The following is a 110,718-nucleotide window of genomic DNA, read 5'->3' as shown; positions in this document are numbered from 1 at the left end:
TTATCCCTAGTTCCTATATCTAGTTCTAACTTAGTGTTCGGAAAAATATATTACATTCTGAAAATATAGATCAGACAGACATATAAAGCAGTTTGACAAAGAGCAGCCCAAGTTCATGTGACCTTTTTATGTAAGTAAATAAGATGAAGTCCCATAGTCAAACCTAGAAGCATAAGACTGGGTGTAAAATAGTAATTGGTAAAAAGTGAAATTGCTTTCATTGTGCAATTTCCCGAGCATAAACAATACATACATCTAATGAAAACAAATGCCTCTATACTTAATAAGCACTATTTGCAATGAAAATTAATAAATAAGTAGCAATAATGGTAAATAGTTCTCACCATATGAATCCTGCCTTTTCTCTTTTGACTTGAGAGTGACATGAACAATAATAAAAATGTTTTTTTTTTTAGATTTCAGATTGAATTGAGCTTTGCCTTGTTGTAAGCATGTATTGTTATTTTAAGCTGCCAATTCTTCAATTATAACAAGACAATAGAGTTTCCATGTAGTGATGATTTGTTTATCTGACCTTTTGATCTTCATTTTTTACTTTTGAAAATGTTGTTGCCAATGGTTAAAACTTTGGATTGGTTCTGTATACTTCACATTAGAGATATCGATTGGCTAAAATATTGGGCCGATATTTGCACTCTTTTTGCATATCGGCGATTGGCATTAAATCTCGTTGAGTGCAAAGAGATACGACAAAACTTGACTACACAGCTCTTTTAAAGATTTACAGATTTAAATAATAGAACTTGGAGAAAATAATCAAAATTGGCCATACTTAAAGCTTATCGCCTTTTGTTTCTCTAATTTCTACACAATCGGAATCATCATTGCCCATGAAAAAGGTCATATTGCTTAATCTCTACTTCACATCATGTCAAACCATTTGTATTGTTTTCGATATTCCGTCTTTGGTTTTGCAATTCACTTCACATGGATGCATTCTTCTCTCACATTATTATCATTTATGGCAGGCTATTTGCTTGTTTTGGCTCATTATACTGTACATTCCCATTCCTCCCAAAACGGTAACGAAACACATCCAAGTGATTTCAAAATTACCTACAAATGTTTGGAATATTTTCTCCAGGGCGGTGAGCACTTGAGACCCAGCGTTTTCTCAGGTCCTCTCTCAGCTGTTGCCTAATGATAGAGAAGTCACGGAGATGTTGTAAATGTCTGTTCTTTATCTACGTGTCCTGTGGATGTCATTAGTCGTAATAGCCACCTGCCTTTGCCCTATCAGCTCGCGCAGCTCTCCTCCCACGCTTTTAACCCCGTCACCCCGCCACTACCCCGCTGTGGAGTATGCAAATGGGCCTGCTTCCTGCCCCCCTCATCTCTGAGCAGGGGTGGGATTTCCTCATTCCTCCTTTGGCTCCAAGGCCCTTTAAATGTAGTCTACCATCTGGAGTTATAGTGCTTATCTCGGGCCAGCCTCTGCGCCCTTTTATTGAACGGGCCGGGTGGGGGATGCATAGAGGTCTTTTTGAGTGAAAATCAAAACACGCATTCAGACGCATCAATGGTAACAGGTGTGATCGACAAAAACAGGGGGATAAAAGAGGAGAAGGCGTGAGGAGGAAAACAAATAGACAAAAGATGTGTTGTGATCAAGGGGCGTCTTGTGTTGGGACTTTGTCAACAAGAGGAGATAGCTCCTTCATTCGTTCATTCATAGGCTTTTTGTTTTTCCTGCTATACAGAGAGCATGTTCTAACAGTTTGGGGCCTGTTTTTTTTTGTTTTTTTTTCCATTCTGTTTTATATCTAGTTAGCAGTGATGACACAGAGCCAGCTACATTCTGATAATATACTACAATCCTTGTTTCTTTTATCTTTTAAGTTAGAAAACTATTGTGCTGTGATTGACTTGGATGCCTGTTTATTGATATTTTACAACTTTAAACTTTAAAGGGATAGTTTGGGTTTTTTGACATGAATCTGTATGGCATCCCGATCAATGGTTTTGTGCATCCACACTGACTTACCCCTGACAGCGTCCGGTGAGCCGAGATCCTGGCCAGTTTTGGTGCTGATGGAAGTAATATGGCAAGTTGGCCATAGTGAAAATAAAGTGTTTTTCTTCTCAAAACAATATGTGTTCAAAAAAGTGATACATTTGCGCCACAAAACCTTTGTCAATGAAAAAGTCAAACCTCATAATCGTTTGGCACTATTTTCTCTCTGTTCGTATCACTGCGCGTGGCCGCCGGGTGACAGACGCAACAAAAAACCTGAACTATCCCTTTAACTTTTAGATGTAGATTTACATGGTCACCTTTTTTATTGATTTAAAACTTGAATATACATAACCAGTGGTGGACTGTAACAAAGTACTGTACTTAAGTATACATTTTAGGTATCTGTACTTTACTTAATTAGATTTTAGAGTGGATACTTTTTACTTTTACTTCACTACATTTGAGAGAAGGTGTCTGTACTTTCTACTCCATTTTAGAACTGGACTGAAAAGTATTTTTGTTATAGTTTGAGAAATGCTGAAAAGTATGTTTTTACACATTTGTAGTTACACATTTATTTTGATGGGCGGCAGTAGCTCAGTTGGTAGAGCATTCGCCCACTGATCTGAAGGTTGGCAGTTCAAATCCAGCTCTCGACATAAACATCACAGTTGAGTGGTCATACTGAACAGGTTGGCTGGTGTGATTCCACTACAATGATGCTGCCGTTGTGTCCTTGGCAACTAAATTGCAGGACAAATCTTTAAAGTGCTTTGAGTGCTACCTATAGAAAAATGTGACCATTTACCATTTTGTTGTAGTTTGAGCTACAAACTACAAATATGTTGAACTACTGAACTAAATTCAGGACAAATCTTTACTCTACCTTACATTACAATTTTAAACAAGTACTTTAATAGTTTTATTTAAGTTGAGTCTTTTGTGTGATTCTTGATTTTTGCGTATTGAGTATTGTTTTGCCCTAGTATCTGTACTTTAACTTAGTAACAAAATTGAGTACATTTTCCACCATTGTACATAACTAAAATGACATCAAATAAAATATGGCATAAAAACAGTCAGTATTAAAAGCAAAAACTGAAACTGTTGTAAAAACATACAATGAAACCCCACCTGCAGCATGTACCCTAATCTTCTATCATGTAACAGGATTAGAAAGTTCTATTTTCCATCTTATTGTTTTGTGTAAGGTAGTGCACTGTTTAACATTGGTTGTAGACAAACCAAGCTATGGTCCAATCCCAACCCTGACCAGTGCCACCTGTTACAGTGATTAGGTTTTGGGTTTGATTTCTGGACTAAGCCCCTTGTCTGTGTGGGGTGCTTGTTCTCCCTGTGTCTGGGTAGTTTCCTCTGTGTGCTCCAATTTCCTAAAATCAGCATATAGGTCACATGGTACTTGACATGTATCTCAATATGTTTACTTCTCATAAGACTGACTGACATTTCTTCTTTTTTGCAGCATGGTGAGATGGCACGTGAGCAGTATTTGTATTCAAAATATTATTGTCACTGATGCTTCACCTGCCACAATACGTTTGCGCATTTCCCTCTTGTGTGGGACATGAACCCTGTTTGATGTTTGGACATAAATAATCTACGCAGGCGTCGTCTGGGCCTCTCTGCTGCAGGTCCAACTTCCTGTCTGTACGGAAGCACTTTCTCTCCCCCCACATTAGAGTAAGAGACACGTATCAGCCTCTAAAATCCTAAGGGACATCAGTCATTTTTCAGTGTGTGGATTGTAATCAAATGTCTATTGTCCAGATGGTGTTAGGGCTCAAATAAGATGGTTTAGATTTCAAACCCTAACCAAGGCCAACAGGAAACAGCCATAGAAAATATTGCCTGCGCTCTGTTTAAAAGTACTTCACAACTGAATCCCGGTAGAGGATAAAGTAGTTTTTTTTCTCATTAGATCCCTCAGAATTCACTCACTGAGTTGCACTAGCACTGATTAACGTTTGGCTGCAGGTTGTGTGGTTTAAATATGTCCAGTGTTTTTATAATTAAGAATAAATCTGCATTAGGGGTGACAGTAGTTCAGTTTGTAGAGTGATCTGAAGGTTGGCGGTTCAAATCCCTACATAATCTCTACATAAACATTGATTGAGCGGTCAGATCCACTGGCTCTCAGATTGGCGGTGATTCCAGCTCCCACAGATGAATGCTGTCAATGTGTCCTTGGGCAGGACATTTAACCTAACTTGCCCCCAGTGTCATTGTACACTGGTGTATGAATGTGTGTGTGAATACTGGTCCCTTGATATAAAGTGTTTGGAGTGCCTTGAAAGTAGAAACCACAATATAAATGTGTGTCGATTTATCATTAGAACTGGTGTGAATTTAATTAGAATCAGTAAAAATTATATTGGATTTAAACACGTTCATATCTGGGGAAACAGACATGATCATACAAATCCAATATAGTTTTTGACCATTCTGTCAAGTTATGAAATTTAAAATAAAATACATTTCCTAAGAATCACTTTTTAAAACTGAGGGTTTAGAAATGTTTTATAGAGTAGGGATGTAACAATAACCGAAATATCGTGATATCTTATCGTCAATTTTCTCACAATAATATCATGGACCATCACAATATATCGAATTACAAGTCTCTTTGCTTAAATTAAGACTTAATAGCAATAGCTAAAAAAACAAAAAACAGAGGGAACTACATAGACCATGATCCTTTGCTCCATTTCAGTGCAGACTACGTAAAGAAATAACAGTTAATCACTTTTAAGTCTTAGTTCTTTAGATTAAGTCTAGTCAAGGACAGTTTTGTTATCCTCCACAAAATATCACAAGAAATGGATAAAGTTACATCCCTAATCATGAGCCTCCCCATCATATCGTGAGCTTTCCCACGACATTTCAATAAATATCGTACCTTGAGGTTCATACCATGACGATATCGTATCATGAGACTTCGATTGTTACACAGTAAATAACAATATTACATTTAAATGTCTCCATCTTTCTGCTTCACGTCTACCTTCCGGTGTGCATGGAACCACTTTGTCCCCTGCACATGAGAGAGAGAGGGGCATAAATGGGCCTGTGAAATCCAAGGGGACATGGTGGGTAATTTGGGGAAAGGGCCGGACACATTCCTTTGCAGCTGAGTGAGTCCAGCCTGAGTCCAGAGGAAGTCCGGGACAATGGGAGCAAATGTCCAGAAACATGCAGTCAGACGATTGGGGCGCGAGAGGCAGACATGCAGAGGAAACTGTGTCAGAGCCGCCCAGAACCACAACCTGGCAGAGAACTAAGCTGGAGATGGATTTATATGAAGCCATGAAGCTAATGGACAAGTGTTGAACTGTGAATTTGAACTGCAGTTTAAAGGTTATCACCAGATGAAAATACTCAAAATATGTGCAGAGTCATAATTGCTCTTCCAGACTGAATGTGAATGCTGTAGAACTGCCATATTTGGCATATATTCATTTATTTACAGAAATTACAAGGAGGCTCAGACTTTCACAGGACATAAGTTTCAAAGAAGAAGAGAAAATACAGAACAAAAATAGACTAAAAAAGAATACAAATTTTGAAAAATGTATGAAAATACTGTATTTCTTCTGGTAGGCCTACTTCTATTACTAATACTTCTGACAAGTCCAGGCAAATTTATTGGAAGAGCACAATTTGTACACAAAGTAATTCAAAGAGTTTTACAAAACAGGAGTAGCAATACTGGTTTTTGTATGATCCACATTTTCCAATAGTAGCAACCATCATATTTCTTTCACAAAATGATTAAAATGTCATATGTAGCATTAGTTGTTCTTAGTGAAAACTGGTGCTGTGCGGCAGGACTGTTTCCTGTGCATTATCTGTGTGTTCTGGGTGGGATTTCCTCATTCCTCACATTCAGTCCCAGAACTGGGTTAGGACTCCACTGAGCACAATCAAATCACACAGTAAATCCTGATTCAGGAAATTTTGCACATTGTTCCTCCTAAATGTTCTTAATCAGTCAGTAGGTGCCACAGATGTAGGTATAGTTACAATAAAGAACATTCAGTAATTTCAAAAGGACCCACGCTGTTACATAAGGCCAGTAGAGCACTGAGTTCAACAACTTGATGTTATGGTGAAAATATGCACTACAAAACAGTATAAATGTGAACGTGCTTGCTTTCCATCTTAACTTTGACAATGCACAGAAAAAATATTGAATTTCATAACCCAAAAAAAAAAAGCTTAATTATGTTTTGTTTTTCTTTTAAGCAGCCTTGAGAGTACGTACAAATATAACAGATCTGCAACCAACAACAAAACGTGTGTGGATAGAGAGCATTACGGACCCACTGATGAAGGGCTGGTGGTTCAGTTCCAGTTCCCATTTTCAGCAAGACACTTTACAAAGACACCCACTTGATAAATGCAGATAATAATTACAAAATAGTTAAGTTAAGTTAAAGGTACACTATGCAACCTTTCTAGTGGAGGGACTTGCTTGGCTTCGTGCATTGTTATTATTTTGCCTGGAATATTCCAAAGTATAGTAAACTGTCTGCCATGTATCTAATTACAGCTGTTTTTAGATGCAGTACCATGAAAAATATGCATTCTCTCTCTTACTGTGAGCATATAGTCGCCTTTTCACAGATCCACCCTGTAACCCAGCTAATGTGCCTTCATGGAAAGGAATAAGTTCTCCACATCTCAACCAGAAACGTTACAGTGTTCCTCTAAAGATCCTCCAGAAAATTAGACTCTTATGAGCTTTTAGCCATGTTAGAAGGTTGTTACCTCCTCAAAAACATACCTGGAGTTGTGTTTCATTCACCAATGTTTGAGTAATTGTGCATTATTAGTCTGTCTGTATCTCTAAAGCTCAAACTGCTCTGCTCCACCTTATGATGTATGTGACAGTTTTGAAGTTAACAACATCTTACTTACTCTTACTTTTAACAGAGATGAGCAAATGATTCTAGTGAAAGTGTATGGAGTTTAAAAACACAGTGGAGCACTTCTTGTATTACCACATAACATCACAAGGTGGAACGTTTTCTGTTTGAGAGAAGAACGCATCTTAAACTTGTTTGAATGAAACTAAACAAAACTCTGGGTGTGTGCTATGACAGAGATCAGTAAAAGGCATAATATTGACTCTTTAACTAAAAAATTCTCATCAATGTTTTCTGCTTCAGTGCCTTTGTTACCACTTTCACACCGCTTTACCCTTGGTGTAACCCCTGCTCCTCTGTGGACAGTCTCAGCGGTCCACACCTGCTCTCTGGCCCACATAAGTGCAGTCCTCCCATCAAATCATCCTTATCTGTCCCTTACTCCGCCAACCATCTGCTCCCTCTGCTGCACCAGGAATGCGAGCACACAGAGGTTCCCGTTTGGACACGTTGGGACGGATTTGGCACAATGCAATAATCAGGAGGTTAAATATATTTGGTGGAACCGTCTGGGCATCTACAGCTGTGGTGGATGCGGTGGAGACTGGGCCTACACCTGCTCCCAGTATAATAGGAGTATACAGTGATGCCAGTGAAGGATGCATACATTTGTACAAGCAGAAAAACAGGTGGTACATAGACTTTGGCACTGGGATAATGGTAATATTTGTTTAAGTCTTAAGTTTAAGGTCATACTGGCGCTGAAAATTAACCAAATTTTTCAATCACCTGTCAAGTCTTTCATGTGAATTCACTCTCTCTCTTCCTCTGAGTTCACTGCAGTGGAGTTATGGGCCCCCTCAGCCTCTCCTTGTCATCCTCATATTGCTTCTGTCAGCAGATTGCAACTTTTAAGAGGCAAAAAAACGATTCTTCCTAAAATGCTGATGTCTTAAAAGAGACACAATCCATAAAAAACATGGGAGGAGTAAGAGCTTCAGGGGATTTTTTTTTTTCTTAGTTAAAAGTCCAGATCAGGTCCTTAAAGGGACAGTCTGAAATTTTGGACATAGGGCCTCATTTCCTAGTGAGCCAGAGTGTTGGAGATGTGTGGAGACACTTTTTAAAATATTCCATCCAGTCCATGTACTTGCAGAGGTCGCTAGACTAGCGCATGTCAATGGCCATAGTTAGCCTGCTGCTAAAAACAGTCTTACCCACTCCACAAAGCACCCAAAGCAAATCTATTATTACGCCAGACTGTCGATGTGAATGTCTGTGTTGATAGAATAATGTTTGAACTAAAACTAACCTTGCATCGCATGAATTGTTGCATGTTGAGGGACTATTTTCTCATATATCAGTCCGCGACTGCCAAGCTTTCTATCAGGAAGTACAGCTCACTGCTGCTACTCATAAATCCTTCAAATTCAAGGTTGGTTTTACATCTAAAATTATTCTATCGACACAGACATTCATATCGACAGTCTGGCGTTATAATTGTTTTGTCTCGGGTGCTTGTGGAGTGGGTAAGAGTATTTTTAGTGGCAGGCTAACTATGGCCATTGACATGCACTAGCCTACCACCAGCGACCTCTGCAAATACAAGGACTGGATGGAATATTTTTTAAAATGTCTCCACACGTCTCCAACACTCTGGCTCACTAGGAAATGAGGCCCTATGTCCAAAATTCTGGGCTGTCCCTTTAAGGACAAGGCTCAAAAGCTAACAAACAGTGAAGCTGACCGTGCTTGTAGTATAAAATTCACTGAGAAAGAGTAAAAAAATGGCCACACAATCCGAATCACTGTTGGAATTATATTAAGTCCTGTAATGGTTACATGTCACCAGTCACAATCCATATTTATTTGATTTTAATTGTTTACAGTGAATGTGAAGACTAAACCAGGGCTAATCCAGGACTCAACCAGGATTTACACTGGAACTTAACCAGCATTATTTGGTTTAGATCACAACAAAAGCCTGTCTAAACCAGCACCAGAACATGACTTCCTGCCATGCCCATTCAGATTTAATATTTAAAATCTACTACACGCTTTATGTTACTGCTTTGCCTGGGATGATCTTAAAGTCATATTATGTTAAATTGACTTTTTTAGGATTTTTTCGAGTTTTTGGCTATGTTAGAATGTTGTTACTTCATCAAAAACATACTCAGAGGTTGTGTTTTGTTTCATTCATACATATTAGAGTAACCTTTGTGAAGAACTCAGTCTAAATATGTAGGATTTGTGTGTTAAACATGTGTAAATGAGGAATAACATCAGAAAATAGCCTAATATGGGCCATTTAAACATATCTCTTGCATTTTTATTGCTCACATATATTTTCATTTACTCTTACTGTGAGTGGACATGCCTCTCCACAGATTTGACCTGTAATTAGGAAGGTCACCTACTTGTCTCCATGTGTAGTTCTCACAATATTTCACTAAGATTTGTTTGCGTTTCCATGGCGCATACAACATATTCAAACTATAACATATTCAGGTCCACTTTAGTTGCCGTATCTATGTCCATTGTTCATTTGCGTGCTGCTGGAGTCCCTGTGCATTCCTGGTGGGTGTAGTGTGTCCATCTGGCGAGCTGACAGGTGCCTCTGCCCTTGTGCTTCGGGGCAAGACAGAGGAGGCCGTCTCTGCTTCTTTGTTTCGTTTGAACATCTGCCTCCACAGCCTGCAGCCCAACCCCACACACAATAGCAACATCATTAGTGCAGATTTGATCCAATATCACATCCTTAAACACGCTCAGCTATTTATTTTAATGGTTGCAACATGGACTTGAATAAACAGGCCTGCATTGTTTGTCACATTCTTCATACGTTACAACATGAGGCTTGTGGGGTTACTTGGATGGTTTGAAATGCACGGGATTAACTCCTCCCTACACTTCAAAGTATGTATAGAAGAAAAAATAAATATCTCATTCAAATGCACACTGCCACTGAGCAAGATACTTCACTCACACAGCTGTTCATTGCTGTAACCAAAAGCAAGAAAGGCAGGGAGTACCAGTTCATCTTTGCGAGAGGTTTATTTTACACTTATACTATTGATACTTTACAGTGGTCCTCTGCCTTTTCTGCGCTACAGGCCGGTTTTATGTTTACGTGGTCCTGGGGGATGGGTGGGGCATACAGAAGAAGCAATGTGCACGGCATGGTTTAGTCCTGGTTTTTGTCCTGTTTTAGTCCTGGTTTAGACCTGGTTTAGTCCTGGTTTTAGTTCGGGTTTAGTTCTTGTAGTCCTGGTTTTAGACCTGGTTTAAACCTGGTTTTTGTTTAGTTCTGGTAGTCCTGGTTTTAGACTTGGTTTAAACCTGGTTTTAGACCTGGTTTAGACATGGTTTAGTCCTGGATTTAGTCCTGGTTTAGTCCTGGTTTTAGACCTGGTTTAGACCTGGTTTAGACCTGGTTTAGACCTGGTTTAGTCCTGGTTTTAGTTTTGGTTTAGTCCTGGTTTAGAGATTTGGCCTACGCGGTGCAGGGGACGAGGTGCAGTCTATGTGGCGTATGGACATATGGAAGGATGAGTTTTTGCGGCCTGGTACCAAACGACCCACACAGCCTGGTACCGGTCCCTTGCTTTACACCATGGTGGCACAATACATACAAAAGCACAGATAAAAAGTTAAGTCTGACAACTCAAAATGGATTTTAACACCACATTTTCAGGAACCTGTGATCCATATAAGCATTCCTGGTCCTGCTTAGGTATTTGACGGTAATTTTATGCATGAGAGACTTGTTTAAGAGCACAAATTAACTGGTTGTAGTTTTAACTATATCAGCATTTTCTGTTCAGATTGTGTTAAAACAAAGCTGACATTAAAGTTTCATTTGAGTAACAGAGCTTCTAACTAAGAATGTAACAATAACCAAAATATTGTGATATTGTATCGTAAAAAGTCTCACAATAATATTGTGGGCTGTCACAATATATCAAATTACAAGTTCCTTTCCTTAAATGTATTGTTTTATAGTAACAAAAGCTGAACATAGAGAACTACATATCCCATGATTCATTTCAGTGCAGGCAACATGAAGAGATATGTTTTTTACTTGAATACTTGGGATTATAACAGTAATGATTTGCAAATAAAAAAACAAGTCTTGCCAAGGTATTTTAAAAGCAAAGAATGTCCTATCTACAATTATATCAGCCTCTCCAAAACATCACATTAAATACCTATTGGAGTTAATGGTAGCAGTGGTAGTAAAGGTTTACTCTCTACACAAACTAACCTAGTCCAAACAGTTAAATGAAGTTCAGTTTACGCAGTGATAGTAATTGTATTTGCAGTTGTAGTAAAAGTGCACAGTACAGGGAAGTGATAATTAGCAGTAAGACAGTATGTTTTTGGTTGCAGTAATAATAATGAGCACTGAAGAATGAGTTGCACTAGTTGACAGTATTAGTAGTTGTTTTGTTGTACAAGTTTGATTGATATAAGCACATTGTTCCATAATCTTATCTAAATATTTATCTGAAGTTACACTCAATCACTTGAGTTGGAACTTCATTCTTCTAGATTTTTTTCCCAGATAAGATATTTTCAATAAACACAAGACCTGCATTCAAACTATGAACTCATCCATTTAAAAGAAAGCCAGTGTTTTGTGTTGACACAGATCCTTGTTGTGAGCCAAACACAGCTCGATTGTTTTTCTTAAACAGAAAATTTTCACTTAATGCTCCCAAACATTTCTCAACAATAGACATCAGTGATCACATAACACGACTTTATTTCTTATAATGAAGAATAATAAACAAAGCCAGTTCTATTTTGAGACCTTAATCTGAAGCTGCTTTTGTGTATGGGAAAAGGCAGAGCAGTGAAGTGAAAACAGCCCCAGTCCATTTGCATTGGTAATAATAGAATTTAATGTGATTTACACTTTTAAACACTGTTTCGACTGTATGGACCAAAGATTCATTGACTGCTTGGCTTAAGGCAGTAGTTGGAAGAGATGAACTGAGTTTAAAGTATTTATTTATAGAAACCATTCATTGTATGAAGATTTTAAATTTAATCTGGATGATAAAATTAAGACTAGAACTAAATATGTTATCTGATCATGTAGTTTGGAATTGAATGATTACAGAAACTCAAAGCTACTTCAACAACAATGTATTTTTAAAAATATCAACAATGCCGACTTTGTATTTATGAACTCTGCTGAAAAACAGAGCTCTAGTCCATTTTAAGTGGTCCAAAGTTATTCCCTACTTACCACAGGTGGGACCAAGTCATCATTTTGCAAGTCTCAAATAAGTCTCAAGTCAAGTACAGTTTTGATTTTTGCAATTTATATGAATTTTAAACAAAATTGTAGTTAAAAAGTCATGGTTTAAATATTAGTATTTATATAAAAGTTGTATAAATGCTCATTTTTCCTTTTTAAATGTCTTGACAAAATCTTAGTGTGAATCATTACGGTCAGAATAGAAAGAATTAAGATTTAAAAGTGCTAAATAGCTGTTATTTTGTCATGTAGTTCTCTGTAGTGCCCTCTGTTTTACTGTATTGTACTGTATATTACTGTAGTACATTTGAGGATACTACATCACAGTACTTCAGTTACATCCAAAATAACAAACAGAGAAGTGGGAGGGACATGTTCCTGTTTGTTCCTGTAAAATTCAGTACTGTATTTATCAACTGTAAAGAGAAAAGTATTTTCTAAAAACATATATTTTAAGGAGAAGCATCAAGTCTTCTCAAGTCACAGACCTCAAGTCCGAGTCAAGTCCCAAGTCATTGACCTTCAAGTCCACGTCAAGTCTCAAGTCTTTGTCTATTTTATCAAGTCTCAAGTCCTAAAATAGTGACTCAAGTCTGACTCGAGTCCAAGACACGACTTGCAAGTCCCCAACTCTGCTACTTACCTTATGCATTCTGAGCATCTTAATTATTCACTGTGATGAGTTTATAAGGGTTTTTCACACATTTCAGAGGCCAGAGCCGAGATTTGCTGTCGCGTTAAAGCTAACAAATTCAACAACTATGATGCTAATGGGTATTTCCTGTTTTTCAGACAATAAAACACTTTATAATGAGATGCAGGCAGTACACAGCTAATTTAGTTTTGCCCCAAGAGTTGCTTATATATCTGCACTAGGCAAGACAAATTTTGCTCTGATTCAGGGGAAACACATACAATGCCTTCAATTTTGCTTATAAATGTACCAATACCTGTGTATACATTGCAGTATTTAACATTTTAACAGAACAGACCCCTCTTTGTAGTGCATGTGTCCTTTTTCAGCAGATTTGAGCAGATCAATATAAATCAATACAGATAATATCATCCTCCAACAGTCTCAGCCCGAGGAAGTCAATACTACCTCTCCACTAAAAGCATCTTATTGAGTGAAGGAGCCAGTGCTAATTTGTTTAAACAAATTTAGGGAGAGAGAGAGTGGAGATAGCTATCAGAGCAGATGTCCACAACCTTCTGACTAAACTAATAAGGTCTAGGTTTTAACACATTTACAGGCTATTCTTCATTGGGTTTCTCTTAAAGTTTCTATGAAAAGTGAGTCAGTGAGAGTGTGTAACTTTTCTGATGGAGGGTCCGTCAAATGCTTTTTTCCATGAAGATGTAATTGCTTCGGCTGGAATGTTTCACAGTATGGCATTAATAAACCTTTCTATCTTCATGGAGATCAAACCAGACCAAGTTACAGGTCAAATCTGTGGAGAGGCGACCCTGCCCACAGTCAGAATCTCTGTTTTTCTGGGTATTTTTAAGATTTGAAACCAATTGTAATTTAACAAATGTCAAGTAGAGCTGTTTAAAGTCATACTGTGGAACATTCGAGGCAGAGCAATTACATATCCATAGAAACAAGCAGGTGACAGACCACTCAAAAGGTTACGTAGTGCAACTTTACTCTTTACCGCTTCGCACAAATGTTTCCTATAAATGACAGAAAGCACTGTTTTATTCTAAGTATTGCTCAGTTGGCTCAGAAAAGAGTTTATATTTCACATTTCCAAAAATCAACTGGATTAAACTTTTATGATTGACAGTTCCCTAAAAATCTTCAAACAGCGTATCTAATTCACCAATTCGTTTTTTGACTTCGATAGCATCACTAGATCCAAGTTTGTGACCACAATGTTATTTTCAGAGAATGTTCCTTGAAAGTGTAGGCGACTATTGGCAGTTCAGCCTTTTAGGAATCATTTCTGAGAATGTCACACTCTACAACATTTTTCCGATATTTTTTTCCAAACCTCAAAAGTAATTTAGATAACATTTGTGACCAGTAATGGGTGGTAGCACGAATCACAATAGTTATATAAATATACTGTAGTACGTCTTTATATACTAGTAGGTTGATAAGAAATAATCATTACATTTTGCTTAAAGGTGCATTGTGTAACTTTTCTGCGGAGGGCCTGTCAAATACTTTTTTCTATGGAGATGTTATGGCTTTGTCTGAGATGTTTCACTGTATGGCATTAAACCTTTATAGGTCAGATCTGTGGAGAGGCAACCTCACTCACCGTCTTGTTGATTTTCTTTTCCAGTTTTTTTTTTATTTTTTTATTTTTTTTTACTTTTATTGCCACAAATCAATTCATATCAACTGTGTCCTGAGACCGGGCTTCTTCTTCCTCCTCTCCTCTCGAAGAAAATAAATTAAAAAAATATGCAAGTTAGGGCATAAGTGTCTTATTTGAAAAAGTCAATAATTCGACCCCACCTCTTTTCAAAAGTTGTAGATGTAGTTGAGCTGTTAACAGTTTCATTGTATAAACTTGTCTGATTTTTGATATCCGTTGGTCAATAGTTGGTGTCTCAGGTTTCAGCCAGTAGGTCCTGATCATTTTTCTTGCGGTCATCAGAAGAAGATGCAACAGAAAGCACTGATCATGAAAGAGACCATCAGGAAATGTATCACGCAAAAAGATCTTTGGATCCAACAAGAGCTCAACAGCCAACATATTTTGTAAAAGATCTTTATCATCAATCCAGAAATGTTATAAATATGTGAGTTTGGTCACCCACAAGTCCACAATTCCTCCAACATTTGTCACTAAGACTACATTTTTCTAGGTATTTTTAACCTATAAAACCACCTGTAATTGAACATATAAGGTAGACCTGATTAATGTCATACTGTGGAACATTCCAGCCAGAGCAATAACATTTTCATAGAAAGAAGCAGGTCACAGAGCCCCATGCACCTTTAAATAAACGTCCTTACTTTTTTACACAACTCTGACATTTGCTGCTTGTTTGACTTGCATAATCAAATACATTTTTCATTGGTTATAGCTTTTGGTTGCTTCACAGAACTATTTGGAGATTTTTTTTCATCTTGAGTTTGTTTGGTATTTCTTTCTATACACATTTCAAATTTCAAAGTTCCTTCCACTGCAAATCACTTGATATACACGAATAAAAAAAAGTTTTAGAAAGTTGTTTCTCAGAACTAAGTGAGACCTTCTGAAAATGCTCAGACTTGTTTGGTGTCCATCTTGTTTGTATTGACTTTCCTGCTGAAGTGGGGAGTTTCTGAGCTACAGGTGCCGCGACAATTCTCAGTAAAACCGCTCGGAGTTCTGAGTAAAGACGGAGCCTCTTGTTTTTGGACAAACACAAAGTGCCGTCATGTGCCAAACAGGAAATAAATAAAGGTTTAAAGTATTTACACTAGAAAAAATATTTGTGTTGTTATAGGAAAATGTATGAGTAGTTCTAGTAGTTTTAGTATTTCATTAAATTTTTATGTTTAATGAACTGACTTTTTGCATGCACTCTTGAAACTTCCGATTAGTGATTTACTCAACTAGGATCGATCTACCAGGTATTTTTTTGCATAATATGGAGTAAATAACTATGTAGTATGTGGTATGTTGTGTTTTAACATTAAATAATTGGTAAAACAACCCAATATGTAAGCTACTCTTACTTGAATACTTAGTATGGGTTAAAGTAATTTCCCTTGTGGATCAATAAAGTTTGTCTAAGTCTAAATCTATTTTTTTTATAGTTGTTATAGTGTCAAAATGAACAATGTATGTCATTTTTATCGTTCAAATCTAATCATAACATTGCATAAACAATATGACAGACAGACAATACAACTCAGAACAACAATCAGAAAACTTTAGTTGGTTCCAGAGGGGAATTCATTTGCAACATTCTCGGGGCAGTTCTCACACACACCCAAACCTACACAGTTCCATTACAGTTCACAAGTGGAACTCAGTACAACAGTATATATTATTACTAGGGGTGTAACGATATTTCCAAGTCTCATACGATATCGTCACGGTCTGAACCTCACGCAACGATGCTTATTGCTTATTTACCGTGGGAAAGCTCACGAAATGGTCGGGAGGCTCACAATTAGAGATGTAACAATATCCAAATCTCTCGGTACTCTCGGTTATTTTCACGATATACATCTCACAGTTTGATATTTATTGCGACATTTTGTGGAGGCTTACAAAACTCTTAATATTCTAGTTTTTCCTCTTAAAATGCCTTGACAAGACTTAATCCAAAGAAATAAGACTTAAAAGTGCTTAGAACTGTTATTTCTTCATGTAGTCTACCCTGAAACAGAGTAAAGGATCATGGTCTATGTAGTTCCCTCTGTCTTTTTCTTAGCTACCGCTGCACCATAACTCTTAATTTAAGCAAAGAGACTTGTAATTCGATATATTGTGATGGTCCATGATATTAGTGTGAGAACTTTGATGATACAATATCACAATATTTTGGTTATTGTTACATCCCTAATTATTACAATGCAAAAACTTCAAAAAACACTACCATCAGAGCCGAGTAATTTAATATAGATAATCCACACACCAGAACTAAAATCATAACAATCTAAAAGTACAGAGGAATTTAACGGTCCTGTACCTGATTTTTACGGTCATAAAAACATGAAAAACAGAACTAATTCATTTTAAATGGATAGCAGTCATCCAAAGTTATTCCTCACTTACTGTACCTCATGAATTCCAACTTCAAGCCTTCAAATTATTTAAAACAATGAGTTTATTAGCGCTTTTCACAACTTTCAGAGACTAATGCACAGATTTACCGTCACAATGACTTGTATACTAAGCCGCACTTCCTGATTATGTGACAAAAAAACTTTATAATTAGATGAAGAGAGTACACAGTAGACTTATTTGGACCTCAAGAACTGCCTATATTGAGAGTAAACTCATTTTGCTATAATACACAGGCCTTTAAGTGTATTCACGTATTGCTTTCCATTCAGTTTGGTTTTGTGTCACTCCATTTTACTGAGGAATGTATGTGTGAAGAACAGGGACAGCCCCAGATATTCACTTCTCCCCCTCCTCCTATTATTCAACAGGCTTGTGGACGCACCCTTATATCACCCCCAAAACAAAAACAACAGACTGCAGGCCTGCTCCAGCCTATGGTCATGTTAATGTGAGGAATGTGACCATTTCCTCTTCGAAATCTAAACAAAGGGATGAGCAACAGCGCCAGGCCGGTCCCACCTCAAAACCACCTCTCCCGTCTCAATACTAACCCACTCAGACTGGGATGTTAACAGGTTCTGATGGGCTCATGTGACACTGGTTTAAACTGTGGCCCTGGGCATTTCCTGCGTATGGATCTGTGCCTATAGGCTGTTTATAATTGGTGGATATGGCAGAGAAAGGAGAGAGGAGGGATGGGAATGCATTGTGTCTGCAAAATGAGCTGATACCCCTGAGAATACCATAGTTATGGGTGATACTACAAAAAAGTATCGTCTCTGTAGGAGTTAAAATGAAAATATTTAGTGTCTTGTTTTGTTGTAGTGCCACGAGATTTGCATCTAAAATAAATTCATGATAATAACTGAAGATGGACTATACCCAGACTGCAAGCTTTGAACCAAATTGAAACAGATTAAACTAAACTGGTTAATTCTTCATACTAACATAACAACAAAAAAAGCAATGTACCATATCTTTACCATCTCAAAAACAAGAACTACTTCACTTTAAATGGTTTGCTGTGGTCCAAAGTTATGCCTTATTTACCTTATTCACCCTGAGAGTCCTAATTATTCACTGTTATGAGTTTATAAGAGCTTTTCACAACTTTCCGAGACAGACCGGAGTGTTTCCATTGCGGTAAAGATGATTATCAGATTATCAAACAATAAAATGCTTTATAATTTGACGGAGAACGCACGCAGCGAACATTTTGACCTCAAGAACTGCGTATAATATATCTGTCAGGCAAATTTAACTCAAATACATGGGAACAAAAATTGGAGACAGTGCAGGTGTATCCTAAATTGAGAGTAAACCCCTATAGACGTGACCAAGATTAAACCAAGACCCAACCCTTTAAACAGCTTTAGCCCTAAGTAACCCAACACTTTAGAAAGGCCTCTGCTGTTGACATCATGTTTTATAGTTCTGTTTGGCCGTGCGCTGTTACCTCATTAGATTTGAGCAAGTTTATTCAGGCCTCCCCGCTGTTCTTCTGCTACAGGGCACTTAATTAGCTGTGGATTTGCATATATTTGCATTAACCGTGAACATAAACACTGGGTCTGTTTAAAAACAAAATAGCTCATGTCACATACGATGATTTAGGGAAGATGAGATTGAGCTTTCAGGCCAGATAAACAGCAAAAAATGTTTTTAAAGTGGTTTTATGGACGACCAGAATTTAAGTTGGTGACTGTGTTCCGATCTCCTCCGAAAGCCTGTATTACATTATGTGAAACTGCCTTGTACACTATATAACTATTTTATGTTGATTCAGTGTTTTTGAGTTAAACTTCTTAATTGTTTTATGAATCAGCACATTTTTATGACGTATTATCCATGGTCAAATACATTCAAATAAGAAATAAGTACACTAACAATGAACATAAAATACATAAAAGATAGATATAGATAGCATATCTTTTTTTGTCTCCTGGGAGAGCTGAATCGGTGGAATGTGCTGCTTGAGTTGATGTCTGAGTCAGCATGTGTCATGGTTAATGTAACGTTCAACAGTTTTACTGCGTGTTAGCATGGAGGCCATAGGGACGGATAAATAAGAACCTCTATGGAACAAAAATAAGGACGCTTGTGACGACAGCATGACTAAAGATGAGTGGGACTGGAGTTAAGACGAGTCCTGTATGTAAAGATAGAATGCTATAAGATAGATGGCCTTGGATTATGTCAAAGCACATGGAACATTACAGTGAGATTAATTCTGAGTTCTGATGATGGGTCATCAAACTAAGGCCCGCGGGCCAACTCCAGCCCTCCACGACCCTTTGACCGGCCCCTCTGCCCCCCCATCACTTGAACTGGCCTTATGAGGTAATCCTCAAAAGTTGTCATGGCCTATTTTTTGAAATTAATTTTTTGGCAAATAATAACACATCTGCATCTTGTATTTTTTTCAATTAAAAACTGATATTTGAAGTATTTATATTTATAATACAATTATTATTATGTATTTACATTTGCTACCGAATTTTTGTCACCTGAGAAGCACGAGATCAAACAGTGAGAGTTAGCGCACGTGCAGAGTTCTGTAGTGCAGTTAAGGACAGCAAAATGACCAATGTTAAAGCACAAAAAGATGACACAGAGTTTTCAAAGAACAATGGACAACTGATTTTTTTTTTTGTTGAGTTTAAGGACTGTGCAGTTTGTCTGATGTGTAACGAAAGTGTGACAGTTTTCAAAGAATTTAATCTGAGTCGTCAGGGTCATACAATTCTGTTATACTGCCGACCCAACCCCGGCCCCCATTACAGTCAGAAGCGATAATGTGGCCCCCAGAGAAAAACATTTGGTGACCCCTGATTTACTGAATATCGCTCCCTACTCTTCAGGTCATTACTTACTTGTGATGTCATGAGATAATACAGGAAATGCTCCACTGTGTTTTTAAACTCCATACACCTTCTCTAGGATCAACCCTGGAACTGCCAATCTCTACCGAACAAAAGATAAAAGGAGCTGTTAACTTGAAAACTACCGCTTCGTGACATCAAAAGGAACAAAGCATTTTGAGCTTTGGAGATGTAGACAGACTAATAATAAAGAATTGCTCGTGTGAACAAAAGAAAACACTACGCTGGGTATGTTTTTGATGCGGTAACGGCATTCGAACATGACTAGAATCACAAGAGTCAATTTTGCGTAATATAGCACATTTAATACATGTTTTAAGTGGGTTTTCTTACATTTTAACACTATTATCGAGCTAACTTTTAAGCTTAGAAGTCTGACCTGGTTTCAGTAATATTATAAAGATTCAATATTGGTTGTGTTGCTTTGGTTTTTTTTTCATTTGAACTGTTTATTTCTTCAACTTTCATTGGTTAACATTTGTGCATTAATGACTTTATCGACTTTGACCTAGTTTTTACGTAACCTTCTTTTTTGATCTAGATAATAAATACTTTAATTATTTAACAATGACCCACAAGTATTCAGGTGTATTAAATGTGTTGTGACAGTGACCCAGTGGAAATTGTCCAGACCTGTTGAGTGCAGCGTGGGGCGTTTACCGTGCGTAACTGCTGTAACTGAAATGCAAATGAGCAGCTGGACGGTACCTGAGTCTGATCACCTGCCGTTTGTCTTTGGTGGAGCTCTGTTTACTCTCCTCAAACGGATCTGAACAAAACCATTATGATCTCTACAGGGACCATCCCCCACGGCTTATGTGCATGTATAGGCGCAGAGCGGAGCCTTTGTCTGGGGAACTTTTAATGGAAAGACAGCTAATTATGTTTGGCATAGCTCACTTTTTGCTTTCAGTAACATAGCTTCTTTTGTTGTTGTTGTCAAAAATACCTTAATAATATGTGTTCTTATTGAGAGCAGTGTCATTTCTCCACAGATCTTACCTATAACTTGGCTTGGTGGTGTTGGATATTATGTGTCTGAGTATTTAAGGGTGGTTTAGGACGACTGTATGATTGCTTATTGTTTAAGGGTGTTAATCAAATGATATGTGCATGAAGTCAGAAAGCAATAGAAACAGCTTAGAGTAGCAAAACTAGAGTCAGATAAAGGCCAATGTGATGCTACTTCCTCTTTGTGCGACGTGTTTTCTCTAGTGTGTGCAACAGACAGTGTGGACCAGATAAAAGGTGAAAAAGGTGGTGTGAAGAGAAAGCAAGTCTGCGGGTCTTATCTTTAATGAGGAACTGTGTGGACCAATAAGAAAACAACACCTGGATGCAACCAAACCACAATGTTAGACTAGGAAGGAAAAGACTATAAAGGAGTTCAGGGTTCGAAAGGGGAGATGAGAGCGGCGCATCATCTGGATCCCAGGTTTTGTATTAGATCTGGGACAGGTAGTTGAACCCTACTGCTTTGTTATTCAATATTTTAAAGTGTATTCAATAATGAGAAGTGAATTGAGCTATTCTTCTCTGTGAATCCTTCTCTATCAATGAGCACTCGGAGGAAAGAGGTCAAGGTAAGAGAGAACATTTAAAGTACTGCTATTGGGAAAAGTGGAAAGGTATCGTACTGTCTTTAAGTAGAGGTGGAACTTACGTACTGCTCTTAATGAAGGTGGAAAATACTTAGTACTGTCCTAATTAGAGGTGGAAAACAAATGTCAAATTAAAGGAGTCAGATAAGGGAAGAAAAGTTATCTCCTTCAAACAGTGGCATCACTTGCTTATTCCCATCGAGAGAGATAATAACAAAGGATGTGGAACACTCCTGGTAACATACAGAGACAAGCAGGTGGTGGACGCCTAGCCAAAAAAGTAGCATAGTGCTCCTATAATGTGTAAATCAAGAGCTCTTTTGGTCTGGTTTCTCACTGGATTCTTCCAAAACCCTTCCCTGATCTTTAACCCTGAAAAATTAAGAGGAGTGTGGATGTGTTTTCCCCAAAAAAGGATCAAACAAAGTCCTAAAATGTAGTCTATTTCTAGGAACTCATATTAATTCTATTCTAAAGTGTATCCTATAGGAATGATAAAAGGGAATATGAACATTTGATAAAATGTGAAAAGTTATTGAATAACATTTTGATTATTCTTACCATTTTTGCCACACGTCTTGTACACCAAAAGAAGATGCACTTTTTTTCCATATGAAACATTGTCCAATTCACCCAAAACAACCCTTCCAAACATGCCCAAACAGCACTTTATGTTATGACTGCCCCTCCTCCCGGGTCCAGCTGATGTCTCATACACTCATGTTTGTGTCTGAATGGTGCATGTGGAGCTGGAGCAGTGGAGGGGTGCACGGCAGATGGCAGCCCCCTCATGTCTGTCTTTTTGGGGCAGAACAATGCATCTCTCAGTGCTGTGTTTTAGAGGAGGGGAGCAGAGGATTTGAGTGGGACAGCTGGCAGGCAGGACCCCTCCCACCACGTCCACACGCTCAACGACACACACTCCGCAATTATCCGACACGGGCCCTGGCTTACACATTTACCAGAGACCAGCAAACAAAGGGATGCACCAGTAAAATCAATAATCCTATTTGGATTATATGATTATGGTTATCACTGCAATTAGCACAAAGTGGGGCAGCATGTGTCTTGGATTTAAGAGTTTTCTTTAGTTTTTGTTTTGTATTTTATCTATTAAAGTACAACAGGTTTAATAGAGCATTGTTTGTATGGAATTTGGAAATTCAACGCTAGACAGTCTACAGGCTGAACTGATTTTCTGTTTTGAGTATCTGCAGTTAACGAATGAAATAACCAATGCACAGATACAATAAAATACCACGTTTATATTGTCCTATGTCAGCCAACCATTTCTATTGTATTCAACATTGTCTGATTGGTATTTTATTGTTTCATTCCACAGAGTCATACTGAAGCCTTAATTCTCTGCTTCTTTCCTTTCTAGCTTAGTTACCTGAGCAACATCCAATCAAAACACAAAAATGTACAATACCTACTAATTATAACTTACACAGATGGTCCAAGGCAAGCCACTTTAATAACCTTGCCATAGCAACCTATTGCCAGAGTCACTATAATTCAGCCTGGAAGTGACATATATGGACTATGGTTGAAAAAAATCTAATCAAAGTATCAGAAAAAAGATTTATAACGGTAAAAATGCAATGGGCTTTCACAAGAGTATGGTGTGCGACTATAAAATGCAGTTTATCAAGCAGAACCCAGCCTGCCCTTTAACAAAAAATTCTCCCTTATGTAAACAAATCTATTCTGACCAAAAGCAAAGTTCCAGTCCATCTTCATCTGAGTCTGTCCATGACATAAATAATTCAGTTTTCCAGATGCCATGTTGTTTTTGATGATCGATGCTGCTGGAGGAGATAGGAAGTCAAAAAAGAGAGTTATATCTTCTCTTTTTTTTTTCCCAATATTGCCCAAAGCTTAAATCATTGAAAAACTAAAACTTTAATTCACACAAGATGTATCACATCTTAGACAATGAGCATAATTATTAATTTTCTTAAAGGTAGGACCTACTTGTCAGCAATGTTTGAAATAATAATTGTTTCATACATAAGATTAAAAACATGCAAATACAAGTAACCAATTGAATTAACAATGATCTCTAAGCTACAGTTCGATTTTGAGTCTTTAATTTGCATCCTAGGCTATTTACAGTTGTGGATACAATTCTTTTCGCTTTCACACAAACTCTGACTTTGTTGTGATGCTTTAATTCTCTTCCATTGCCTTTCCCCTCACAATAACATTCCTGCGCAACATTTAAAAGTGTATGGCCTTAAATCTCTTTTTACGCACAGTCCGCGTAGACAAAGCGCACCACCAGCGGCTCTTTTACATGACACTAGTTGCCAGCTGAAATACTGCTGCTTCTCTCCATCAATTTTTTTCAGCTTTTTGAGCTGTGCCACCCCCCCGTAGTAGCTCCTCCTCCTCCCCAGCGCGCTCCCTCTCTCTCTCTTTACGCACGCTGCTTTTGATCCCACGGGGACTTGGAGCTCTCACATTCCTCTCATTCCTGCCGCAGCGGAACAATCGCCTCTCAGTTATTTATTAGCGCTGTGAGGCTCAGAGCTGCTCAGTCTGCTCAGGACGCACGGCGCACACACAACGTACATGGAAATACGGAGCAAGAAGCATTAGCAGCGAGCGATCTTTGCCTGGATTTACCTGAACTGAAAAGGAAATTATATACGAGATTATACGGGATTTACAAAACGTTTGCGGGGGATGTTACTATAAGACAATCAGGTACTTATTACATGTATTTTCCACACATTTGTGCTGTGCTTTGGAAGCGTTACGCAGTTTCTTGTAGCGCTCTTACTTGTAACTTGTACTGGAAAATTGTATAGTTACTTGGTTCATTTTTTAGGTTTTATTTGTGTTTTCTTTACTTTTATTTTATTATTTTTTTTCTTGACTTTTAAGTCGATTTAGGTTATGGGCAGTGTGAGGATTAAGTACTAAATAACTGTCTAAGGGATTATTAGTATTTTATTCAGCTGTAATGTGGTGAGACTGATGTTTATAGCCTTTGCATTAGTAGCGTGGGTCTGGATAAAGTTATGCGTCTGTGAGAGCAGCCATAGCCTATAAAACAGGATCTAGGTTGACATCATTGACAGGGGTATTTCCAGAAACAACTCATGTACTTCACCACTCTGCACTGTCCAGCATGCCTTTCATGCCTAAGGTAGCTGCTCTCCACTGTTAGTGCACTTTAGTGCAAAGCTTTGTAAGTAGATTAAATGTGTAACTATCACAATACGGTATAGAATTTTAGCAATGTAAACAAATGGCATTTTTTAGCCCTGTAACATGCTTAGCAGTTTCTGATAATTTTTTTTGCCATTGTTTTAGGTCTAACTATAGTTCCTGTAGAAGCACCTTGCTAACATCACTGACATGAGAACAGCAGAGGACTCCTCTGGCACAGTCCTGCACCGGCTCATCCAGGAGCAGCTGCGATATGCCAACATGAGCGATGCCCGCACTCTGTTGGCCATCCAGCAGCAGGCCCTGCGCGGGGGCAGCAGCAGCAGCGGAGGAGGCACAGGAAGCCCCCGGTCCTCTCTGGAGAGTCTGTCTCAGGACGACAGCCCATACATTTACATGAACACCAGGCAGGAGCCACAGGGAGAGGAATACCAGGGAGAGGGCCTGTCGGAGAGCCCACTGTACCACCTCCACACTGAGGAGCTGCCCACATACGAGGAAGCCCGGCTCCTGATCTCACAGAAAGGCCTGGACCTGGAGGAGCAGTGGGACATGAAGAGGGAGCATGTCCGCTCTCTCAGTGAGCGCCTCATGCAGCTCTCTCTGGAGAGGAATGCTGCCCGACAGCAGCCCATTCCCTCCTCTCACAGCTATCCTCAGCTCTACAGCACTGGCAACCCAGCCCAGTGTATGGAGCAGAGAGCACCCCCTCCAGAGTACCCCTGTCCCACCAAACTGCCCGGATACATGCTTAGCCACTCACAGGAAACACAGGGACAGTACTACAAAGAGCCACCTCCATTCTATTCCCAGCACAGGTACAGCAGAGTCAGGTTTCTCTCATAAGTGTCATGACTTAAGACCGTCTCTAACATCTCCCTGTATTACAGGTATGTGTCAGCCCAGCTCCCCCAGCCCCCCTCCCCCCAGAGTGAGGCACTGCAGCGGGAGAACGAGTGTCTAAGGAAGGAGCTGGAGGTGGCGACAGAGAAGGCATCCCGACTGCAGAAGGTGAGGTCACAGGTGTGGGACTGTGGGGTGCTTCCTGTTCGCACATGTTCAAAATGTCACCCTGGCTGTTTCGAAATGTGCAAATTGAGCAGGTTTGTGTGAGAGGTACAGACACATTTCTGTGACATGGGACCTCTACTGTAGCCTCGGCACATTCTTTGTCTTGTAAAGCGTCTCGGCTGTGTGCCATGACACCTGGGGCTCACAAGTGTTCACTGTGGAATGTAGCATCCCTGTTTAAGTTACGGAGGAAGACATTTGCCTGCGGGCCTTAAAACAAACTGACTTTCATGAGTTTCATAATGTCCATTGATAAAAACAAAAAATCTGTGGGTGTGATGCTAACTCCAGTCTTTTGTGTCTCGTAGTTGGAAGTGGAGATCCAGAGAATATCTGAGGCCTATGACACGCTCATGAAAGGGTCGGCCAAGAGGGAGAGTCTGGAGAAAACAATGAGGAACAAACTGGAGGCAGAAATCAAGAGGCTACATGACTTTAATAGAGATCTGAGAGGTATTCACATACACCTAAACCTTTTAACAATATGTAATAGAATACACGTTTCTCTATGTTAAAATGTGATGGGCCTATTGCAACATTTTATCACAACATTCTATATGAACTTTCCTTTGTAACACTGATACTGGATTCCTGGCTTTTGTCCCCATGTTATCATCCCATTGCAGAACTAACTTGACCATTATCTAATCACATTCACAGAACAACTGGAGTCTGCAACTAAACAGAGAGCGACTAAGGAAGCAGAGAGCTCAGACCACAAGCACCACGTCTTTGTCAAACTCCTAGAGCAAAGTAAGTTCAATCATCATCAATACACTTTCACATCAGCGGCCTATTCAGACAAGTGTAGCTAGTTTCCCACACTATGGATTGCATTGATTGGTTTTCCGGTTTAGGTTTGTTATAAAACTACTAACACAAACATTTCTCTATCTCACTCAACACTTTTCATCTCAAAAACAAATGTGGCCTGAATTCCTGAGATTTTTGCAAGTATTTCAGGCTGTTCCAGCATTAGTGACACCCCCTCTCCTCACCCCTCCTCCCTCTCTCGCTCCCTTCTCAGATTTGCATGATCACTGCTGACTTCTTTCTCGAAGGGGGAACTAATTTGTCTGGGACACCAGCACAGCATGACCCCTAGCCTGGCCTCTGTCCTTGTTTGGGCTGCACTTTGACTAATGGGTTAATCTGTGTGAGTGCTCCAGGGATATTTCCAAGGCTTTAGACCTCTTCACAGTAAAATCAGAAAAATCAAAGCGTGGAGGAATGCTAGCCTGAGGTGTATATGGACTCATTTGGACAATGAGCCAAGTTGTAATGAGTTAATTTGCACTTGTCTAATGTTGGAAACTGGTTTATTGGTTGAGTTAGTACTGTGGGAACTAGCTTTTTAAATTACAATTATACAAAAAGAAGATTATAATTTGAATATCACATTCCTTTTTGACTTCTCAATACTGCTTTGATCACCATAACTACTTCTAATACACTCTATCCCCTCTAGAAAATGTTCAACTAGTATGAAAAAACAGACAGTAGATCAAACATGCTTCTATTCTTACCCTGTTTTGGTCATCTTCCATAGGATCTATATGTTCTATATTTTTGGCAGAGTCCCAGTGTACATTTTGTTTCAATAATAGGATGTGATCTTTATATAATTTCTTAAAGGCAGACTTGAGGTGAATTATATTTTGAGCTGCTTGTTTACTTGGGGCATTCCTGGGCCGCTCGCAGCACAAAGCTATGCCTGTGTGCGTAAGTGGATAAGAGGAAGTCTGCATTCCCCGCACAGGCATGCACTAATGTTGTGTAATCAGCCTCATTTTAAACTGGCACAATCACAGTTCAAATGGGTTTTGTGTCTATTAGTTTAATCAAGGATAAAGCGTTTTTGTTATTGTTGGCATGGCAGGCGTATTTGAGCTTTTGGGTAGACTTGTTTTAAGTTGATGTTAATAACTATGCAGTCATACTTTTTGATAATTATGTGATTTTTTTCTGAATGAGTTTTTAAAAATGTGAGATACTCTTCCTTTCCCTTTCAACAACCAAACATATGCAGTAGTTTGTATTTTGATTATAGTGTTACAGTTATCCCATACACTATACATACAATTTCTATCAAATTTTACAACTTTTAACTAACAATACCTGTTTTTTCCTATGTTTCAGATGAGGAGCAGCAGCGAGAGAGGGAGCGCTTGGAGAAGCAGGTTCTAGCTCTGCGTGTGTCTGCGGAGGAGGCCCAGAGGAGGCGTGATATCCTGGAGCAGGCCCTGTCCTCTGCCCAGACCAGGAGCAGACTTCTGGAGGAGGAGCTGCACCGAAAGAGGGCCTACGTGCAGAAGGTGGAGGGTCTGCAGAGCTCCTTGGCCCAGCTGCAGGCCGCCTGTGAGAAACGAGAGACGCTAGAACTACGACTGCGCACAAGGCTGGAGCAGGAGCTGAAGAGTCTGAGAGCGCAACAGGTAAAAGGACAACCAATGTTATAATACAATTTGTATATTTGTCCAAGATACATATTATAATGCATCATACTGGCCAGGATTGAAAGTAGTTTAGTATTCAAAACTTAAAAGATTATTTCTCAACCAAAGCGTTATGTGAATGGGCCAGTGTGTGTAGCTATAGAGATCATTGGGGCAGAAATTTATAGAAAGATTAGAACTTAGTAGTAACTGTTGTAGTAGCAGTATTTGTAGCAATCGTGTTCGTATTAAAAGTAATTCTTTTTTTTTTTGTAATAAATGACATGATTGTATGTTTTTGGTTTTGTTTTTAGAAGCAGACAAGTAGCACCACATCTTCTGAGGTCAGTGCGTCTACATTGGAGCAGCAGCTGAGGGAGAAAGAGGAGAGGATTCTGGCCCTTGAAGCCGATATCACGAAATGGGAGCAGAAATATCTGGAGGAAAGCACAATGAGGAAGTTTGCCATGGATGCTGCTGCTACAGCTGCTGCACAGAGGTAGGAGACCAACATAATTCCCACAACACAATATATTTCTCTTTTAAATAAAGTGTCACACTAAATCACTTGTTTCTATTTTGTTTTCAGGGATACAACGATCATTAAGCATTCACCTCAGACATCCCCAAACAGCAGTTTCAATGAAGACTTGCCATTGGCCAATCACAGAAACCAAGAGATGGAGAACAGGTATGCAATGTTTCTATTTTCAAGCAATAATATTTAAACCACTGAGAGAGAAGTGGAGTTGGAACTAGTCCTTTCTAAAAAATGATTGAGAAATTGGCAAAGGGCTCTCACATTCACTACACTGCTACTTTTGGATAAACAATTTGAATTACTGGTCAAATCTTAAACCGTTTGTGCTGTGTTTGGTTTAGGATCCGGGCACTCCATGCTCAGCTCTTGGAAAAAGACGCTGTGATCAAAGTCCTGCACCAGAGATCCAAACTGGAGCAGGGGCGACTCGAGAAACAAGGGCTGCGATTGGCCCGCTCCGTCCCATCCATCAACACTGTGTCCACCAGCACAGAGATCAAAGGTCAGTATAGTAGTACAAATAGCGGTGGTAGTAGTAGCTGTGTGGTTACAGTAGTATTATGCAACACAATAAATAATGATAGAATGATGACATAAGAGAGTAGACCACAATATATTTTCACTAGAAGGAAAACGATAGCCACAAAATATTGCTAAGTATGAATAAAGGGTTTGGGTAAATGACAACTAAATAATAATGCCAGAACTTGGTTAGACTCACATTACTGCATCATCAACAACAGCGTAGTTTAATCCCAAATAACTGGGCTTTTGAGTTTATGTGTACTGCCAGACAAGTAGTCTCTGAAGGTGGTCTAAAGGTTGATATTTCATGCACTAGTGGGGAATTTTGGGTATTTTTACTATAACAAATGTATCAAGCGACAACTGGCAGACGGCCTGGAGACGCCAGACTGAAATGTACACATCTAAAAAAAATCAGGAACTAGGAGACAAGCCCCAAGCGTAAATAGACGTTTTAAACTGGAATGCATATCATCTCTCGTTCAAGAATAGCCCCTCCAGAATAACCATGGGAAGAAATCGTGTAGGCAGATGTTGGGAGTAAAAATGGGACGCATAATTGAACTGGCCTTTGTCTTGTTTTGTAGCAAAGAAGAGCCTATCAGATGACCAGACAGGTGCTGCATGCGGGACTCTGCTGATGACACCCAAGACCGCAGTTCTCAGACGGGACAGGGGCACCCAAAGCGAGGCGTCCTACGGGGAGACAGAAGCCGACATGCCGCAGGAATCCGAAGCAGCAGACGCTTTTGGTGGGTGGCATGTTCCGACCTTTGGCACCTCAATACAAGCTACTGACAAGCCGTGTTAATACTGCATCTATAAATCAGCACAGCTCTTTTCTTAAGTCTAACTTTAAATGGGAGGTCAGAATGGTCAACATTAGGGCTATGTGTATAATTCATGGGAGGTATTTGGATAGTTGTTGCAAGTAATAGTGCTTAGTGAGAGAGAGATATTTTATTGATCCAAAGGGAAATTAAAGTAATGGGCGTGGTAATCAAAATATAAAATGCTCTGGACATCTGGATTCTATTAAAAGTCAAAAATTTTATGAATTAGTCATTCATTATTTCAAAACTTGGTATAAAATTCAAATACGCAAATGATTCATTTTGGTAGCCAGACAAGCCCACTATTGCAAAACAATAAGATGATGAGTCTTGTGTTTACCAGACTATAAATATTGTATCTAAGCAACTCAACAGCAATCTCTAATTTTTCCTTTATTATATTTTTACAGAAGAGTCTACTGAAGAGCCGAAAGCCAAGCCTGAAGAATCAGAAGTGGTTGAAATTCTTATTTAAAAGACAGAACTCCTCCCTCCAGTGAAATTTGGACTGATTTGTAAAACATCAGACAATGGCGTTCGAAGATGCCGTTGATAAGCAATGACTGACTTTTGTGTGAGAGGAGAGCTGGACTTTCCTCCACATTATCTGCACATTTTTGTAAAAAACGAGAGTCCTTAAAGGTACCGGGACACTACTCAGCATTCTGACTGCTGATGTACAGTTAACCTATGTTATTTTATACGTGTTTTATTTATATTTGTAAAAGCTGCTCATATGTAATGTGATGTCAAAGTATGTGCATAGAGCTAGGTTTCTATGTTTGGTTTTCTAGTGGCATCCTGTAAATTTAGCATCCCCCTATTTATCTTAAATTAACAGTTGTCCCCTCTATTTAAAATATACTAAGAATGCCCTGCCTAAAGTCTTTGGGACTTTCTCTTCTAAAAAATAGCCCAGCGCAGATTGACAACATTGCACAGGGGTCTAATTTTCCATATCCTAATCTTCTCACATTCCTAAATGAGGGAATGCTCCCGTTAAAGAAAAAGTCTGACCCTTGCTCCCTTGTTAAAATAACCTGCATTCTCTTGACATGGATTCCTGTCTTGGGAAGCCTCACCCACACTGTAAATTGTCAACTAAAACTGGAGTTTATCTCTGTTTAATTTGACTGTTTCCGAGGACGTACCAGGAATTAGTCTGGGCTAAATGTACGAGCCTGTTGATTGTACACGACTCCTGTTCAGCTTTGGGAATTTTAAGACTGGACAATTTCAATGATACATCCGAAACACTTATTACCTAGCTGGTTTTGTCTAGTATTTGCATTGCTGGTCAGTGCTCTGTGAAATGGAATGTGTTTACAATATGAATGGCTATTTGAAGTGATAGAGATGTTAATATATTATTTTCCATCTATTTACTATTATTATTATGTATGTTATGTTATTGTTTGTGTGTTTGTATGGTGCCAAAGATGTACCCTTTTGTGTTTAACTTATACCTTTGGACGATTGTGGTTCGGTTCGGCACTTGCTGGTTGGGCCGCTCTGATGTTGCTGTGAACTTTTGTAAAGGAAACATCTGTATGTACGCCTTAACATTTCACAATAATAGAATAAATTTAATATATATCTCATAAATGGACTGTGTTTTCATGTTTATCATTTGAGCACTTTAAACTATCTTATAAGTAAACTGCACTAGTTAACTTAGGCCTATATGCTAAGGAAAATTGCTTGCTGTTATCACTACACTGAGGCACTACAAGTCACTACAAGTCATCTGCTTTGGGCTTCAAGTCATTTCAATTCTTTAAACAAATATAGCTTTGATTTTTACAATTTATATGAATTTTTTACTAAACTGTACTTAAGAAGTTATAGTATATGACTGTTTATATAAGTTATTATGAGTTGTAGAAATGCAGATTTTTCCGTTTTAAATGTCTTGACAAAAGTGTGAATTATTACAGTCAGAACAGAAAGAGTTAAGATTTAAGTGTGCTTAATAACGGTTAATTTGTCAACTAGCCTAAGCATCAAGTCTTCTCAAGTCACAAGGCTCAAGTCCAAGGCAAGTCCCAAGTCACTGATCTTCAAGTCCAAGTCTAGTCCCAAGTCTTAGACCATTTTATCATGTCAAGTCTCAAGTCCAAAAAACAGTGACTCAAGTCTGACTCGAGTCCAAGTCATGACTTGCAAATCCCCAACACTGGTATATACAGATCCAAATATATAAATAATTTGATCAAAAAATGAAACTAGAAAACGTATAAATGTTCTGATAGACAATAAAAAACAGAGATTTGACTTGAGGTTAGTTAATAGGTCTGACCTACACACTTTTTATTCAGTCTTTATTTACTGATAACTTAAAAACATCAGTTCAAGTGTTGAACACAAACTCAACAAAGCAATAATTAAAAAATACCACATATTAAAGTTTTTAGACCAACCAGTGTTACACAATGCTGTGCTCTTAAAGGAGCTTCCTCTAATCCAAGACATAAGTTCCACAAATCCATTCACACAATTATATTCAATCTATTTTAATTGATTCTTATGTTATAAACACACTGTCTATTCAAAGAGACAGAAGAAGCCTTGTGAACAACCATTAAACCTTATACAAGAATAGGCGACCCTGTGAATTATGAGTACTGAATGCATGACATGTTTATTGTTACTATATTGAAAACATCTATCTTTAAATACAGTGAGTAATGTCAGTCATGTGTGTCTTTTAAAATAGAGATATCCAACCCACTTTCACACAAGAGGAGTCTATACACAGCCTTATGTGCGGTGTCCTATGTGAGCTTGAACTTCAGTAATAGCCCTGTTCCCATCTTTGGTCCTGGTCTGGACTTGTCGTGAAATTACTGGGCTGGTCTGAGTGCATTGTTGTCCTGTGGTTTGGACTATAACAACTTAAGTCATTCAGACCTGATATAGAAGCATTGTGTGTCAGTTCATTTGTATTAAAATTAAGTTATGTAGCTGTAATTAGTGTCTCAATTAAACTTTATAGACCTCCCACTGTGTGAAAATTTTATAGACAAATGAGCTGGGAAAATTGTAGTCGTTGCTATGTTTAAAAGGCTGTATTACGCTATTTTTTTATCTATGTTATAATTTTGTTTCATTATCACAAATATACAGTACCTAAGGTTGCGTTTTGTTTCCTTCACACGTTTAATACGAGTTCGTCTCTCAAACTGAAAACAATCTGTGATGTCGTGTAGTAATACAGGAAGTGCTCCACTGTGTTTTTAAACTCCATATACCTTCACTAGAATAATTTGGATAATTTCAGTCCTGGATTTGCTAGTCTCTACTGAACTAAAGGAAAAAATATCTGTTAACTTGAAAATTACTGCTTTATCACAAGGTGGAATGGACCGTTTTGAGTTGATGCAGGATTGTGAATGAAACAAAACACAACTCCAGGTATGTTTTTGACGAGGTAACAACATTCTCACATGGCTTAAAGCTCACAAGAGTGAATTCTGTTAAAGTTTTAATTATGTTTCTAGTAGTGGTGAAAGTTTACTGCAAATATTAGGGACCAGTTTGACCATTACTACAAAGATTAGTGGTTTTAATGCTGCGTTTTAATCCATACAGTTGTTGTGTCCTTGAGCAATACACTTCACTCGACTCGAAGAGGCCATGTGCACAGAATGACAGTCATGTTTTGTCAGTCTGACCCAGGGCAGCTGTGTGATCTGGCCATATAATGTAGCACTATAGCCAACCTTTTTACAGTATAGTAACAGTATGTCCTAGTATTAGGTTAAAAGGCTCTATTGAAGCTGGGAGTGCCTTGCTTATTGACTGAGGGCATGGATAAATTATAACCACATTTTGCAATATTAGATTAATGTAAGTATTTGAAGCTTGTGAGTTGTTTATTTTCATCCATGGCTTTTAACTGCCTGCCCCTGAGCAAACACTGGCATTGGCTTTTTAATGTAAATATTTTGGGCTTCTTGTTGCCCTGTTAGCGGGACTGGCATTCCCTAAATACCACACATTTTCCTCCTCCGCCCTCTCTGCATCTCGTAGCCCCTCTGCACTTTTCTCAGCTCTGAAGGCGGCCATGATAAATACACATTCCTCTTGTACTTCTTCTGGGAAAAGTGTTGCACAATCATAGCATTATTTCTGTCTCTTGTGTCCTCAGGCTGGACAGATTTTAAACGGTTCTTCCGCAGTATGTTGTGTTATTGGATAAAGGTTTGGATTATGCAAGAGCCCTGGTTTGTTTATTTCAGACTTCATGATTTGAGAGAGCATGCTTTTCACTTAGTTATTAATATTATTTGTAAAATGTTTGGCTACCCTCTCTACATATTAGGTTTGTAATAATCTTTTTTATTGACAAAGTTAGATCAAGTTTGTTGTGCTTTATATTAAAGATGCTCTGTGTAACTTGTTTTAGGGACTGTTCACCACCTCTGTTTCCATGGAGATGATATGGCTTTGCTTTGATTGTTCCACATTATGGCATCAAAACTTTGTAACTCAAGCATTGAAGACAAGCATTGGCACAACCAGGCAAAGTTAAAAGTGATTTCTGTGGACAAAAATACATAAACAAGAAGGCATGTTTTCAAGGTATTTTGAACAATAAGAATATCCTTTTGCTTTGGTGTTGACTTTTTAAATTCGTAACCAAGGTTGAGTGAGGGATTAGGATTTTGCTTTACTGGTGCTCCACATACAAAATGTTCGCTGCAAACTTAGGCAGCCGAAGGTTACCTTTTTATCAATACTGCCCATGTCCTTCGTCTTTCCCTATTTTTCAATTCCGTTGGGAAAGGAAACAATTTGAACAGAGGTCTGATTCCCTTTTGCAGTTATGGAGTTCGCAAACTTCCGAAGTCCATTTCTCGATCCATTTTCCGCTGTTAGGACATCCAACAACCACACAATTATGATGTCCCAATCCCATAACTAAAATATGACAATATGAGAACCAGAAATAAAAGCAATATGGTTCAAAAGACTTGTAAAAACTGGCTTTGACAATAGACGCATCCCACTGGAAAATCAAACATGGTGGCTTGATGCTCAATTTTTAGGAGGATCCTTCCCAGTATGCATTGCAGGAAGACCGTAAGTCCGAAACTTGAGATGTATGTATTTAACTGATGGATGATTTTATACTGAGTAATATTCCAGGCAATGCTGTAATATATCCATGGAAACCCCCATCCCCATCAGAAAAGCTGCATAGTGCACTTTACAATGTTCAGAATTGATAACACACCATGGATGAGAGTTGAAATGTTGTTAACTTAAAATATACTTTATAAACTTTTTGAATCCTTTTGTTAATAATCTTGGGATACTAACCTTTTCAAACTACTTGTGTTTATAATGTAGTTTGGACTAAGTCTTTCTGACATAAACCAGATATTACATCCAGTTACTTAGTTTTCAGTCTTTTTCAGTTTTCTTGCATAATCCTTTACTTTTTACTTTGACTTGAGTAATATCCTTTGAGGTAACAGTACTCTTACTTGTCTTATTCTTGGCTCCTCTCCCCATGCAGCCGAGGATCCCCGTGGGCCCTGAACGCCTCGTGAATGTTGTGCATACCGAACACATCTGGATCAGAGCAGGAGTTACGGCGTTTGTCAGAAAGTTGGGTTTAACACGGCTGTGATTTCACCACTTTGACTCTCACTCCAGCGCAGTGTGAATGAGCAACAGATGGCAAAGTTAAAGGTGCTGAATCAGACCAAATTAGAGCTAATCACACACGATTAAATGTGCACTATGTGAAAGGTAGGGGAAATGATATTACGTTGGTTTAAAGAATGTCTACAATGATGAATAAGTGGTCTACCAGTCACCTATAGGAACCTCTAGTGAAGTACTTGTGCAGAATAAAATGATCGCTATCCCTCACCCACCGCCACATCTTATACATCTTATTGTGTCTCTAAATGAAGGTGACTGAAATGAAAGTGAATCTCAAAAAAGCCGATTGCCATGTTTGGTGTGGTTCCTCTGAATAGCGATGAGTGTTGAATTAATTAACTCCATGAAAAAAATGTTAAAACGTCATAAGCTTCTGATAAACCAAAACAGGATTATGAATAAAGGAAATGTCAAAACAAGCATTTACCAATGAGTAAAGTGTTAAAATGAAAATGTTCAGGACAACAAAACTGAAGTGATAGTTTTGTATATGTGAATAAAATTACCCTAACAATGAAATATTTTATCAGAAGTGCCTTTCGTTTAGACTGTGACATGGGCTTAAAAAAAACGCAAAATTCTGAAACCACGCTCCAGAGTGGAAAAGTTGATTACACTCTGACGTAGCGTTTCCGTCTACACTGCCCAAGATGCAAAACTCTGGTCAGATCTGCTCACGTCATGTACGCATTTACGTCAAATACATCACCACCTAGTGTCACCACTGAGCCACCTGGCATGCATACCCAATCGAATTCCACACACTTTTGCGTCACCGTATGCCCACAGACTTCCTCCCAAAAATGCTTGTCTAAAAGCAGAATAAAAAGTGAAGACATGACGCCACTTTTGTGTCTTCTGTTCAGACCATCATCATTTAAACGTAGCCTTAGATTACACATGTATTGCACTTTAGCAGTCTGCTCAGATGGGGTGGAATGATGGAAAGTTGCCTTGGGGTAGAACAATAATATAACTGTACCCAATGGTCTGAGCAAGATTCAAACCAAACTCACTTTTGTGCTGGTACCACTATCACCCTCACAGCGTTTCGTTTTGATCAAATAAACTCCATCTCATTCCTCTTAGAACATGAGTTTCTTTCTGTCTTTCCTAAGTGACAATGGGCCAGAACCACAGCTGATTTATCTGTGCTATAACTCCACTGGTAAGAGCATTCCTCTACACTCCAGCATTGCTCACAGAAATGATCAAGGTCTTACTAATGTAGACAGAGGACCAAAGCTGAGGGTAAGACTGACTCATGTGCATAGCTCAGTCTGGTGTTGGCCTACAATCCTTAGAGTTTTGCCATGTAAGTGAAAAAAAATTAAAATAGGATCAAATAACACAAGACAATGCAATTTATCTAAAGCTAAAAATATAGCCACAGATTAACAAGAACTGGCGTGCCCAAAAAACAAAATGTGAAATTGATTTGCTCCATGATGTTTAAATTTAAAGTTGTACTGCACACTGAAATAAAGAATATGGAAAGACGCTGCTGGGAAAACCGTGGGCTGAATGATATCTATGCGTCCATCTATATCTCTTCTATACACTATTGTTCTATAAAACCCAGTCTATTCCACATCTGTAGCTCTTTATAACAATGATGGAAACAATATATCAACTCGCATTGGTCTCTGCTTTGGTTGACACAGTGGTTTGTGGGTGTGTTGAGCTTGGCCAATCACAGTTCGACACAGAATACAGTTGATCTCAATGGCACAAGTAAAACGCTTATATAAACAATTCAAAATTCCAGGTTGGGCACAGCTTTCATTACAACATCGGCTTGGTATTTGAATAGTTACACCTTTAATCTTCTCCATAATCCCTACAGTGAAAAATAACAATGACAGAAGAAAACAAATTATCTTACTTTTTTTTTTCTTTAAGGAATTTGAACTCTTTTTGGCTGGGATGGAGCCTGGGAGAAATTCTTGGAAAAATAACAGCGCAGCTCAGTGTTTTGCCTTAATTTCCATGGAGATTCCAAAACTTCCTGCCTACAGCGCTCCTGGAATGTGCCCCCACCTCATTTTTCCTTCTTTCTGTCCTTCTTTTTTCACTCAAATCAGGGCAACGCACTGTCAATTTTACATGATGAAATGAAGCCCCTAGAATTGAAACTCTCTAATTCACGACAGATGGGGTGTGTTACGCAGTGAGTGGTGCAAAGTTGTAATGATAACAACAAACAAAATCAAATCATTATTCACTAATAATGTTGAAACTCTAGCACTCGTCTCTAGCCTCAGAGAAAGAAGGCTGCAAGTTCAACTCCCAGACCGGTTTTCCCCAACCACCAAAAACATGCATAACAGGTAAAATCCCCTAGAAAAGGTATTCCTCACCAAGCTCAAGATCTGGAGATGGGTCCCACTGCTCTTGACAGGTTGATCCAGTGGCATTGAAGGAAGGGTCAAATGCACCTATGGGGACAATAGAGTCTAAATTAGACTCAAGTCACTCCTGGTGGGGGTCAGTAGGGGCACAGATGACAATGTTCAAGGGGCAAATAAACTGGACTATAACTGCAAATATGTGCCAGTGGCCTCTTTGACCAGTCCCAATCACACAATCACATACAAGTGAAATGAACAAAGGGTCTTGTACAAAGGAGTGAACCAACAATTATGAGACAACTTTATGTTAATGGTCAAATGTCTCAACTAAGACTTTGAGAGAATGGTCCATCTTATCACAACATCAAATGAAAACAACAAGAGCAAGGTAAGAATAGGGCTGGGGATCATTAAGAAGTTACCGATACGATACTTATCTCGATACATAGGCCACGATACAATACATATCTCAATACAGTGAGCTTGCGATTCGATATGGTATATTTCAAATCAATTCGATATGGTTCAGTAAAAAATAAAGGCTAAATCATGACTGTGATACTAAAAGTCTTTGTTAAACCACTTCTTGTGCAAAGTTAATATGAAAGCTGCCTATTTTACTCATCAAAACAGTGAAAATGTCAAATGTGTTGCATAAAAGAGTTTCCTTCCTCTAAACAAACAGCAAAACTGTAGCACTGTAACAAAATAATTTAGTAAAATATACCAAAAAATACTCACTATTACAATAGTCCACAATATTGATACTGTATCAGCACATTAAACGATACGATATATCGATATTTTTGCCCCTATGTAAGAATGAAGGCTAGAAAAAAAACTTTGTTGTTGTGTCTCTAGAGTTCACTTGAATCCACCTGGACACTGACTAATGTCCAGGCTGTAGGACATGGAAAAGGGACAGTTTTGTCCTGAGGGCTCTTACTCTTTTTAACCTGCCCTGAGAGAAGATCTGATGACCCCTCTACCCCTGCTGTGGACCTTTTTGAGTTATCATTTATTCTTGTTTTATTGTTTAGTGTTATTTATTCTTGTTCTGTTCTTAAATTTAAGATAATAAAGTATGGATTCATTTATTGATTATTGAGGAATGAGTGACATGCCATCTGCAAATAACAAGCTCCACTCATCCTCCATAAACGGAATTAGCGAAGAAACATGATTGAATATATTTTAACATCTACCAGAGTTATAGTATTGTATAGGCCAATGATTAATGGACTTTCTTCCACCATGCATTTCTGGTAACATTATAAGGCACTGGTATCAGGCCCTGGGGTGTAGTGGCAGCCTCACTCGCAGACCTGCATACCTGTATTTCTCTCTAACTCTTGTTTGTTGTTGCATGCTTTATGTTAATCCCCTGAGATAACATGGGCACTCAAAAAATGTGCCTCAAATACTTGACCTAGTTGGGATCTGACCCTTGAGAAAACCAGTTGCTATACCTGCACCTATAAGCAATAGTGAGGCTGAATACCAGACATCTTACAAATAACTCCATAGTTTCTGTCTGTGGGAAACTTGTAATTTCATAGCAGAGTAAAACGTGTGGCTTTTATAGGATATTTTAGACCTTGTAAACATATAAGCATTTTAGTTGTTAACAAAACTGCAAAATAGTGACAATTTACCCATATGTTGCTTAAATTAAAGGGTTTTGGAAAACTACTTGTGGAATGTACGTAATGCAACATGTTAAACTTTCTGTGCCATGGTAGAAAATATGGAGTATTCAACTATTTTATTGGAACTTGCACTTTATGACAAAAATCAGATATTCAAATTATACAATATACGATACGATACTGATCTGATACTGATTTGATACTGATTTGATACGGTTTTTCTCAGGTTTCTCACGTTTTTCTCAAGTTTTTCTTAAAATGATTATCAGACTTCAATTATCAAATTGAAAAGTACTTCTGCAGAACTTTTATGGCTAGTCAATCAGTAAAACCAGTTCCATCATAACTCATTTTTATTTTCTGTGACAGACCTACTTCTAAGAATTTTTTGGCTTAGTGATTTTGGTTTCAGTTTGCACAATCTGAAAGACTACTGAAATTGCATTTGTTCCACTTATTCAACACTAACCCACCTAAAAAGTGTTGTTTTTATTCTGGGAATCTTGATATATTAAGCTCAAAAATGTGAGTGAAACCAGTTGGCATGGTGGCCAGAGCTGCAGGTAAAGTGAAATGTGACGCCGAACCCAAACTATGGCCCCGTGGCTATATTCTGGTGCACTGATGTGGGAAAAAATCAGAAATTCTGCCAAATGCAAATGATACTGAGAATTTTCCCCTCTGCTGCGGCCAAATAGTGCTCCCAGGGCATTTCCAGCAGTTTCAAAGTAATTTGGAACGGCTAAAAATAAATTGCACTGAAACTTAGCCCTGCTATCACACATTGTAGAGAATAATCACAGAAAAGGAACAAATGGGATCTATGAGGCCTGAAGTCTTTACCTAACATTATGCACTATTAAGATATTACTCAGCATTTGACCAAAATTTTATCTAATTTGATCTGATCTTCTAAAATGCTTTACCTGGAACTGTAGTCTCAGAGACAGCATGTGAATAGACAAGGAAATATTAGGTTAAAAGCAGAGCTGGGAAGCAACTGAATGTATATAACATAAATACATATTAAGAATACAAATTTGAGTAAATGTACAGTTACTTTTTCAGAATTACATTTCTAAAGTCAAAGGAATACATTGCAGTACTTCATCATACAATTTAGGCTCTGAACTGAAGATAATTAGTGAGAAAAACAGAAAAGACTGTTGTGGTCAGTGCACGAGTGATTTGTCCTTATCCAGTTCATAACAGGAAATGCATCACAAATGGTGAAGCAATCATAAAGCTGGTTTAATCCTATGTTGCATATTTATACTTTAATTTAAATGCATCTCATGAAAGTATTCAGAGTATCCAGAATATAGTACACACATTATTTATGCAGATATTCAGTATTCTTCCCATAACTGGCTAAAAATGTTATACACTGTGTTGAGACATAATAGTAAATACCTTTCTTTTTAACCAGATAAAAAATGCATGATGAAATCAACTTGCCTATTTGAGTCAGCAGTTTCCAGTCACTCAACACTTTAAAATCCAGACTTACAGACCTAGCAGTATGGGAAAACATGAATGAATTAGTCAACGAGATAATGAAAACACAGGCTATTGTAGACAGGCTTTACAAAGACATCTACTGTACAGCTGAGTCAGTAAAACCACACAAGCAGCTGTGAACTTACCTATTAAAGTCTAGGCATAAATGTCTATGGTACAGGGTGACTAATTATGAGTTATCAAGAAATAGACTAGGAATGTGGCACCTACCTCCTCTGACCCCTCCTTTAGATTCCTTAGTTTTACGATTCAAAATGCCATTACTTTACCTAGACCACAATAATATCCAAAGAATGATTGCCACAGGCTTTCACTGGTTCCCAAGGACATACTAACCTGTAGATGTGAGTCATTTTAGAGGTAATTTAGGGCTGTGTCAAAGCTTGTATTAGTTTTATATAACAGTTTACAAAGCAGGTGGCAGGTGGGGTTATGAAATATTGCAATTCAGTTACAATAGTGATGAAATATGCAATTCTCACTCAAAGGATATTTGGGGTTTCTCAGGTTAAGACAAGCTATATTGATCCACATGTTACTTTTCTCTCTCTTTCATTCACGTTCATGCTTGTGTTAAATTAACTTAGCAGAATAGGCCACTGTGGTAAAAGTCTACAACTATTTATAGAAGAATGTGGCAGACAGGTTTTGTTACCTATTTAACGTGTCCATGGAAAGTTACAGGTCAGATCTGTGAAGAGGTGCCCTGCTTTCAGATGTTTTTCAAGGTATATTTGCACAATAAAACCACTTATAGGGCCCATATTACACTATTTACTGATCTATGTTATGCTAAGCTGTTTCCTCATCAAAAACATACCTGGACTTTATGTTTTGTTTTGTTTTGTTTTATTCACACAAACATGCGATGTCACAACCTTGTGATGTCTTGTGGTAATACGGGAAGTGCTCTAATGTATTTTTAAACTCCGTACACCTTCAATCATTTGCATGATTAAAGGTAAACAAAAGGTAAAAGGTAGCTGTTACCTTGAAAACTATCACTACATAACATCATAAAGTGGAACAGAGCATTTTGAGCTTTGGTGTAGACAGATTGATAATAAAGGATTACTCAGACCACACTGAATGAAACGAAACACAATTCCAGGTATGATTTTGATAAGGTAATAACATTCTGATGTGGCTAAAAGCTCACAGGAATCAACTTTGTGTAAAAATAATACTTGAGGACTCCCTTGAAAACAAGACGCTCCATCTCAAGGGGTTTATCCTCTAACTAAATCAATGTCACCAGTCAAATTAAGGTAAAGTGATGAAGTTAATGTAAAGTTACAAAGTGTAAACATAGACCTATACATTTTATTTGTGGGTTTGAAGCTATGGCAAACGTCCTCTGTGGTCATAATATTTAAGCAATTCACATAGAAATGTAATATTTTTTGAATGGGGAAAGATTCTTGATGGGTTTTCACAAAGTCCTTCAAATCAGGAAGGAATTGTTTGTCTGAAGCCCATGAATTGTTTGCATGCCATTGTGAGTGGATCACAACAGATAATATCAGTTTTCTAAAAATCCTTATCCTAAAATCAGTTGACAACCACTTCTGCTTTGTCCGTTTCTGAATATTATTATGGAGAAATGCTGCCCTCTAGTGGCGTAAACATTGTATTGCATGCTGATGAAGTCTGTGCTCACATAGACAAGCAACGTGAGCTCGTGTTTGTGTGACCCATGAGCATCGATCGATTTATGTACTATTAATCATTCACAACTTCAATTAAGCTCTGAATTTGAACATGACCGAAAACGTAATGAAATAAAGGCACTATTTTGGGAAAGTAAGACGTACGTAAAAGCAACGTGCCCGTATAGAGAAACCGCGTAATCGACGTCGGGATTAGAATTTTCAGCAAGAATCGGGTATACTTTCAATCATAATTCAGTCATAAAATAAAATGATTATTCTTGCTAACAGATTAATGACCAATTCAACCAATATAGCCTTGTTTACGTCCGATGACTATTTTTGTCAATGGTGAGCGGTGCGGTAGTCGAAGTAGCGCCAGTACCTTACAGTATCACGTGACCACAATGAAAGCCTCTGGTTGGTCGCTTTCCCCTCCCTTTTGTTGGTCCTGAACGGATTGGAGCGCTCCTATTGGCGAAAGACATGGGAAACTCTTCTGTGATTGGACAATTACAAAGAGGGCGGTCCTGGTTTTCCGAAGCGTTCTTCCGGCTTACATGTTGGAAAAAAGAAAAGACGAATGGAAAATCTGTAATCTTCAAAACAAATATTGGTTTCGAACTTCCATTTACGGTAATAACGATGCACGAGTAAAGACGTTTTAAATGCACATGCAAAGTTAGCGGAGATTTGCCAGGTTAAACTGTTAAGTATGAAAACGCTGGCGGCTCTACTGTTAGCAGTTAGCATAATGGTCGCAAAAAAGCTAACTCACAATGTAGCCATTTATTGTAAAGCATTTAAGATTGTGTGTACACCGTTAGATTAATCTGGTTGTAATTTGTGTATTTAACCTTAGCTGACGGAAATCCTCAAATCTGACACGGTTCCAAGGGGGGCTGATAGTTAGCCAACGTCACCGAGCAGTAACTAGTTTTAAAGGGCATAAGTTCATATAAAATCCTCACTTTTATTTTTATTTGTTGTTGTTTATGCCAATGCTTACTGGTGGAGTCAAAGCGGTTCGTTGATTTCTGTGCTTTAATGCAAGATCATTTTATAGCATTCCTTTAGCTTGGTCCGGTCTACTGTTGATACCCCCACGGCTAAGACACTAGACGAGCTTGTTTATGTGCTAAAAACGATCGACTGACGATGCAATATGTTTACAATTTAGATCTGGTTTATTTGAAATGAGCTCCCAACAATTTCCACGTCACGGGTTGCCTGCGTCCACGGGAGGAGCCCCACAGATCTCTCCATCTGGGAACCTGGTATCTGTCACCCAGCCGTCCAATCCCGCAGGTGACACAGCACTGACTCAATAAAGCACAATACAGTTAAGTACAGATTTAAGATTGTGGAATTAAATATTTTTTTATTTATTTTTAGCTGGACCAGATGGAGACAGTACTCGTGATGCAGACCATGGACCTCAGGATCCTCCACCAGCTCCAGGTGGTGGGCCCATCCCCTTTAGAGACGATAAACAGGAAACTATGGTGGTCAGGCCGTACCCTCAGGTTCAGACGCTTGGTCCACCTCAGGCTGTTCCTCAAACAGTTTCCATTCAACCCGGAACTCCCGGTACTGTACCTGCCCCGGCTGTTCATCTGCCACAGGCCCAACCCACAGTGCTCACTGAGGGACAAATGAAGGTAATCACAAGTGTTTAAGATTCCTCTTTAAATATGTAAGTTTAGTGTCACATCTCTGTCAAGTGTCTCATTATTTAAACATTGCCAACAGTGCCATTATTTTATTTAAACAATTTAAACAATTTGTGAAATCTTCTTAAGGCTGTACTGAAGTCTCCAATGCCAAGTCGACTCATTGCTCCAGCTCCAATCCCTAATCAGGCTCACATACCTAAGGTCCCTGGTCACATCACCGTGACTATAGAGAGCAGCATCGCTACAACCCCTTCCATTCCAGTAGCGACCATCAGTGGTCAACAAGTGAGTTCTCACTGTCAAAAATATTTGTATATGGAAAATGTTTCTGTGTTAAATAATCTTAATCTGACATGTATTTCTTTCAGGGTCACTCTAGTAATTTGCATCACTTGATGCCGGCTAATATCCAGATTATTAGAGGCAGTGCTCCTGCTCTGCAGATAGGGACACCTCCAGTGCAACCCCAAACTTTCTCATCACATTTACCTCGAGGTAGGAATATTTTGTAAATGTACTGATTATAAATAATATGTTTATAAATCTACCAGTTTTTATATGTGAGTTTTGACCCATAGGGGCTGCTGCAGCAGCTGTTATGTCTAGCTCCAAAACTGTCCTGCGACCAGCCACTGGGACAAGTGCTGGCCCGGGCCAACCCACTGTGCAGCACATTATTCAGACCATTCAGGTACAACATATTTCATTTATTTACCGATAATTTAAACCATAGAATAACGTAATTTATCCCTCTGTGTGCAGTCTCGTCCTCCAGTGACCACTTCTACACCTGTGCTCCCGACAGTAGTGGCCAGTCGGACTCAGTCTCCCGTTATCAGTTCAGCTGTTACTCACTCCACTGATGTAGCCCATGGGTATGTAGTAGTCTGCAGAGCTATTTCTAGGGAACATTTAACCAAGGTAGAAATAAATACAACAACTCATTCTTTTCAGACGGCCCGGGCTGGCCATTCACCCCCCTCCAGCCACAGTCAGTATTCAGAGACCTCAAACATCCCGAGATACAGCAACGCGGATCACACTGCCCTCTCACCCAGCAATAGGCGCTCAAAAACCTCAGCCTCCCAACACCATGACCCAGGTAACTGCTGCAAAACATCAGAAATGAATTTTACTTACTTAAATACTTATTGCAATGACTTTCTACCCACAGAAATCCATTTTCAGCACCGTGACACCAGTCGCTGCAGCGACGGTGGCTCCAATTGTGGCAACTAACACTGTGCCATCAACTACCGCTATAGGTACTTTATGCATCTGTATGATTACTGTAAATAAGCTTTAGAGTGGGGGGAACATTTGTGGAGTGATATTTCTTGATATGTAGTTTTAGCAATACTACATTAGTTTTAGTATTGATGTATATATGCCGTTTGATCTTACAGTATAATTGTAAGTTTAAATGACATTTGGTTTATACCATCAGGAAATCACTTGTTTATGGTTTTGGTTCAATCTGGATAAATTTGTGAAAGATCTATATTGAATCATAATTTATTTATTATTTCAACACATACTGTTGTAGTATTGTTGTGATCACATAACATTGTAGCACATTTGTTTTATTTTTATTGTATTTTTTAGCTACTTTTATAATTTTGACAACGTGTCTCCCTGTTTATAGGCTCTGTTCCGCATACTCAAATGACTAGTAACACACTAGTGACCATGACAGTTGCTTCTCACTCTTCTCATGCTACAGCAGTGACCACCTCCACTATTCCTGTTGGTATGTGTGTTTATGCCCCTTTACAGTCTCTCCCTCACTAGCCATCATGACTAATGCTCTTTTTGATTTCATTGCAGCTAAAGTAGTTCCTCAGCCTATAGCCCATTCATCGTCCCGTGTGCAGCCAGATTATCCAGGAGAACGAACCAACCTCATTCCCATCTCTGGACACCGGGCATCTCCCAACCCTGTCACCATGGAAGCAAGGAGTGACAGGTTACTGCTTTTTACCTTACTTAGTTTTCAGTATTATTCAACATTGGTTTGCATTGAGTAAGCATTAACACCATTTGAAATAATCATTGTAACATGCACAATTTGGCGTGTGTATTTTTAAAGTAATAATCCCCAATAATAATCATACTTTCAAAGTTTATTACTTATTTGGATTTTTCTGTTTTATATTAAAGACCTTCAGTTCCAGTACAGTTCCAGTATTTCCTTCCCGCCTACTCGTCCTCTTATCCTCTGACACACACCTATACCCCTATAAGCAGCTCTGTGTCTGCGATTCGCCAGTATCCTGGTAAGCACCACAATAAACCAATGTCAGATCATATTAACTAGGCACCAATCAAGCTTAACATTATGTCTTGGTTCCATGAATACAATGACACCAAAATATTAGGATTAAGTCACTAACAGGTACTTTTTCTCAATTAGTTACACCTCAAGCCCCGAGTTCAGCACTACCTACTCAGCCAGGAGTAGGAGTGGCCACTACAGTGCATCTGAACCACATGCAGCTGATGGCAGTGGATCGCATCGGTTTGCCCTCAGCTCAAATCAGCACCCAAGGGATCCAGCCGGCACCAATTACTGCTCAGGGCATTCAGCCTGCACCCATAGGAGTCCAGGGTCTGCACACCTCAGCCCCCATTACTACACAGGGACTGCAGCAGACGCCCAGTGTGACCCAGCAGCCACAGCAGCAACCGCAACAAGCCCAGGCTGAAGCAAAACCAGGTAATCAAATTATGGGTGTTTATTAGCATTATGGGCGATTTCCAAATCTTTTCAACTTCTTACAATAAAGATACAGTTACAATAAGAAGTTTCCTAATAAAATTGATCTAACTAAATGTAATTTATTATTGACACCTCGGGCGATGAAAACCCTGACGTAAATGAACTTTCTTTCCAGGAGTTGTTTTGACAGATGGTTTCGTAGCTAGCCCCATCAACACCACGTTTGGGGCAACCCAGCCTGTAGCCACCATGGTGCAAGCCCACACCCAGGGAGCTGCTGTCGGAGGAGCCCCCACTCTGGTGTCCTCTCCTCGGCCTAGCATCCTCAGAAAGAAGACCACCACTGAAACGTGAGCCACACTAGTGCAACTAGATTAATTGCATTATTATTTGGATATAAGCATGCATTATATCAGTTATTATATTACCTTGTAAATGTAATAGACAAAATGTGATGTTGCTACTTTATATGGATCTAGCACTAAATTCAATGTGCTCTTTTGCTTCAGATGTGCACGAAAAACCCTGATTCCAGCCCAGCCCAGTGAACAGAGTGGGGCAAGGATAGAGACCGCTGTGAGAGGAGCAGGATCACCCCGACCTGCAGGGTAACTTTGCTTTCTGATTACATCACTTCATTATGTTTATAAGATAATTTAACCCTTTATGATGTATTTGTGATTATGCCTTTGCAAACATCTCAAACAGACGGTGACAGATGATATTTCTTTTACAATGAAACACAGTCACTTTATCTGTTGTAACGTTGTACACACTGAGATTTAGTGTTCCATTGTCCTTTTTTCAGTCTGAAGCCCAAAGCCGATGTGCACATGGCAGTTGCCCCTCCTGTCATGGCTGCTGTGGAGGCATTACCCTCTCAGCCTCCAGAGCAGCAGGCTGTTTCTACAGCCCCCCAGCACATGGCGCAGGCCATCCCCACCATGCTTTCTGCCCCAGGACCTGTGCCCCCGTCTCAGCCCTCTGCGGTGCTGCCTGCCCTGCCAGCAGCCATGGCCGTCACTCCCCCAGTACCTGCCTCTATGGCTAACGCTGTGGCCTCTCCAACTCAACCCGCAGCCAGTAGCACTGCTGCCTATGTCGCCAGCTCCACCTGCCCTGACCTGAAGATCAAACAAGAGGTGGAGTCCATGGACACCTCCTCCCAACAACCAGGTAAAGGGGGCATTGCCAATTTTAAAAATTGATAAAAAATAATGTTTTGGATAAACAAGTTGTAATGTTAAGGAGCGTTATTGTATTAGCGTGTTTTTAAGTAAAACCATATATGCTGCTTCTTTGTAGATCCCAATGCCAGTTTGTCCTCTGCTCCAGCACTTACCCCCCAAGTCTCCTCCCTGACCACGTCCACCACAGGGGAGCTCATCCCAGGGGCCTCTCCACGAAAGAAGCCTCGGAAGCAGCAGCATGTGATCTCAACAGAGGAAAGTGAAATGATGGAGACCAACAGCACTGATGAGGAGAAAGCCCCTGGCAGACCCATCACTGGGAGGGCTGAGAGGCGTGAGTCCCCCCCTAGAGAATATGTCGGTATGTCTATGCCTCTGGCTCTGTGTAAATGTAATATTCAGGAAACGATTTACATCAAATCTGGACTGTATTTTTGTTGTTCTCAGATGAGGAAGGAGTACGTTATGTCCCAGTCCGTCCTCGCCCTCCAGTCACCCTCCTGAGGCATTACCGAAACCCCTGGAAGGCCGCCTACCACCACTTCCAAAGGTACAGCGACATCCGTGTCAAAGGTCAGTACTCCAATGGTTTTACTAGTGCTGTCATGCGATTAAAAAAATTGAGAGATTAATTAATTATGATCTGTAATTAATTAATCTAATTAATCTCATTTTAATCTCACCTAAAAATTGCTGAGAAAAGCCTTCAATTTGAGGTATTTTCATTTAAATTCATTATTACATTATTGTGGCAGATCAAAAGACTGATATAGATTTTAAAAAGTGACTTTATAAAGTCATTTATTGTTTAACAAATCTCTCCAAATTGGCTGTTGAGCCTAAGTCTCCATGAATAAGAAACTGTTTGCTGTAAAGTAGCAAAGACGAGGAAATCTGAACATAATAACTTTTGTCTACTTAAAGACAATAAAAAGTCCAGTCTTTCCTTAACCATATTAAAAATATTATTGATAGAGAAATGCTTTATATATGAGATCACTGGTTTTAATCCTTGTTTTAGTCCTGGTTTAGACCTGCTTTAGTCCTACTTTAGTCCTAGTTTAGTCCTGGAATGGATTAATCCTGGTTTTAGTCCTGGTGTTAGTTCTGGTTTAGACCTGGTTTAGACCTGGTTTTAGTTCTGGTTTAGTCCTGGTTTAGACCTGGTTTTAGTTCTGGTTTTAGTCCTGGTTTAGTCCTGGTTTAGTCCTGGTTTAGTCCTGGTTTAGTCCTGGTTTAGTCCTGGTTTAGTCCTGGACTGGATTAGTCCTGGTTTTAGTCTTGGTGTTAGCTCTGGTTTAGAGGCGCACAGGACGAAGCACGGTTTACGCAGCGTATGCGAGAAAACACGATCCACACGCGGCGCACGGGAGCACGTCGGTGTCCGCGCAGTAACTACGGAAGGAAACGTGGTCCGCGCGTTCTCAGGTTAATGACGATGATGAAGGTGTGTGTTTGTTTGTGTGTGTGTCCCCTCATGTGGCAGGTCACTATAGGACAGTAGTGCAGACATCATGAGTCTATGCAGGTTGTTTTCACCAGTGACATTTAAGTTGTAGGCGATATTATATTTGTTATTTTCTTTTATATTTCACGTTGGGAGAATAATTTCCAAGACACGAATGTGTTTTTACCTGTGCACTGCTGCCTGTGTTCTACTGGCTCTTCGACCTCGTCCATTGTGCGACTGACGCCGCCAACGTTAACATGACGTTTACGTCGCTCTTACTGCGCGCGTTTTGTGTGGGTTTCTGGCAATGAGTGGAATTACCGAAATAAAAAAATGTATAAATGTGTTTTTGTGTGTGTGTGTTGTTGTCCCAACAACACATAAAAACAGGTTTTATAATAAAGCAACTCGCATACAGAAACAGTAAAGTTAGAGATTAAAAATTAGATTAACGCGATTAAAAAACATAACGCGCTAAATATGACTGTAATTAATTAATCGCAATTAACGCGATAATTTGACACCACTAGGTTTTACATTATCTCACTTATGTTTGGATAATTGGGAAACATATTGAAACTTATACTAGTAGTAATAAGAAATATCAAAACAATGTATTTTGTTGACATGGTTTATGTTTAAATAATATCTGTTTTATGATTAAAGAGGACAAAAAGGGGAGCCTACAGGAAATGGCCAATCAGAGAGGAGTTGCCTGCAGAGCTCAAGGATGGAAGATCCACTTGTGTGCTGCTCAGCTCAGACAACTGGTAAGAAATATACTTTATAGTTGAACAAAACCCATCAAAATATTAGTCAGTGTTTTCACATATGTGTAATGAATTTTTAGACAAATTTGGAGCATGATGTGTATAGCCGTCTGTCCACTCTCCAAGAAGGACTGATTCCAAAGAAGAGAGCAGGAGGTGACGATGACCTCCACAGAATCAATGAGCTCATACAAGTAAGATTAACTTAATTAAATCCACTGGTTATTTACTTTTGAGTAGTCACAAAATTATAACTGCAATGCTTGATTTACAGTATTTGCCTCTCAGTGAAGGAAAGGCTAAATGTTTCTGTATTTTGAAGAAAATGGCAGCAACTGACACACTTTCTTGCATATGCTCGATACATTAAATATGATCAGTGGGAAAAAAAAATACTTTAAAATTACACACAATTACAATCTGCAGATTTGTTTTCTAACCATGTGTTTCTTAAACTGTGGTACACTGATTGCATCTGGTGGTATGTGGGGCCCACCAGATGTGGGGCAGTTTTAATATATACTTTTTAAATTTTTAGAGAAATCTTGCAATGTCTTGTTCTGCTTTTCTGAGTTTGTTTGAGTATAATCATAAATTACCAGGGTTAGTCTAATTTTAGTCTTTAATTTTAATCTAGTACTGATATGGTCCACTTATTCCTTATTGATCTTGTGGTGCTCAAAGAACAAAAATATAGTTTTTACTTTAATTTACGTAAAGTTTGATATCCACTGCTCTAACCAAAATCATCAAATCTTTTTTTTCAGGGCAACATGCAGCGGTGTAAACTTGTGATGGACCAGGTCACAGAAGCTCGGGACACAATGATGAAAGTCCTGGATCACAAAGACAAAGTGTTAAAGCTGCTCAACAAAAATGGCACGGTGAAGAAATCGTCCAAACTAAAGAGGAAAGAGAGGGCATAGGCTGCAAATACCACTGCTACTGTGCCCTCTAGCTGTGGCATGGAGGAGCTGCTCACTGTCTGGTGCTATGATTTGCTGTATACAATCACACGCACCCTGCCTGAACAGAGAAGCGGACTGGAAAGATAAACTGGAAAGAAACACTGGGAGGAATAGGTTCTCAGTAATACACATGTGAAGTGTGGAGCATTCAATTAATGTCTACTTAGTTATGAACATTTTCGTTTAAATGTTAGAAACGGCCCGATGTTGCATTCAAATTGATCTATTAAAAAAAAAATACAGGCACACGAGTAAATTAGAATATTGTGGAAAAGTGGGATTGAAACCAAAATGTGAGTCAGTACACAAAGGCAAATATTTTAGATATACATTATCTTACCCGTAGTCTGGGAATTTTGTTTATTTAATACCACTGGGGCATCTTGTCTGGAGCAGTGGACCTTTTTTCAGATCTTAGCCAGGATCTTGGTCAAGTGTCCTATTTTTAGCTCAGTTTTACTCCATGTTGCTACATAAATGTGACTGATATAAATTCTCATTATGGCAGACAGTTAATTTTAATGTTAGTAATTACTTGACAGTGACGAAGTGTCTTGCCCAAGGACACAACACCACCAGGGTTTTATGTCCCCCAAAACATAGTACAGTTGTACTCTTGAGTATAACAAAAACTTAATTTCACTTTTCCACAGTATAACTATGAATGTGCCTGTTGTAAATTCAGGCAGCCATTTTGCCCACAGGAATTTTTAGTTGGAATGCGAGATTAAAAGGGACATAATGATTTTGATTAGCCAATTACAAAACTGTCTTCAAATGTGCTCTTCTCATAAACTGTGCCTTCATTTTGTTGATGTACATAAAAATATCACCAAGAAAATACACTTAAAAAGCTTCGCATTTTTATACCACACCTCAAATGTCCAAGTTAAGATGGTAAAACAAAATACCTATTGAAAACAACATCAGTACATCAACAACTGTGTTCAGATTTGAAGGATGTGAAGTCGAGTTTTGAGAAGGTCCAGTATCCAAGTTTGGTCATAATGTATTGAATTGTAAATCACTGTACATGTTTCTTTTTTCATCAGACTTTCTTTTCAAGTTTTGTACTCTGAATATTTGTGTGAATGGCGATGCTTCATTTTTGCAAACTGTAATTTACTGAAATGAAGTGTGCCCGAGAGACATCCAGCTATTGTACATGTTTTTGTCTGTGTAATTATAGTAAAGATACTTAAACAATGCTATGTATTTTTATTTTAACTAAAATCACAGGACAGCACAGTACAGCATGATAAAAATATGGAAATAGGAGGGGTGGGTAATAAGGGGGATAAGGTGGGATAAATACATTTTTAAACCCTATTTTTATACTAACAAGCATAACCAACCATATTTCTGATCATTTGCAGTCTTCATACACGTTTAGGGTCAAATCATATTGCCATTACTTTGAGTCACTGTGTAAGTGGAGTTAATATGATTAACCAAGATTCAGGAGCTGAACCACGCCTCAACTTTCTCTCCAGCCAACCACGCCTTATCTCAACCACGCGTTCAAGAAGCCCTATTTATACAGCCATCCCGACAACACCGCCTGTGTCAGCTCTCTCGACTGCCTCGACCCCTTCCCTCCCACTCCATGTTTCTCGTCCACAGCATCTTTAAGGAGGGGAGGGGGAGTGACTATTTTGGATTGGTGACGGAGCCCCCACCCCGAGTCTCCCCCCAGTCATCACATTTATCCACCACCAATAAATATCTTATCGTATTCCATTGTTGTGGCATGGTCCTTGCTAGTGAATGCATTTTAAAGTACCTTTTAAAATACACAAGTCTTTCTCTTATGCTTCTACTGTGCTGTAAAGTACAGTTCTACCGCAGAAACTGTAAACTTTAATTTCAGCATTTACCTATCAACCAAAATAATATGATCTGTTTATTTATTATAAGGCAAACCAGATGTACTGTTTAAGTCAGATGTAAATACAATACTTGAGAGTTATTTACTATTTTAGTATAGGCAACACAAAAAAATTACCTTTCCTAATCTATAAACCATAGAAAAGGAGAGAGAAATAGCATGTATATACAAACCACAAAGATTTATGATATTTTAACACCCCCTGTGGTCAAATATTATACCAGACGGGCGTATAGTTCATTGTTGGAATGCTGGAATGCACTCTCTTCTATAAAACTCACCCAAGTTGTGCTATGACTGACAAAACTGTGCATTTAAGTTTCCTTTCCTTTTACAGTCAGGGTTTACAACATAATTGCAAGCAGGGTTTGGCAGGATGATCTCTATGACTATGACTATGGCTTTAATAATCAAGGAAGTAATCTACTGGTAGCTTATTTTCTTGGGATAGTTTCCTTATGTCCATCTGATCCAGTGACCGAGGTGGTTTGAAGTTTGACTTTTGTAATCTTCCTATGCCATGGTATAGATGGAAACATTACAGAAAGATCTAAATCAGCACTAAGCCAGGTCTATTGAACAGCTAAAACAAGAATAAACTAAGACTAAACTTGCTAATTAGATCATCTAGGCCTACTTGTATGTTATGATGCTATAATTTTCATATATAATTGGGCACTATACTCACATACATTATATAGTCATATTTATGATAGTATTTTGATCATTATCTCAGGTTAAATCTTGTGTTAAGTCTCTTTGGGTGGCTTCAGTTTTGCAGGATCAAAGTCAAAGTACCATAAAGTGGAGGCGGCTTAATGCTTCCTGCTTCAGTCCTCATTCAGAAGACTCCTCAACAGCACACGCTCACACCACACAAAACCACCACTTTTAGGTAAGTTAAAGTTTTTGGCATTGAGTATTTTCAGTTAAATATTATAGAAAGCTAGTTTTTTAATTAATATCTGAAATGTCTCATCGAAATCAGCTATAATACACGGCAGAAATATGGGGAGCGGTATTCATTCGTTCAATCTTGTTGTTATACGATGTGAACGAGTAAATGCTGAGTAGAACTGGAAATGTTGAAAAATTATCGGTGGTGAGCACTGTTATCCAAATGTGCCACAGCTATCTAAAGTTACTTTGCATATATAATTTTCATATTAATAGGCACCATCATTTGTTCACTCAAGTAAAATAATGGTCATGAGATGATGTAATGTTACTACATACGTATTTTATGTGCTTGTTGCTTTGACTTTCAATCCAGTGATTAATGAATTATGTTTTCCCGCAGGCGTCACCATGCTGCATTTGTCAAAGGTAAGCACATTACAGCTTATTTTAAACATGCACTACTAGTATATACTTTTCTGATGGAAGGTCAGCCTCCTGCTTGTTTCCATGGAGATCGAAATGTTATTGCTTACCCTAAAATGCTCCACAGTATGGCTTTAAACTTATCCATCACCAATGGAAACATGCCGGTTATGCCACCAGGTCAAATTACAGGTCAGATCTGAAGAGAGGCAAGCCTGTAACTGCCACCTGTAACTGAATAATGAAAAAAGTGGTGCTGCCTTCAACAGAAAACTAACATGAGCAAATCTTATTTTGTAGTAACACATTCAAATGATTAAAATGCCATACAATAATAATAATATATTCTTTGTTATTATTAGGGGGACTTTGTGTGGGTGGACACAGGCAGTGAGATCCCCATAGGAGCTGAAGTCAAAGTCACAGACACTGGACAACTTCAACTGATCGACGATGAAGGAAAGGTAAAACTAACACTCCTCTTTGTAGTTTACAGCTTTTGAATGTGGTTAACAAAAATCTGACACGACTACGATTTACAACTGCCTAAACCGTGTACAATAAAGTCTGACATAATCAAGTCCTAATTTGGATAGAATCAAAACAAAACCAGATCCATACAAGGTTAAAACCAGGACTGACCAGTGAAGAACAATTTAAAATGACTAATGAAGAACAATTATCTGTAATCAAAAATATCTATCATATTTAAATACTATTAAATTATACCTACTGTTTTATGGTGTTTTATGGTGTCATGTTGGAGTCATTACCATATCCTGTGGTAATCTAGGAAGCCCACCCCATACAGCCTCTTCACTCATTCTAATAAATTCACCAAACTGCTTTCTCATGGTTAAAGTTAGCAGCAATTGTTTTAACATAAAGGCCAAGGCATTGTGTTGTCTGAAAGAAAATAGGGTTGAATTACTCATAGAAAAAGATCAAAAAGCATGGTCTTATCTGAGTACTTATGGTCTGTACTATGGTTGACGTCTTTCTTGATTGTCTTTTTTTAGGAACATAAGATCAACAAAAAGAAGGAGGGTCTGATTCGGCCCATGCACCCCACCTCCGTCAAGGGTGTGGACGACATGATCAGACTGGGGGATCTGAACGAGGCTGGACTGCTCCGAAACCTGCTCGTGCGCCACAAAGACGGCATCATCTATGTACGTAATCCTGCTCAAGTGTCTGGACTGGGACTGGACCAGGACTGGACCAGGACTGAACAAGGACTGGACTAGGACTGGACTAGAAATGAACCAGGACTGAACCAGGACTGAAACAGGACTAAACCAGGACTAGACTTGGACTGAACCAGGACTAAACCAGGACTAAACCAGGACTGGACTAGAACTGAACCATGACTGAACCAGGATTGAACGAGGACTGAACCAACTCTGAACCAGGACTAAAAGAGAACTGAACCAGGACCAAAGTAAGTCTGAACCAGGACTGGCTTAGTACTGGCCCAGGACTGGACTAGGACTGGCCCAGGACTGGACTAGGACTGAACCAGGACTAGCCTAGGAGTGAACCAGGACTAGACTAGGACTGAACCAGGACTGGACTAGGACCGAACCAGGACTGGACTAGGACCGAACCAGGACTGGACTAGGACTGAACCAGGACTGAAACAGAACTAAACCAACTCTGAACCATGACTGAACCATGACTAGACCAGGACTGGACTCAGACAGAACCAAGACTGAACCAGGACTAAACCAGGATTGAACTAGGACTACACCGAGATTCAACCAGAACTGAACACGCATGCATCTTGGATTTAAGTAGGACTCAACCAGATATTAAATGGGTCAAATTCAGATACTATTTTAATCTGTGATGAGTACTCATCATAGTATAAAACCACTTTACAACCAAATAGATAATAACAGGTTTTAATCCATGTAAATTCCATCTTTAATCTCAGTCTAAAATCTAAACAATGACTAAACCCGGAAACAATCGCATTTTACTAAAGCCTGGATTACAATATTGGACTCTAACTATTACTGTTAAGTCCAAAAATATTGTACACAATCATGACTAAACTAATTCTAAACCAAGTCCAAACAGAATTGAGCCCTGACAAATTATGATCTAACAAGAAAAAGGTCTAACCCAGGACTTAACTACGTAATCCTGGACCTAGTTTTATGATGTCTATTATAAAGCTATGGTAACACTCAGGCTTGTGTGTCCCGGACTCTGGACTCTGGTTTATCACTGGGCTGTTTGTTTCCATAGAGATAAATGTGGTTCTGTTTAAAGAAGCGTTTTATGCCACACGTTAAATCTGTCCACTGTCTCACCAATTATAAATCCTGATTTTTTTGTGGTAAAAATATAGTGATGCTTGAAGTTACATATTCTAGGACAGGCTTTGCTTTGTATGTCAAGATTCCTAGTTTTATAAGCGGGTAATGGCATGTACTTGAAAAAAACAACATGATTTATTACATATTCTCTTTTTATTTTATTTTATTATTTATTTATTGCTTTGTTTTTTTTCTAGATCAGGAATTATCTAGTTTGAATCATGAGTATTGTATAGTGCTGGTGAAAGCATTTTATACACAACTTTTTTTATAGAAGAATCACTACCTTGATGTGTTCCCTCATGATCAGAAACTCAAATTTGCATTTTAAGTATTACTCAAGTAGAAAAATAGTTAAGAATAATTACTCATGTACAAATAAAAAAGTATGTGGTGTAATAATAGCTAAAATCTTAAAATTATTTACTATAGTTAACCATTTGTCACTTCAGCACTTCAACAAATTGGTAAGAGTAACAAAGAGCGTTACTTCATACTATTACTCAATAAAAAATATAACTCTAGTAAAAGTAACCTGACAATGTAAAACTACTACTACAACAATATATGTATAGTAAATGTAAACGTAAATACAACTCGTGACAGCCACCTGTGTACTTGCTTTTGAATGCATCTCTTCTTCGTGTGTACATTTCAGACATACACAGGCTCTATCCTGGTGGCAGTGAACCCGTACCAGCTGCTGCCCATCTACACCACAGACTACGTGCACATGTACACAGACCGGCGCCTCGGAGAACTGCCCCCCCACGTCTTCGCCATCGCGGACAGCTGCTTCTTCAACATGCGCAGGAACAAGAAAAGCCAGTGCTGCGTCATCAGGTGAGTGGCTGGGACAATAATCCTAAGGAGAAAGCTTTACTTATTGGACAATACACAAAATTAATATTCTTTTTGGATTCTCTTGATAACACTAATCAGATAATATTTTTGCAATGAATGAAGGATCAAACAAAAAAGGGAATGAACTTTAAATTAAATATGTACTATTCAACTTTTCCAACTTCCAGCATGTTCCATAGTATGATATTAAACATATCCATCTTGCCTTTATTCAATTAGAGGTGTTTATTGCTTAAAAATACACCTCTCCACAGATCTCACCTGCTTGTTATAAGATAAGTTTAATGCCATGTTGTGGAACATTCAAAGCAATAATAATAATACCTCCAAGTTATATAGTGCACCTTTGAGTTACGGTACTGTTAAAGATGAAAAACTCAAGAGTGTAATTTTGCATGATAATATTTTCTAGGCCTCTATCATGTGCACAATATAAACATATTCAAATAATTCAGCTTTGTCTTAATTTGTCTCGTTTTGTCTTCAGTGGCGAGTCTGGTGCAGGGAAAACTGAGAGCACTAAACTCATGCTGCAGTTCTTAGCAGCTGTCAGCGGTCAGCACTCCTGGATCGAGCAGCAAATACTCGAGGCAAACCCCATATTGGAAGGTAACTCATCGAAATTTATGTTACTGATAGTTACTGATTTGAAATGTTTTAAAGTAACTATCAGTGTATTGTCTGAAAAAGGGAAAAGCGGGCAGACAACACTGACACTGTTAATGTCTTTTTATACTTTATGAATGAAATAAACAAACAAATAAAAACAATAAATTAAAAAATATAGATTTTGTCCACTAACCTTTAGGGATGTAACAGTAACCAAAATATCGAAATATTGTATTGTCAGCATTCTCACAATAAGATCGTGGGCCCTCACAATATATCAAATTACTCTTTGCTTAAATGAATAATTATGGTGCAGCAATAACTAAAAAATACAGATGGAACTACATAGACCATGATCCTTTGCGCAATTTCAGTGTAGACTACATGAAGAAATAACAATTCTAAGAACTTTTGAGTCTTATTTATTTGGATTAAGTCTTGTCAAGGCATTTTAAGAGGAAAAAGTCACATATTCACAGTTTTGCTAGCCTCCACAAAATATTGCAATAAATATTGTACCATGAGATGTATATATCGTGAAAATATCATACCGATTTAGATACTGTTACATCTCTAATCATGAGCCTCCCCAACATATCGAGAGCTTTCCCACGATATCACAATAAATATCGTACTGTGAGGTTCATACGTGACGATATCATATCATGAGACTTGGATATCGTTACACCCCTACTAATCTGTATTGTCTTTCAGCATTCGGAAATGCCAAAACTGTCCGAAATGACAACTCCAGTCGTTTTGGGAAGTATATTGACATTAACTTCACTCAGGGAGGAGCCATCGAAGGAGCTCGCATAGATCAGTATCTCCTCGAGAAGTCCAGAGTCTGTCATCAGGTAAAGAGAACTGTTCCACAAAACATACACAACATTACATAAGTCCCATAAGCAACCAAGAAGTGGGTGTATTGTAGTCCTCAAACCCAAATACATTTAGAGGGATATATATATAACATCACTAATTAACATTGGGTATATTTACATGGCCTATGAAATCAAATAACTAGAACTTGAACTAGATAACTCCAGAAATCAGATGTAAATGTAAATGTATGTTGATAATAATATACTTAATTACCCAGGCACCTGAGGAGAGAAACTACCACATTTTCTACTACATGCTGATGGGGATGTCGGCCGACCAGAAGAAGAGTCTGTCACTAGGGAGCGCCGCTGAGTACAACTACCTCACAATGGTACAGGGACCGGTAGTACTTTTATCTTAAATGACTGATTATGCAACTCTTAACTCTGTGTTGTCATTATTAGGGAAAGTGCACCAGTTGTGAGGGCCGTGACGACATAAAGGAATACGCACACTTCCGCTCCGCTCTCAAAATCCTCATGTTTTCTGAAAATGACTCATGGGAAATCTCCAAATTACTGGCTGCGATCCTTCATCTCGGCAATGTCCGCTTTGAGGGTACAGACTATAAATGGAGTGTTTGGGGCGATTCTTGTAACAATGCAAACATTTGATGCATTGATTTTACCTGTGTACTTTTAGGCACTATTGTGAATAACCTGGAGGGCTGTGACATCAAGAAATCATCACATTTTAACATGGCTGGAAAACTTTTAGAGGTATTTCAAACTCTTCTTTTTAATTTGAAAATGCAGAAATGTTAATAAGGAAAAGCTTTTGACCAACACTCAATGTAGGGGTGAAAGATATATAAAAAAATTGATAATATCGCTATTGTTTTCCTAGAGATATCACAGACCGTAAATATAAATCGACATAGTTTACCCGCTATCCTCCGCGTTACAAATATGAAGTGAACATGGGGATGCTTCCAGCTCCATCAACTGTGGCTCTAATTGACTTTACATTGAAAAATTGTCATCCCTCTCTCCGTATCTGCTGCAGTGAGCGTGATCTTTTTCTTCTTAAAAAGTTCATACTGTATCAACCCACTCTACATAATCCTGACATTTTAATTTTGCCGTTTTATTTGTAAATACATTTCTATCCTAATATGGAAATCCGCTCCAAATTCGCTCCTATAACTGCTAGCCTGGCTTTATACAGTCTGTGGAAGATATGCAGAATTAGAATGTAAAGTACTGAAATAAAATAGCTAAAAGTGACAGTAAAAGGAACTAACTAAAAATAAAATTAGCTGAAAGGTCTAGTGTAATCTGCCAAACATTTCATCACTTTTGTGGTGGCCCATTCGCATCTATTCACGTTATCAAGATAATGCAAAGTATTAGTGCAAGGTATTATTTTCTGCCGATATCGCCCACCCCTATTTCAACATAACTCATATATGGGTTTCTAAGCATAGATTACATGCTTCACATGTTTCTTTTAACAATGTGACATTTGTTTTACTATGACTTCTTTGTTCACAATTAAATGAAATATTAATTAATTCTTGCATTGTTGTTTCAGGTGGAGCCCAAATCTCTGGGGAAAGGCCTGACCGAGCGCTCATTTATGACCAACAGAGAATGTGTGACTAGATCTCTGACATCTGCACAAGCCATGGACGGCAGGGACGCCTTTGTCAAGGTAAAATCTATTCATAATATTTGAAATTATCATCTAATATAAATGTTATTTTCTTTCCATATTTGGATTCAAGGCAGCTTGATATCACAAAAATATGTTACAAAGAATCTGAAATCATTTACTACTTTGATAGATAAAAATCAGCTATAAATAAATTACATCTACAATTAAATCAACTGCTTTTCAAACATTCAGTATCACAACCTTTACAATATTATTACATATCAAGTATTTCTTTATTTTACTAAGTATAAATCAACTCAAATGTGAAAAATATATTCTCAAAGCATTCTAATGTTGTATGTTACATGTATGTTACAGTTGATGACAAATTAGTAACTTTGTAGATTATGTTTCTAAATAAATGTTTTTGCTCATCTTTTCTAGGGTATCTATGGCAGATTGTTCATTTGGATCGTGAATAAAATTAATGAAGTTATTTACAAACCGGAGACTGAAGATTCTGACAGGGCCCCACACTCCATCGGCCTCCTTGACATCTTTGGATTTGAAAACTTTAAGACCAACAGGTGCATACTGTGCCCTCATATAAAGTCATATTAGAAAGATTTATTTCAATATAACACATATATTATTTTTTAAATATATAGTTTTGAGCAGCTCTGCATCAACTACGCCAACGAGCAGTTACAGCAGTTCTTTGTGAGGCATGTTTTCAAACTAGAGCAAGAGGAATATGCCCGAGAAAGCATTGTCTGGGAGCGCATTGACTACAAGGACAACCAACAGACTCTAGATGTACTGGCCACTAAACCAATGAACATGCTGTCTCTGATTGATGAGGAGAGCAGTTTCCCCAAGGTCAGGCTTTTTGTTTAGACTGTAATATACACTGTAATTATGGGTCCAATTATAAAGTACAAGAAGATGGTTTGGACAAGGATTTTCAGGAAAAGGAATCAGTTCAATTGATTATTTTGGAGATGCAGTCAGATGTAGATGATTTGGTGGGACGTATGAGCATTAAAGGGCCTATATTACACTACTTTCTGATCTATGTTATAATGCTGTTTGTTGTTTCATTCACACATGTTCTTCTGTCAAACTGAAAACTCAGCTCCACCTTGTAATGTCATGTGGCAATACAGGAAGAGTTCCACTGTGTTTTTAAACCCATACACTTTCAGTAAAATCATTTGGATGATTTCAGCCCTGGATTTGCCAATCTCTGCTGAAGTAAAGGTAAAAGATAACTGCTAACTTGAAAACTACCACTACATGACATCTCAAGGTGGAACAGTGGAGTATTTTGAGCTTTAGAGAAAATGTGAATGAAACAAAACTCAACTCCAGGTATATTTCTGAGGAGATAGCAGCATTATAACATGTATTTTATACATATTTGCATAATATAAGACCTTTAATGGATGGAAGGCTACTGAACTGGCAGCCTGACACCGAGAGGAAGATATTTATAAATGTAGTGAAAGATGACATGGAATTAGTTGTGTGAGAGACAAGATAATGCTGAGAATAATATAGTGTTAGACTGGGGGCAGATATTTTATAGCATATATTTTAATGTTTCTTTTTTTTTTTTTTTTTTTTTTTTTTTCAGGGCACAGATACGACCATGCTCCAAAAGATGAATCAAGTCCATGGAAAAGGAGGGGTTTATCTCCCTCCAAAAAACAACTATGAGACGCAGTTTGGAGTCAAACATTTTGCTGGAGAGGTGTATTATGACTCTAAAGGTACCACTTCTCATGTCTGCTTTACTGAAATATACAAATATAATATATTGATTGGGGGTGTGCAAAAATATTGAAATATCAATATATCATATCGTTTAATGTGATGACACAGTATCAGTATCGTAGGCTGCTGTATTGATATATCGCCAAGAGTATTTTTTGGTATATTTTACTAAATGATTTTATTACAGTGCTACAATTTTGTGACTTGTTTAGAGGAAGGCAACTCGTTTATGTGACACATTTGACATCTTCACAGTTTTGAGTAAAATGTTTGTGTTTCATATGAATTTTGCACAAGAAGTGGTTTAACAAAGACTTATAGTATCACTGCCATGATTTTGCCATTATTTTTTATTGAACCGTATCAAATTGATTTGAAATATATCGTATCGAATCGTAAGATGACTGTATAGAGATACATATCGTATCGTGGCCTGTGCTCAAGATATGTATCGTACTGGCAACTTCTTAATGATACCCAGCCCTAATATAAATTAATAAATAGATTTCACTGCTTTGAACACTGACTTATAGAGCAAAAATGTCATTTTATAATTTTTTAAATTATAAATAATCCAGGTTATTCTTCTGTGTAGGTTTTCTGGAGAAGAACCGTGATGCCCTGAGCTCTGATCTGATTCAGATGGTGGAGACTTCGACAAACAAACTTCTCAAACAGATTTTTCAGAATGAACTGTCGACCACCAGCTTCACCAAATCCAGCTCCAACCCAAAGATGATCATCAACGCAAGCAAGAGCAGCCTCAGGGTCAGTACATGTGGAGAACTATAACACACATGATTCAACCAGGTGGTATGATTATGCAGTACAATTAGAAGGTTCTTGGGTATTTAGAAGAGGGAAGGAGTATAGTTGATGATTTCAATAGACACTACAAAGATGATTCAGTCCCTCCTGTTACGATATCACGATATTTCCGTTATTGTTGCATCCCTAGTATTTATGCAGAAAAAGTACTAGAAAACAACATAAAGACAGATTAAAATTGTGAATCATGAGTTTAATCTGCCTTTTTACACATAAATACCCAAAAATACCTCACTCACTAACTTTTCCTTTCGGCTTTTCTCCCATATAAATTCTTATAATCTAAATATAATGATTAGTCAGCTAATACAAAATTTCATAAGACATCATCAACTGATGAATCTATTTAAGGCCTCCAGCCCCATCCTCTTACATCTTGCCACTGTGTTCTTTGGCAATACCCAGACCAATTCACCTTGCAAATTGATACATATCGATTTAGGGCAAACTGTTTTTATTTTATAATATTTTCCCCTGATGTGTACAGATCTAACACAACAAAGGATAAAGTTTAATTCAGTGGTTATTAATTTGAAATGTAAAAGCACAATTTTAGTGATGTTTACTGACTCTTCCAATACAAAATCATACAAAAAAGATAATTTACTGTATATTCTTTTAACAGCAAATGAATGATGGAAAGAAGCGTGTGCTGACTCTGACCTTCCAGTTCCGTCAGTCTCTGGACTCTCTGATGAAGGCTCTCACCGTGTGTCAGCCGTACTTCATCCGCTGCATCAAACCCAACGACTTCAAGAAGCCCATGGTACTGAAAACACACAGTATGTTTCATAAACTGTCCAAACTTAACTTTACAGTGTTTCATTTCAGCTGTTTGACAGAGACCTGTGCATGCGCCAGCTGCGATACTCTGGGATGATGGAGACTATCCGCATTCGTAAAGCTGGTTATCCCGTTCGGTACACTTTCACCGAGTTTCTGGACCGTTACAGGGTCCTGCTCAACTCTTCTGTGTGTGATCCCAAAAAGGTAGGTTGAACAGTGTCACATTTATGTAATTAAATATATATCTTGTATATATATTTTGTTGTTTTGTCATAGGAAAGTAAGCAGAAATGTTGTGAAAGCATTTGTCATGCTATGCTCACTGGAGAAGGTGACTGGAAAACTGGAAAGACCAAGATTTTCCTCAAAGTAATGCACCAAATCACTTAAAATGTTATAAAATATATAAGCAGTCCATATATTACATTATATTAATCTTAATCTTGGTGATTTAGGACTTCCATGACACTATGCTTGAACTGAAGCGAATGGATTCACTACACATTAAGGCTCTCTTGATTCAGAAGGTTCTTCGAGGCTTCAAATACAGGTGCAGTACTGATAATAAGACCTATGTTTAATAATACCACATGGTCCACTTGAATCACAGCACAGCGGGACTGCAGAGACGCTTTCTGTAAGACTTCTTTCGCTCAAGACTATCTTCTCAGTGAAGGGAACAAAGCTCTCTACCTCCTCACATTAAGACTATCACTGAACTGTAAAAAACAGACTAAAAATCCTGGCACATGTCACCATGTGTAAACTATGAAACATGTTACCATGTGTAACCTGTAAAAGAGAGAGAGAATGAGAGGGCGGAGGAGAGAGGGGAATGACAAAGACTGAAATCTGAGTGTGTGAATTTGTATGTTCATGATATTTTGATATTTGACCCACTTGATACATTCACTATATTTATTGCTTTTTCATGGAACAATCCCACTGCTTTTTAGTGAACATTTTTAAAAGCCCTTCTGGGGACTTGTGTTGCAAATTAGCCTTGGCTATAAACACTGTCATACCTGCATTAGATTACTGAATTGTTTGTCTGTTTGTATATATGTTCCTATTCAAATAAACAAACAGCCAATATTATAGTACACATGTCACCAATAGTATACATGTCACCAACTATCTGTATGTGCTTGTTGTGTTCTTATTTTAGGAAAGCGTTTTTAAGAAAAAGGGCAGCAGCTCTTGTCATACAGAAATACTGGAGAGGACACAAAGGAAGGAAGCTCTACAGGGCCGTAAGTTACATAGAGACATAATAATAACACCAACAACAGAGAAATAGACAGATCATAATATTGAGCTTAGTCAGTGTATAGTCGATGCACTGTTTCTTTTATAGCTGCTCATCCTTACCATCATTGTTGTAGGTAAAACTGGGTTTTGCAAGGCTCCAGGCAAAGGCGCGATCACGTCAGCTGCAGTTTCAGTACAAGAAGAAACGAGAGGCAACCATCTTGATTCAGAGACAGATCAGAGGATATTTGGCCCGAAAGGAGTGGAAACGCAAGAGGAATGCTGTCATCCTTCTCCAAGCCCACACCCGCGGAGCCCTGGCCCGGAAGGCTCTACGGAAAAGGAAAACAGACGTGAGTTCAATCATAAAAGTCTAACTTATGACAGATCTGTGATTAGAGTAGTATTACTAACTTGGTTTTACTGTAGAAGGAACTATATACTGTGCACTTGGAACACCCTTTTCCACCTTACCAGTCAGTCATTCAGATCATCAAAAGTGCTCAAAGTTCAGTCTATAGTTTGGATAAATTCTGTATATGCACTGCACATAAAACACTACAATAAACATTAAATGAGGGTTTGCGAAGAAATACAGATGTTTATGTTTGTTTATTTATTAAATATGGGACAGAGTACATTAATTAGCAGGTTTACAGGTACCCAAAACTATAGTTTTTTGACATATCTATACTAATCAATATTCAAACTAGTATCTTGTTATACAGACAAACTGTAGACAGTAATTTTAAAATGGTCTTGATCTATATATTTTATTATCACTGTGGTATTTTCTTGGCTATCAAAATCAAGTTTAACAACTTTATACAATGCAACCTTAATGAATAAAAATTAATAAAATATTTTCCACAAATGTTATTTCAGATGAAAATGTCAGCTAAGGAGAGAGAGGCTGAGAAGCGGGCGATCCTCCAGAAGCAGAAGCATTTGGAGGAGGTCCTGAGACAGAAGCGTAAAGAGGAGGAGCAGTCGCAGTCAGAGAAGCTGACGGAGCAGGAGATGGTCGACAGCATCTTTGGCTTCCTCCCCAGTGTGGTCGGGGGGCAGGAGGGGCAGGCACCGGCCGGATTCGAGGTGCTTCTTTCCTCTCTAACAACAGCTATTTTTATATTTGCGTATGCTAAATCCATCAATATTATCTTTTGGTCTTCATGTCTGCTCTTTGATCTTTCTAACCCCAGTAGTGATACCAGTAGCTCAGTACTAGTAGAGGTGCAATATGCTATACAATATATTTCTGAGACATAGTTCTTTACCTCCCATTGTCTATCCATGTTATAGTCAATATTCCTCCTCCATACAGTATATAACCTAGTTATAATAATGTCTTGGATTTAAATAGACACCCAATACACATTACAACAGATTAATTAATTAATCACCACCGTAGCCAGAGCTGCCCTGGAGTCCACTATTAGAGGTGAGGAAGCAAGGCAACCAATCACTCACCACTTTCATAACAGACAAAAAGGTTGAAGGTTGTCCTACCTAAGGAAACAACACAGTTTGCACTGGTGCCACCCCACTATGAGACCTGGTATTCCCAGCTGCTTCCCACCCAAGTACTAATCAGGATCAGCCCTACCTAACTTTGGTGATCTGGTGAGATTTGCTTTTTCTCTAAATCTTGCTAAACCTTTTCTATTAATTTATATCCTGCAGAAATTTGAGCGCACCAGGCTGATTTCTGAGGAGATCGACATAGATGACGAGCCAATGGAGGAGTACGATGCCCAAGACGACTATGATGACCTGGATGAATACTCTTTCTCCAAATTCGCCTCCATGTATTTCCAAGGAGCAGCCACAGACACGCACATCAGACAGAGGCTCCGGCAACCACTGCTCTACCACGAGGACGAGGGGGATATGACGGTAAACTAAAATATTTACAAATATATAATTAAGAGGAAACTGTGTGTATAATATTAGTGCTTTGTGTTTCAGGCTGCCCTTACTGTATGGTGGATCATTCTTAGGTTCATGGGAGATCTGCCTGAACCAAAACACCCAGTCCAAGTGGATAAGGTAAGAAAAGCAGGACAGTACTGTAAAAAAAAAAAAAAGCAATAAAAATCCTGCTTTTTGCTCCTTAATTTTACTCCACAACTTGAATGAGATATTAAGTACTTATTATTCATTTAGGCATTAATTATTTATACATTCATGCTATAACTGTTTTTTTTTCTTTCAGAGGGGTCAAAGGAAAGATTCAAGAAGTCAAAATGACGTTGATGTTTTGATTGGAGAAGGACCCACTCTGGACAGACCTTTGACCTCTCTGGAAAAGCTGCACATCATCGTGAGATACGCCATTCTCAGAAGTGACCTGAGGTTAGCTACAATCTCACACATCTTTATACTGACTTTATATGTACAGTATATACTTTTAATACTGTTGTGTTTTTTCTGTTGAAGGGATGAGATTTACTGTCAAATCTGTAAACAGATCAATGAAAATAACAACAGAAACAGTTATTTCCGAGGGTGGATCCTGCTGTCTCTATGTCTGGGCATTTTCCCTCCCAGCGAACAGTTTAGCAAAGTAAGATTTGATCTATGTAATGTTACACCTTAAATCAGTGTTTTGATTAAATGTTTTATTAAAAGCATCAAATAAAGCCAACCCAGTAAATCAAACAGACAGGTAATACAAACTTTTAAAACTACTTTTGCAGTACCTTCAAAGTTTCATCAGGTTTGCCCCTGCTGGTTACTCATTGTACTGCGCTGAGAGATTGAAACGCACTGTCCTGAACGGAGTCCGCTCAGAGCCCCCTGCCTGGTTAGAGCTACAGGTTTGAGAAATTTAAATGTTTATTAACCTTCAATAATTTATATATTTTATTAACCTATTAAATATTGGCTATTATTAAATCTTTTAGGCGACGAAGACAAAGAAACCCATAGTGGTGACTCTGATGTTGCTGGATGGTCGCTGTATGACCCTATCAGTGGACTCAGCCTCCACTTCCAAAGAGATTTGCCAAATGGTCGCAAACAAAATTAAACTAGAGGATACGTTTGGCTTTTCTCTCTATTTGGCTCTCTATGAAAAGGTATGCCTCTTTTACAACTTATGTACTTTAATCTACTTGATAGTAGATAGTCATTTAATTTGAGCAGGTACTGATAATAAAAAAAGTCAGATTTGCAGGACAGAAATTAACCTGTCTTGAATAGTTTTGGAATGAACTTGAGCTGTATTAGAACAAATACCAGAACAAGTATGAGACCACATAGACTAATATACGCCCTTGGAACACTATGGATGCTACCTGAACGACTGAGGGATTACACAGACATAAGGCCACTATTAAATAAATAGTGTTTTTATTTGTGGCATCAAAATCAGTTTTGAATATCAAATCTATTCCTTGTTACTGAAATTATAGTACTGTGACCACACAAATTTACTGTAGACTGTATTTTACTTATACTAACGTTTATGATAACAATGCGTTAACTGTACTTCTCTAGGAGCACTTAAATATTTTTCTTTTTTCCCTTGCAAATTTGACTAAGGGGTTTGGCTTGACTCATAGTGATTGTTGTAAAGTACTATTCATATTAATAATTCATATTACTCCTATAGCACTATTTTAGAGACTCAGATACACTTATTGCTAGCGGATACAGTTTTAAATGTGCTATATATGATTTGATTTGATGTCCTGCTGTATTGTTAAAATATAGCAGTGTTAACCATATTTGCAAAACTGCTACAGACTTTTTGTACATTTCTGATTGTCCTTGTTTATATCCGGTGCAGGTGAGGGCTTTGGGCAGCGGTCGGGAGCACCTGATGGATGCCATCTCTCAGTGTGAGCAGGAGGTGAAGCGCAGGGGCGGGCAGGAGCAGCACGCCCCTTGGAGGCTGTTCTTCAGAAAGGAAATCTTCACTCCTTGGCACGACTGCACCCAAGACGATGTCAGCACCAACCTCATCTACAAACAGATCATACACGGACTCAAGTTTGGGGAGTACCAGACGCCCAAGGTACTCAACTGGACTGTGTTATAGCACTAATTCGGTTCTCCAGTAGTTCAGCTGTGTGGCTCAACATGATTTGATTATGATTATTTTATTTATGACAGTGAATATCTTTCCCATTTAGTTAAAGGTGTGTTATATAACTTTTCTGGTGGGTCTTTCATCACCTACTTATCGCATTGAACTGCTTGGAATGTCTCACAGTAAAGCTTTACATTTTAGACATATATTTAATTGCAAGTATTTTTATTGGTCAAAAACAACCTGAAAAGCATATGCTCTTGCTGTGTGTGGGATCACCTCTGCACAGGTGTGACCTGTAACATGGTCTGTTACTGCCTCCTGTCCTCATGTAGATACATACTGTATGTCTAATGCCATAGAGTAGAACATTATAGACAAATAAATATTATCTCTAAGTAGACAAGTAGTTATTCAGTAATTCTCAAGGTTTGAATCAAGTATTCAGAATAAAATAAGAATCCGGTAAAAATTAGAATACAAACTGAATCATAAAACACAATGGTTTACCACCTTGATGAGCATTTTTTATGAAAATGTTTTTATATTATTTTCCATCAAATAAGAAAAAAATTTAAATAAAAAAAATGTATTCTTCTGTTGTTTGCTGACATACTGCATCATTTTCTTTTTCTCACAGCAAGATGATCTGGTTGACCTGGCTGCCAAACATTTGTACATCCAACACGGTTCACAGAGCAGCCCATCCGAGGTGAAGGAGGCTATTCAGGACTGCATCAACAACACTGTACTGGAGGCCAAGACTGAGGCCAAGTGGGTACAGATGGTCAGCACAGCACATTCACAGGTACACATTCACACAAACAGATGCAAGGTTTTAAACAGCATTAGAATTAAGTATAATGTTTTTTATCCTACTCAGAGTCCATTCCTGAGTCAAAAGCGGAGCGCTGAGGAGGTGAAAGCCGATATGGTGGACTACGCCAGAGAAAAGTGGCCAATGCTTTTCTCCAGGTTCTTTGAGGTGGTAAAGCTCTCAGGTTGGTAACGTTTTAACATGGTAATACATTAATTTCATGCTCAAAATATCCAAACATTTTGACCATCTGAAACCACTTTGAGACATATACAGGGTTCCCAATCTTTTCACTGACAAAATTTCAAAAATTTCCCATGACTTTTTCATGACCTAAAGTGAAATTTCCATGACTTTACAGCACCCTACATGTGTAAAATTTAGGGACTAAATATGAAATGTTAACTCTTTCCACTCACCTTATGGTTTGGTATTATAGTTTTTTAACATTCAAAATACTGTCAGTGCATTTATTGCCATCTCTTTTAAACAAAAGGCGCGCACGTTCAGAAATAATTATAATAGCCTAATGATAACTTAACAGAACGCTGTAGTTGCGTGAAAGATATACTAAAATTCCATGACTTTTCCAAAACTTTCATTGAATTTACAAAATTCCATGACTTTTCCAGGATTTCCATGGCTGTGGGAACTCTGTATATATTACTGCTCTTTCCTTATGAGTTGTAACTTGCAGTTAAAATGATTGAAGTAATAATTTATTTTCTCATTTATTAAAAGTTATCTGCCTTGTAAAATTATCTATGATAGATCTTGTCTTGGCTTGTGATAGACATCAGAAATTATGACACAATGGGTACAAGCCTATCCCACATCTCCCCAGTGTCTTCTCTTACTATGAGAAAGCATGTGATGTGACCACTGACACATTTTAAGTTATGCCTTGAGTACTTACAGACTTGAAAAATGTTTAGGGCCTACTATGCCCAAGAACAAGTTCATAGTGGCTGTGAACTGGACGGGCATCACTTTCCTGGATGAGAGAGAAAGGAGACTACTCAACCTCACCTACCCAGAAGTCACTGCAGTCAACGTCATGAAGTAATAAAATACAATAGTCTAGAATAATAGTTTAGAAAACATATAATGAAATGAAAAAAATCTAAAATGCTTGTATATATTTTTATTTCCAGGGATGGTAAAGGCACAGGGCAAAATGTGAGTTTGGTGACCCTGAAAGGAGACTTCACGCTGAGTGGATCCAGGGTAGATGACATGGCAGAGCTGGTCACCATGTTCCTCAGTGGTTTAACAGAGAGGTCGCAGTACGCTGTGGCTCTGAGAGATGGGGACAGTACAGGTCTGAACCACAACTGCACCATTTATTTATCTGTTTTAATTTTTGGGTGTTTACCAGAAGTGAACAATCGGCGTGCATTTTAGCCACTCCTCATCCTCTGTTATCTCACAATACACTGTTTCTTCGAAGTATAATATTTTATATAATATTTTGATTTATAGCATTGTAAAGGTAATGATGCACATGATAAAAGTCCTAATTCCCAATTTTTATGATTTGCCATTTATGCTAAGTTTATGTTGCCATTTATGTAAAGTTTGATATGATAATACTTCTCTTATTGGTTGTTCTTCACTCATGTCCTCTTTGGCAACATCAAAATCTCCATAAAACTGTCCCATCTTAGAGTATTTGTAACTTGATTTTTTGCATTTAAACAGATGATCCCACGTTCCTTCGCTTCAAAAAAGGAGAGCTGATTATCATATTAAAGGACAATGAGTTTTCACAGCAGCGCGGTTGGATTAAGGGGGAGAATGCAAGCTCAGGAAAGACTGGAGCTGTGCCCCTAGAAGCTATTCTAGTTTTACCCACACTCACCAAACCCACCAGTGAAATCATGGTAAACAAGCAACACAAGTTTTCTAAATTGCAAATTTGAACAAAACCATAATTTTTTTATGTGTCTTTTAGAGCCTCCTGAATCTGCCTCCGAATAAAAGGAAGAGCAATCACATTGAGACAGAAACTGTGGAGAGAGTAGCTCCAGCTACACTCCGAGAATACTCCATCCAGTATTTTAGGTTTGTACCCTCTTCTTCTCTGCAATTTTATTATATAACATATACTATAGAATTAAATGTGATAATGTTTTATGTTATGTTTTGTATATTGAAGTAAAAAAATGGCTCTGCATTTCTTTGTTTTTCACTTTACAATTTGGACAATTCTCTCCAACTAATGTCTTTAGTTACATTTAGGCTGCTTTACTTCTGAGTGCATGCAGAATTTAAGAAATATTTTAACTTTAATAGTGTTGTTGATCCTTTTTTTTTTTTTAAATAGTAAGGAAAAGGTCTGATATAACACCATTATTAAAAGAACATTATTTCTTTCTTTTTCAAACAGACAACCAGCTAAAGATGTAAACAGACAGGTGATCTCTAGAAACGCTGCTCCCGAGCGTCTCTGGGTGAACTCCCGAGAGCCCATCAGACAACCTCTGCTCCTTAAGCTAATCGGAAACTCTGACCTCAGCCACAAAGCCTGCCTCGCCTTCACTGATATCCTTGCAGTATACATAAAGAAGATAACATTTATTACTATGTGGTCCCATGTACAAGGAAATATAGTGCACTGTGAATTCAGACAAGTTAATTAATATAGCACATTTAAAAATACTTCAGTCAGATGAAAGTCTATAGCAATATCAAAGACAATACAATACAAGCACAAATAACACCATATATAAAATAAAATACTAAGTCTATCCTATGAAGACATGATTCTATCTAACGTCATTGATTCATTTATTTCTTAAGTAATAACTTAGTAAAGGTTTATTCTGTCTTAAGTGTCTTTCTCCAGACATCAGCATTTAACACTTCACCACACCTCATTCCTTAGATACTGAAAACTGACAAATATTATAATTGAATATTTTCCCTTGACTGCTGTGTACCCATCTTGAAGTACATGGGGGACTATCCGACCAAACAGACCCAGAGTCCCCTGGATCTCACAGACCAGATCTTTGGACCGGCCACTCAGTACGAGCTGCTCCGGGATGAAATCTACTGCCAGATCATGAAGCAGATGACCAGCAACAACAACCGGTATGTCCTACTCTGAAGATACACCATAATACAAGCTAGCATACAGGCAATGCATTCTGCTGTTGTGCCACTGGAAAAGAAACATGTTGACTTAAATTAAATGTATGTCATCTTATACTGATGTATTCAGCTGCCATTCAGAAGTAATTTTCAATCTGAAGGTACTGGACTGAGAAGCTCTAAATGTAAACTATATACTATACTATATTTTAAATAGCAATATTCATCTGAAACAACTTAATAAAATAAACAAGTCTGTTGACTTCCACGTTAGAAAACTGTGGTGCCCAATGTAAGTAGACATCACAGTAAATGTCATCACAACAAAGAGTTGGCAACTGCTATGGACAGCTGCATTTCATGCTATCAAGTGGCAGATTTTATTTTATTTTTAACCAAAATGATTACGCAATGCCTCCGATTCCTACATGTATCACTGATTAAGAGAATAAAATTGGAGAATAACGAGTGAAGGGAGGATGGAACGTGAGATTGACAGGCGGATCTGTGCAGCGTCTGCAGTGATGCGGTTGCTGTATCTTACCGTTGTGGTGAAGAGGGAGCTGAGCCGAAAGGCTCTTTGCTCTTCGTTCCTACTCTCACCTATGGTCATGAGCTCTGGGTAATGACCAAAAGGACGAGATCGCGGATACAAGCACTTGAAATGAGTTTCCTTCGCAGGGTGGCTGGGCGCTCCCTTACACATAGGGTGAGAAGCTCAGTCACACAGGAGGAGCTCGGAGTAGAGCCGCTGCTCCTCCACATCGAGAGAAGCAGCTGAGGTGGCTCGAGCACCCTGGGTGCCTCCCTCAGGAGGTGTTCCGGGCATGTCCCACCAGGAGGAGGCCCCGGGGAAGACCCAGGACATGCTGGAGGGACTATGTCTCTCGGCTGGCCTGGGAACGCCTCGGGGCCCCCCCGGAGGAGCTGGAGGACATGTCTGGGGTGAAGGAAGTCTGGGAGTCCCTGCTTAGACTGCTGCCCCCACGACCTGGCCCCGGATAAGCGGAAGAATGGATGGATGGATGAATAAAATAAGTATAGAGCAATAGGTGTAAGCTGGTGCCAGTGAAAACAGGAATTCATCGGCAATATGGTGTCTTGAAAATAAGTTAATAAATATTGCTCAAACATGCACTTCATCACTCCAAATACAGCTTCAAGGGGGTAAATGAGAAAGAGGAACAATTATAACATGGTTAAAAGCTCTGAAATATCTATTTTGCATAATAGATCTGCTTTAATATATCATGACAATTGTATGTTTGATCTACATAAAATGTATACTTTCAGTTGAAATAAATATTTAGATGGATATAGATAACTTAATACATTTATTTAAATTAAACTTTTTTATGATTCTGCAGGTCTAAATGATTTAATGATTCCTTTATTCCTTTGGTGCCAATAGAGGCAATAGAAAGAGAAGTGTCATTATACAGTATAGTAATTCAATATTATTGTAATATGCGAATAATATGTGATGAAATGAAACTTGGCTCTTTTTTTTATGTGTCTATAAATACAGGTCATATATTTATTTGAAACAAGTCAACAGTCATTTCCAATTTGTTGTATGCACAGGTTCAGTCTGGAGCAGGGCTGGCAGCTGCTGTGGCTCTGCTGTGGCCTCTTCCCTCCCAGTCAGTCCCTCCTCAAGCATGCGCAGAAGTTTTTAGAAACACGACGAAGAGAAACACTGGCCTCTGACTGTCTGCAGCGCATGCAAACCTCACTCAGGTCAGACAGTATGGGTGAATAATTTACAATAAAAACAAGACAAAGACAAATTAAGTCAACAAGAGGGAAGCACCAGAATAATGAATATGTCTATAAAATAACATTGTCCAGAATTCAGAAAATACATTTCATTTACATTGCTACAATTTTTTTTTTGGTATGATAAGTCGGTAATGATTTTGCATTTTGTTCATTCAGTCAGTAGACTAGTGATAGACTTGCTTAATAATAGAAACAGGTTAGCTAACTTCCTGTGTGACATGACACAACTGAGAAGCGGCATTTTACCATAGGATGCATCAGATTTTCATGTATCTTTTTATAGCCGGCAAAAAGGTTATAAAGACATTTTCTGAGCACCCAGTTAAATGCAGGGCAATGCAGGATTACTCAAACATGCATGAATTAAAGGAAAAAGAACTATAAGTAAGTTAATGATGAGGAGAAACCACACAACATGTCCCCTTTAAGTATTATTATAATTAACTGCATATATCTAGTTGAAATGAACTTTTACTTTTTTCCCAGTAAACTGCATGCTGTGTCACCACTGGGACTGCCCCAGGTCTAAATGGCAGGGGTGTACCTTCCACCTACTTCTCCTGACATGAGATATAAAAAAAACAAACAAATGTAAAATAGCCTACAACTTACAGTGAATGTAAAACCGGAGCTATTGGCAATGGTGAAAACAACCTGCATAGGCTCATGATATCTGCAGTACTGTGACCTGCGACATGAGGGACCAGGATTAAACCAGGTCTAAACCAGGACTGAACCAGGACTAAACCAGGTCTAACTGTGGGACTAATAAAGGCATATCTTATCTTATCTTAAACCAGGACTGAACCAGGACTAAACCAGGTCTAAACCAGGACTAAGCCAGAACTGATCCAGGACTGTATAGGGACAGGCCTGGAGGTGCACTTGCATTGTCCGTCGAGTGACCTCAGGAGAAAAGAACAGTGCAGAGCTCCACTTGGCCCCGTGCCCGATCGCGCTTTGCTGACACTCTACTCTGCGGACTCTGGTTTCTCCCTCTCATTCTCAAGTCCAACATTAGTCCTGGTTTAAATCTGGTTTAGTCCTGGTATGGTCTTGGTTTAGACCTGGTTTAGTCCTGGTTTAGTCCTGGTTTAGTTCTGGTTTAGTTCTGGTTTAGTCATGTGTTGTAGTCTATGATTTATGCTCTGTAGGTGATTATGAACAGCATTATTGTCAATAACATGATTCCACATAATTTTGCATTTAAAAAATCACATTGATGACGTCAAAAATCACGTACCCTCACTTAAAAAATCCCCACTACACCACTGCCTAAATGCAATATCAAAGATATAGTATATAGATCTAACCCAATGCTAAACTAGGTCTAGAATCAAATTAGGATTAGAACTAGATCTTTGCCATAAACAACTTCTTAAGGATTAAAAAGCAAAGTAGGTTTTAACAACTGTAAACTAGGGACAAACACTTTCAAATCATCCTATTTTTAGTTGTAGTTCAGTCAGTACAAATGAAATGTTAACTGCTAGCTCACTGTTCTGTTGTAGGCCTCGCCATTCAACTCAACACAAATAAACACTCATGATCTGACAGAGAACATAAGTCCATTAACCAGCAGCATTAGTGAATAGAGAGATACCCCCTCTATGGCACAGGAGTAGCCTCGTGATAGTGTTGTTGATGTGGGTAAAGACATGGGCAGCTCGTGACTGAGGCCCCCCCAGTCCAGTGTACCATGGCTGGACTCCTCTTTGTTCCCAAGGACATAAGGGCAGTCATTGCACTCACACCAACAGCCATTTACTATACTAAGCCTATGGACTGCAGGCTATAAGTATTTTTATGCACCATGACATATTGATCTTATAAAGGGAGTAAAGAGGAGAAAGAACTTAAGGCGTGCAAACCCATAAAATTAAAGACGATTTTGTATTTCATAATGCATTCACTGTCTTATGTTTAGGGAATAATTATATGGATTTGAAAAATACATAAATATGGCAGCAAATTTTACAAAGCTGCTGAAAGTTGTGTTTGTTACATTATGTTTTGTAATTGTGCTATTATACGATGTTATACGATACGATATTATACGATACGATATTATACGAGGAAATTATCTAATATAAAATTACATCAAAAGCAAAGAGATAAATCATACATCATGGTTATAGATAAGAATTGTATGTTGTGTTTCAGGATGGAGCCCAGGAAGCTGCCTCCTCACCAGGTCGAGGTGGAAGCTATTCAACAGAATAGTCTCCAGATCTTCCACAAAATACAATTCCCCAATGACACAGACGAGGTACGCACACATATATGAAACAAACAGACATATGAAACAAACAGATGTATGAAACTTAAAAAAAAAAAAAAAAAAAAAAAAGATTAAGTCCACATTGTACATCAAAAGTGAAACTATTTAATGTTTTATCATAAAAAATTAAAGATCCTATTATATGCAAAATTTACTCTAGTGAGTTTTTAGCCAAGTTATAATGCTGTTGTGTTTTGTTTCATTCAAACATGCTTATTAGTCTGTCTACATCTCCAAGGGTCAAAATGCTCTGTTCCAACTTCTGATGTCATGTAATGGTAGTTTTCAAGTTAAGAGCTACCATTTACCTTTTATTCAGTAGAGACGGGCAATTCCTGGTCTGAAATCATTCAAATTATTCTACTGAAGCTGCAAAACAAACACTTCCTGTATTACCACATGATATGATAAGGTGGCGTGTTTTGTGTTCTCCTAATATGCCTAAATATGCAGGTTTGTGTGAAACATGTGAATGACACAAAACACAACTCTGGGTCTGTTTTTGATGAGGAAACAACATTATAACATAGCTCATAAAACAGCAAAATATCCATTATTCCAATACATTAGACCTTTGATCACAAAGCGTACACATGAAAGCATAGAATATTAATAATTTAAAATATAATAAAAATTGCCAAAACATAGGTGGACTGCAGTTTGGGGGGATCCAGAGTCAGTTTGGTTGGGGTTTGTTCATACTAGAATGGTAACTTAATCAGATTCTCTTATTCTCTTAGATTTTTGAAGTAAACACCAACACCAAGATCAAGGACCTAATACACAGCATTGCCAAAAAACTCAATTTAGCTTCAGCGGATGGATTCAGCCTCTTTGTCAAGACGCATGACAAGGTACTCTGAAAGTACTTTAATTTGGTGTAATCGTTATTGTGAATCAATTCTAAGCATCTGAATTTACTAACTGAACATTTACAGGTCCTGAGTTTGAATGAGACAGACTATTTCTTCGACAGCCTCAGACAGATCACAGACTGGTCCAAAAGAGCCAAGAGGATCAGAGATGGTACAGTGTCATTTTGAATATGTATGTTTATATTTTTATCCATATTCTGACTCTGTATGTGTGTGCATGCAGCGGCTGGACCCTCCACCATCTCCTATCTGGTCTTCTTCATGAGGAAGCTTTGGTTTAATGTGATCCCGGGACGAGACCTCGAGGCTGACCTGATCTTCCATTTCCCTCAGGTACTTTGGTGCAGAGGTGGGGACTTGCAAGTCATGACTTGGACTCGAGACTTGACTTGATAAAATGGACTAAGACTTGGAATTCGACTTGGACTTGAAGCTCAGTGACTTGGGACTTGGACTTGAGCCCTACGACTTGAGATTTGACGCTTCTACTTAAAAAAAAATATGATTTTAGAAAACAGTTGATACATGCAGAGGTTAATTTTACAGGAACAAACTGGAACATGTCCGTCCCACTTCTCTGTTTTTACTTTGGATGTAACTGAAGTACTGTGATGTGGTATCCTCAAATGTACTACAGTAATATGCAGTACAATACAATAAAACAGAGGAAACTACATAGAACATGACCTTCCCATTTCAGTGCAGACTACACAACAAAGTAACTGTTATTAAGCACTTTTAAATCTGAATATTTTCTATTCTGACTGTAATGATTCACACTAAGATCTTGTAAAAACATTTAAAAAGGAAAGAAATAGCATTTCTACAAGTACAATCTAAGCTATATTTGGTGCTTTGGTTTAAAAACTTGAAATGACTTGAAGTTCGAAGCAGACTACTTGGACTTGACTTGGACTTATGTGCCAGTGACTCGAGACCCGACTTGGACTTGCCTGTATTTGACTTGGGACTTGACTCAGACTTGAGACTTACTTGAGACTTGCAAAACAACAACTTGGTCCCACTTCAGGATGACTGAACTGACTTGACTTATTGTATTTACCTAAAAATCCAGGCAGTGCACCCTTTTGTGCCTATAGCATACCCACTGACTGGGTTGTAAATTTGTTGTGTGAAAAATGTGTTCCAATAAATAATGTTAAGTAATACCACAAAACAAAGAATACCAAATTAAACATACATTTTTATTTTTTTTTCCCAGGAGATGCCAAAGTACCTGAGAGGTTATCACGTTTGCACCAAAGACGAAATGGTCACTATCGCGGCTCTGCTTTTCAGAATAAAATCCAACAATGACAGAAACCAGTTAATGATGCTTCCCAAGATCCTGAAGGAGCTGGTGCCTGCAGACCAGCTCAAGACCATGTCTGAGAACGAATGGAGAAAGGTCTGTGTTTTAACTGAGGAAAAGCACCACAATATAATATGGGATAACTCACTAAAATGTATGGGTGTTAGACATTTGCTGGATATTGAAAAAACTTAATGTTCATTTAACTTATCCATGGGTTTCAAAATAAGGTAAAATTAGAGCCATAGCCATAGAGTATGAATGGAAGAACTGGAGAATTGACACTTGTCGGGTACTGAACTGTCTTGCGATGTTCATTTGACATATTTCAAGTTCTATTCCAACATGCACATCTTACTTTTTAATACAGTTTAGTTTAATAAAAGTAGAATAAATAAAAGCAACAAAACAATGGCTCAAAATTGCATAAAATTTTCATAAATATTTAAACACAGACAACTGTCAAGCCAGCAGTTTTTTTCTAATAGACAAGACAAACTCAAAAAGCAAACATTTTTTGCTTCAGTTTAAGTTCTTTGCATGGAATTAAGAGGTTGACCTTTCCACTGTGCGCTGTTTTGCTTTAGGCAGTGAAAGGAAATCATTAACCCCGCTGAACATGGTACACTTCATTTGCATAGCATTTGGCCGCAACACAAGCTTATGCTGAAGCCAACTTTTATGTAAAATCACTTAACTTGATGATCAGAATTCAATAAAAAAATATTTTCGGTCTTTTTCAGACTATAGGTGCTGCCTTTAACAAACAAGGAAGTGTGACGGTGGACGATGCCAAGGTTACATTTCTGAAGATGGTTTACCGCTGGCCCACATTTGGCTGTGCATTCTTTGAAGTCAAGGTAACTCATACTTTTAAGTCTACAGTTGCTCTTTAGGGACTTTTTTTTAACCATTATCTTATCTTTGCAGCAAACATCTGAACCAAACTTTCCTGATATTGTGCGAATAGCCATCAGTAAACAGGGTCTAACGATTATCCACCCCAAAACAAAGGTAATGCTACATAAAAATGTAAAAAGATCTTTGTCAATTTGTTCCATTTAAACATATATTACTTAAATTGCAGGAGGTTCTTGCTAATCACCCATTCAACCGGATTGCTAACTGGTGCAGTGGCAGCACATATTTCCATATGACTGTTGGAAACTTGGTCAAAGGCAGCAAATTTCTGTGTGAAACCTCACTGGTGAGTTTATGTCATATATGGTTAGAAAAATTGTTTAATTATGGTTTTAAATTGCTACAAAAATGTAACTATTAAATATAATAAAAACAGAGTGAATTGCTCTTAAGTATTGCTCTTACTGTACATTTCATACTATTCATTATTAGTCACTATTATTACAAGTTAGAGAATGTTAGTATTACATCTTATTAAGGTTCAGTACTCTACTATTTGAACTGTTTGAAATAGTATAGTCCCTATTACACTTAAGTTCTGCTGTGACTTTGATTGTGAGATGACTCATGTGCCCAAATATGGACAGCAAGTGAAATATTTGTTTATTTTCAGGGTTACAAAATGGATGACCTCATAACGTCCTATGTGAACATGTATCTGAAAGAGAGAAGAGCTGTGCAGACCAGGAACCCACGCTTCAACATCTGAGCGACCATCAGACACGACAAATATATTCACTTATTTTCATCAGAATTGCTAAGAGCTATAAAGTAATATTAGTTATATTATATTACAGAGCACAGAAGAAAATGTACGGTACGTTATTGAAACAGGTAAACTTAAAAAGGTTTTGATTGAGAATATACTCACAGTCCATCCCATAATACAACTATAATTAAAAAAGACCTCATATGTACTTGAAATTCTACACTCAAATACTGTTAGTTGTAATTTCCAGTACTCTGAAGGGGAAGATCATTGTATATGATTTTTACTGCTCAAACATACATTAAAGTTTCACTGTCATTACTGTACCTCCTATCTCCTTTTTAAATATGCAACTATGGTATACACTATATACCTAACTAACCATAGAACTATACACCATAGCTACAATCTTGGAACAGCATATAAATGACTAACTCTTAACTTATTGCTGGTGTGACAAGGATAGACATGTGTATTGTACTGTAGGTGTGAATTACATTTTGACACTTTGTAAATTTAGTATTGTGTTTAAATGAGTGTGAGGAGGAAACCTGCCACAGCACACGGAAGGACGTCAGCCCAATGGGTTTTGTTTTACTGTCACTGTTTGACACATACTGACTTATTGTTTGTTTCCAGTCAATAGTCTTCCTTCCTTAATTAGGCTTAACAATGCTGACCAAAAGGGAAGCACTGATCATTCTGAAGTATTGTTAGGTAAAAGTATTGTGATTAAAAATGCTCAAGAGCAAAATAGGCGTACAATAATTTACAACAGTGTAGAGTCGTTGTAGAGTCTGTGATTTACCTTGTATTCCAGGGAATTAATATTTTGTAGGGATTTACACATGATCCATTCAAAATGCACCATTAAAGTAAATATGTAAGAATCACTTACATGGTTAAAGTACAGTAGCCAAAACTACATCATTACTGGTTTGATTTAAACCTGTGAAATATGATGTTGACAAAACTGAGGCACTGAAAAAGCACAATAATTAAAAGCCTTTAAAACCACATGGCAGATAAAGTTAAAATCATACCAATGCATTTCGTGATTTTAACTTTATCTGCCATGTGGTATTAAAGGCTTTTAATTATTTTGTACTTTTTGAGTGCCTCAGTTTTTTCAGCTTTGTATTCTAGACTGGTCCCCGCACTGAAGGGCACCAGAAGCACAATTCTGCACAATCTCTCTATATCTAAGTAACACTCCTACCCCCTAAAGTTTTATGAAATATGATATTTACAGCAAATGTGATAAATATAAAGTACTGTATCTACATTTGGCAATGTACTTTACTATTAAACTGTTACCAGCACACACACATAGAATACAATAGAGTATATTGGAGTCAAGGATGGTGAGTTCCTGTGGCCCTGTTGTTGCACAGGAGCTCACAAAGATAACCCTGCCGTGATCAGAAGATCTACTTCACACACACTGATACACACACACGTGAACACACACACACGCACACACGTTGATACACAGAATAAAAAATGTAAATACATCTCAGGACTCTCCCCCTATCTTTTCTGGAGGCCTGCTGCTACGGTGTTCACTTTTGCCTAGTTACATTTCTAGCTTTACCTGTGGCAGACTCCACAAACTCTATTTACTTTACACTTGAGCTTCGTGGTCCTCTTTGACAGTGGTGGGTAGTACTCAGTTATATTTACAACAGTGACATTTTTTCTAAGAAATTGTGCATTTCAGAATACATTAGCAGCATACTTTTACTCCTACTTAAGTAATATTCTGTATGAAGTAGCAGTACTCTTACTTCAGTAAAAGTTTTGGTCACTTTTCCCACTGTAAGTCTATAAGTAACGAAAGTTTTATGTTGACGATATTAAATAATTTCAACATTTGTGTTTCAAGCACCGCTCCTTTAGATATGATTTTGTTTTTGTTTTTGAATTTTTGTGTCTACTCAATCTTTAAATTACCCTTACTTGAGTAATTTCTTGGACTACAGCTTTGTACTTCTACATGAGTAATATTATTATGAAGTAAACATTTTTGGCTGCTCTACCCACCTCTGCTCTTCAACTCCTACATCAAAAACGAACATTCTCACTTCAGTGATTCTGAATTTATGACCGTCACCTCTGTAAACAGTTTCACAGTACAGTTTCACAGTGACGTTTTTGCTTCAGAGCTCAAAAGATACAAAACAAAAGTGTGGGCCAACCCAATTAGCAGTTGGCTGTATATCATGCGATCCGCCCTGTTTGGATAGTAGCTTCATTCACTTGTTACATACTCATTTGCATATCGCCGTTATAAAGAGAGAGTGTTGGATGCAGCTGCGATCTGAAAGAAATATTCTCTGACCAACGAAGCCAGTGGGTCTTGTGCACATCTGTCCTGCAGCTATGTGACTGATTATTTTAGGCATTCCAATTCAGGACGTCCCCAGGAGGCAAGTGTCCCGGAACAAGGGCCTCTGTCTTTGGTCTGTACCCCCCCTTCCCCTCTCTTGTTTTTCACTCTCTCCTATAGTGCATGGGGCCCTGTATCTACAAAATGATCATCTCTAAAGAGCCTACTCATAAACTTGTAAATGAACAACACAACCCATCCTCTATGTATGAGTGAGTGAGACGGAGAGGGAAGGGTGGGGGAGTAGTTGAGTTTCCATGGAGTAATAGTGGACCTATAGGGGTGACTGTGGCACGCCATTCTTCTTGACGGAGCAAAAAAAAAATCTCAAATCTGCGCCGCGCCCTGACTCAAGCTATTGTGAGGGAACACAAGTGGTTCTCAGAAGGAGAAGGGGATGGAGAAGAAAAGGGGTGGGGGTCAGAGTTCAGACCAAAACCTCACAACGGGAGTCCCTCTCTGTTATCAAATTTGTCCGGGACACAGACGGGGCTACAGTGTGGTGTCACGGAGAGAGGAGAGAGAGAAGAGAGAGAAAATAGAGAATGAGAGGAGAGAGAGAGAGAGAGAAGGAGAGGGGGAATAGAAAGAGAGGGAATGGGAATAGAGAGAGAGAGGGAGGAGAGGGTTAGGGTTAGCAGTTCAGCCTCCTCTGCTCTGTCTGTGTCAGCAACTCAATTGTCCCACTCCGCCTCAGACTCTCTCCACCTCTGCAACTACGGTGAGTACTCTGGTTTTCTTTAGAAATACTTTAAAACATTCTCAGTGCACAGACAGACTGGCACTCTCACTTTTTGTCCTAGAAGTCTGTTTTTATTTAACCACTTATTTTTATGCATGCCTTTATTTTATCATAGTTTATATTTTACTATGATTTTTCTTTTTTTTATGTTGCACCATTGTTTTGATATGTAAATATTTCAGATTTTATATTTTATTTGATAATGCTGAAACCTAATATCTTGATTTTTTACTTTTATGTATTGATTTCATTTTTATTATTTTATTTATTGATTCTATTAGTTTCCTCATGGTTCAGACATAACTCTGCTGATTTTTTTTTTTTAAGTAAAATGTTTTACATTGATATGTGAAGCACTTAAGAAACTGTCTTGTTCATAAAATGTGCCATACAAATAAAGTTGGATTGATAGGTACAATTCAAAATCTGGATTAAGAAATTAATAAATCAGTTAGAAGTGTCAAAAAAGTTTGACCAAAACATTAGAAAGAATTTATTTTTTAAATAACTGGCACTACATACTATTACATGAATATTGAAATTATTGTATGATTTAAATTACCAAATAATAATTCAAAAGCACAAAAATCTAAACTTATCATTTCAAATTGCCCAATAATGTCCTGAATGAATTCTTTTTGGGGATATCACCAGGATAATGTAATTAGTTGCTATTTTGCTTGACTAGTTTTAAGCTGGCGTGGCACTGCTCTGTGGTTTTTGAACTCTATAGTGGTGGATGTTTGAGGCCCGTCTCTAAGTAGGATTATCCCCTGGAGGAGACACTTTTTGTGGGTGTTTTGTGGTCCTGGACTGTCCTCTCTCCTGGGACCAGTGCCTCCTCTGTCAGACCTCTTTTTCCCTCTATGGTCAGGGTCTGAGCTTTGGCTGGTAGAGCCAAGTGGTCTCCAAAACACTGGGATTTACTATAAAGGCATGGATAAAAATCACTGTTACATTTGACCACCTTGCAATGAATCCAAGCACCTGCTTTGTGTTTTCCATGTATTTGTGATATAACACTGTTTTGTGACAAACTACTCTATCCTCTTTAATAAAGACCATAAATAACCTGATCCTAGATTTTGCTGAGCAGACATAAAGACAGCTGTCATAGTAGTAGTAGGAGTAGTAGTAGTACAAAATATTTAAAAAAAACTAACATTTTGCAATACTACCAGTACAAGAGCTCATACTAGTAGTACATTAATTTCTCTTAATATATTTACTCTAATAGTTATAATATACTGCTTATTACTGTAAAATAATATAAATATTTTGTCTTATGTTCTTGTTAGTATGCTGTATTAAAAACCTGGATTTGAATCAAATCATAATCCCAATACAAAGGACCTCCTTCATGAAATATGTGCTGGCCAAGTTGATACATACATAGATAAATAATAGACAATAAAAGGAGTGGAGGGGCCATTTTTGCCAAAATCTCCAACAGAACAGTCACTATTTGTCAAATCAAACTCGCACCGTTGTCTCAGAGGAATGTTGTGAATTCTTTGTGTTATGACCGAGTGCGTGTCAATGCTTTAGAAGGAATTCCTCGCAGTAAACAATGGATTAAGCCTAGATTCAGTTACATCTAAAAGTGCATTGTGCAGATTTTACACCTAAGAAAGGCATGCACGGTACGTTGTGACGCATCATAGTAGTAAAATGGATGTGTTACAAAGCTTTATTGATTGCTTTTCACCAGAATCTCTGTTACGGAAAGAGCAAACTAGATCAATGAGTTTATCTAATAAAAAAATTACAAAAGAAGATCAATAGTTATTATTTCAGGTATTTTCTTTCCAAAGTTGTTTATAATGTAATTTACATATTGAGTTGGCATAGGTTTTACACTATTCCTAGTACCACTAACAAATGACCCCTTGTGACCCCTGGATTACACAGACTGTTGCAATAATAATTATTTATAGAAAAAAATATTTGGGTTCTGCAGTAGGTTGGATACAAATCTGGTCTTCTCCTTTTTAACACTGAAATTTAACATTGAGAATGTAAATTGATCTAAATTAAAATATGCATTACCATGGCTACATAGTTACATTTAATAACAAATCCGGCAAATCAGGCAACATAACTTTGGGTCGCTGTTAGTAACACATGAAGAAAAATGGTGGACCTGCACCTTTAATAACTTGGAAAGCATTTGTCTCTAGTTAAATTGTAGCTTGAATGAGTTGAATTCTCAGACAGAGGAGAAGTGGAGAAGGAAAGAGAGAGAGGAGGAAGAGAGAGAGGAGGAAGCTGCTGACTGGGACTGAGCCCTGTGTAGATGAGCCAAAACACTGACAGCTATTGTTACCTGCAGACGCCCACCGGGAAAACTCGCTCCTCGAATCATTCACTTACAATTATGGAGGCTGGGACATCCTAGTGTTGGTTCCTCTTTCAAAAAAATAATGTTGTTGCTGGTGCCATTTCAACAAATGCCATGTTACAAATGATTACAAAGAGGGTTTTAGTATGTAATATAAACATGGTGGATTGGACAATGGCTAAATTTACACATTGTTGCTGCTGTAGTGGAAGGTGAAAATATATTTGGATTCTTTGACTGGCAATTTTTAAATAGAGATGTAGTAATTATAAATTAATAAAAAATATATGTTTCTATTGTTTGAGTGGGGTCATAAAGCGTAACTGAATATTTACTAGGCCTGGTATCATTAAGAAGTTGCCGATACAATACATACCTCAATATGTAGGTCACGATACGATACATAACTCGATACAGTGCACTTTCGATTTGATACAATATATTTCAAATCGATTTTGATAAGGTTTAGTAAAAATTAAGACTGAATCATGGCTGTGATACTAAAATACTTTGTTAAACCACTTCACAACAGTGAAAATGTCAAATGTGTCGCATAAACGAGTTTCCATCCACTAAAAACAAGCGACAAGCAACAAAACTGTAGCACTGTAACAAAATAATTTAGTAAAATATATATATCGAGATATATCGATACAGCAGCCCACGATATCGATACTGTATCATCACATTAATCGATATGATAGATCAATAATATTTCGATATTTTTACACACCCCTAATATCTTCTGTGTATTTTTGTCAATAAAAATGTTTTACTTCAGCCCAAAAAAGATGGATGGACACACATTACTTAGAAAATAACGGTATGGGAAAGAATAAAAATGAAGGTGAACATGGCCCAGTGGTTTACAGATGGCCTTAGACAGAGGAATTAGAAACAAATCCATGACCATAATACTCTAAACTTTGCAAACTAATCATGCATATTTATTACTGTTTTATTAAAACTGCTCAAAGTAATAATAAACCCAATTCAATTTTATTTGAAATAATAAAATGCCGTTACAAATTCTCCACATGGCATAGCAGCCTAGTGATGTCATTTCTTATAGTAATCTATATGTGAAATGTCACAATATTATGTACTTTTGAGACTCTAAATCCTGGATTGTGCAGTAGTAAATATTAGCCACTTCATAAAGACTCAGTGTTTGTGATGCCCTGCACCCTTCTCAGAGAGGTCAAAGGTTGATGGCTCACCCAAGGGCAAGAGCTCCATAAAAGGATGCTTTAAAATGGTCTAGTGTATTCTCATACCCAAAACTGACTCAAGAGCTACCACAAATGCCAAGCCTGCCTATCCCTTTACGTAGTTATAGACTGCAAGTATGTTTTTGTGTGATGCAGATTTTTTAGAAATGATGTCAAATCAGAAATCATACTACTGGCATTTTAAAAACTTTACTTTAATACTTTAATAGCCTTGAATTAGTTTAATAGCCTTGCCAACTGTGTCAGTGTTTTACTCTGAAACTGACATCTTCCCCACAGCAGCAGAAACATACAGTATTTCCCCTAACAAATCCATTATACTCTTTCCTCATTTCATACTGTATAATTTTACCTTGGTGCGAATTTCAACATCAGAGGATAAAAAGTCATTGCAACTAATTTCCATGTCCATTTAAATGTCTTTTGGTTGAAATATTTCAGCAACAGTACTGTCAAAATTTCTGTCAGTAATCCCTATGTATTTTAATTTCTCCAAATTCCATGTTCAATATTTTACTTGACACTGGACATTTGTTAACTTCTAAATCTCTTCTTCTTCTCTCTGTAGCTCTTCACAATGGAGATTTCCACAGAACTTCCCATGCTGGTCTCCAATATTTCAGACAGCTGCCCTCCTGTGGACATGACCACCGAGAACACCATCTTCGGCTTCTTCTACATCCTGATCTTCTTCTTGGCTCTGAACGGGAATAGTTTGGCATTATGGATCTTCTCGCACCAACGTGGCACCACCTCCTCTCCGGCAAATGTCTTCTTGATCCACCTCGCCATCGCCGACTTGTCCTACGTGATCATCTTGCCCCTCCGCGCCACCTACCATCTCACCAGCGGACACTGGCCTTTCGGGGAGGTGCCTTGCAGAGTGGCTGGATTTTTATTCTATGTCAATATGTATGCTAGCTTGTACTTCCTAGCGTGCGTAGCTGGGGATAGGTATCTGGCTGTCGTCCATGCTGTGAGGTCTCTTAAAGTCCGCCGGGCTCGTTGCGCTCACATTATTAGCTTCTCGCTTTGGGCCTTAGTCACTATTTCCATGGCCCCGCTCCTCATCTCTCACCAGACCGCAGAAGTTGATGGTGTGACAGTGTGCTTACAGCTGTATCGCGAAAAAGCAACGCGCAATGCTCTGATTTCCTTAGCGGTAGCATTCACGCCACCTTTCCTAGTTACTTTATCTTGTTACCTGCTAATAATTAAAAGCTTACATCACGGTTCAAGACTAGAGCCGACTCTTAAACTCCGAGCCCTGCGCACCATTGGTCTAGTGCTGCTGATCTATGTGGTATGTTTCTTGCCATATCACGTTAGCAGAGCCACTTTCATTTTGGGATACAACCACCCCGGTATTTCATGTGGGACGCGCAGAGGGCTGAGTTTGGCCAATCGCCTCACCTCTTTGCTCACCTGTATGAATGGGGCCTTGGATCCGCTGGTGTACCTGTTTGGGGCAGAGAAGTTTCGAGGGACCCTCACCAGACTGCTGTGCAAAGACAAAGGCAGCTTGTCCGGCGCAACGAGTGGAGAGCTAAAAGCAACACATGAGAGCTCTGTCAGTGCCAAGTCTGAGTTTTAAGAGCCTAAACTCGTCAATTAATAGATCCTAAAATTATTAAAAATACCTCTTATCAAACAACTGTTAGTGTTTATGTTGCTTTACTCAATTTAAAGGAACTGTATGTATCTTGTGCTCAAAGGTGCCTGCACGTACAGTAGAGGGCACGCAGGGCAGTAAACTGGGGGTGGGGGTGTTTTGGGATTTAGGGACCCAGAATTGGACCCTTTTCCTCTTAATTTATATTAGAGGGGGACCCATGTGAGGCTTCTTACCCTGGGTCCCCCAATTTCTGTTGATGGGCCTGGGGACACGTACAAGTTTTCCTCATTTTGATGGTTATGGTTTAGGTAGTTAGGAATTAGATCAGATAGAGTCATTTTAGGTTCAAACCAACTGGTGTTAAGGACTAAACCTGTCAGCAAAAAAGAGAGACTTATTTGAGGTTCATTCTGCTTTCTTATTGGATAATCCCCTTGACAACCAAAACATCAAATTATAACATAATAATTACAACAACTTGGCCAACATATCCAGTCTTTTTTGTAATTAAAAATAAATCAGCATTGCAGTTCTTATCAATAATAGCTATATCTGATAATATTGTTGGAATTTAAAATCTAAATCTTACATTCAGTTCCTTTAAAGGTTCAACATGAAGGATTCTGTAACACCTTGAGGTAATGTTTGGTATTGCAACTCATTTTGTGTAGATAGATTCAAATAGGTTTTTTGTGTATTCATTTCCTTATTCACTGGCTTAACTTTGTAACGCTTATCATATGCAAACTGTTTAAAACTCCAGCTTCAATATTTGGCCCCATACCTGGATGTGAAACTGTTAAATACAGTAATACTTGTTCCACCACCTGTCAAAGTGGTACAAGTGATGCATTTTAAGGAAATCATGAGCATTTGTGAAGTACGATTACTATTTTGATACATTCAGGTCATATTTTCACGTTTCAAAAATGTGTGTTTTTTACAAGTATTTGAGGATGTGAAAAATTCTTGTACAGTTGTAGGCATGTGGCTGGAGCCCTTTGTATAATACTAACAGAAAAAGGGCAGATGTACATATCAAATAAATCCATGCATTTTTACCTTATATGCCAAATGTACTATATGATTTTTTTTAGACTTTTTGACAGTTTTTTACATTTGTTGTATATTTTGTATGACTTTTATCCCTGGAATTTGAGTTTATTGTTTACATTGTGCTTGACAATTTTGCCTTTTTTATTCGGGTTTGTGACGCTTACACATAATGCTATGCATTTATTATAACTACCACATATTGCACTATGGTATGACATACTAATACTGACAAATACTAAACATATGTATTGTATTTGAATGAATTCTTATTCTTTTGTATTTTTGTATTAAATGATCTTTGTAATAAAATGCTTTTACATATAAACACTTTTTTTTTGGTCTGTGTGAAAGCAGAATTAAAGCTGATAGCTTGTTTGAGGGACTAACAAAAGCTCTATATATTTATTGTATTCAGACATCCTAAAATAGTTATGTAATATTATTTGGTTTCTCAGCACTTTCCTGTCTAGATGAAAGTGACAGCTAGACCCTAGTTGAAACAGAGCATGTATACACGTGACCAAAGTTGTGGTTTGAGCGCCGCCTTAATTCTCCTCCCTTTATTTCAGCAAGATTTCCTGTCCATCACATGAACAACCACACTAAAGTTGCATTTCCTTGTTTCGTTACATGTAAGCCTTCCATTAGAAAATCTACAAATACATTGGGAAATAGGACAGTTGTGGAGTCCATTTTTAAGATAAAAATTATTAAAATATATATGTATGTTCAAATATTTATAGCTAGCACTGTATCATTCACATTTGCTTAAGGCTACTTCCTCTTTTTATGGAAACTTGCATTGTTGTTAACACATACTCATTATAAACCATTAAAAGCAAATGCAGCAAATACATTTAGACTGTTAATGATTGATGCACTGAGATAAAGGTTTGTGGTGTGTAACAGAAAAACTATCTTGGCTTTATAGATATAGCAACAGGGCCCTCCTCTCAGCTTCACAATGAGGAAGTTGAGCTGCAAGCCACTAGTTGCTTCCTTTTGCAGTTTTAGACACAGGGCAGGACTAGACACTCAAATATGCCAATGATGAAATAAAAGACGGCTTTACGCAGATCGGGGGAAGGATTTAAACTTGATGGTAAAATTGTAGGTGCAGTTGAAGCAGATTCGGAGGGGAATCAGGATGCCCACTTACCAGCCTTGGTACCATGGCATGATAACACGGTCTAGAGCTGAAGACCTGCTGTCCAAAGAACCACGAGATGGGAGCTTTCTCATTCGGGATAGTGAGTCCATCCAAGGAGCATATGCCCTCTGTGTCCTGTAAGTAGGCATTTTTTACTATTTTATTTGAAAAGACATCATTTAGCAACATAATTTTCTGTTTAAAATATCATGACGTAGAATTTCTTATCATATCAGTAAATGACAAAGCATAAATGACAATATTACAGAGCTATATTAAGACAATGAAAAGCAACATACAGTTAAAAGTGAATTACAATCTTCACAGATGAAAGTCTTCAATGCAAATTCAGTTCCCCTTTAGTAGAACTGTGAGCACCAACTAAGTAACACCTTTGGCCTTAGCAACTCATTTGAGAAAAATACATTCTTACGGTGAATGAAGTCTGCTCTCCACAGATCTGACCTGTAATTGCATTGATATAGCTAAGTTTAAAGCCCTCCAAATTCTAGGCCAAACAATGTCACAGGAGTTGGATTCGGTTCATTGGGTCTTCACATTTTAATCATTTTGAGCAAACCTATCAAACCTGTATTTTTGTGTCATATATTTTGTGTCATTGCCATGTATTTTTAAGGGTTTAATTCTTGTTTTTAGAAGATTATATTATCTAAACAATTCCCATTGTTGCATTTGGCTATTCAATTGTGACCTATCTAGCAGCCCTCCTCAAAATGTGCTTTATTTTTACAGATACCAAAACTGCGTGTACACTTACAGGATCCTGCCCAATGAGGACAAAAAGCTCTCTGTGCAGGTAGGGTAAAAATGCCACCTCATTTGAATATTATTTTTAATACATACTCTTACACACCTCTGGCCTAATTTGGTTATGGCCTTCAACTATCTATTTGCAATTGTGTCTTTATATGTGAAATGCAGTGCGGTCAATATCGTAATGAGTTCCACATTTCCACTGTTTTTTTTGCAACATCTGTCTACAAGAGAAAAATGATTTGAGGAAACAGAAATGTGCCATTTTGGGTGCTTCTTAAATACTTGAGCGTTTTTTTTATTATTAGGATGGCTATATGTTCATTTGTTAGTTTTAATACTGATAATAATAAAAAAATATAATTTGTGTAATTATACAGAGGTTTCATATTTAAAGTTGCTTTACAGTTTGGTGTATTATTCAGGCAGCAGTACATAAAGCCAATGCTGCCCAAGAGTGGCACTGAATACTACTTTCTACCCACAAATATTTGCATACAAGGTGATGAATTGTCTTATTTACAATATGCACCCACAAACCACCAACCTCCAGGTTAGAGATCAAATGGGTTTCAACTGAGCTTCTGCTAAACCCTACTTCTCAATCATTAGATCTGAAAATGATAGTGATAGTGTTCATCACAGGCCTTGGTTATGGCTAATTATTTTTTTAAACTCCACAAAGGAATTTTAGATTAGAAGTAGATTCCATTGCAAAAGAAAACTGAATATTGTAAAATGGACAAACATCACGTCACTCACAAAACACAAGACAGAATTGAATTTTCTTTCATAATGGAGAAATGTAAATGAATTAATGTAAATCTTTTCTCTGGTAAACCCTCTGATCCTCCCTAGGCCTCAGAGGGAGTGCCCATTCGATTCTTCTCTGGACTCCCTGAGCTGGTGGATGCCTACTACAATCCCAGCATGGGCCTGGTCACACACCTGCAATATCCCGTACAGAGAGAGGACGAAATGGAAGATGACACAGGTAAGCACTTTACAAGCTTGACACACACACACAGGTAGGAACTGGCTGAGTAAATAATTAATCTAATAATTTAATAATTAATGGAGTGCAATAATATCGCAAATGCAGTTTTCTTCTTCTAATTTTTGGGATCGCCACGGCAAACCAGTGTCACAATTATTTTTTGAGCCTAATGATATTGCGCTATTGATTTCACAATGAAGTAACTTGCTTAATACACAGCATCCAACATTTTTGAATTTGTGAATGCATAATTATTCTTTTGTGAGCAGAATCCAGCCTTCCTCCTCAACTCCCTCCACGAAATTTCTCATCCAATGACACCAAAGACACAGAACAAGTCACCAAGTCCCTGTCAGATACTTACATGAGCAGACTGCAACACATGGACCTATCTATGTAAGTAGAATCAGCTCATAACCAACGGATTCAATTTTGTTAAGAAATACAGTATGTTAGATATATTAGCTTGAGAATAGTAAATAACAAGTCTAGTTTAAGCTCATGTTTTTATAGGTCATACTTTCTACATTTGCTTTTTTAAATATCTCTAAATGTTCTGTGGTTCAGTATTATCTCTAGAGATCTTAAATCACCACAGCTTTCCATGGCGTATATACCACTAAAAGTAGCCACACACTGCTGCTATAAGCATGTATGTAAGTACATGCACAGTGTGGCTGTTTTAGTTTTGTTTAGTGCCCTAGTTGACTTCCTTTGTATATTTAAGCTGGAACAAAGTAGTAACTGTGTGTTATGTCCTTTTTATTTATGCATAATAATCTTATTCCCCTTACATTTGCATAGAAAACTTGAACTTGGTTTAACAGAAAAGAGATGAATTACCTTTTTTTATATTTTAATTAAGGCCTAACCTCTTTGTAATACTGTAATAAGAATAAATAGTTTTTTTCTTATTTTCCTTTTTACTGCTAATGTTTTTCAGCTGCAAATCAACTACCTGCATCTCACCTCTCTTCGTCACTCTCGACTCCTGCACTGATAATGTTATGGCTTCCACAAATCTCTTTTCTTGTCTTTTCTTGTAAATATATTGTTCTTGTTTTAACTGATTCAGATTACAAGAGGAGCATCAGATGGCGCTCCAAGACTATTTCAGGACCTCGGTGTGTTTGGATGTTGAACAAGTACAAAATGGAAACCCCAACCTCCCTGGACTGAAGAAACTTACCACGATCATCTGCAAAAACCTCAACAAGTACAAATCCTCCATTTACAGTTAAGATTACATTGGTAACATTATTTGCAATAATTATTACCTGTTATTGTTTTGGCTAACACAGTGAGATCTCCCGCGTCCTGCCGTCTCTGGAGATGGTGCACCGTGTCCTGGACCAACAGCTGTCTCCAGGGATTGGGCACCTGTCCAGACAAGTAAGTACATTTCAGAATACTACAGTAATAACTAGGGGTGTAACGATATCCAAGTCTTGTGATACGATATCATCACAGTATGAACCTCATGGTACTATATTTATTGTGGGAAAGCTCACGATATGTTGGGAAGGCTCACGATTAGGGATGTAACAATATCCAAATTTCTCTGTATGATATTTTCACGATATGCATCCCTTGCTATGATATTTATTGCGATATTTTGTGGAGGCTAACAAAACTGTTAATATGTGATTTTTTTTCCTCTAAAAATGCCTTGACAAGACTTACTCCAAAAAAGAAGACATAAAAGTGCTTAGAACTGTTATTTCTTCTTGTAGTCTACACTGAAATGGAGCAAAGGATCATGGTCTATGTAGTTCCCTCTGTCTTTTTTTAGTTGTTGCTGCACCATAACTCTTAATTTAAGCAAAAAGACTTGTAATTTGATATATTGTAATGGTCCGCAATATTATTGTGAGAACTTTGACGATACAATATCACGACATTTCGGTTATTGTGGCATCCCTAGTAATGCAGTTACGTAATATGTCTGTAATGATCCACAGTTATTCAAGCAATTTATCTTCTCTTAAAAAAAACAAATCTAGGTGACTACTTTTTTTAAATTCCGAAAGTCACTTCACAGTTTAGTGCTAATAGTTTGGAACAGGAAAGGTGTACTGGAACCACCATATCATCAGAATAGTCAATGATATAATTACCCTCCCTTCCCCTGCCTCCGATAGTACTGTACTGTACTGTACTGTACTGTACTACTTTTATGAAGTGCTAATATTGCAATTTCCACCATATACACCCTTCCTCTAAGAGTGCTGTGTCACTAGTACATGATACTTTGCAGATGATTACATCAACATTCCCTGCGGATGTGATGCTAACCGCAGGCATGCTCTGTCTAGTCTAATTTGAGCTTTATTTTAACACAATCTGTCCAGGAAGAACTGACTTAGTTGGAACTACAACAGTTGAGCTGATCTGTGCCGTTAAGCAAATTACAGTCACAACCTAGCTAGCACTACTCTACAGTTTTTCAGTTAGTCACTCTCACCTTTTGTGTTGAAAATGAAACTCCTAAACAGGACCTTGAAAGCTAGTATTGACAACAGGCTCCCGAAATGTGTTATTAAAACATTTTTGGTAGAACCCCCCTCACATGATGTCAATGCAAAATATCAATTGACACCTAAAAATTTGCATAGCCTAAAATCATATTGGTCTCAATGTTTTTATAATGTTATGCTCTGTGTGTTGTTGTTCAGGTTTCAGTTGATTCGCTCCAGTCCACATCGTTTAGACTTGAGCAACTGACTAAACTGCTCTACTCTATCGAAGATAAGGTAAAATAAATAGAGCAAATAACCTCCTGATCGGCTGACAGCTGAAGTCACAATATGTTCCTTGTTTTAGGCCAAAGGTGCTGTATTTGAGTCTGCTGGTTATGAAGGAGGTCATAGAAAATCAATTATACCTGCTGTAACATTTGAGGTACCAAATAATCTAAAAATTTGCATAATTAATGTATGGGCACAATTTGGAGTAAACATAATTTTTGTAACTGCAGGTAAAGCAGGAATCTCTCGGTATACCCACAAAGATGTTCCTGAAAGTGGATGTAGAGAGCGGAAAGTTGTTCTTTAAAAAGTCTAAAGATGGTCCTGAAGACAAATACTACGTCCACAACAAAAGTAAATCAGTTTTCATTGTAATATAATTGCTGTATGTTGTTAGAGTGTGTTATTATTATATCCTTGGTAAAATAGAAATAATAAATAATAATACAAGAAATGTGACACTCCAGTTGATTTAACTAATATTTTGCAATGTTTAAAGTGCTAAGATGACCAAAAATAAGAACCAAAATTTAATTATTTGGACAGGGTCACTGTGTATATTTATGGCTTCAAAATTATATTCTTGGACACTACCATTATAGTAACTATGCCACCTGCTGTGTGTTGCCATAGAAAGAGGGATTTGTATGCATAGTATTTGCTGCTTGAATGCACAATTGGCACAGCACAAGTCTACATACTTTGTCAGAGCAGCTTAGTCCTGAATCTTGAAAATAAAATATATTTAGGATTTACAAACAAGGACTATCAATCAGCCAATACATAAAAAGTCAATCTGTACATGTCGTAAAATAAAGCTCTACAATACAATCAAATCTGATACATCTAGGAACTTAAGATATATGTTTAATAATAAGTATAATAATAAGTCTTTTTTCAGTTTTACAGTTGGTCAAATCTCAGAAGATCCCAGCCAAGATCACCATTCATGTAGAGACAGAGAAAGAGAAAGTTGTGAAGAAAGAGTTTGTGTTTGAAGATGCAAAGGTAATCCTCATTTGTATAGCCAAGAACAAATGCCTTTGGATTCAACATAATATTTATATTATATATTAATTCCTAAAATAATCTAGAAAAGGGAAGGTTTTTGTCAGCTGCTGCAACTGATGAAGAACAAGCACTCCGAGAAACCTGAGCCAGACATGATCACGGTTTTTGTTGGTACTTGGAACATGGGTAAGATTTCCAAGAAAAAAAAAAAAAAAAACACAGAAAACCTCAAAAACATATTGATCTCTGCTACTGTCCACCAAAGGCCCTTGTTTAATCCTGGTTAATCTCTGGTTTAGTGTTTACTCCAAGTATAATCTTGATTTTGCCCTGTTTAGTCCAGTTTTTTTAAATAATAATAATCTGGTTACTACCTGGATGGGACAGTGGGGCACCGTGTCAAAAAATGTTGTGTCATTAAGCAACACACTTATGATTGTGTAGAGCACACTCTGATTTACATTTTATATGAAAAGTGCTTTACAAATAAAGTCTGATTTAAGACAAAATGATGTGATACTTCCACAATAATAAAATTTGACTTACTCCTCTCTAAAGGAAATGCCACGCCTCCCCTCAACATCAGCTCGTGGTTCCACTGCAAAGGACAGGGCAAGACCAGGGACGACACAGCAGAGCACATCCCCCACGACATCTACGTGGTGGGGACTCAAGAGGACCCGCTGGGGGAGAGGGAATGGGCAGATACAGTCAAGAGTACTCTGAGAAACATCACCAATATCAGCTTCAAACAGGTGAGACAAGGATGCAACTTTTTAACAATGGTAAAGATTCAGATTCAACCATTATGACACTGTTGATCAATATGAACAAAGAAGGATGTAATTCTGTTCTTAATCTGTTTGGAAATGCATTTTTAGTACTCCTACAACCTTCAGCAGAATCATATGACCATAAAGCCTGTCAAATATTCAAGTTCAATTTATCCTGAAAAAAATGTAAATTTCATTTCTTACTTTTTTCTCTTGGTTATCTCTAGTTTTGTCCTGGCTTGGTCATGTATTCATTTTGGTTTAGTAGTAATTGGTACTCTTTATCATTTAGATTGCCATTCACACACTGTGGAACATCAGGATTGTGGTATTGGCAAAACCCGAGCATGAAAACAAGATTTCTCATGTCTTCTCGGACAGTGTGAAGACAGGGATTGCTAACACACTTGGTAACTATATATTTTCATATGTTGCTGTTAAGGTCCTATATTCATAAGGGTTTTACAAGCCACTGTTTATTCTATAGGAAACAAAGGGGCAGTGGGTGTGTCCTTTATGTTCAATGGGACCAAGTTTGGTTTTGTGAACAGTCACCTGACATCTGGGAGTGAGAAGAAACTCAGGTAAGAGCTTTATTACACTGTTGACAAATGATAAGTTGAGATCTTATTACTATGCACCTTATTCAGGATGTTGCCCTCCGAATGAGCAGTATTTGTTGCCAATATTACAGTTGTGTGATTTTACATAGGGCTGCCAATTTCAGCAAATATGTTACAGGCACTTTACACAAATCAGTGTACTTTAATATTTAGTAGTGAGACTGGATTTCAGTTGTAGTTGATGGAGGGATGAGGGAATACAACTAGTATCAATTGCAAAGATGTGTTAGTGTTTAGGTTTTATTTTAATAAAGCTGTTGTATTTGTAGGCGAAATCAGAATTTCATCTCCATCTTGCGATTTCTAAACCTGGGAGAAAAGAAGCTAACACCATTTGACATCACAAACCAGTTCACTCACCTGTTTTGGCTCGGAGACCTCAACTACAGGGTCGAAATGCAGTCCACTGTAAGCTCCCTTGCTCTATAAAAACACATGATCAAAATGAATCAAAATACTTTAAAAAATGTTTGAAATTGTCCTTGTTGTTTAACAGGAAGCTGAGTACATAGTGTCAAAGATTAAACAGCAGCAGTACCAGGAGCTGCTCCGAAAAGATCAGCTGAACATGGAGAAGAGTGAGGGCAAGGTCTTTCTACATTTTGGTGAGAGATGCCCTCCATATAACAACAACAACCACCACAATAACAATATGTTCAGACTTATGGTTACATTTATTAGTAAACTTCTTATTTTGTTATTCTACACGAGCCTAAATAGCAGGGGTTTCTTTTCAGATGAAGAGGAAATCACTTTTGCACCAACTTACCGTTTTGAGAGATACACACGAGAAAAGTATGCCTACACAAAGGCCAAAGCCACTGGGGTGAGACATGCATGACCACTGCATTGTTCACAGCAGTAAAAACACATTTAAAAGTGATGACAGAAGAATAGAAATGGTTACTTATTTGAAAGTAGATTTCTTATGCTATCTAAGTGCTGCCCTATACTGTCACTTGTTTATGTAAATTATTTGTCAAATATTCATTTTAATAAAAGGAGAATTCTTTCTTTTTCAGTTTTACATACAAATAAAACACTGACTTTGAAGTGTTAGGTGCTCAGATTAATAATGAAATGTGTAATTTTGTTGTTTGTTTATTTTCAGACAAAGTACAATTTGCCCTCCTGGTGTGATCGAGTGCTACGAAAGTCCTACCCTTTGGTTCATGTCATCTGCCATGCTTATGGTGGGAGTATTAGCTTTCATTCAGTTAAAGTACCAGTAATTAATAACTCTATCTAATGGCCCTGATCTGATCACACAGGCTGCACTAATGACATCATGACCAGTGACCACTCACCAGTGTTTGCATCATATGAAGTGGGAGTGGTTTCACAGTTTGTGTCCAAACAAGGTACAGCCAGGAATATGTCCAATAAGATGTCACCGTAACTGTCAAAACAAGTGAATGAGAAATGCAATGTCTTTTTTTCTCTTCCAGACCCGGACAGTGCACCGCAGAGCGGGATCCAGATCATGAACTGTATGGCTACTCTATTGACAAAATCACAGACAAGGTTCTGCATCGAGTACCATTCAAGCTGTTTAGAAAGTAGGTGCAATCATAAAGTGTATGACGTTATTCAGAAAGACTTCTAATTCTAATGTCAAAATAACCTTTTCTCATCAGAACCAGTGAAAACAGCAGAAGGTGAAAACACTCAGCACACAAACGGATTCCTGAAAGTGTGGTTTGGAAACCAAGTCCAGGTAAAGCTCTGTCTCTGTACTGTGTCGGTTAAAACTGTCATTGTAGCTCAGGCACAAATAGATTTTAAACTGATTTTACGTAAGTGCATCAGTTGTAAGATATATTGAACACTTTCTTACATTTCCAGCTCACTCCTATCATCTCTGACCCTGAGTACCTCCTGGACCAGCACATCCTGATCTGTATCAAGTCCACAGACTGTGATGAGTCCTATGGTTGATCCTTCTAACTTGAACCTAATATATATTTAATAATGATACAATGACATAATAAGTATAAAATATTTGTGTATTGTATTCAAAGGCGAGGGCTGTGTGGCGCTCAGAGCAGCCCAGTTTTCATACACCGAGTTTCAGATCACACTCACGCACAACGGAGAGAAAACTGGCACCCTGAAAGGAGGGATCCAACTGAACACCACACAGTGCAAACCTACAGAGAAATTATATGGTAAGTTTAGTACAGACAAAAAAACTGCATGTACAACTTTTTTACTTTTACCACTGTGAACTTTCAATAATAATAATAATAATATGAGATACACACAAAATAATTATAAATGTCACATTTAAGAGAATTTGAAGCTTAAAAAACATATATATATACTCTATGTGTTTCATATTTAATCTTTTCTGTCTACAGATTTTATCAAAGTTGAAAGAGATGATCCTGCATCTTTAAAAGGCAAAGGCGGAGACAAGTAAGATATTGTGCATTTACTGCATCACTTATATACGTCCATTTACCATAGATCTCTGTCATTATTTAATATTTGAATACTTTAAAAGCCTATAGGTAATAGTATACTGTATGTTAATGAAAACACAACAACTGAATAGCATGGTTTGTTCTGCCAATGTACTGCCAAGTTTGATGAGGTGGCTATGTGGGAGAACAAAAGATGTGACTGTGTAAAGCAGACCTCCAAACACTGAACTTTGTGTTTACGCCATTTGTCCAGGTTGTCTCTCTCTCAGGCTCTTGACATCTCAAACCCCAATTATATGGGGCTGCCCTACAAAACTGGGAATATGCAGGAAAAGGGCTGGAGCTACAGCATGCAGCCCAAACCTGTACCAGGCTCACGCAGTCCCACCATGAAACATCCACCGTGAGTGTTAAAACAACTCAACTTTCTGTTTATAACTTCAAATGTATTTTAATGGCACTTTCTAGACACACTTCAAGATTTTTGTGTCTAACATCTTTGTGTCTTTGCTGCTCTATATAATAATCATAAATAACACACTCATTTAATGTATTTGTTTTAAGTGAGGAGGGAAAGAGATCTGAGATGTTTGACAACCCACTGTATGGATCTCACTCTCGCTCCAAAGACCAACAAAAGGACCTGCTATTACCTCCAGACTCCTTTTTATGTGTCAAAACTCCAGACAATGATATAGATCGCCCTCCGGTGCCCACTCCCCGCGCTCGCTCCTTCACCTGCTCGGAAACCAGCCCCCAAACCACAGCTCCTGTAAACACACTCCAAGCCAAATGCAAGAAACCAGTGGTGCCCTCTCGCTCCGATAGCAACACTGTGAATAAGCCGCGTTTACCAGTTAAATCCAGACCAGGGCCCCCAGAACCACCATTTATGAAAGGTAAAGACTACAGAGAAGGTGCAGAGCTCCCAGGGAAACAGAAAGGACCGACCAGACCTCCCCAGACATCACGATTGTAAGTTACTTTTTGTTTTGTCAATTCTGAAGGACTATACTGGAAAAATCATATGCAATTAAACTTCAGTGTTGCAATAATCACAAGCAAGCACTCCCCACCTCAAACTTCAACCCCCGCAATAAACAGTTACTTAAAAACTGTGTTAAACTATACCTAAAATGTTACTGTGTCACATTTGCGTGAAGTAAACATGTTTAGCAATCTTCACGATTTCAAAAGACATAACTATATTGCTTTCTTACCAAGTAGTGGAGTAAAAATGTTTCTTGCCATTTCTGTTTTTCTTCAGTTCATCATGAAATTTCAGAGATGAGTCACCCTTCTGGAAGTGACAGTCCTTTCCGCCCTGCAAAATGTTGGAGTTATTTCATTTTGGACACTGAATTTATGATACTCCCCAACCAGATTGTGGTTGGGAGTATAGTTTCTGTTACATTTCTTTTTTTCACACTATTTTAGTCAAGTTAGTAAATAGTTACCACAAAGTATTAATTGCACAAGCATGGTTTGTTTTTAAATATATGGCTATAAAAAATAAAAATATTTTATTGTAGTTTTTCGTATGCTTACTTTTGTCTGTTATGAATGTGAAACTGAATGTAAAACAATAAGAGTCAAATTCAGAATAAGCACAAAATAAACTTATAAATTATTATCACTGTACTGGTTGATTGATTAATTTGTAGAATAGCTGATATTTACAGTAGAACAATAGCTTTTTTGGCTCCATCTGCTGTAACTTTTAGGTATTGCAATCGGTCAGAATGCGACGTAAAAATGTGTGAATTGCATTAGCTATACAGTATGAAGATAGTATACATCCATACATTATCAAGTTTGAAATGTATACATATCTTAGTTTAAAATAAGAATTAGCACAATAAAATAAAATGCAACTCACTGGTTCTCTCGGATGTGTCAAATTACGTATCTTACACATCGTTATCAGCAGACAACCTACAGTCTGTGGGAGAAAAATAGGTGGATTTTTAGTTATAAATATAAATGTGTGTTTTTGTGTTATTTTTTGGTTGTTTATCAAAGTATTTCTGTGAACACGCACACCTCTGGCTCCCTCGCGCGTTCACACAGTTGCCCCGCAGTTGTCGCGCAGCTTTTGCGTCACGGCAACCTCATCAACACGGGACGAAAACCGCGCAAGAAGCGAAAATGGTGAGCTAGCTTTTTATAGTGTAAAAATTGTCTCGTTACTGCATTTATATCGCACATATCATGTATTTAATGTTGTGTTTCATTGTTATAAAGTGCACATCTTCGCTCTTTTGCCTGCTAGCTGTTGGTGTAGCTCGTGTCTCAGTTTTAATTCGCCGCCGCTGTGTCGCTAAAAGCTTCTTGTCTTTCTGTTTCCACAGCTTTTCTACTCGTTTTTCAAATCTCTGGTGGGCAAAGATGTTGTGGTCGAGCTGAAAAACGACCTGAGGTAAATACATTGTTCTTTGATTGTGGTGTTTGATTCTGGTGTTTTCCCAGTTAATAGAGTTAGATTCATTCATGCATTTTAAAAAGTAAAGTAGATGTAGCTCATAAAGGCACTAAAAACACACCCCACTGCACACATTAACAATACAACTGCCACTGACCGCACTTTTGTCACGCTGCACTTCGTAATGTTCTCGCATGTGTCTTATTTTTGCTTTTTTGACCTATGCCCATTTCTCCACTTTCAGCATCTGTGGGACGCTCCATTCAGTGGACCAGGTGAGAGAGTGTTGCATAGTTTTTACTTCTCAGTCTTGGTTTGTTTGTTTTTTTTAAATCGTGTTCCTTGTTCCTTGCAGTATCTGAACATAAAGCTCACAGACATCAGTGTCACAGATCCAGAGAAATATCCACACATGGTGAGTCCTTGCTTTTTCAGTCATAACCTCCATAATGGCAACCATTGGCCTTCATGGCCCCTAAACATAAAAATAAGGATACCCAATAGCTAATGTTTGGTTTTATTTTAGGACATAGGTCTGGATAAATTACTTGGGTAGGCCAACTAATAAGAATCTTAATTTATTATGGCATTTGAACAGTGTCAGACATTGTTTAAAACTATGGCATGTTTTTAACATTTTTCCCCATGTAATCAGGAGATGCCCTGAAATCATTTCACAGTCTCTGACCCTCAGCTTGAGAACTACTTATTTAGACTATACCAACCACTGGGCCTGTCACAGTAACATTTTCATTTTAAAGCATGGAGTATTGCTACAGAGATATAATGTGATAAACAATAATATTGAAACTTTAATTTATGCCACAGATACAGTAACAATAATGGAAGATAATCCAAGTATAGGCCACCACACACTACAGGATTTCTTAAAGGGTTTTTAAACGTGCAACAAAAAGTGCACACTACAGACACAAGGAGAATCTCATGAGATTTTAAATCACCAAGCAAAAAGACTGCAGCGGGATATGTCTGTGTACCACAGGCCATAAAGTTGTGAGCGCGATTGCGTTTGCTGTTTCCTTTCTGATGTAAAACTAATCTCTCTGAGACTCTTAAGTGTTAAGAAGATCAGAGCACTGCACTTCTAGTTTAAATACAAACCAAAACAGTGTTACTATTATTTGTGAAATGTGGTGCAATACTTCAGATACATGATTTTTAATATACAGAAGGTTGCCGATAAAGTTCCCAGGAAGTATTGTCACTATCACTAATCTGCATCTTCACCCCGATGCATGCACTGCATGGATGTAAGCAGATACATGTGAGGAACTACTCTTGCCTTTTTTACTTTTAAAGAACACTTCAAACTGGATTAACAGCGCTGTTTTGTGGCCTGGGTGTCATTATTTGCGGAGGACACATTCTATGGATAATGTGGATACAGTTCTGCAGTTTAAATTTACAGTTTTATGAGAGGTGAATTGATGAATTGTATAGATGATAGATGAAATGTTTTCACTGTTTACTGAGTAAACAACAGTTTCTTACCATGACCCTTATGCCCAGCCCTTGTCTGGCACTGCCATCCTAATTTACAATTAACTGGACAGCTTGAATGGTACTTACTCTATGCAGAGCCCATTCTTGTTATCTGGGTTGACTGACTTACATGCTGTTACAAGTAACCCAATGTGTCCAATATGTACTTTATTGTTGCTCATTGTCTTTTTGTTATCAGTTGTCTGTGAAAAACTGCTTTATCCGGGGCTCTGTGGTGCGGTACGTTCAGCTCCCCGCAGATGAAGTGGACACACAGTTGCTCCAGGACGCTGCTCGGAAAGAGGCCATGCAGCAGAAGCAGTGATGGAGCCAGAGGGAGGGCTGATCAGGGTTTGGGGGTTGGGGGAAGTTTTTGTAAAATAAGTAGATTTATTGGGTGTGTTTTTTTTTTTTTTGTCACAGTTGTGTATCTTAAGTGTTTGCTGTGTTCAAGGCCATATTTTTCATGCCTGTTGAATTGCATTTTTGTTTTTTATTGAAAATAATTTGCAGACTGTAATTATTTGAAATTCCTTTAGTCTAAAAGGCATTTGAGGAGACTTCATTTGTCATGTTTTTGTTGAAGAAAAAAAGATTGTGAATTCATTTCTGCTAAAGCAATTAGAGTGAAATAAAAGCATGCAAAGGGCGCAATGAAAAATCTTTTAATTTACATCTGCACTTGATTTATCACGTACAATGAAAAATGTTGACTTGTTTTTTACTTAATGTTAAATAAAATATTTTATTTATATTTGGTATTTTTCACGTCAAGTAATTTCTTAAAACATGATTTATTTAAATTCACATTAATCACCAAATATTCCTGATATAAAAATGACACACCATTTACTACAAGTAGAATTGGTGCACACACTTGGCATTTTGCGTTGATTAGCCGTCAGTGTTTTACTGGTAACTGCTGAAGTAATGAGGCTAGTTTGCTGCAATGTACTGGCCATGATTTCTCATGTTCACATCACTTTCAAAAGACGATATCACTAAAACTTACTACTGTTTTCTTTAATTAATAGTTTTAACAAAATTTCTATCCCTTTAACTTTTTAAAAGCCTAATTAGAGACATGAGCTGTAGCCTATGGCTAAAATCCTAAAAACATGACTTAAAAAAACAGTTTAAGACAAAATGCCATGGAGCCACGTCAATACATATAAATCCAATAACTTTATTTTACATTCATACATTAAACGTACAGTTACTTTAATGCAGGTTAAAAAAAGCCCAATCCAAAACAAGTCCTGGTCATTTACAATGATGCATTTGCTTGTTAGAAGGTTGGTAACTAGCGTTAAAAATCTATGTACATTTAATGACACACACACAAAGGGATGTAGGACACGTAGCATCCTTGAGTCTAAACAGATGAATGGAGAAGAATTCGGTCACGAGAGAAAGGCACATTGAATACACAGTGTATGTACAAACCAAAACCTTGACACTTACACAACTTTACTGTAGGCGCTAGAACAATAACCAAAACTGTAAACTTCCACTTATGATAAACAAACAAACAAACGTTTAAACAAAAGTCACATCTGTACAAATACATTTGAAGCAAAATATTTTCTTGGTATTACCAAGGCCGTACCTTGAAATGCGTTAAACACCAAAGTCACAGATTGGCTCTGCCAGCAGAGAGCAACCCGGGATATAGTTACACAATGTCACAATATTTATGCTGTTGCCCAATTCATGTTTAACTGGCAACAGAAGTACCTCATGCATATCCAGACAGCAGCAGTCATCTGATATGTTGAGCTCATTTGATTGTTTTTCCTCCCACATGAGAATGGCAACTTGACATGGTGCAATATGTACATCTACATAAAAAGTAGAGACAATTCTGTACAGCCAGAAATTCAGATATCTTAAAATATATGTACCACCCGTCACTTGAATGCTCTCAGAAAAGTAAGTTCTCTGATATAAAATACTGTATTTTCAAAAAGACGGCTTCTTTACATTCCAGCCTTCAACAAAATAAAGCTTTATATATGTACCTTCAAAGCTTAGAAACACTCCAACATACATACATATATATTTAAATCTTTACAAACAAATAAAGTGACAAAGATGCCTTCAGTGGCTCTACGTTCACATGTAGTGGTAACCCGTTTAGAGTGGCAACCATGGCCAATTTAATTGTCTAATAAACACAGTGTGGCACTACAATTTTGGATGATTGTACAAAGTTTGGGTCTTAAATGCCAAGGTCAAGATTGCCTGTTGCAAAGTTTTTTTTCTTCCTCTCATTTCTCAACACGCTTTAGTCAGATCCGTGGGTATGTCTGTGGACATCCTGTACTGGATCTTTGTGTTGGTGATGGCTCCGTGCTTCTGGCGCAGATGCAGACGCAGCTGACTCTTGTGGCGGAAATGCAGGTTACATTTCTCACACTGAAATGGACAAAATCATCACACATTAAGTTAGCAAAAAAATACAAACAGTACATTTTGGATTAAATGTCAACATCCATTTAAAGAGTCAATCATAATCAGGGGGAAAATAAAAGACGACCACTTGCTACATAATAAAATTACAACTGTAAACAAAAACAGTGTTGGACTCACATGGTAGGGCTTCTCTCCAGTGTGGATGCGCAGGTGACTCTTGAGTGTCTGGAGGTGTCGGAAACGAGTCCCGCAGATTTCACAAGGGTACGGTTTCTCTCCGGTATGGATTAGGACATGGGCCCGAAGGTGAGCCACCTGCACAAAAACAAGTTATTAATAAGTGTTTTATACATGACAGAGGAGAGCAGAGAAGACAAATACATTTTTACCACAAAATAATATCACTCAAGAAAAATCTATGAACAGTGATCCCCATTAATACGCAAGTAAAAGTTAAATTGTTTTGGCAAAAAATACTAGAGTTTAGAGTTGATGTAATCTTCAAAATATATATCAATAATATATATCAAAATATAAACAATGCACAAATTCTGGTATTTTGGTAATTTTGCCACAATCAGAATGGGAAAATTAACTAAACTATTTAACTTAATTACATAAAAATGTTTACTTGAATAAAAATATCACTCAAGTTAAAGTAAAAGTTTGGCATCAGAAAACTACTCTGAAAGGTTACTCAAGCAAATGTACTGATTATGTCCATCTATTGGCATGACTCAATTGTTTAAAGGACATGTGATACTAATACTGTGTTGAATGTGATAGTGTTACCTGCACAAAGCGTGCTCCACATGTCTCGCATTTGTAGGGTTTTTCCCCTGAGTGGATGCGAGTGTGCGTCTTGAGGTTGGCTGGTCTGTTGAACTGAGCGCCACAGATATTACACCTGTACGGTTTCTCACCTGGAAGAAATCAAACATAGACAGCACATTAATGAATGCATATTTCATATTGGCTGGGTTCACATGACATAACATAACATTAACATAACATAATGTTCTAAAATGCCCATAATTTAAAATGAGTGTAGACAGAGGATAGGTCAGAACTGTATGTATGTATGTAACTGAATGTGTTTTAAAGCCAGTGTGTGCCGGCGTGTACCTGTGTGCACGGTCTTGTGACTGGCAAGGTTGCCCTTGTAGCGGAAGGCGGCCTGGCAGCGGTCACACTTGTACGGTTTGTCACTGTGCACCTGCAGCATATGCTGTTTCAGAGCCTCATCTTCAGCAAACTTTGAGTCACATTCATTACAGAAGAATGTGCCATTTTCTGTTTAGGGAAGTGAAAGTACCATAATATGAGATATGATTTATACTTTTACAGTAATAGTTTGTTACTATGGCACACTCACCACAGCTGGAGTCAGAGTACTCTGAGTGCAGCTCAGCCATCTCCTCTGTGAGGCGAGCGGCAGGGTTAGGGCAGACCTCTGAGTGCCGCGGCGACTGTGAACCACACGACGAACAGTTGAGGCGGGACAGGAAGTGCTGCGTGTCTCCGCTCCTCAGAGACCCTTCCAGAGCACTGCACACAAGGGACAGCTGTGAGAGGCCTTACTTAATGAATCAAAATAATATGACTCTGTTCTATAAAGAAAACGGTTGCAGTGTAACGCAGACTTTGTTTCACCACAGCACACACCAGCGCACAGAGGTGGTGCACTCAGCTCACCTGCTGATGATGTTGTTGAGGCGGCTGGTTTGTGGAGCTGGCAGCTCTTCACTGTGTTCACTGCTCTTGTTCTGAGGCTCCAAACTCTCCGAGTCATTCTGGTGAAGGTACGGCTGCAAAGCATGGCGCTGAGGTGAGCTCAACCCTGCGTCCTGAAGCCCCACCTCCTCCTCCTTGGCACTTTGATTCAACACAATGAACTTGTACTTCTTCCAGTTGCGTGCTTTGGGGTCCTGTGTGTTTGGTGGGGACTGCGCAGTACTCTGGGACAGACTGGCGTTTTTGCTGCTGCTGGACTCCGTGGGAGAATTGGGCTGACAGTCTGACTTGAGCGGGCTCTGGGGGCTACTCAGGAGGCTCTTCCGCCCTGAGGAGATGCCCATTGGGTAGTGCTGATGGAGCAGCTCCTCCTCTGCTGCAGCGTGATCTTTGGACGACTCTTTCGGGTGCTCCAGGCCGAGCAGTGGAAAAGCACGTTTCCTGGAGCTCTGACCGATGGACTGGCTCATGTCATGGCTATCTTTGCGTAGCTCCTCCTCTCGCGGTGCATAGGTGCTGGGGTGGATTATCCCGGAGCCCAGTGCTCGGCTGTAGTCAGCCCGAAAAGTGCTGTCGTGGGGAGAACAATGCTTGTGGTGCAGTCCACTCCTTGAAAGGTCCGCAAAAGCATTTTTGGCATCAGTGAGCTTACAGAGTGGGAAGGGAAACCCAGGCATAGGGAACTGGCCATACAGATGATAGTTAGAAGGAGTTGTGACCCCATTGAACATGTGAGAGCTGTAGGGTCTACTGTCCCTGAACGGAGCCACGCGGCTGTGCAAACTGTCCACCACTTCATGAGGTCGGAACGCATGGACGTCCTGAGGCAGCACCAGAGGGCTCACCAAAAACTCGTCCCTGGGCAGCTTGGCTGGGTCGCTGCACGCACACAGACAAATAGACAGATCAGAGGGTGAAACATTATTATAATGCACTATACTACAGTTTATGTTGAACTTCATGCATATACATGCATATAGATGATGTGTACACTGACCTGGTCTTAATGAATCTGTGGCAGGTGTCTACAACGTGGTCCATCTGCAGATATACGGCAGTGTTCAGAATGGCCATGATCAGACTCTCCTTGAGACTGAGGCGGGATGTGTACATGAACTCCAGCAGGATGGCAAAGCCCTCAGGGTCCACCTTAGGGTCCAGGCTGATGGCGCTGAGGCTGCACTTGTGTGAGTCAGTGAAGATGGAGTAAAAGAGTCCACTGCAGTGCACACACAGTACAGAGGTGA

General features: G+C 38.2%; 7 protein-coding genes across 7 annotated transcripts; 6 read left to right on the top strand and 1 right to left on the bottom strand.

Annotated features, from left to right (window-relative positions):
* The first annotated feature begins 23,667 nt into the window (after positions 1-23,667).
* Positions 23,668-31,548, top strand: amotl2a (angiomotin like 2a). Its single transcript, XM_020918830.2, has 11 exons — positions 23,668-24,070; positions 24,683-25,356; positions 25,429-25,549; positions 25,918-26,062; positions 26,270-26,362; positions 27,749-28,044; positions 28,359-28,543; positions 28,634-28,735; positions 28,927-29,087; positions 29,698-29,862; positions 30,354-31,548. The coding sequence occupies exons 2-11, from the start codon at positions 24,728-24,730 to the stop codon at positions 30,416-30,418; spliced, it is 1,962 nt and encodes a 653-aa protein (XP_020774489.1). The 5' UTR covers positions 23,668-24,070; positions 24,683-24,727; the 3' UTR covers positions 30,419-31,548.
* An 11,758-nt stretch (positions 31,549-43,306) lies between these two features.
* Positions 43,307-52,768, top strand: sap130a (Sin3A-associated protein a). The gene is made up of 21 exons (XM_020918786.2): positions 43,307-43,425; positions 43,970-44,097; positions 44,185-44,450; positions 44,592-44,750; positions 44,834-44,960; positions 45,044-45,156; positions 45,228-45,340; positions 45,420-45,567; positions 45,640-45,730; positions 46,111-46,215; positions 46,293-46,431; positions 46,626-46,741; positions 46,879-47,181; positions 47,360-47,534; positions 47,694-47,792; positions 47,993-48,360; positions 48,490-48,735; positions 48,822-48,947; positions 50,491-50,594; positions 50,675-50,788; positions 51,362-52,768. Exons 2-21 carry the CDS (start codon positions 43,986-43,988, stop codon positions 51,518-51,520), a joined length of 3,183 nt encoding a protein of 1,060 aa, XP_020774445.1. The 5' UTR covers positions 43,307-43,425; positions 43,970-43,985; the 3' UTR covers positions 51,521-52,768.
* Positions 52,769-54,287: 1,519 nt separating this feature from the next.
* Positions 54,288-81,844, top strand: LOC110154902 (unconventional myosin-VIIa). Its single transcript, XM_020918950.2, has 47 exons — positions 54,288-54,345; positions 54,751-54,776; positions 55,136-55,237; positions 55,793-55,945; positions 57,756-57,940; positions 58,449-58,570; positions 59,285-59,427; positions 59,673-59,786; positions 59,860-60,013; positions 60,098-60,174; positions 60,989-61,108; positions 61,496-61,638; positions 61,720-61,930; positions 62,688-62,823; positions 63,423-63,595; positions 64,281-64,421; positions 64,487-64,645; positions 64,718-64,810; positions 64,897-64,991; positions 65,610-65,694; positions 65,827-66,045; positions 66,578-66,787; positions 67,376-67,588; positions 67,661-67,741; positions 67,908-68,047; positions 68,132-68,258; positions 68,392-68,511; positions 68,599-68,772; positions 69,486-69,713; positions 70,369-70,536; positions 70,612-70,729; positions 71,481-71,607; positions 71,700-71,866; positions 72,247-72,428; positions 72,500-72,609; positions 72,935-73,089; positions 73,488-73,641; positions 75,226-75,381; positions 77,587-77,692; positions 78,445-78,558; positions 78,643-78,730; positions 78,803-78,912; positions 79,802-79,987; positions 80,635-80,751; positions 80,822-80,905; positions 80,979-81,098; positions 81,426-81,844. The coding sequence occupies exons 2-47, from the start codon at positions 54,759-54,761 to the stop codon at positions 81,519-81,521; spliced, it is 6,294 nt and encodes a 2,097-aa protein (XP_020774609.2). The 5' UTR covers positions 54,288-54,345; positions 54,751-54,758; the 3' UTR covers positions 81,522-81,844.
* A 6,958-nt stretch (positions 81,845-88,802) lies between these two features.
* Positions 88,803-90,019, top strand: gpr17 (G protein-coupled receptor 17). The gene has a single exon (XM_020918698.2). It carries the CDS (start codon positions 88,803-88,805, stop codon positions 89,817-89,819), a length of 1,017 nt encoding a protein of 338 aa, XP_020774357.1. The 3' UTR covers positions 89,820-90,019.
* Positions 90,020-91,861: 1,842 nt separating this feature from the next.
* inpp5d (inositol polyphosphate-5-phosphatase D) lies at positions 91,862-102,928 on the top strand. Its single transcript, XM_055164964.1, has 27 exons — positions 91,862-92,183; positions 92,800-92,863; positions 93,679-93,814; positions 94,087-94,213; positions 94,893-95,033; positions 95,119-95,209; positions 96,493-96,570; positions 96,641-96,718; positions 96,795-96,918; positions 97,466-97,572; positions 97,659-97,761; positions 98,134-98,330; positions 98,641-98,758; positions 98,836-98,932; positions 99,241-99,379; positions 99,468-99,576; positions 99,709-99,797; positions 100,083-100,164; positions 100,243-100,332; positions 100,420-100,530; positions 100,609-100,688; positions 100,817-100,904; positions 100,993-101,139; positions 101,332-101,389; positions 101,651-101,800; positions 101,962-102,372; positions 102,665-102,928. Exons 1-27 carry the CDS (start codon positions 92,044-92,046, stop codon positions 102,672-102,674), a joined length of 3,165 nt encoding a protein of 1,054 aa, XP_055020939.1. The 5' UTR covers positions 91,862-92,043; the 3' UTR covers positions 102,675-102,928.
* Positions 102,929-103,442: 514 nt separating this feature from the next.
* Positions 103,443-106,076, top strand: smx5. Its single transcript, XM_020918878.2, has 5 exons — positions 103,443-103,548; positions 103,749-103,816; positions 104,064-104,094; positions 104,175-104,234; positions 105,522-106,076. The coding sequence occupies exons 1-5, from the start codon at positions 103,546-103,548 to the stop codon at positions 105,645-105,647; spliced, it is 288 nt and encodes a 95-aa protein (XP_020774537.1). The 5' UTR covers positions 103,443-103,545; the 3' UTR covers positions 105,648-106,076.
* Positions 106,077-106,488: 412 nt separating this feature from the next.
* Positions 106,489-110,710, bottom strand: bcl6aa (BCL6A transcription repressor a; the record flags this gene model as incomplete). Its single annotated transcript, XM_055165243.1, has 7 exons — positions 106,489-107,740; positions 107,915-108,052; positions 108,530-108,660; positions 108,863-109,030; positions 109,113-109,285; positions 109,433-110,350; positions 110,469-110,710. Coding segments are annotated over 7 exons (1,911 nt in total), but the record flags the coding sequence as incomplete, so codon positions are not given.
* Between the last annotated feature and the right edge of the window lie 8 nt (positions 110,711-110,718).

Source organism: Boleophthalmus pectinirostris, unplaced genomic scaffold (genome assembly GCF_026225935.1).
Source record: "Boleophthalmus pectinirostris isolate CB_2022bp ecotype Guang Dong unplaced genomic scaffold, ASM2622593v1 HiC_scaffold_7, whole genome shotgun sequence".
Taxonomy (NCBI): Eukaryota; Metazoa; Chordata; class Actinopteri; order Gobiiformes; family Gobiidae; genus Boleophthalmus; species Boleophthalmus pectinirostris.
The sequence above is the reverse complement of the archived record's forward strand: the minus strand, read 5'-3'. Positions and strand labels throughout refer to the sequence as shown.

What these genes read in the sequence shown, in the direction of transcription:
- amotl2a (XM_020918830.2), top strand. Translation starts at nt 24,728, where the DNA reads ATGAGAACAGCAGAGGACTCCTCTGGCACAGTCCTGCACCGGCTCATC. An exon ending in CCATTCTATTCCCAGCACAG is followed by an intron (nt 25,357 to 25,428) that starts GTACAGCAGAGT and finishes CCTGTATTACAG; the next exon opens with GTATGTGTCAGCCCAGCTCC. An exon ending in AGAGTCTGAGAGCGCAACAG is followed by an intron (nt 28,045 to 28,358) that starts GTAAAAGGACAA and finishes TTTTGTTTTTAG; the next exon opens with AAGCAGACAAGTAGCACCAC.
- sap130a (XM_020918786.2), top strand. Translation starts at nt 43,986, where the DNA reads ATGAGCTCCCAACAATTTCCACGTCACGGGTTGCCTGCGTCCACGGGA. An exon ending in TCCACTGATGTAGCCCATGG is followed by an intron (nt 45,341 to 45,419) that starts GTATGTAGTAGT and finishes CATTCTTTTCAG; the next exon opens with ACGGCCCGGGCTGGCCATTC. An exon ending in CCCCCCTAGAGAATATGTCG is followed by an intron (nt 48,736 to 48,821) that starts GTATGTCTATGC and finishes TGTTGTTCTCAG; the next exon opens with ATGAGGAAGGAGTACGTTAT.
- LOC110154902 (XM_020918950.2), top strand. An exon ending in AGGCACCGGCCGGATTCGAG is followed by an intron (nt 66,788 to 67,375) that starts GTGCTTCTTTCC and finishes TATATCCTGCAG; the next exon opens with AAATTTGAGCGCACCAGGCT. An exon ending in TTATCCACCCCAAAACAAAG is followed by an intron (nt 80,906 to 80,978) that starts GTAATGCTACAT and finishes CTTAAATTGCAG; the next exon opens with GAGGTTCTTGCTAATCACCC.
- gpr17 (XM_020918698.2), top strand. Translation starts at nt 88,803, where the DNA reads ATGGAGATTTCCACAGAACTTCCCATGCTGGTCTCCAATATTTCAGAC.
- inpp5d (XM_055164964.1), top strand. Translation starts at nt 92,044, where the DNA reads ATGCCCACTTACCAGCCTTGGTACCATGGCATGATAACACGGTCTAGA. An exon ending in CCAATATCAGCTTCAAACAG is followed by an intron (nt 98,331 to 98,640) that starts GTGAGACAAGGA and finishes TTTATCATTTAG; the next exon opens with ATTGCCATTCACACACTGTG. An exon ending in GGTTTGGAAACCAAGTCCAG is followed by an intron (nt 100,689 to 100,816) that starts GTAAAGCTCTGT and finishes TTACATTTCCAG; the next exon opens with CTCACTCCTATCATCTCTGA.
- smx5 (XM_020918878.2), top strand. An exon ending in GAGCTGAAAAACGACCTGAG is followed by an intron (nt 103,817 to 104,063) that starts GTAAATACATTG and finishes CTCCACTTTCAG; the next exon opens with CATCTGTGGGACGCTCCATT. An exon ending in CGCTCCATTCAGTGGACCAG is followed by an intron (nt 104,095 to 104,174) that starts GTGAGAGAGTGT and finishes TGTTCCTTGCAG; the next exon opens with TATCTGAACATAAAGCTCAC.